The sequence below is a fragment of the Hibiscus syriacus genome, unplaced genomic scaffold (assembly GCF_006381635.1).
Source record: "Hibiscus syriacus cultivar Baekdansim isolate YM2019G1 unplaced genomic scaffold, ASM638163v2 tig00013960_pilon, whole genome shotgun sequence".
NCBI lineage: Eukaryota > Viridiplantae > Streptophyta > Magnoliopsida > Malvales > Malvaceae > Hibiscus > Hibiscus syriacus.
Window position 1 is genome coordinate 849,701 of NW_024062312.1, and position 144,179 is coordinate 993,879.

General features: G+C 34.4%; 11 protein-coding genes and 6 pseudogenes across 14 annotated transcripts in view; 7 read left to right on the top strand and 10 right to left on the bottom strand.

Moving 5' to 3' along the window:
• The first annotated feature begins 3,275 nt into the window (after nucleotides 1-3,275).
• LOC120206682 (ORM1-like protein 3) lies at nucleotides 3,276-20,513 on the top strand. 2 transcript variants are annotated; one of them, XM_039206261.1, is made up of 4 exons: nucleotides 3,276-3,288; nucleotides 18,319-18,554; nucleotides 19,951-20,099; nucleotides 20,316-20,513. In XM_039206261.1, the coding sequence occupies exons 2-4, from the start codon at nucleotides 18,378-18,380 to the stop codon at nucleotides 20,452-20,454; spliced, it is 465 nt and encodes a 154-aa protein (XP_039062192.1). In that variant the 5' UTR covers nucleotides 3,276-3,288; nucleotides 18,319-18,377; the 3' UTR covers nucleotides 20,455-20,513. The 2 variants fall into 2 exon arrangements, with proteins under 2 accessions (XP_039062192.1, XP_039062191.1); XM_039206260.1 differs by lacking the exon at nucleotides 3,276-3,288 and having other exon boundaries at nucleotides 18,257-18,554; nucleotides 20,316-20,512.
• On the top strand, nucleotides 10,400-14,329 carry LOC120206579 (protein HLB1-like). The gene is made up of 14 exons (XM_039206190.1): nucleotides 10,400-10,638; nucleotides 11,063-11,176; nucleotides 11,282-11,351; nucleotides 11,516-11,629; nucleotides 11,885-11,968; nucleotides 12,263-12,313; nucleotides 12,398-12,427; nucleotides 12,553-12,615; nucleotides 12,722-12,787; nucleotides 12,953-13,081; nucleotides 13,295-13,330; nucleotides 13,440-13,559; nucleotides 13,867-14,055; nucleotides 14,151-14,329. The coding sequence occupies exons 1-14, from the start codon at nucleotides 10,400-10,402 to the stop codon at nucleotides 14,259-14,261; spliced, it is 1,416 nt and encodes a 471-aa protein (XP_039062121.1). The 3' UTR covers nucleotides 14,262-14,329.
• A 3,326-nt stretch (nucleotides 20,514-23,839) lies between the features above and the next one.
• LOC120206580 lies at nucleotides 23,840-26,026 on the top strand (annotated as a pseudogene).
• Nucleotides 26,027-26,959: 933 nt separating this feature from the next.
• LOC120206683 lies at nucleotides 26,960-29,131 on the top strand (annotated as a pseudogene).
• Nucleotides 29,132-30,164: 1,033 nt separating this feature from the next.
• On the bottom strand, nucleotides 30,165-34,648 carry LOC120206684 (annotated as a pseudogene).
• Nucleotides 34,649-39,990: 5,342 nt separating this feature from the next.
• On the bottom strand, nucleotides 39,991-44,499 carry LOC120206685 (annotated as a pseudogene).
• An 18,175-nt stretch (nucleotides 44,500-62,674) lies between these two features.
• On the top strand, nucleotides 62,675-63,202 carry LOC120206581. Its single transcript, XM_039206192.1, has one exon. It carries the CDS (start codon nucleotides 62,675-62,677, stop codon nucleotides 63,200-63,202), a length of 528 nt encoding a protein of 175 aa, XP_039062123.1.
• Nucleotides 63,203-68,930: 5,728 nt separating this feature from the next.
• LOC120206686 (calcineurin B-like protein 7) lies at nucleotides 68,931-72,095 on the top strand. Its single transcript, XM_039206262.1, has 9 exons — nucleotides 68,931-69,093; nucleotides 69,677-69,828; nucleotides 70,596-70,678; nucleotides 70,821-70,880; nucleotides 70,957-71,065; nucleotides 71,186-71,238; nucleotides 71,340-71,417; nucleotides 71,511-71,623; nucleotides 71,825-72,095. Exons 2-9 carry the CDS (start codon nucleotides 69,750-69,752, stop codon nucleotides 71,877-71,879), a joined length of 630 nt encoding a protein of 209 aa, XP_039062193.1. The 5' UTR covers nucleotides 68,931-69,093; nucleotides 69,677-69,749; the 3' UTR covers nucleotides 71,880-72,095.
• Nucleotides 72,096-72,099: 4 nt separating this feature from the next.
• Nucleotides 72,100-74,211, bottom strand: LOC120206582 (annotated as a pseudogene).
• Nucleotides 74,212-79,966: 5,755 nt separating this feature from the next.
• Nucleotides 79,967-83,043, bottom strand: LOC120206688. Its single transcript, XM_039206263.1, has 6 exons — nucleotides 82,886-83,043; nucleotides 82,405-82,471; nucleotides 82,245-82,312; nucleotides 82,068-82,157; nucleotides 81,824-81,963; nucleotides 79,967-80,341 (listed from the first exon to the last, which is right to left on the bottom strand). The coding sequence occupies exons 2-6, from the start codon at nucleotides 82,469-82,471 to the stop codon at nucleotides 80,092-80,094; spliced, it is 615 nt and encodes a 204-aa protein (XP_039062194.1). The 5' UTR covers nucleotides 82,886-83,043; the 3' UTR covers nucleotides 79,967-80,091.
• A 2,354-nt stretch (nucleotides 83,044-85,397) lies between these two features.
• On the bottom strand, nucleotides 85,398-86,430 carry LOC120206545 (nucleoside diphosphate kinase 3-like). Its single transcript, XM_039206170.1, has 3 exons — nucleotides 86,067-86,430; nucleotides 85,885-85,997; nucleotides 85,398-85,796 (listed from the first exon to the last, which is right to left on the bottom strand). Exons 1-3 carry the CDS (start codon nucleotides 86,262-86,264, stop codon nucleotides 85,673-85,675), a joined length of 435 nt encoding a protein of 144 aa, XP_039062101.1. The 5' UTR covers nucleotides 86,265-86,430; the 3' UTR covers nucleotides 85,398-85,672.
• Nucleotides 86,431-87,650: 1,220 nt separating this feature from the next.
• On the bottom strand, nucleotides 87,651-90,486 carry LOC120206689 (protein qua-1-like). The gene is made up of 5 exons (XM_039206264.1): nucleotides 90,331-90,486; nucleotides 90,096-90,200; nucleotides 88,963-90,007; nucleotides 88,747-88,874; nucleotides 87,651-88,241 (listed from the first exon to the last, which is right to left on the bottom strand). Exons 2-5 carry the CDS (start codon nucleotides 90,171-90,173, stop codon nucleotides 87,801-87,803), a joined length of 1,692 nt encoding a protein of 563 aa, XP_039062195.1. The 5' UTR covers nucleotides 90,174-90,200; nucleotides 90,331-90,486; the 3' UTR covers nucleotides 87,651-87,800.
• A 15,275-nt stretch (nucleotides 90,487-105,761) lies between these two features.
• On the top strand, nucleotides 105,762-106,534 carry LOC120206583 (annotated as a pseudogene).
• Nucleotides 106,535-108,081: 1,547 nt separating this feature from the next.
• On the bottom strand, nucleotides 108,082-115,173 carry LOC120206690 (COP1-interactive protein 1-like). Of its 3 annotated transcripts, XM_039206268.1 has the most exons (6): nucleotides 115,084-115,173; nucleotides 114,558-114,622; nucleotides 112,843-113,013; nucleotides 111,813-112,526; nucleotides 111,547-111,770; nucleotides 108,083-111,303 (listed from the first exon to the last, which is right to left on the bottom strand). In XM_039206268.1, exons 3-6 carry the CDS (start codon nucleotides 112,934-112,936, stop codon nucleotides 108,304-108,306), a joined length of 4,032 nt encoding a protein of 1,343 aa, XP_039062199.1. In that variant the 5' UTR covers nucleotides 112,937-113,013; nucleotides 114,558-114,622; nucleotides 115,084-115,173; the 3' UTR covers nucleotides 108,083-108,303. The 3 variants fall into 3 exon arrangements, with proteins under 3 accessions (XP_039062198.1, XP_039062199.1, XP_039062196.1); XM_039206267.1 differs by having other exon boundaries at nucleotides 108,082-111,765; nucleotides 111,808-112,526; XM_039206265.1 differs by having other exon boundaries at nucleotides 108,083-111,770.
• An 8,531-nt stretch (nucleotides 115,174-123,704) lies between these two features.
• Nucleotides 123,705-126,211, bottom strand: LOC120206691. The gene is made up of 2 exons (XM_039206269.1): nucleotides 124,129-126,211; nucleotides 123,705-124,013 (listed from the first exon to the last, which is right to left on the bottom strand). Exons 1-2 carry the CDS (start codon nucleotides 126,134-126,136, stop codon nucleotides 123,859-123,861), a joined length of 2,163 nt encoding a protein of 720 aa, XP_039062200.1. The 5' UTR covers nucleotides 126,137-126,211; the 3' UTR covers nucleotides 123,705-123,858.
• Nucleotides 126,212-128,122: 1,911 nt separating this feature from the next.
• LOC120206693 (U3 small nucleolar ribonucleoprotein protein IMP3-like) overlaps nucleotides 128,123-144,179 on the bottom strand; it is a 16,997-nt gene continuing 940 nt past the window's right edge. Inside the window, exons 2-7 of the mRNA XM_039206271.1 lie at nucleotides 144,011-144,014; nucleotides 141,029-141,037; nucleotides 129,211-129,362; nucleotides 128,980-129,087; nucleotides 128,527-128,601; nucleotides 128,123-128,384 (exon numbers count right to left, since the gene is read on the bottom strand). Of these exons, the coding sequence (XP_039062202.1) occupies nucleotides 128,153-128,384; nucleotides 128,527-128,601; nucleotides 128,980-129,087; nucleotides 129,211-129,344 (549 nt within the window). The 5' untranslated portion in view covers nucleotides 129,345-129,362; nucleotides 141,029-141,037; nucleotides 144,011-144,014 and the 3' untranslated portion in view covers nucleotides 128,123-128,152. The remainder of the gene's footprint in view (nucleotides 128,385-128,526; nucleotides 128,602-128,979; nucleotides 129,088-129,210; nucleotides 129,363-141,028; nucleotides 141,038-144,010; nucleotides 144,015-144,179) is intronic.
• LOC120206692 (ethylene-responsive transcription factor CRF1-like) overlaps nucleotides 143,434-144,179 on the bottom strand; it is a 1,456-nt gene continuing 710 nt past the window's right edge. Inside the window, exon 1 of the mRNA XM_039206270.1 lies at nucleotides 143,434-144,179. This exon is cut by the window's right edge and continues 710 nt beyond it. Within this exon, the coding sequence (XP_039062201.1) occupies nucleotides 143,482-144,179 (698 nt within the window). The 3' untranslated portion in view covers nucleotides 143,434-143,481.

Below are 144,179 nucleotides of genomic sequence, written 5' to 3' on the forward strand. Positions count from 1 at the left end.
TGTTTTAATATTATAAGAGATGTTTCTTGGAAGTTGCATCAATTGACTTTATTAAATTCATCATTAAACTAATCTCAAAAGAAAATTTAGTTATAATATTTTTTATATTGTTATACCAGCTCCCCGTTGAAGGTTAAATAAAGTTTGAATGTTTGCGTGGTCGGGGGAATGTTAGTGTATACAAGGACGGAAGCAAGATATTATATTAGAGGTGTATACAAGGAACGAAAGTAAGATATTATATTAGAGGTGTATACAGGGACGGAAGCAGGATATTATATTAGAGGGACGAATTTAAACTTATAAAATTTATAGGGGGCAAATAAAATTTTAAGAGGGTGAATAAAATTTTAAGGGGCGAAAACAGATTTTCAATAGAAAATACATAGGAAAAATTAAAATATGTAGAACTAATATTTTGATATAACAAATAAAGGCAACATGTTTTTGGATTAAATTGAATTTATTCAAAGTTTTCATCAAATTAATTCAAAGTCTAATCAAAACCTTAAAATAAGTATTTTGACCAGAAGTTTCGAAACTTCTACAAGAGTTTCGAAACTTTCCAAAACAGTTTCCCAAAAAGTTTCGATATTTTTTCAAGAGTTTCGAAATTGTCTCAAGAGTTCCGAAACTTTCCCTAAAGTTTCGATACTTTGTCTCAAACAGTCATATTTTTCCAACGACTCTTTAGAAGAGTTTCGAAACTTTCCCAAAGTTTCAAAACTTTGTGTTTAGAAAGTCTTCCAACGGCTCCAAACCTTCCCAACTACTAGAAACGGCTAGTAACTCATTCCAACATATAAAAACAAGTTCAAAAAATCTGCCTTGTAAATAGTGTGTTTTAGTGAGTTTAAACTTTGTAAACACCTACCTTGTAAGAGTTTTTCTTTGTTTACATCTTTTCACCTTTGTAAAGGGGTTTTGGTTCTAGCTAATCCTTTGAAAAGCTAGGGAGTTGTAAAGGTTATCTCTTTGTCATTGAAAAAGAAAAAACAAATTAGTGGATTTGTTGGAAAATTCTAAGTGAGGAGCTTAGGTAGTGAATGTAGACTTCATTGAGGAAGTTGAACCAGTATAAATCATTATGCAAATTTTCCTATCTTTTTACTCCTTACTCCCTAAACTTCAAAAATCCAATTCACCCCCTATTGGTACATTTTTGGTTGATCTAATGAGCTTCATCGAACCTAATAATTGGTATCAGATCAGGTCACATATCGAAGGTCTAACAACTTTGTGAAGATCCTTGAAGGCTCCTATCAATTTCCTAAAGCAACCGAGATTATGCCTTTTTCCTCCTATCAGTTTTGCTGTAGTGCACCATATTTCAATGGAGCAAATTATGTTTATTCGAAGAATAATATGATGCTCTTCATTCAAGCTATCAATCAAGATGCTTGGAGCTCTATCTTGACGGGTCACTCTACTCCAACTAGAGCCATGATGAAATGGAGTGAAAGAGAGAAGAAAGTGTTTTAACTTAATGCTAAGGGGACAAACTCCAATGAATTATGCTCGTATAAATATGGAATAGTCTCCTTTTATTCTAATACCAATGAGATTTGGGACAAACTTCAAATCACTCATTAAGGACCAATGAAGTGAAGAAAATGAAAACCGGTATTCTCAATCATAGATACGGGAATTCCAAGATGAAACCGGATGAATGCATCAAAGCTATGACATATAAATTTTCTATGATTGTCAATGGCTTCAAGGGATATGGAGAGATAATCCCTAAAGAGAAGCTTGTTAGGAAGATAACATATTCTTTTCCAAAATCTTGGCAATCGAAGAAGAAGATGATCATTGAAGTGAAGAACTTAAAAACTCTATTGATTGATGAACTTATTGTCTTCCGTCTCACTCGTGAGATGATGGAAAAGGAGGAAGAACAAGAATAAGAGAAGAAACAAGAAAAGAAAGAAAAATGTGTTGCCTTGAAATCCTCTACTCAAGATGAAAACACCTCAAGTGAAGAAGAGGATGAAGAAGAAGAAATGGCCAAGTTCTTCAAGAAATTCAAATGATTCATAACAACCAAAGAAGACAATAAGCATGACTCGAGTAAGAATAGAGGTCCCTCGGTATACTTTGAGTGCCAAAGGACAGGACATTCAAGTATAAATGTCATCTCCTAAAGAAGAAGAGATCAAGCAAAAAGAAGGCATTTGTGGCTGCTTGGAGTGATGAAGAAGACTTCGATGATGAAGTAGTCAACCTATGTCTCATGGTTATTCAAGAAGATTCAATGGTAACTTCTAACTCTTTTGATTCAAATTCTTATTCATTTAAAGAGTTACAAGATGCCTATGATGAGTTGTATTTGGAGTTTGATACCATGAGTTCCAAATATAAGAAATTAATTTCAAATTTAAAGTTGAAAATGATTTGATTTTGAAAGCAAAAGTTGATTTTTAAAAACAAAATGAAACTTTGAAAATGATTTAGAGCTTTCAAAAATCAAAATTAATGATTTAGAAAAAAAGAATTTTGATTTGAAAGTTAAGTTTGAAAGCTTAACAAAAGAAAAATAATTAATTTCTAAAGACAACTCATTATGTTTAAAAATGACAAAATGCTCACATTGTCATTTTCATTGTCATTTGGAACATACTTGTCCTTTAAAGAAATGAAACGTTTTAAAATTAAACAAGTATGAGTTCCAAAAGGAACAAGGGACATTGAGACTAATATTCAAGGATCCAAAGCAATTTGGATTAAATCCAAATAAATGTCTCTTGTAGGTGTGTGAAAGCAATGATGATGAAATTGAAGATATTCAAATGCTCTAGCCACACTTGATATGGAGTGAGCAACCTCTAAGCTTATTTTGATTATCTTGCATAATTGGTTGCTCATTTGGTTCAAGCATGCATGAGTTTTTATTTTAAATAATTTTATGTTTTCTATCTCATGTATGTTAAAAAGTGTTGTGATGAACATTTTCTAAAGTTTTAATGATTTTTCATAAATTTTGTTCACCATAAGGAATTTTGGTCAAAATTAGTTTTAATGCTTTGTTTTTACAAATTTTAATTTTTGACCTTAATTTAAATGTTTATACATGTGATTTATTGCAAATGATATCTCTCTAACAATTGATATCAATTTTTCAAATGTATAACATTTTTTTTGGATAGCTTTATGCACATGCACTTAAATTCAACAATTGGTATTGCATAAAGTATATTAGACTTGAATATATATTAAATTTCATATGCTACTAACATGTTTGTTCATCTTTGTTGAAATTCAATGTCTTTTAAGTGCTAAGCTTTTAAAGTCAACTTTTTGTTTGAAATGCATTTGTTGTGGGGGAGCTTTTGATTTTTCAAATGACTTTTAATGTTAAAATTACTACTTACTCTCCATTTTTATTTTGCACCTTATAGTTTGAATTATTTTTATATAAAAAAGGGGACAAGTATGAGTTTGAAAAATAATTTTCAAATGTTTTTGATATAATTCTCTTTTTCAAAGGGGGAGCTTTTGTCAAAAACCATTTTCAAATGTTTTGTTATAACTTTTCCTAATAATTCTCTTTTTCATTAAATGCTTTTCAAAGGGGGAGCTTTTGTCAAAAACCATTTTCAAATGTTTTGTTATAACAAAAAGGGGAGATTGTAGAACTAATATTTTGATATAATAAATAAGGACAAAATATTTTTGGACTAAATTGAATTTATTCAAAGTTTTCATCAAAATAATTCAAAGTCCAATCAAGACATTAAAATGAGTATTTTGGCCAGAAGTTTTGAAACTTCTACAAGAGTTTCAAAACTTTCCAAAACAGTTTCGATACTTTGCAAGAGTTTCAAAACTATCTCAAGAGTTTCGAAACTTTCCCTAAAGTTGTGATACTTTGGCTCCAACGGTCATATTTTTCCAACGACTCTTTCAAAGAGTTTTGAAACTTTCCCAAAGTTTCGAAACTTTGTGTGCATAAAGCCTTCCAATGGCTCCAAACCTTTCCAAATGGCTAGAAACGGCTAGTAACTCATTCCAACATACACTTGAAGAAGGTTACAGAACACTTATCCAAACACTGATCACCGAGAGAAAAAGTTTTCATTCTTTATTCTTTGTTTTCTCTTGTAAATAGTGTATTTTAGTGACCTTAAACTTTGTAAACTCCTACTTTGTAAGGGTTTTTCTTGTTTACATCTTTTTACCTTTTTAAAGGGGTTTTGATTCTAGTTAAGCCTTTGAAAAGTTAGGGAGTTATAAAAGTTATCTCTTTGTCATTGAAAAAGAAAGAACAAATTAGTGGATTTCTTGAAAAATCCTAAATAAGGAGCTTAGGTAGTGGATATAGACTTTATTGAGGAAGTTGAACTAGTATAAATCATTGTGCAAATTTTCCTATCTTTTTACTCCTTACTCCTAAACTTTAAAAAGTCAATTCACCCCCTCTTGGCACATTTTCAGATGATCGAACCTAGCAAAATATATGGTAATTTTAGATTTTTAGGGGATGACCGCCCCTACCCGACCCGCCTAGGTCGATCCCTGAGTGTATAGACTAGGTGAGGTCTATCATACTTGAGTGATGAATGACGTGTCCTCCCTCTCATGCTGCACGCATGAGTTTGTTAGGAGTTGGTTAAGGTGTTAGGGTTTTCTATTAACAGCTCATAGCTCACTCTCTTGTCCACTTTCTCTCGCTAATCTTCTTGCTTATGGTCGAGTATAAATGTTCAGCTCTTCAGCCTTGCTCAGATAGATCATAGTTAATAAAATGATACTGAAATGCTTTCTTTCATTGTATTAGTAGATAGCTTGACTGCTATCTTAACATGGTATCAGTCGCGTAATCTTGGTGTTGTGTTATTCGCTGCTTGGTACTCTCTGCGCTGGTTTGTTGCTTTCTCTTCTTTGTGATTACAGTTCGAACATTAATAGAGAGGTGTGCTAGATTCGAAGATTCTGTGATTGGTATTTTTCACTCTTTTTCATTGTTTGTGATTGTTTTTGCTTCTGTTCTAGATCTGCGTGCATGAATTCTCTGTTTTGCATTGTTGGTTGAAGGGTAAACTAGTGGTTTGTTGGTGGTCTTGGATCTCGATCCGATTGGTTTATAGTCTGATGTGATTTTTAGATTCATTTCAGCCCTTTTTGTTCTATGTTCTGTTATCTTTGTTGATTTCCTCATCTTTTCTGCCTTGAATTCTGTGGTTGCTGGCTCCAATCTCTCTAACATTCAAGTTTCAACATATTCCTAAGCATGATGTTATTAAACTTTCTGAGAGTACCTATCTTCTCTAAAAACATCAAGTAACTCTAATCATTGATGGCTATGGTTTGCTTCGATTTAATTTTGATGATAGTATTCCTCCGAGTGAATCTCTCACGAATGAATCGGGGCAGGTTGAGGAGAATCCAGCGTTTATTGTGTGTAGACAACAAGACAAGCTTCTTGCGTATTGGCTTTTAACCACTGTAAGCACAGAAGTTCTTCCTCATCTCACTGGTCTTTCATCTGCAGTTACTATTTAGAATGCAATCTCACGCTTATTTGGTGCTCGATCTAATACTAAGATCTCATCTCTTAAGTATAGCCTTCACTCTCAAAGAAAAAGTGGTTCGTCAATAGGCAAGTATCTTGCAAAGGTTAAATCAGTGTGTGATATGTTAAATGCTGTAGGGAGTGTGGTCTCTGAGCAAGAGCATGTGAGTTTTATTTTAGCAGGGTTGTCCATAGAGTTTGAATCCATCATTGTTATTTCCTCTCGTGAGTCGTCCCTGGTGGTGCTCACTTAACTGCTTTTGGACTGTGAAGGTCAACAAAAATTATTCCTCAGTGATGGAATCTCTGTTAACATTACTGTTCGTTCGAGCAACAATGATGGTAGTATGTTAAGTGACAAAGAGGTGTGAAAGTTGACTCGTCTGAGAAGCAGGTATCTCAGGTTAAAGGTCATCAGGGTGAATGATATAGAGGATTGGGTCGTGGTAGGAGCACCAACTCAAACAGACCCCAGTGCCAATTATGTGGCAAATTTGGCCATGTTGTACAGAAATGTTATCACAGGTTTGATAGAGATTTTAATGGTGACAATCGCACTGATGAAAGCTGTAGGTATTTCTTCAACTCTTCTGCTCGAAAATCAGAGCAGCCCTCCCCTAGTGTGCTTGCTTACACTTATACGTTGAATCCTATGATGGCCCCCACTCCTTTTTTTTTTTTCCTCCATCTGCTCATCCAATGTTTGCTGGTGTTCCTCACTTCAACTCAACACCAATGTATCAAGATTATCATTTGCCTGCTACACTTACAATGTATCAATTGCTAGCTACACCGGTGGGTGATGCCTCTTTTAGCATGGGTTTGGGTCAAAACACATTTGTCTTGGCACCACTAGCAGCTTTTGTTACAACCATTCCCCCTTTCAGCTTAGTCCACTACCGCGAGCATCCTGTGGTACCCAGACACAGGAGCAACTCACCATGTTGCCAATGATTTATCTGCCTTTAACTCAGGTGTTGTGTACATAGGTAACAATACCCTTCTTATGGGTACTGGTGAGGGAGTTAGAATTACTCACATAGGTTAGGGGTGCTTGTCTATAAATACCAAGTTGTTATTACTGAGGAATATGTTGCATGCGCCTGACGTAAAGAAGAATTTGTTGTCAATTTCTTAGATTACTCAAAATAATAATTCGTTTGTAGAATTTCATCCTTTTGAACATCTTATGAAGGATGCTCAGACTCAGAGTGTGCTGTTGAGAGGAAAGCTCACGGATGAAGGGTTGTATCAGCTATTGCCACCAGCTAAGAGGGAGTCATCTTTACAATTATAAAATGTAAAACTTGATTAACTCGAAAAATCGATTATTTTTCAATTTCAAGTTATTTGAGTCAACTCGAATTATCAATTCAGTTTTTGAGTTTAAGTCGATTTGAAATTTTGAGTTATTCGGAGAAAAAAAATTGACTAAGTATTTTGACAGTTTTACGATTTAGTCCATGATTTCATTATTTCTTCAATTCTTCTTTCATTTTAAGTTTATTTTTATCAAATTTGAAACACATGCTCCTAAATCATCATTGAATAAATATGTACTTTCAATTTCTCTTTTTGATAACAAATATTCTATTTTTCAATTTAGTCCTCAAATTTTCATAATTTCCTTATTTCTTCAATTCATACTTTATTTTAAGCACATTTTTACCTAATTTGAACCATATGCTCATATACCACAACAGAATACGAATGTAACTTCAAATCTTACTCTTTTTTTTCCTAAAAATGTACTCTCTTTTTTATTTAGTTTCGTAACTTTACATTTTACTGAATTTGGTCTTTTAACTACAATTGTTTGTAAATTCTTTCTTTCCATCATTTCCTTGACTCATGTATACTCTTATCAATATTTTTCCCTGAAAATACTTTTTTAAAATATAATATTATGAATATATTTTATAATATTATATTGTATTTAATATATTAAATAATATTATAATGTGAAAAGAATACAATATATATATATATATATCTTATATGGTTAGAGAAAGTCAAAAAATTGGAATAAATCCTTTCTATAATAGTATAAATAATTATAACAAAATTAGTGTAGAAACTCGAATATCTCGACTCAAAAAAATATAAAGTTAAGCTTGATTTGTAAAATACGATTCGTCAACTCGAATAAATCAAAAATTTTTAACTCAACTTGACTCGACTCGACTCGATTGAATGCTCCACCCTGCTTACAAGCTTTCCTTTATAAATCCTTAACTGAATATAAGGAGCCTTTTCATCTACTTCTCTCGGATGTGTGGGGACCTACACTGGTTTCTTCAATGGATAGATATGTCTAATTAGCGTCTTTCATTGATGTGTTTAGTCGATACAAGTGGGTGCACTTACTTAAAAGGAAGTCTGAAGTTATGTAATTCTTCCTTAACTTCTACAAGCTAATAGAAGTTCAGTTTGGGATTAAAATTCGAATTGTGCAAAGCGATGGTGGTGGGGAATATCAAGCTCTCAAAGTTTGGTTCCTTGCAAATGGGGTTCAACATCAACTCTGCTGCCCTAGTACATCTGAAAAAATTAGGAAAGCCGAGAGAAAGCATCGACACATGATTGAAATGGGTCTTGCTTTGCTAGCTCAGATGTGTTTACAGTTGAAGTTGTTTTACCTCAGCAGTTTACATGATAAATCGTTTGCCAACTGAAGTGTTGAGTGGCAAGTCACCGTTTGAGGTTCTTCAGCAACAAGATCCAGATTACTCGATGCTGAAAGTTTTTGGTTGTGCATGTTTTCCTCTTTTGAGGCCATTTAACCAGCATAAGCTTCAGTATCGATCAAGACAGTGTGTGTTTCTTGGCTACAGCTTCTCACACAAAGGGTTCCGAAGTTTAGATGAAAATAGAAGGGTGTTTGTCAGTAGACACGTGATTTTTGATGAACATGTTTTTGTTTATGAAGCTTTCAAGCCTGTACTAAAAGTCATGGTAGACGACTTGTCTTGAAAGGAATTTTATCGGTTGTGGCTCTTTTCCTTCAACTGTGGCATTAGGTACTCAACATCAAGCTTGCAAACCTAGCCTAGCTATGCTTCTTGTGATTAGAGATGGGGTGCCTGATTTTGGAAGAGAACGTGCTATACCGTCCAATGAAAGGACTCGCACTGCTAGAGACAGTACTGGTCTGGCAGCATGTACGAATAACCAAGGGATACAAGATACTCTTTAACTTGTGCATGATAGTCAAAGGTGTGAGACTATTCCTAGAATTAGTGCTGATCACCAAGAGTTACACGATACTTGTGAGCTACGTGATTTAACTACATGTGTGCATGATACCATACACGATGAGCTTGGCCATGTAGCTGTAAGCGGTAACGTGGATACGCCTGGTCCAAGCATCCTTAGAGAATCTGATTCACGCGGGTTTGAAGAATGTACAGACTTGAGTGATGGTGACAGTTGTACCAATGTTCATCCTTGATAACAAGGAGTAAAAGCGGCATTGTGAAGCCAAAAAAATTTCAAGTTGCATGTGTTGACAGAGAGCCGAGAAACATTAAAGAAGCAATGTAGAACCCTTGCTGGAAGCAGGTTGTACAAGTTGAATATGAGACATTAGTGGCAAATGAAACTTGTTCCCTTGTTCCTCTAGGCTGTGAACTGTAAGTGGATTTTTAAAGTCAAAAGAAATACAGATGTCTCGGTATCGAGCTATAAAGCTCGAATGGTAGCCAAAGGTTTTTTCCAACAACCAGGGATTGATTACAATGAGGTGTTCAGCCCAGTGATCAAACCAGTAACCGTCAGAGTAATTTTATCTCTTGCCTTATGGAAAGGTTAGTTGCTCAGGCAAGTTGACATCAACAATGCCTTTCTGAATGGTATTCTGACTGAAGAGGTATACATGACACAGCCATCTGGTTATGAACAAGGTGATGACAGCCTTGTATGTAAGTTGCATAAGGCGATTTATGGCCTGAAGCAGGCCCCTCAAGCTTGGATCGAAACCTTATGTCATGACTGGTTTTACTGATGTAAAGTAGGGTTCTGATATTAATGACAGAAACTCCACGTCTAGTTATTACATTTATTTTGGAGGAAACCTTATGTCATGGAGTCATTGGAAACAACACGTGGTTGCTCGATCCATGACCGAGGCGGAGTATCGCAACGTGACCTGTGTGACGCTGAAATTATTTGGCTTGAATCCTTGCTAAATGAACTGCATGTTGTCTCTCACGGTAGACCCACTCTATGGTGAGATAACTCAAGTGCAGTAGCGGTTTGTGTAAATCCAGTTCTTCACTCAAAGTTCAAGCATGTGGAGCTCGATCTGTTTTTTTGTTTGAGAAATGGTTTCAGCCGGCATGTTACAAGTTCGAGTCGAAACGAGTTATAAAATAGAATTCGAATAATTTGAAATTTTTAGTAATTAGTTTATTTATTTTCAAGTTCGAGTCGAATCTCTTAATTTTGCATTATATATGTATATTACATACGAAAGAATATAAAAAAACATATATGTATATTATATATGGTTATCGAAAATTCTTTCAATTAGAATCAAATAATATCATAATATTATAAATATATATAATTAAATTTAAACAGTTGAACTCGAAAAAATTTAAAATAAAATTTGAATTATAAAATAAAACTCATCGGTTTAAACAACTCAAAATTTTTAATTTGATTTGATTCGATCGAATATTCGCCTATATTCCAAATAGTCACTGTTTTTCATTTAATTTAATTATACTTGTAAATTGTACCTTGGCAAAATAGGTAATATTCTTGCATTAGTAATATCTATATATCATTGCTTCATCTTCATTCTTCAGTTTACCATTTCTTCTTTCTCAATTGATCTTCTTCGATTCCGTTCTGGCATTGCACCCAATTCGCTCGTTCAGCGCAATGGCAGAAGCGTCTCAGGTATCTGAATCCAAACCGGAACTGAAAACAGGTACGGATCCGAAGCCACCGAAAGTCAGAGCCAGCTCGATCCGATTGAATGAGGCAGGCAAACCAGAATCTACCTCCCACATTGCTCGTCCGGAGGTGCTTAAAGAAGAAGGCAACTGGACTTCGACGATCAGACGGCCTAGTGATTTGAAAAGCGACGACGACGATGAAGCAGCCTCTCCTCGTCATAGGTACTTTTTCAATTGATCAAAACGTGACGCTCTAGTTTGTAATTTGATTTATCATTGTTTTTGTGTAAAAATATCTGTATCTTTGGAGTTCTCTCTCTTGATTCGTCTCCTTAATTTATGTGTGGAAAATTATTTAAAATTTCATCTGATCGTAAAATTACGGTTTTTCTTATTTTATATCATGATGACTGGAGAAGTTGAAGAATTTTGGTTTTTGATTATCTTATTGGAAAGCGATTAGATTCAATAAAGTAGGCATGGCAATTCTTGAATCTGAATTTTTATTTATCCAAATTTTTATGTGTTAAAGATTCCGATTGTATATGTTTTTGAGACCGTCTTACGTTGAGGTTATGATTGTGTTGGGTGGTTGTGATTGTGCTTGTGCTTGTAAATGATATCATCTTCTAAACTGTGACTTAAGTCAAGAAACTACCCAACCACAAAACAATTCTGTGCTTGAGTTGATCAATAGTGTCACCGGTGCTGATGAGGAGGGCCGGTCCCGTCAACGTGTTCTTGTATATGCTGCCAGGAGGTCTGGTCTTTTCTTTTTCTCCACACTTTATTGTTTTATTGAATTTGATATCTTGCTGTTCCAGAGTCCTGCCGTTCCATAGTGATTTCCATTCATATTTTGTAGATATGCTAATGCACTAGAGAGAAACCCAGAAGATTATGATGCTCTCTATAATTGGGCATTGGTTCTTCAGGTTTTTTTACTGTTTCATTTTGATAAACATTGTGGAAATTATATACCATATTTTCCTATTCTTAATCGGACATAACAGCCTGCATAACATTGTCAACTTAAGCATATTGTAATCTTTGTACAGTTCATCAGATTGTATCTACACTGTTCTTATTTGGCTTGCAGGAAAGCGCAGATAATGTTAGTCCAGATTCAACTTCACCTTCTAAAGATTCGTTGCTAGAGGAGGCCTGTAACAAGTATGAGGAAGCAACTCGACTTTGCCCTACGTTTCATGATGTATGTATGCTTGTCCTTTTCCATGATTGTCCTGTTGCATACAGCAAATTTATGAAATTTGTTTCTAAAATATTGTTTTGATTAGAAAAGACGCCATGCCATGCCTGAGCAAAATGCACCAGTCAGATGAGAAACTGAATACACTAAGAAATGAGTCTATAGCTGTATAAGTACATATATTTGTACACACAACTATGCAATTATATATTCCTTTCATGATATACATGGTTTTGATGTGATGACATTTCTTGAAAGGCTTTCTACAACTGGGCAATAGCAATATCTGATCGAGCAAAAATGCGTGGTCGGACCAAGCAGGCTGAAGAACTATGGGAGCAGGTTCTGACTATATATATAATTTTTCTATTTCAGTTATAGACTTTTGCATGACAAACTCCAGTATTCCATGTTTTTTTATAATCCATTTGAATGAGAACAAAGAACCACGGAAGTGGATTCTTGACTGGATTTTTGGTATATATGCATTCTAGAATTTAGTACAGAAACACATTATCCTTGTGGTAGTATTGTGTAGAAAATCCTTGGATTTATTTAAAAACTGCCTTGCTGTAGTGCAAAGAAACCTTGATGCAGGGTTTTATAAAGCCTAATCTTATCGTTATTGTTTTGCAGGCAACAAAAAACTATGAAAAAGCTGTCAAACTCAACTGGAACAGCGCTCAGGTATACTTGAAGTAATTGTTATTAAAATGACAGCATCTTTCATTTTTCTGTTGGTAATTTTTAGGATTCTTAAATCTATTTCAGGCGCTAAACAATTGGGGACTTGCTCTTCAGGTAAACCATGTTTTAGTGATGTTGATATTTGTAATCTGCTTTTATCTCCATTACAAATGAAATTCTGAGCCTAATTCTTTGAAGCTCTGTAATGGTTTTCTTTTCATTCTTTTCGTATATTTTAGGAACTCAGTAGGATTGTTCCCGCTCGAGAGAAGCAAAAAATTGTGAGGGCTGCAATTAGTAAGGTACAAAAGTCATTTGTAGAAATAAAAGTGCTTGGATGTCTATAGGAACAACAGCAAAGTAAAGTTCCAAATTCTATTCTTTCAATACCCTTTACTTCTGATGCAGTTCCGCGCTGCAGTACAGTTGCAATTCGATTTCCATCGAGCTATATACAACCTTGGAACTGTTTTGGTAAGTTTGTCAGTTTTTTACTAGTTCTTTGTACTGGATGCCATGATCAAATAATGATTCAATTCTTTGTGAATTAATAAGATCAAATAATGATTTCATCATCTCAACTTTTAATTCAAGTGAACCATATATCATACCTTGAAATATCTATATCTTTACTTGCAGTATGGACTAGCTGAGGATATCACCGGAACTGGAGGCTCGACAAATCCAAAAGAGGTTTCCTCAAATGAACTGTATAGCCAATCTGCTATCTATATAACAGCTGCTTATGCATTGAAACCGAATTACTCAGTAAGAAATCTAATGTCTTTTTGGACCACTGAGGTTTACTGAATAAGCTTATTGGCTATATAGGTCGCATAATTATTGGCTAATGGATTTTGCAGCATAAATTTACAAGAAAGTTAATGATATGCTTCTTTTTCCCCTTTCTTTAAAGTTTGGAGTTATTCTATTTGACTTCCCATTTTTGTCGATATGTTCTTTACGTTTTAACATATACAGGTTTACAGCAGTGCCTTGAAGCTTGTTCGTTCAATGGTCAGTATTCAGTCATTGAACTATATTTTTAGGCTTATTCACACTTGAATGAATTAGCTGGGGAAATTATTTTCTATTATAGGTCTGACAGAAAAAAATTCTTTCACAGTTACCATTGCCCCATCTTAAAGATGGGTATCTGACTGCACCACCAATTAGAAACACAACTGCACCTCATTGTGATTGGAAGAGAACAGTGTTCTTTTTGGATCATGAAGCACTTCAACAGGTAAAAAACTGATTGATTATTTCATTTTCAATGGTAAATAAATATCAAGTTTTAATTTCTTTTTTGCCCAAGAATAGGAATTGATTTCTTCAACCAAAATTCATTACTTAAAACAGTAGTTCTGTTATTGTAAGTTCCTTGGATTCTGTAGATGTTGGAACGAATATTATGGTATGAGCAAATATATTTGTTATAAGCCACTATCATCAAAAGTAAGGCAAACTTAATGTAAAATGCTACATGGAGTCGGTTTATGCGACTGGTCGATGACGGTTTATCCTTCGGGCTTCCATTTCCAAATGAGCAGGCCACCAAAGTGGACGAGAAACAAGTTTCCCGAAGCCTCTCCGGAAGAATTGCAGAAGTAGTACATGAAGAGAAAAGTAGTATCAGAGTTGATATTCCAGATATTGTGTCTGTATCGGCATGTGCTGATCTGACTCTACCACCAGGAGCAGGCCTCTGCATTGATACTAGCCACGGTCCAGTTTTCCTGGTAAGTTTTATGCTCTATATTTTTCATTCTAAGAAGTTCTTAAATCTGTATCTTCATTAATCACCGAGTATCATCTGCTCTTCCCTTTTCTTCAGGTTGCTGACTCGTGGGAATCTCTAGACGGATGGCTTGATGCCATCCGCTTAGTTTACACAATTTATGCACGAGGTAAGACCGATGTTCTTGCCGGAATCATTACATGCTAATCATAGCAATGAATTTACATATTTTTCCGCCTTCAATTTTGATACTTTGTGTCATCAGAAAATTCGGAATGATGACATATTTATTTTCTTGCTCATTTGGTGTTTTTATTTCGTGATGGAGTCAAAGTAAGTTTCTTTGAAGTACTTCACTAATCAATAAATATATCTAATCATGAATGTCATGTTTTGTTTCGACTTACGAATTTATTTCACATTTTTTTCAAACATTTTATTTCGAGTTTTTGTCTTTATAAAGATAAGAATTTTTCGAAACAACATACAATTGTATTAGAATTTGAATAGAATTTTATGAGTGCCAACATAGTTAAGAGTTGGTAAATGTTAGAAGCAAGTAATAGACAGCCAGGGAGCACATTGGGTTTGGGGAGCCCACGGCAAAGCAGAAAGCAAAGTAAACAACAACACGACGCAGACCTTCCTAATGTGATATCTGTAGTATTGGCAACGAAATTGACGTCAAAAGGCTGCTCAGCTTTTCAGGTTAAGGTAATTCACAACTGAATATCTGAAGTTAGATTGAAAGATATTTTGATAGTTTGTGAGTTTTCAAATGTATTTCTTGATAAGTTACCCGATAGTATTTAGGTACGTTTATGTTTTTAAAATAGTTTTCAAAGTTTACATAGCACTAAAATGTCTAATTATTGCCTAAAATTGTATTCGTTTTGAACGTTTAAATATTATTTTATGATTTTACATGATTGATGAAATAGTTTAAAGTTAAAAATGAAAGTTTTTGAAATGAAACAAATTTTTTAAGCGTCTATGATCAATGAATGTATGTAATGTTGATGTAACATCTTTAACTCGTATTTCGAGATGTATACGAGTCAAGAGTGTTACACTGACAGAAATAGAAAAATGTTACATCATTCTGGATAGCATTTCTGAGTGTAGAAAAATAACTAAAATCTGAAGATATTTTGATGATTGTTGTTAGCTTTCCAACCCTACACGTGAATTCTTTTGCCAGTCTGTCTAGTCCAAACGTGTGAAGGGAATTTTTCCTTTAAGAGATAAGGATAAGGATATCCCATTATAAAGGGGGAGTTAGAGCGTTTATTGTGAATTTAAGAGCTCCTTGCGAGTAGTTAGAGAGCTTTGGGAGTATTTATTGTGAAATCAAGAGCTTCTTGAAAGTTGGAGAGATATTGTTTTTGACTATAAATAAGAGAAAAGAGAAGAAGATAAAGAGAGGGGGTTGACAAGAGGCAAAATAAAGAACTCCATTATTTTCCTTTTTTCTTCATTCCTTCTTCCTTTCGTGGTGTCCTCCATAACCAAGTTTCAAGGAGATGACAAACTAGGCCTTTGAGAGAAGCAAACTTGCAAAAACGATTCAAGGCGGCGATTCAAGCTTACAATAACCACGTGTTGGGAGTTTCCTTGTCCTTTTTTATGCTTTCATTTTTTTCTATTTCTTTGTGGGTTTGTAATGAAACGAATAATGATGATGATGGATGTTTTGAACTATACCATGAACTGATTTATTTGGTGTGATTTTACTTGGATGATTTTGATTTGTTTTTAATGAATGGTTTATGTTTCCATGTTAAAAAGTTTGCTTTGTTCATTATTTAAATGTTTAAGTGCTTAGACTTGTAAGAGCTTTCGAGAGTTAGTCATTTTTTAAGTCATGATACCTAATATCGAGAGAGAGGTTAGATCAACGTGAACAATGGAGCAAAGTTGGAAAGCAAAGCTCTAACTCGCCTTAGAGATAAGAAAAGGATTTCAATGACTAAAAGGGGTAGGACTTAACCGATAGAATTGTGTTGTAGTTTACGCTGAGAAATATTGCCGTAGCATTTTTACTGTCAGGTTCCTTAGTAGAGATAGTCTAGGAACACTATAGCAAACCCTGTCGAGCAGCATACTCATGAAAGATATGAACCATCCTAGAAAAAAGGCATAGGATTTCTTAGTAAACCCAACCATTTATCACTATTGTTACTTATTTTGTGCGAGGTTGTTAGGTTATCTTATTAATTCCCAGATTTTCAATTTAATTTGCCTTATCATTTTGATTTGTTACTCTACTTTTTGCCACAACATTTCACACTTTATATTTGTCACGTTACCATATTATTCCACCTTCACACATTTCATTTTGCTACAGCATTTCATCAATTGTTAATACCACTATATATTAATACATAGTTAATTATAACTTAGTGCAAAAGCTAACTTGAAGTTCCTTCAATCCTTGTGAAGACGATACTCACTCACTAATATATTACTTGTTCGATTGTGTATACTTACACATCTTTACATTTAATTTATGACACTCACACAATGCAACATTTATACTGTATTTTTTTTTAATAACATATAAACATTAATAATTTATTTTTGAAAAAATAAAATATTAATATATTATATTTTCTAGCTGCTCACGAGTTTTTCGAGACGAGTATGGAGTAGTTCGTTTCGACTCGTTAAGAGCTCGAGTCGAGTCCATTCAAGTTAAGTATTTATCAAGTTTTGATCGAATCGATCTCGAATAACTTACTATTTGACTCGTCTCATTTACAATCCTAAATATAGTTCAAGTCATTTAAATGTGTATGATGCATTTTAAAAAATAGAAAAAACTTATATGTTTGATATTATTTTTCTAAGAAAAATATTGATGTATCATTCAACTAAAATGTATATTTTTTTAAAAACGGAACTAAAATATTATTATAAATCGATAAAGTAATGAAATGAATGTCTAATGTGATTGACTATAGTAATTTTTTAATTCTTAAAATTTTTATATTTTATAAAATTTCTTTTAATTGGAAATAATTTAATAATTTATATTTAAAATTTTAATCTATTTACTTTTTTTAACACTGTTAATCTAAACAACTCAATTAAATCAAAACAATAGTCGAATAATCTTATCATAAAACAACAACTAGCTATGTTAAAAAATATAATATTTTTAAATTAAGAATAAAAACTAAAATATTAAAAAATTAAATTTATTGAATTATTTTGAATTAAAATCAAATAAATTTTAAAAACCAAAATTATTATTATATCATACTATAATATTTTTGGATAAAGTACACAAATGGTCCCCTAACTATATGATACCACTTTATTAAGTCCCTAGATCATTAAAAGTTAACGAAGTGATCCTCCGAGTATAGAATGTTGTTTTATTAAGTCCATCAACTATTAAAAGTTACAGAATGATCACTCAACTATTCAGTATGTTTCAAATTCGTGTTTTTTCGTTAAAAAAATTGATAATTGCCTAAGCTTGACGTTAACATGATGATAGAGATATGATAGTTGTTTGAGATTATGTGATCATATTTTTATCATATCATAATTAGCATGTTAACGTTTAGCTCAGAATATCGTTAATTTTTTAACGAAAAATGATGAGTTTGTAACATAATGAATAGTCAATGACCATTTTGTAACTTTTAATAGTTAATGGACTCAATAAAGCAACATGTTATAATCATAGGACCATTTTATAACTTTTAATAATCGAGAGACTAGTAAACAATATCGTCGTATAGTCAAAGGACTATTTGTATACTTTATCTTTTTTATGCAATATTTAAAAATCAATGATATTTTAAGTAAATCGTCTATTTATAATTTCATCTCGCATCATATCACTTTAGTAAAAAAAGGTAAATTACAACGTTTAGTACCCTGATTATTATTTTGTTTCTTTTTGATCACTTAGTTATTATTATTTAAAATCATATATAATATTTTTGTTTACGTGGCTTTGACATCCGACGTTAAAAAATTAACAACATTACTGACATGATATTTAAAAAAAATATATTAATAATGATATGGCATTACCTTGTTATTATGACATGTCACAATTGATATTAATTTTTTAGCGATAAATGATTAAAATAAAATAAAAATATACGGTTTTAAAATAAAAAACAGTTAGATGACTGAACGGAACAAAAGTGATAATTATGGTGCGACGTTTGAACAAGTAAAACCCAAAGACCGGCACCATCTAACATCATCATTGAATCAACGTCCGTTCTGTTCAATCTTCGAGACAAGAACCCTGATTTGTAATAATACGAGGAAAGAAGAAGAAGAAGAAGAAAGCAAAAGATGTACGTGAGAGCTGAGCCTACGACAGATCTAAACAAGAACACCGAGTGGTTCACTTATCCAGGAGTTTGGTCCAGTTATATATTGATCGTCTTCTTTTCATGGCTCATCGTTTTATCCCTCTTGGGTACTTCTCCAGGAACCGCTTGGACCATTGTTCATCTCTCCCATTTCTTTGTAAGCCCTTTTCTTTTCATTCCGATTCATAAAAGTTGGGTTTTGTTTTTGTTTGATTGATTTTCGTATCTGGGTTTGATCTGCTTTATTTATTGATGTTTCCTTAATGGGGTTTTGGAAGGGTTGTTGCTTCCAACTTATCAAGCACACACACGAAGACAATTTCCCTGCGTTTGTTTGAAATTTTAGGGTTTTTTTGTGAATTTCCGTTTAAGAGATTTGGTAGAGTTTGAATTCCGTTTTTTCTTGAAGTCTCCGTCTGTGATTAGAATTTAGAACTCTATGTTGATAGGATCAGTTCATTCTGTTTCTTGTGTTTGTAAGTTGATTATTGAATTAGGTATGAATTCAAGGATTTAAACTGCGGTCGCGATTTCGGTTGTGTTATGTTTGCAATTGCGGCAATAGTGGGTGTTATTGTGGGTATCGCAGTCATGCAATAACCGTTTTGGACAACACCTTTACCGCTACGTAATGGCCACTATTCCGATAATGGACCGCTATTTAAATCCTTGAGTATGATGGTCATCTATTTCCTGGCCTTCACCATTGTGATCCTATATCTTCGAGCCTGTTTGAGGTTAATTAGATGAGGAGAAACTGCGCTAACACTTTGATGTGCATGTTGGACTGGTATTTTTCGATCTCTAGAATTCGATAGATAAAGTACTGGTAAAAATATGTAATGAGATAACCAAAGTCTTCTTGGTATTATTTGGATTCGGCATGCTGCAACATGTTATTTATGAGTCAGTGAATAAGTTGGAAGTGTTAAGGTTACGTATTTCAGAGTCGGCGTACTTTTCCCCTCTGAGATTTGATCATATAGCATCTTTGCTGTCACTAGCTGTTCTTGTTTTTCTTGATCAACTGTCGTACTTCCTGGTTTTCTTGATGTTGATGAATGGAAATCTGAATTTTTATATCGCGAAGGTACCTACGGGTACCAACATTTGCCAGTGTTTCGTCATGATCCTGATTAGCTCTCTTTCCTGCCTCCTCCTTGAGGGGTGAAAGAAGGCACTGGTTTTACGTGTACAGTTGAATTTTTTTTTGAAAAACTTGAACCATAAACTCTTCCTTTTCCCAGTTAGGCCGTGTGATTCCCATTTGAAACTAAATGTGCAATAGAAGCAAAAGGGGATCGTCAAAACACCGTACTAAGCCACTAGTTGTCATAATCCGTGCTGGTCGATCTTAAGTTCTTTAAATTTCTGCTTCTAGATGTCTAAATAATGGTATGCTGTTTATAAATGTGAAGTGAGCTTTGCGGGAAATAAAATCTTTAGTTAGAGATGTGCTAATAATCGACTTTGCCATATAGTATCGGAATTTTATCGACTTTGCAGTCTCTGTTCCTTAATGAGTGTGTTGTGCGTGGATTATCTTGCTTTAGGTCACATATCACTTCTTTCACTGGAAAAAGGGAACACCGTTCGCTGATGACCAAGGGATCTACAATGGTTTGACTTGGTGGGAGCAAATAGACAACGGCAGGCAACTCACTCGCAACAGGAAGTTCTTGACTGTTGTACCTCTTGTGCTGTAAGTACTCGCTTTACGCTGTATAAGCCTTCATTGAAAACCCGAATGAAAAACTACGAAATATTTAATCAAAATATGCTTCCACACCATGAATGTCTCTTGGTCGACTCACTCTGCATGATGCGATGCAGCACATAATGCCCGAACATCGATGTTTTCCTCTATCACGGCTAATGTATTGTCACCCTGTCACTTACTTTGCGTTTCATTTGTCAGGTATCTTATCGCCTCGCACACAACGGATTATCGAAACCCGGTTCTTTTCTTAAACACTCTGGCCGTTGTCGTGCTGGTGGTCGCGAAGTTCCCCAACATGCACAAAGTCCGAATATTCGGAATCAATGCCGATCATTGAACTGTGAAGGAATGAATTTTATGTCTGATTTTCTAGTACTAGGTTTTCATTATCTTATTTTTCTGTAATGAACTCGATATGTATACCTCCCTTAATTACAAGGAAAAGTACGTTCATGTATACTACTGTCTCTTTGCTGCAAGTGACAGTCGAATCGGAGTTTAATCGAATGAGATTGAACGATTCGATTTTCATCTGAAGTTTATGGTTCAATGTAAAAAGGCACAGTCAAGTCTCAACTGCTGTACAAGAAGGAAGAATAAAAACTTATCATATATAATTAGTTAAACATGGCATAAAGTACATTGCAAGTGAAGCCAAAAATGCCTCCAAAAATGCAAACCAGAGTCCAGGTATCAGAGAGTAAGATCTTGAGGGGAAAGAGAGCAAAGCTATGCATAATCGGCTGTTGCGTGTTCATGCTGCTTTGTTGGAGGGATCACAGAGACGAAAACCATCGGTAAATCTCGGCATTTATGCTACATGTTATCGGCATTAGATTAGATGATACAGATATAGAATCACTAATCGTAAAGCCTAGAACCCAGGCTTATAAGCTACATATGCCAAAGAAGGCAATGGAATATGTGCAAAGCATCAAAGCATAGGTACCTGCATCGATTTTATCTCCATCTTGTTAGGTGATTTCCTCCTAGGATGCGGAAGCGAGTCGAAGAATATTGTGCAGTCTTGACTTGTTTTGAGGTGTGGAAACAGCCTCTTTGTGAAAGGTATTCGGCATCCGAAAACACCCTTCTGTGCTCTCAAGAATAATCCAAGACTAAACCATGTTGATGTAAAAATATCTGTTTTCAGACAATAAATGTACTGAAGAACAGGACAACATTAACAAAATGCTAGCAAGGAAAGAGAGAATTCTGGGCACAAGCACTCACTACAGATCTTCAACCACACACATAGCCTTAAAGAACACTATTATCTGTATAATGAATTCATGCAGTCGGACAACGAGAGCGCATCTAGTGTAGTGGTATCATAGTACCCTCCCACGGTACTAACTTTGAAAGTGGTGTTTGGATTCTACCAAGACATCTCAGATTTACAGACGTTTAAGACTTTCTGCTTAGGAACACTGTAAATCTAATGTTTGGATTTCCTTTTAGGTTGTAAACTTCATCTTTGTACCTTCAAATGTGAGATGGTGTTTGAATTCTACAAAGACGCCTAAGATTTACAGATGAGTGGTTGGTTTGATCAAAGCTTTGTGGACCGAGGGAGGAAAAACGGTTGCTAGTTAAGATACCCAAAGGTCAAATTCCCCCTCCGTAAAACCATGTCTGTCCTGACTTTAACTATGTATGCATTTTTTTATTATGTTTTTGCTCATCAACCCTACAGAGTTTGTTGATGGAAACCAGTGAGTTACGTCGGTTGTTGACGAATCATCTCTTTTGGTTTGAGTAGAGAGCCGCAGTAGGTCCAAAGATTATCCTTAGTCAAATGATTTTCTGTGAGAGGTAAAGGAGAAAGGTGGCGTGATAGAGGAAATTGTTCTAGGTTGAAGATGGAAAGGTTCGAAAGAGAGAGTCTCCTCCTTTATGAGTCGTAGTTGAGGGGTATTTATAATAATGTTAAGTGATGGTGTCAGACATATGATCATTATGACTACTTGTAGGTCAACAGACTAAATAGATTGGTCATCAGATCTTATATTTGGGCAAAATCAAAGCAAAGGCTTCTCAATATCGTAGTAAAGGCATCTCGACCCCTCGGGTAAATTTGTGTCCTTAAATCCAAATATCTTTATGTTAGTAGTTCATTTTACTCAGAGTGCTCACCTTAAAATTTTATTTGTGCCTATTCCATATAAAAAATTTATTGTTATTAATACATGTGTGCCCATCCTCAAAAAAAAATTTAGATCCGTCTCTGATTACATTATGATCTTTTTATCCTTTGCATACAGTGCTCTCATCGCCAAGGCTTTCTTTATGTTCTTATCAAGCTACCATAGAAGAGGATATCTCAACCATTCGAGTATAAAAGGTAGGAGAAGTTTGCTCCAGTTGATTGGACCCTTAGGGTGCGTTTGGTTCACGGAATGTAAAATTACCAGTGGGAATAAAAGATTATCAAGGAATAGGATTACTGGGAATGTTGTATTTTGTGTTTGGTTGGTTTAGCATGAATGTAAGATTACCGTGTTTGGTTAAAGGAATAAAAGATTATTGAAATGTATATTTGACCAAATTGTCCTTATTATATATTTGTATAATATTACAAATTGTAAAATATTTATATATTTTCTTTAAAAAATTAAATTCATAATATTTATATAATTTTTTTTACAAAATTAAAAATATAAAAAAGGTTTAATGAAAGGGCAAAAAAAAAATTTAACCCCTGAACTTCATATAAAATTTTAATTATAGAATTTTTTTTGTAAATCTAAAATAATTTAAGGATAAATTTGTAATTTAACATTCGTAGAATTTTATTATTCAATGACAGAAGAAGAATATTTTTGGAAAAAAATAAAAATTTAAGGGCATTTTAGTCCAAAACGCCGGTAATGTTATAGTACCTAAGGAAATGGAGGTAATGACATTCCCGGTAATATACCCCAAAAAATCTACTATTAATAATAAAACATTACCGGGAATAAGATTCCCGGCCAACCAAACATGAGAATGTGGGATTCTTCATCCCATGAGAATCCTACAATCCTTGAACTAAACACCCCCTTAGGTGTTTGAGATTAGAGGTTGTGTATGTGATTTTTGCTCGTCATAATTAAAGTTTAGGTGATATTTTGATTAGAGAAAATGTTTGTGAGCAGTGGCGTGGCTGAGGGTGTGTAAAGTGGGCGACCGCGCAGGACTCAAAAAATTGAGGCTTCGAAAGGGTCCTGAAATCGAGTATATCTATCAGTTGTTGCCATTAAGAAGCATAAAAATAGGGCCCCAAAATCGAATATATCTATCAGTTGTTGCTATTAAGAAGCATAAAAATAAGGGTCCTGAAATCAAGTATATCTATTAGTTGTTGTCATTAATAAGTATAAAAATAAGGGTCCCGAAATCGAATATATCTAAAAATAAAGTCCCCTTTATAAGAATTTGCACAGAATCTCCGACAACCTAACCACGACCTGCTTGTGAGGGTGATAAAAAAAAGTCGTTAAAGGTAAAATAGAAATTGTAGTTTGTTGTGCCATTGACGTCTCGATGAAGCTCTTCAGAACAAATAGTTTAGGGGTTGACTGATTCGAGGGATTGCTTATTTTCTGATGGGGTGTTCTACGCTCACCACACCAATTGTTAACAGAAACAAATAGGTTGTATTGTTCATTAGTGGCTTGCCTCTTTGGATTTGGATGAAGAGTCGCTACCGACATAAAGAAAGAAAGAAGCTGCAAGACATAATGACGTATCTACCCTCAGATATTGCCGGGAACAGCCGCAACGGCAGGCAGGTACCATGTGCTGCTTTAACTACCATTCGAAATTAATTTTAATTTTAAAATTGGAATTAAAATTATGAAAAACAATTTAATTAAATTAAATTATTTTGGAATAGAAAAAAATGGGAGTCAAAAGTCAATTATAGGTGTATTAAATCCTTCACAATTTATACGGCAGTGGTGAATTTACTGTTTTGTCCTGGCGTTTAGTAAATCCTAATCTCACTGGCCTTCTTCTCTCACAAGACTGGTGTGACTGCTGGTGAATTTACCATGTGCCCGACGTGGAACGGGGCCCGGATCACGCGTTGGCTGCGTTCTCCGGGCATATGCAGCTGGGGGATACGTACTCGATGCTGGGGCAAGTGGAGAAGTCAATCGGGTGCTATGAAGAAGGGCTAAAGATTCAGATCCAGGCGCTGGGAGAAACCGACGCTAGAGTTGGCGAAACTTGCAGGTTATCTTACTCTCTTTGATGGCTTATTACTGTCAAGATTTAGTAGGATATTTGAGATCTTTTGGGTGTTTATGTTAAATCGTCGTAGGATAGATTTAACAGGTATTGATTCAATCATGTGTATATTAGTATGTATGATGAATTCATGAACTTGAAATCGTTTAGCAAGTTGCAAGCTGTTTGCTTCTTTCTTAGTGTAATATGGTTTTTGACTCACTGTAGTTAATGAATTGACTGTGGATTTTAACTTTAAAAGCAGGGATGTTATTGAAGATCTTTTCCTAGAGGAGATTCTTGGTGTTAGATTTGTTCTGTTCCTGGGTTTTCCGTAGAACGATTGTTTGCCTTTTCTGCTTAAATTTTGAATTTATTCATGATTAATGGAAATATAGGTACTTGGCTGAGGCCCATGTTCAAGCAATGCAATTCGATAAAGCTGAAGAGTTGTGCAAGAAAACTCTTGAAATACATCACGCACATAGAGAACCGGCATCACTCGAAGAGGCAGCCGACCGCAGGTTGATGGCACTTGTATGCGAGGCTGAGGGAGATTACGAAGCTGCCCTTGAGCACCTTGTCCTAGCCACCATGGCAATGATTGCCAATGGGCAGGAGAATGAAGTAGCTGCATTTGATGTTAGGATTGGCAATCATGTCTTTATGTCGCTTTGATGAGGCCGTCTTCTCCTACCAGAAGGCACTAACAGTGTTCAAATCATCCAAGGGGGACAACCACCCTCAAGTTGGCTGTCTTTGTACGACTTGCGGATCTATACCACAGGACTGGAAAGCTCCTAGAGTCGAAATCCTATTGTGAAAATGCCCCGAGGATCTTTGCAAAACCCGCACCTGGAATCACTGCAGAAGAGATTGCTGGTGGGTTGACAGAAATTTCAGCCATATATGAATCTGTCGATGAGCCTCAGGAGGCATTGAAGCTCTTACAGAGAGCGATGAAGTTGTTGGAAGACAAACCCGGACTGCAAAGCACAATTGCAGGAATCGAAGCACGGATGGGGGTGATGTTTTACATTCTTGGGAGGTATGAAGAGGCAAGGAAGTCTTTCGAAAGTGCAGTAGCGAAACTTAGAGATAGTGGGGAGAGGAAGTCGGCCTTCTTTGGAGTTGTGTTGAATCAGATGGGCTTGGCTTGTGTTCAGTTATTCAAGATAGATGAGGCTGGTGAGTTGTTCGAAGAAGCAAGGGCGATACTCGAGCAGGAATGTGGCCCATGTCATCAAGATACTCTAGGAGTGTATAGCAATCTTGCAGCAACTTATGATGCCATGGGAAGGTACCTAATATCTTAAACCACCATGCATCAAATCCATTCATAGCTTATGATATGCATTTATGGTGCTGTGCATTGTATGCTTGTTTAAATCAAGAATTCAATTACTCATCTTCTGATATAAGAATCAGGGTCGAAGATGCGATTGGGATATTGGAGTACGTACTAAAATTGAAAGAAGAAAAACTCGGAATTGCAAATCCGGATTTCAAGATGAGAAGAGTAGGCTGGCTGAGCTCCTGAAAGAAGCAGGGAGGTCACGCAATAGAAAAGCAAAATCACTGGAAAGTCTCATAGATCCGAACTCAAGGAGGGCGACGAAGAAATGGGGTTTCAGAATTTGAAGGCATTATTTCTCAGGTCCGTATCAGATCCGATTTCGAACATATATTCACTTTATGTATCATGGAAGCAGGGATTCAAATCGCGGTCACGGTCGTGTTTTCGGTCATGTCGCATTTACCGTGATTGTGGTCATGCGAATATATCGGAAGGCAGCGCTACTGCTATTTCACGGGCGCTGTTGCCGCTATTAAAACCCGGCATGGAAGATCGTGTATAGTGTTGCAAGATCGTGTATATTAAATTAAAATATTAAATAAAATTTTTTGATTAGACCAGGTTGGTCGAAACCGACTCATGCTCGTCCCTAATTTCAACTAAGATATTTAAAATTGTTGATCACTCTAAAATATTTTAGAATATAAACTAAACATACTCGTACTTTATAATTTAAAAAAGTCCATTAATTGTATCATGTTTCATGTAAGGGTGAATGTTAGATCAGGTTGAGTTAAAAAAAATTTGAGTTATTCGAGTTGAGGAGTCATATTCTATAATTTAAACTTAATTTGAAAAAAAAATCGAGTCGACTCAAGTTTATAAATTTCGATTCAATTCGAGGTAGTAACGTTTCTGTTTAAATTTAATTGTAAATATTATAATATTATTATACTATTTGGTTTTAATTTATAAGATTTTCTATAACTATATACAATACATTTATTTTCATATGCGATACAATATATCATACAGAGTCGAAGAACTCTACTGAAACTTGAAAATTAATTCACTAATTACTAAAAAAAATTAAGTTATTCGAATTTTATTTTATAACTCAATTTAAATTTAAATTTTTTTTCAAGTCGGGTCGATTTTATAAAATTATTGCTCAAAATTATTTTGAATTGGAAATTTTCAAATCAAAATCAAATAGAAAGATTAATTCATCGTCCCGGCATTAGCAATTTCAAGAATCAGGCCATTTTTTAAAAGGTAATTCGAGGAACCCTAAATTATCCAACTTTAAGGGTAATAAGCCGATGGTTTCATCTCAATAACCTGATTTCCCTTCCCCCTTTTCTGTTATTTTATTCGGATATTTTCATGAAGGATGGTCAATTTTTTTTCTCTTATTTTTTCTGTTAGACTTATCGGAAAGTTATAGCTTGTGACCAAGCTGAATTCCGATTCGGAGACTCTGGATTGAATTCGAGGCGTGGAAACTCCTGAGACGCTGCCGTTGTTCTTAGTCAACAAATTTTGCGGTATTTTCCCCTCATTTTTCGTTTCTGTTTATCGATTAAATCGTGTAAAAAAACAAAATCAGGTTTGTTTTTAGATTGTGCGAAGAGAAATTCTGCGTTTGTTTGATTAGGCGATGTTAATGCAATAGAAAATTTCAAATTTAGGAGTTTAATTAGTTGATTAAGTTTGCTAATTATGGCTGAACTTGTTTATCTTTGTTTGATGATTGGGTGAGGCTGAATTTGGGGCAATTATTCGATTTTTGTTTAATGATAAAAGTGAAATCTTTTAAGAACTAGAGATAACTATGGTTGATGTGTTTCTTGACATTGATCTGCTGCTATGAATTTCAGGGGATTAGATTAAGGAACTGCAATAGCATGTAATGGCATTATGAGCTTATCATCCTGGTAAGGTAGGCTTTATAATTGGGCGTCGACGGTCGGTGTTGTAAAGCGCAGAAACCATGGGAGATGGCAATAATACTTCAGGCAGAGGCATTGCGGCCAACAATACTTCATCCAGCAGCAGCGAGAAGCAGAATGGCTGCAACAGTACAATCTCCTCGGCAAAATCGGTGAAGGTACTTACGGGCTTGTGTTTCTTGCTAGAATCAAGTCTCTGGCCCATCGTGGAAAATGCATCGCCATAAAGAAGTTCAAGCAGTCCAAGGACGGGGATGGTGTCTCCCCCACCGCCATCCGAGAAATCATGTTGCTTAGGGAGATTTCACACGAGAATGTTGTGAAGCTTGTGAACGTGCACATCAATCACACGGATATGTCGTTGTATCTAGCTTTCGATTATGCTGAATATGACCTGTATGAGATCATCAGACACCACAGGGACAAGGTTAACCATGCTATGAACCCAATACACTGTTAAGTCACTTCTTTGGCAGCTGCTTAATGGCTTGAACTATCTCCATAGCAACTGGATCATACACCGAGATCTAAAGCCATCGAATATATTGGTTATGGGCGATGGAGATGAGCACGGGGTTGTCAAAATTGCCGATTTCGGACTTGCAAGGATTTATCAAGCTCCCTTGAAGCCATTATCTGAAAATGGTGTGGTTGTAACTATTTGGTATCGTGCACCTGAATTGCTTCTCGGTGCAAAGCATTATACCAGTGCGGTCGATATGTGGGCTGTCGGATGTATTTTTGCTGAGCTTTTGACTTTGAAGCCGCTTTTTCAAGGCGCGGAAGCCAAATCTACACCGAATCCTTTTCAACTCGATCAGCTGGACAAGATATTTAAAATTTTGGGTCATCCTACCTTGGAAAAGTGGCCACGCTTGCGAATCTTCGCATTGGCAATCAGATGTGCAGCACATTCAAGCACACAAGTACGAAAATGCAGGACTTCATAGCGTTGTTCATCTTTCTCCCAAAAGCCCTGCATTCGACCTCTTATCTAAGATGCTTGAATATGATCCTCGAAAGCGTATAACAGCCGCACAGGCTTTAGAGCATGAGTACTTCAGAATTGAACCTTTACCGGGTCGAAATGCACTGGTACCGAACCAGCCTGGAGAGAAAATAATCAATTATCCTACTCGGACGGTGGATCAGAACACTGATTTCGAAGGAACAACTAGCATTCAGCAACCACCGCAACCCGTACCATCCGGAAATGTAGGTGGCGGCATGGGTGGTCATGTAGGAAGAAATGGATCCGTGAATCGACCTATGCCACCTCCTCCAATGCAAAGAATGCAGCAGGGCATGATGGCTTATATTACCTTCTCAGGCTGGAGTGGGTGGTGGAATGAATCCGGGAGGCATGCCGAATGCAGCGGAATCTCGCTGCCCAACCTCATCAGCAGCAACAGTTGAGAAGGAAAGATCCAGGAATGGGCATGACTGGATATCCTCCACAGCAAAAATCAAGGCGCATGTAAGAATATTAACCTGTAATATGTTAATCATCTGAATTTAATTCAACACGATTTTAGTCGCAGCGGTTAAAGAGAGCAATGTTCTCCTTTAAAATCATGGGTTCAAGCAGTTGTATTTGCATCAAGGATTTAAATAGATGTCCACGACCGCGATAGCGCCCGCTATATAACGGTAGTGGTGCCCTCTGCTACCATTATTATATGACTGCTATTAGGGGTCTATTCGGTTCGGTTCGGTTCGGTTTTTTACCAAAAACTGAACCGAACCGAAATAAACGGTTTTTCAATATTAAACCGAAACCGAATAGTTAAAAAATCGAAAAAACCGAAACCGGTTTTTTCGGTTCGGTTCGGGTTTTTTAACGGTTTGGTTTTTTCGGTCGGTTCGGTTTTCGGTTTTTCAATGAAAAAATCACTTGAAACTATAATTTTTTTACAAAAATTGCCTATTCGGTTCAATATGGAACAAATGGGTTCCATATGGAAAACCCGAACCGAACCGAATCAAAAAAATGAAGCATTTAAACCGAACCGAAAACTGAACCGTTTAAAGCCAAACCGAACCGTTTTACTCGGTTCGTGTCGGTTTTTCGGTTTTCTCGGTTTCGTTGCTCACCCCTAACTGCTATACCCGCAATCACCGTAATAATATTCTTTATGTCTTCAATCGTAATAAACGCAACGTGACCGCAATTGTTATTTGAACCCCTAGTCTGCAGAATGTGTGTGTTGTCGATAATTAAAAAAAATGTAAATATACTATGTAATCATCCGAGACTATTAAGAAAATTATGAATGAATACAAATGGATCTAAGAAAAAGTAATATTAACATGTGTAGCGTGAATATTTTGACCTTGTTAGTCCTCGAGAATAAATAAAATTTTATTTATCTGTAAAGGTAAAGTTCTATTTTTTTAAGGGTGTTCATAGTTGGTTAATTACTATTTAGTCTAATAAATTTTGATAATCGTAATTTAATCATTAAAAAAGATTTATTGCTAACGGTTAATCGTTATTAACAATTCAGTTATATGTTAACTTATGGTTAATTTATTATAATTGTAACTGTTAACTGGCACTTTTAATTGTTTGGTTAATTGTAACAGTTAAATCTTAATGGTTCGATTCATTAATCCGTAAAATATAACAGTTTCACCGATCAATGGTTATGGCTAACGATAACGGATTAATTCGAACGAAGACACGGAAAAGTCATTATTGGTTCAAAAACAGAGTGAAAAAGCACAGTAAAGAGCCGTGGACGCAAAACGTAGAGATAACAGTAACTTTGGCTGCCATTTTCCTGCATCATTCCTTAGAGCAATGGCTTCATAAATGGGCAGGCAGTTGAAGACGATGAAGCCACTTAAATCATCTGCAAACCCAGACCTTCCTTGTTGTTGCCTCTAAAACCCAGTCAACCCGACATGAACGAAAACAAGTTGATTGTTGCTGCCATTGTCAGTGGCACAAACAACGGTGATGTACCCCAAACTCGAAAATGCATTGCTCATATCTTTGCTCTGTGCATCATCATGCACCTTGCTTGTCAGGCTAAACTCATGTGTGGAGATCCCCAAACGAGTACTCTATTGAACCAAACAGAAACAGTCACTCCTCTTATCATCCACATCCTTTGAGCATTCCACCACCTTCCGACCGTGCCTCCGGCTAAGACGAAATCGAGGAAATCTTGCCCGTACGCGCCGAGGACGAGGAAAATAAAGGAAGAACCACGGTTCCGATACCTGTCGATGCGATCGAATTCGAACGTAAACTTCTTTCGTTAGTAAATGATTTTCATCCAACAGGAGCTGTTCTGATAAAAAAAATTGAAAACGTTGGAACAAAGCAACCATATGTGCAAACGTGGAACGTATTTTTGTAACTATGCCTGGTACAATTCATCAATGTTCATACCTTTGGAAAGATGCTGAGTTGGTTGGCGAGTGCTAGCTGAGGGATGAAACAGTACAAGGTAACCGGAATGCACCAGATGGGCCAAAATGTATAGTGGGAGTAACCTAGGCTCATTAAGACACCAATAGATCGAGGACCAAAGATTAGTGGGTTGTTTTTGGAGAAGTTTACTTGAAAGAAGCCAATGCCATCTCTTGCATTGGACAAGTACATCAATGAGGGTGATTGGGGCATCCCCTAAAAATGCTGCCCTCTCCGGGTTGCAAAATAGGCCCTTCCATCCTTCACATTGAAGCCTGTACCTGTGTAAAGATCTCAACCAATGTTCCGTATCTAATCCAATCTGCAAACAATATCGATCGACCTTCTCAAGTAGTTAAAAATTAAGTCTGTAAATGAATCAAACGGACATAAACAGTGGTATGCTCACGTTCGTTTAACCTCAATCGAACGAACATGGACAATTTAACGAACAAATTTCTTGTTTGTTAAGGAATATAGCTTGTTCGTGTCATTCATACTCGTTCATTAAGTGTAAACGGACATAAGTGTAACTTTCTTTTAAATCATGCAAAAATTCTTCAAATAATATAAATAAACGAACATTATTGAACGCAAACGAACGGATCATCAAACGTTCATGAATGTAAATGAACGAACAAACCCTTTGTTTGTATTTATTCATTTAATTAAACGAACAGAATTTTTATTCATGTTCGTTGATTTAACAAATGACCCATAGTGAAAGAAAGAAGTGAAAAGTGAGTGATGAGCTTTACCTTGGAGCCCCATTTGGTTCGGTTCTCATAGTTGCAACAGCAACACGGTCTGCCAATGAAAGAATTTCTTGTGATTTAATGGGCTTGTTCACCACATGGTCCGGGTCGAGTTCCGAGATTCGGGTAGGACCGGGGTCGACGGGCCACCGAATAAAGCTCGTCGGAGAAAGAAGCAGCCGGAGCCGAGTAGTTCGGGCCTTTTAGCCCATCTAAACCAGCAGGTCGATCTGGGCCTGACGCTTAAACTCACAAGAATAGATGTCATCTTTGTTGAGGCCATGAAATCGTTGGGGAAACTGAACGTACGCTAAATCCCGTCTCAAAACAGGGTCCGACAATAACACAGTAACGAAGGGGTGTTTGGGGATCATTGGAGTGCATGTCACAATCCTGTGTCAAGACTATCGGCGCGTTGGTCATTACAGCCGATACACGTAACTTCGACGACGACCGGAAAAAAAAAAAACAATCAGAAATCATAAGCAAAGTTAATGAAGGCTTTAGAGTTGATTTTGTACAAATTTGAAATTAAATTATAAGCAAAAAAACAGTCGAATTCGGATCCCATGACCATCCCTAATAAAGATTATGATAGATTAAAATTAAATTAAGAACTTAAAGATTTATGATAGATGTGGAGGCTCGTAGAACGAAAGTCTGTATTCTAGTATTGATCCTACGAGGGAGTAAGGATAAAGTCTCGATGCAGGGACGGAATTACCCTTTGTCTCGAAGGTCACTACCCTCGATTTATATTATTAAAAAATACATGGGAAATATTAAATTAGAACTCTAAATTTTAGTTTATTTTGATTTTCCCCTCATTTTTATGATTAATACTTTGTCCCCTTGAGTTGGAATCCTGACTCCATCCCGTCTCGAAGTACAAACCTCATCATACATCGAATCCAAACAATATTATATTTCTTTTATCAGTATTAAGTTGAAATTAAAAAAAAAAATTGAGTAGATTTATTTTGTACAAATTTCTCTATATTTTCTATTGATTTAATTTTTTACCTCTTAACTTTCTAATATAATTTCTTAAAATTGTACATCCTTACCCTTACTTAAAACTATGTGTTCGTCTCTAAAATCAATAAGTACTAATCAACTAATTATTTTTAAAAATATAATTAAAATTATTAGTTAAAAAATTATAAAATGTATTTTTAACATAAAATATTTTTTCGTGCACACTATAAACGTGATACATAAGTAAGGTCATCGACTAAATGACAATTTTGATCGGTGATTGTGTTTGGTCCTTTGTGTGAATGTATATATGATATTCGATTAAAAATTAGAGTAAAATACACAAATGGTCTCACGACGGATATTGTTTTATTAAGTCCCTTAACTATTAAAAGTTATAAAATAATCATTTGACTATAGAGTATTATTTTGTTGAGTCCATCGACTATTAAAATTGCAAAATCGTCATTTGACTATTCATTATGTTCCAAACTCGTCATTTTTCTGCTAAAAATGACGATATTCTTAGATGAACGTTAACTTGATGATTGTAATATGATAAAATCTGATCCAGGAATATCAAATGACAATCATATCTCAATCATCATGTTAACATCCAGCTTAGACAATCGTCAATTTTTTAACAGAAAATGACGGATTTGGAACATAATGATAGTCAGACGACCATTTTATAAATTTTAATGGTCGAATGACTTAAAAATATTATATAGTCAGAAGATCATTTTATAACTTATAGACCATTTCATAGCTCGGGGACTGTCGATGTACTTTACCCTAAAAATTAAAGTTATTTATACTTATTTTGGAAAGTTTTAAATAAAAAAATTAAAAGTGGTTAGTGTATCACTGATCACATAAGTAAATGAACAAAAGTGTTTGAAGTTCTACCGTGCGGAAATCTTAATATACGGTTAGGGAAAGACGCTACTAGTTTTGTTATTATTTTTTTAATATTTTCGGTAAAAGTTTACCTAAAATATTATTATTTCTACCTAAAATATTAATGTTTTTTAATATTTTCGGTAAAATGTCCAATAATAACAAAATCAGTAAAAAAATAATATTTTATGTAGCGCTTTATCAGATATGTTAACAAATCAGTAAAGCACCAATAATAACAAAACCGATAAAGCACCCAATAATAACAATCGGTAGAAATAATAATGTTTAAGTAAATTTTTACCGAAAATATTAAAAAAATAACAAAACCGGTAACGTGTTTCATTAGCCTTATATTAAGACTTTGTCACGTGATACTTCCCCATTGTTTGAGCGTATTAATTACCTTAATCTTTTCAAAGTGAGGGATAGAAGAATGAGAATTAGCTTCAAATACACTTTGGGGCTCCTTTCCATTACATCGTGATCCCTGCAAAATGGTAGCCAATGGCTTGCGAACTTAGCAGCCTCCATGAAAGCAAAGAGAGTCAAAGCTGAGCCTCCGTCGTCCGAGAGTAGATCGAAAGCTTATCCGCCGGATAATCGTAAGCCATCAACGACAGTGCCGTGTTCACCACATTCATCGGTGGCTCCTGTAAGGATCCGCCGTGCATACGAACACGTCTAACCCTAAAAGATCTTCGTCTTTGATGACTCGTTTGATGTCTTCGGTGAACTCTTTACGACGATCGGGGACATCCGGAATGCTTGTGCCGAAGCCCACATGAAGGCAAGAACAAGATCTGAGATGAGCAAAGAAAGGGGTGATGGAGAAAGAGAGCAAGCTGGTTGTTCGGTAGAGAGAGAGGTTTGGACTGGCGGTAGAGTAGAGCCAGAATGGAAGAGAAGTACACACTGCCGCAAAAAGGCGGTTGAAGGTGTACGCCTCAGCGGCTCCGACGCATGAAACGGAGGAGCATCGGTGGTGTGCCTCCTCTTAGACCTCGGCCTTCCATATTTCTTTGGCAGAATGACAGGAAGAGAAATGTGCTACAATTGTTTAGCCAAACAATATACCATTTATTAAACCATTTGATATGTCTAAATCACAACTTGAGTGAGCCCATCTCTATTGAGATTCATGTGGCTGAAAGAAGAAAAAGAGACAGCCACATGTTTCTGCTCATCTCATGCTCCAGAACAAGGACATAAAACTGATGTAATTATTTGGCATATAGACCAACATCATCTCGTGCTCCAGGAAAAGGACAATGAAAAGATGCAATTATTTTGAATACCTCCAACATCTTTCAATGACAATACCTCTCACGAGTAGGGCCAAAAATGAGGTGAGACACATCGCGAGTTATTAGGGATCGATTCGGTCAAAACTCGATAAATATTCGACTTGAATGAATTGAATTCGAGCTCAAGCTCGACTCGAGTTCTTAACAAGTCAAAACGAATTAGTTTATACTCAACTCGAAAAGCTTGTGAACATCTTAAAAATAATATATAAGATTTTATTTATAAAAAAATTATTAATAATATTAACATTTATGCGTTGATTTTTTAAAAAAATGCAGTATAAGATTTTCATGTATTTAAAATTCAGGTTCAAGTTTGAGTGTCACACCACGAAGTTGGGGCAATTTTTTTCTTAAATTTTAGGAGACCAAATTGTAAGTTTATCAAGATTTTATGTCAGTTTTGAAGTTCCTAAAAGTTGGGACTTGAACCTGATTTTCCCAACTCCCTTGACTGTTAAATAAAATCAAATTTTGTGGATCTAAAGGTTTGAACCCGTGACCATAATTATGATGTTCCACGAATATACCATTAGGTTATGCGAATGTTCAATAATAAAATAATCAAACCCTTTTTTATATCTGATTTAAATCAGACTTTGTAAAAAAAAACATTGAAACAGCTCCTATCAGAATGTTTAAACCCATTCACTGACCCTCGCCATCGTTCGCTCCGATCATCGTCCTCCATTGTATGTGGCATGCACCGCCGACGTGATCGTCGTCACCTGCGACCAAGGCCTTGAAGGTTCGTCGGAAAGCTATAGCTCCTCTTTGGTTTTTCAACGATTTGTCATCGCCCGATCATTCATTAACGACACCCCAGCGTTATTGGAACCAGCTCGTCATCCAGCTAGAGAACGTTCGATCACTCATAAAGCTCCTTTCCGTCGCACCCCATCGTGAACCAAGCCTATATAGTGACTCAAAACCGCGAGATCTTCAAATCTGGAATTTTCAGTGGTTGTCCGGCAAACCGTAGGCCTTCACACGCACCCCACGCGAAGATTTTATGTCAGTTTTGAAGTTCCTAAAAGTTAAGGGACTTGAACCTGATTTTTCCCAACTCCCTTGACTGTTAAAATAAAATCAAATTTTGTGGATCTAAAGGTTTGAACCCGTGACCATAGAATTATGATGTTCCACGAATATACCATTAGGTTATGCGAATGTTCAATAATAAAATAATCAAACCCTTATTTTATATCTGATTTAATCAGACTTTGTAAAAAAAACATTTGAAACAGCTCCTATCAAGAAATGTTTAAACCCATCACTGACCCTCGCCATCGTTCAGCTCCGATCATCGTCCTCCATTGTATGTGGCATGCACCGCCGACGTGATCGTCGTCAACCTGCGACCAAGGCCTTGAAGGTTCGTCGGAAAGCTATAGCTCCTCTTTGGTTTTTCAACGATTTGTCATCGCCCGATCATTCATTAACGACACCTCCAGCGTTATTGGAACCAGCTCGTCATCCAGCTAGAGAACGTTCGATCACTCATAAAGCTCCTTTCCGTCGCACCCCATCGTGAACCAAGCCTATATAGTGACTCAAAACCGCGAGATCTTCAAATCTGGAATTTTCAGTGGTTGTCCGGCAAACCGTAGGCCTTCACACGCACCCCACGCGTCATTCCGTGCGCATGGGCATTGATTTCAGCCGAGGGAGTTTCTAGAAACTGTCTGGGACCGGTACAGACAGCCCGAACTAATCTAGACTATGCGAGCCAAGCCGTTGATTGGTGTTGCCCACCATTAATCAACCGTTATTTTGATATCAATTATCTTGATATTTTTTAACGTCATGAGTATATTTTTTCATTTGAATAATTTTTTCGATTAATTTCGTTTCTGACGTAAATTGTTTTCATATGTATCTGAGATATTATGGGATATTAAAATCAAATGCGAGAACAAACTAATGGAGTTTATTTGGACGATCGAGGTGGCACAAAAATCAAAGTAATACTCTACTACTTTTTGAATGCTTTTCGAAACTCGTTGATAATTGATAAGTCCATGAATGAAAATGATTGGACAATTATGTGTAATAGATATTGTTAGACCCGAACCGAATATAATATAAGTTAGACCGAATAAAACTCGGATAATTCGTATAAAGAATTGGATGATCGGTAGAAAATAATTCCAAGTTCAGTGATTAATTAGTAAATCGACCTTAGGACCCGAAAATTCTAATTATTTACTTTAAAGGTCAGATATTGAGAATACTTGGATAAGAAATTACATCAATACCCCTACACAATAAAATTATGAAAATGCTCGTATGTTGTTCATAGACCAGGATAGTCCCTGGAAGTGGAAAATAATCCCGAAAAGTCATACTTGATCCAAATTAAACTATTGATGCACCTATTAAATGTTTGGTTTGTTTAGAAAACTTGATATCCGATTTTAACCTCTGAGACGGTAAAAGATTTTAATTTTGATTCTTGAATAAACACTAATAAACTTAAATGTTGTATCACCTCTAAAGGTTATGGAGCATGAGCCAACTATGACGAGTATTCTTGATACTGATACATCACAGAAATAAAATACCATCGGAGTACCTATTCGCCTCCTCAAGTTCCGTTCAATGGTGATTATGAAAGTGATCAGTTCAACCAGTGTAATCAATATTAAGGCGTGAATATTCGTGAAGTATATCGGTCCGGATTATTGATAAGTATTACAGTGTGGAGATCGGTTAGTGCGATTTAACTCAAAATCACGATAATTCGATATAAATTCATAATAATACAAATTACCATTTTACCCTTTTTGGGTTAAATTATTAAGAATTCTTCAGGAAAGCAAAATGTCAAAAATATCCCTGAATGCCTAAATGATGGAATCACTCTTGTTATATATGAATCTTAATTATTCTGATGTAAAGGTTCCTGATGCACCTAAATCCTAAAGAGTCATGAATTATCAATTCTAAATGCCTGATTAGATTCATTAGCAATCGATCCTTTTTAATAAAGACCTTGCCCCTAAAATTCGATCAATTTATATAAGCTTCAAGGTTTTCATTCCTGATAACTATCAAATGCCCGAAAAATAATTGGACACACTAGTGTGTCCTTGTGTGTTATATTTATCTTTTTTAGCTGATTTTAAAAACAATATTTTGTTTACTGATTTTCCTGAGTTCTGATTTTTGATATGAAATTTTTGATTATCTGGTACATGTTCTCTGGATTATCGTTATTGTAAAAAGTCTAATTTATGATCTTTTGATTTTACTAATGCTATCTGAAATTGTTTTATTGGGGTATTGTCTGGTAAGTGTCTGGAGATTCTGAAGTTCAGCTAGCTGATAATTCTTTTCATTTTCTGATCATTCATAATGGACTCCTAGATCCTAGAGGTCTACGGTAAATCCTTATGGATGTCTGTTTTGGGGATTTGCATTAGGTGTATAGTTGTAGGGTAACTTTGTGTTTTAAATAAAAACCCAATCTCTGATTTCTATTTTCCGATATATAATATATTTGGATCCCGATCTCTGATATCAGTGAAACATGAACTCATCACAAAAACCTGTAGATGCATGAATTAATAAGGAAATTTTGTGCTTGTCATTTATCTGCATGTCCTACAACATCATCTGGTAGTTCTGTATTGAGCTTCCCAAATCTCACTCTTTTACTCACAATTTCATATTAAAAGAATCGATCTAGTGTTGCTTGCGGAATACAATACCAGTGTAATTAGGGGGCATGTAAGTCGTGGTCTGTTTTCACAACTGTGTATGAAATTTGTTTTGATATTGTATGTTATTTAATTTTGTTTTATTGTTAGAAATAACTTGTATTTTACTCTAAATTATTTTTTATTTTGAAATGGTTTAAGAAAATTTTACTTTTTTTTTTTTATGGCGGGTCGCTTCTGTGGCCCTAATGTTACACCCCGGATCGGGTTACTCGTAACAGTTTGGGGGTGTTACATTGAGGCTATAATCGAGTTAAGTTTAAGTTTTCTTTTCTTTTCAAGCCTCTATTACGAGCTTCAGTTCATGATTTCGAGTTCAAGTCGAGCTTGAAGATTTTAGGCTCGCAAATTTTCAAGTCGAGTTAAATTTTATTTCAGAGTTTTCGAGTCTAGTCGAGTTCGATTAAGCTCGTTTGCTTCTCTATTCACAAGAATAATATCGAATAAACATTGGCTTGGAGCACTACAAAGTTGAAAATGCATTACTCGTATTATTTGACTACTTGCAGGGCATCCTAGACTAGGGAAACGAAGAAAATGAACAAATTTGGGTACATTCTCCATTCACTACAGCCCAATCGCCTGTTTTTTTTTTAATTGCCTTTATGGTTTATTGTTGTCTATTTGTGTCATTAGAACATTTAATCAAGTGCCATGATTTGACGGAATTAGGACTGTAAATGAGACGAGACAGATCGTGAGCTACTCGAGATTGACTCGGTCAAAACTCGATCAACACTCGAATCGAATGAACTCGACTCGAGCTTGAACTCGAGCTCGAACTCAACTCGAGCTCGAACACGACTCGAATTCTTAACGAGCTACTTAATACTCGACTCGAAAAACTCGCGAGCTACTCGAAAAAAAATGTTATATTATAATTTTAGATTTTTTAAAATTACTTTATTAAAAATATTAAAAATACATTATTGATAATTATAAATTTTTTAAAATATTTTTAAATGTAACATAATTTTTGTAGGTTCAAATTCGAGTTCGAGCTCGAGTCTCGAACTTCAATCGAGCTCTTAAATTTTTTTTTAGTTCGAGCCTTTTCGAGTTCGATATAAACTTAATAATTTTTAGCTCGCGAGTTTTTGAATCAAGTCGAGCCTAATTAAAAGTTTTCGAGTTCGAATTGAGCTCGACTCGGCTCGTTTACAGCCCCAGACGGAATACGTGCAAAAGGGACTTTTTGACCTGAATATAACCTTGATAAATTATTAGTATCAAAAACTATACTTGTTTTTATGTGAAAAGAGAAAATGGGCAATCCAATTTGACAATCACATGAACATCACCTAAACGCTAAACGGTAAGGAAAGGCAATGGGAATGAAGAATTAATGGGCAATCCAATTTGACAATCACATGAACTCACTGCTCAAGGGAATAAAGGTCTAAAGTTTCGCAATGCAATGAAATTTACAAAGGACTTGACATCCTCAATCAGCTCACTGCTTCATATCCTAATCCAGGCTACCTTCTAGTGGGGGCTAATCACTAACGAAAACCGACCCACGAGTCTAACGACTAACGGACATTTATATATTTACAAGCAGAGGAAACCAAAACATTAGAAACACCACCCACCACAAATACAGAGACGAAAAGTATTCACATGATCCTAGTCCAGCCTCTAACCCATTTACTAATTCACGAACAAGTCTTGGTTCTTCAAATCCAGGAGATGTATTTTAGTCTCCTATTTTAGGCAGCTCCAAAACCGAGCCAATGATTAGTGTTCCCTTGACTCTTAGCAGCCTCCATAAGTTCAAAAGTCAAAGACGAAAGCTCCCACAGGCAACAACAAACAAACAAGAGGTACTGAATGGGGAAAATAAAAATGTGTCCCTACTTTAAGAGTTAATCACAGTCCCTTCAATTTCAATAATAGACATGGGAAGTTTGCTTCCTGTGGTCATCTTTTTCACATCCTGGCTTGAACAGATTAAAATCCTTCTTACCATATTACAAAATTCCCTGCAAGTAAGAGGGTAAGATAAATTCTGGATGATGCTTCTCTTTATTACGAAAAGAAAAAAAAAGGGAAAAATTACATGCATCAAGTAACTTACAGCCATGGGTCATCGCCTACGAGCATCATATCCCCTTCGTCAGTGTAACAATCTCCCACTTATTCCTAGGGCGAAGCTGTCCCTTAATATCAAACATCTCCTCCAATTCATCTATAAGCTGATCATATCCTGTCAATGTGGCCAAGTCCACAGCACGACCAACAACCCCCTGCATCTGAACCTGTTCACATATGCAACCCAAAAGAGAGTTTATTGGAAATTCTTCAAGGTTGTAGATAGTTTTTCCAGTTGAATGAAAATGTTACTTTCAATACCTTAGTACGACTTCTTGTAGAATTAGAACTTTGCCTGTTCTGGATCTCTTTTGCCAGCACATGTAACTGTTCTTGTTGCTTCTCTTTAGAATCTTTTGAAATGTAAGATTTCTGATCAGAATCAGATGGTGACAGAATAGTTGGACCATGTCCTTCAGTTTGTACAGGCAGTCGCAATAGAAAGTTGTGTGGATGTCTTCTCCACTGGAGTTGTTGAGCTCACAGAGTGGTTTATCAGTTCAATACCAAACAATCGATAACTAGCCGCAGTCTCAGATTTCTTTAACTTTTCAATTGGATTAAAGGTTGAATCACCCTTCAGTTGTGGATTTGAAAGCCTGAAAGAAGAGGCCAACCACACACACTTTTGCCATCCTCCCTTGCATCGGAAACAGATGCTGAGAAACACTCATGCCAGAAGACAGCCAGCTTCCTTCATTTTGAATCTTCGAGAAAGAGCTGTAACTACTGTTTATCTGTCTGCGTGTGGCCATGGCATAATTCTCATTTCTTTTAGCTTCGCAGAAATGTTACGCAGAGTTGGATCATGGGAATGCATCACTCCAGAATTCCAAGGAGCTGATGCTGTTATCGACATATCTATATTATTCAAGTGAGCAAGTCAGATAGAACAAACATAAGTATAACAATAGATAAATATACAAGGAAAAGTGTCTTACATAGAGCAGGATTTTCAACGGGCGGTCGAGGCCTTTTGTTCTTAGCTGCATTCGGTTGAGCCAGAGCTGGTGGAATTGGAGCAACAAAGGGTTCTATATCCCATGGTGAAACCCTGTCAGGCCTCTGAATGGAGGCAGGCTCATCCCATTGTACCTGTTGAGAAGCATTAAGCAGTCTTAGATGTACATAACCAGCCTTAACAATTTAAAATAAAGTTGGGAAGTCATGTAAGAACAAGGTACCTTCAACGAACGCCATTTTGAATCTTTCCAGTGAGGAGAAGAGTCTTCAACCCCAACAATTGTTCCAGAAAACCTTATCAATCAAGGTATGTTGAGTAAGTACTTAAAGAAAGATTTTTCTTTTTTTTCCTTTAAAAGAAATCGCCACCGAGAACAATCATGTGGTTAAGTTCTAGTACCTTCTCTCAGGAGAATCTTCCCCTTCAAACCTCATCTTAAATCTCATGCCAACTGCAAACTTATTATTAAGGGCATCTAAATATTTGTTCAGCCCAATGATAAACTGACTTGTCCTGATATTTACATGAAACAAATGAGAAAATAAAATAATAATCTCACTTTTGGCAAATCTATAAATATTATACCTTGGCTTATAGTAGACAACAAAGAGGGACTGAGTTGAAACAGCGTGAGATGCAGTTGCAAGCACTCCTAAGTGCATATTCTGACTTGATATCACTGATGACGGCATGCTGCTCTGTTGACGAGCTACACGCCTAACTCCAACATGAAGCTCCCCATTCTGTCCTCTAGGGGACCAAGTATTAAATGAACAATTCATCAGCCACAATACAAATAAACACAAACAGCAAAGGGCAGATCACATGCAGAAAAACATCAAAGCGGACAAAAAGATGGGGAAAAAAAAAGATGACTACCTCAGGAACACAAAGGAATCACCAGCGACTAATCGCTTTGAAGTTACAAATGTACTCCATCCTGTTGTCAGCAAATGCCTCCTTGGTTGGCCTGATCAGTCAATCATAAACAATAAATAAATCATGATTTTCCCATTCATGGTGGAGGTACCTTTTACAAAAATGAGAGATCAAACATTAAGCCTTAAGTATCTCATATCCCAAATCCAGAGGAACTTTAATGTCAAAAGTCTGAATGAGGAAAACAATAAATAAGGTTTTCGGTTACCTCTGAATATATGCTTAAGCGCCACTCATAACCATGAAGATCCTTTGCAACCAATTCCTGGGTTGGCGTTGCCTGGTTCATGTCCTGAAAGAAAACCACTTTCAAAAATCAATATAATGAAAATCTCAGACAGAAAATTAGAAGGCCAAAACAAATAGCTGGATCTAGAACAGAATACCAGTGGAGGAAGGCATTCAGTGGCATGTTTTCGAAGAACAGAAAACCCTCCATGGGTGCTTGTATCTGAGGCTGTTAAAACCTTGCAGAATGAGTGGACGGTAGGTCTTTGAGGCTCAGGAGGGCATTCATCAGGAGTTGTTGGCTCAGGTTGCTACAAATGCCAAAACCATAATTGAAATCAATAATTTCAAACAACATAATATTGTTTTGGGGGGGGGGGGAAGAGAGAGGGAGAGAGAGAGAGAGAAACAAACTTCGATTTTTGCATTCATATACTGAGAGATGCTCAAACCAGAAAGGAACAAAATTGATTACTTACATTTGGTTCCGGCAACAAAGTAATTTGCGCATAAACTTCATCAGTTTCTTGTTCGGCCTAGAAGCAGCAAAGTTCATAAAAATTATCCCCAAATCAATCATGTTGATAGAATAATATACGATCTACTTTGTCTGCATCACATGACATTGGACTGAAAACCCTATTTATCTAGCCAGTAAAACTAATTACCCAAAAACAAAAAGTTATTCAAAGCTTAAGGTCTAGATTCTCTTCAAGATCAAAAACAATAAAAAAAATAGATCGAAATAAATATTCCACTTCTCTTTTTTAATTGTTATCCAATTGATCAACAACCAAACAGACAACCAAAACAAGGTAAATTGAAAAATCAGATATTGAAAATTACCAGCATCTGAGTATGAACAACACGGCAAAGAATCTTCGATGGAAGATTAAACAACGGAATCCTCTGATTCAAGTCCTGATTCGTGGACGCTTCCAACTTAAAAAAACCCACCAAAAATAGCAATATTTCAATCAACAACCCATTTCAAACATTTCCATAGAAACACAATTAATTTCCAAATAAAAACAAGCACGCAAAAAAGAAACCAGATCCAAAAAAGGAAAGGTGAAATAGTTGCCTGTTCCATATGCCCTTGAGGAAAATAGTAGACTCTCTCTTCCGTTCGAGGAACCTCCACCAGTGGTCCGGCACATAACTTCCATAACTCCATATACAGATCACCCCTTCCGTCTCCTATCACACAAAAAGGAAATAAAAACCTTCAAAAGAAAAATTCCAGAAAAAATAAATTAGACGAAGAAAATCTCTTTTTACCTTCAGATGATACATTATTTGTCTGCGAAAACGCTCCAACTCTATTCGCCATTGAACTCTAACTCACCGAGTCAACAAGCAGTAAAAGTGTCAGAGCAGCAATTTCAAAACAAAAAAAAAAACCTCCAAATCGCTTATTATATACACTTAATCACCAAAATAATTACAGTTAATAACAAAGCTTATCAACACGAATTAACTGCTCGACTCTTCGATTCCAAGAGTCGCGAGATCCAAATACCGTAACTGAAAACCGCTCAAACGGTTACAATACCGCCTTTACTTCACCTTGAGAAAACAGCTTTTGGCTTCAACTTTCCCACTTCTTTTGTATGAAAAAAAAGGCAGAGAAAGAATCCCCCTAAAATCGCTTCGCGCGCGTCTTATATTTAGCGGTTTTGTTTTGTTGTCTGCCTTTTATTTTAGGGTACATTACACTAATTATCATTAAATTTTATTTTTTTCCTCTTATTTCACTAATTATATTTTAAATTCATTTAATTTTTTCATTAAATTAATTTAATTAGTATTTTTTATTACTCAATCGTTTTCTCACTAAACAGTGTTATAAATAAACTATTATATAGATACAAATAATTATTTTGGTAAAAAAAATCATTTTTCTAAAACGATATCATTTTAATTCCCTTAAATACTTAACGATTGAGTGATAAAAAATACTAATTATATTAAATTTAGTAAAAATTAAATGAAATTAGAATATAATAAGTGAATAAGATAGAGAAAAAATTTTATGATGATCGGTTTAATTTACCCTTTATTTTAACTCTTTTTCTTCCTCTTTGGTTTGGTTTTCCTTCTTCCTGGATATAAATGTTTATCGCGTGTTTAAGTTTAAGGCTTAATTTAACTAACTCGCTGATTAACCCTGGTTACGGATTTAACCAGGAAGGGAGGTTAATGGGTCCCCGAAGGGTTAACGTGACGGACGTTTCGACGGCGAACGATGAAATTCCGTTATTAAACGACGTTATACGTACGGACGATCGGCGTGTGGTCAGGGGAAACGGGTGAAAGCATTAATGCGGTACGGACGTTCGCCGTTTGTCGCCGTCTCTTCCGTTGTCTGCTCCGAAACAGGCAACAGGGTTGGCTCGAGTTAACCCGGCAGAATTTTGGGGTATTTTTTTTAATTTTAATTCAAAGGAGACTTGAGGGATTAAATGTTTGCCCTCGGGAACATGGGGTGGTAATTACGAGATTCTATCATACCATTGTGGGCTCCACATGACCACGTGAGATGTGTTGGATCTTGATCCTTTAAAACTCATGGGGTAAATTACAAGGTTGATCTATCTTACTTTCTGTTTTTTCTTATTTTGATCCTTCATCTAGAACAATTCATCGGCATTATTAAATGAACCCTCATTTATTATTTTATTAAAAAACAACCCCAAACACAATTAATTAAAAAAATACCTCCAAACCACCCACGTGAAAAGCGGGGTCAGATCTCGCGTTTTACAAAAAAGCAAGTTTCGTGTACTTATGGTGTTATTTATCCAAAAATTAAATGAAGTTATATGTAAAGTTGATGGAAAACACAAGGTTTGACATCGCTTTTTATAGAACGCGAGGTTATCCTACGTGTAGTTTGGGAGTACTTTTTTAATTAATGTTTTTAAGGTTGTTTTTCTAATAAATAATATATAGGAATCTATCTTATTTTGATCATTGATTTATTAATTTCGTTGTTTCGATGATGTGGCGTGTTAATAAATAATTAAGCCATTTAGGATTAATGATTCGGTGAATAAAATAAGATATATTTAGGGATGACAACATATCAAGTCAAATTTTGAACGCATTCGAACTTGACCCAAAAATTAAAGTCATCCCCCGCGTGATTCGACACGGATTTAAGAGTGTTCCATCCAACTTAATATTTAGGTCAAAATATACACCTGGCCCTACGTATATTTTATATTAAAACTCATTTTTATTGAATAAAATAAAACCTAATTAGAAAAAAATAATAATACAAGAAGATGTATTACTCTAAATATATAAGATGATTATATTATGTCGAATTTGTTCGGATTGAGTTTTTTCGCCTTAAACATGATCTGACTTGAACCCAAAATTTTAGAAAATAATGACTCGATCGGGTTGAATCAGGTCTAAGTGAAATTGTCATCACTAGACAGATCGATAATATAAGTAATCAGAATGTAAATTTTACAAAATTGATTACCAAATAAAATAGACTAAAAATAAAAGTAACCTTGAAAAATAAAAGAAGTGTTGTTTTTTTTTTCAAGACAGTCTACAAACTATTCGGATTTTTTTTAACAAAATCGGTAAAAAATTATCGAAATCATTATTATTTTTATCGATTTTATTATTATTAGATGTTTTGCCTATTTTATTAACATATTCAGTAAAACGATACCGTATATTAAGTACCTCACAAGGTAATTTCCCCGTCAAACCGATTTGCCAAAATGGAGTTTACACGTTGTTTGGTTCAAGTGGGGTCACCTGTCCACGTGTATTTCCTTGTAACACGTTGTCGTTTTCGAATAAGTGACTCCGTTCCGTCATCTACTCGTCATCCATTTCTCATTATCAATAACTAATAATTAATTAATATTAATTGTTGAAATTATTAATATGACAATTTTTTATAAGATCATCAATAAATTTTACATTATCCATTTTCATTTTACATATCATATATTTAAGAAAATAATTAAATTTTCTAGTAAAAGAATTAATTAGGTATACTCTTACTTAAAAAATATTTTTTTTAAATTTATAATTATTTTTTTAGTTTTTTAAAATTAAAAGTCTATTTTAATTTTTTTGAAATAATTAATTTTTTTCTTCAATTTAATTTAATCAATCAACTTGGGTATCAAATTCCCCCTTTAATTTGCATCTTTGAAAATTAACTTAAATATAAATTATCTATAGGATAAAATCTAACACGCCAGATTTTCTTATGTGCTCTTCCTATTCCTCAATTATATTCATAAATTTCTAATTATTTTCAAATAAAAACTTATTATTTTATTAAAATTACGATAAGGTTTGCAATTATAATAACACATTAAATATAATTAAGATTTCTCCTATAATTATTGAGACAAAAAAATAAATATTTGAGGTTGCACGAAAACATACGAGATAAGATAAAAAAATGCTTAAAAAACTTGAAATATATATATATACGAGATCTGATTGCATCGGTAAACAAATTGCAACATGAGATCAAACTACATAAAGACCAATGACAAACGAAAATCAGAACCAATATTGAGAAAATTATCTACGAACGCAAATTATATATCTAAATTTAATATGATGGTCCAAACATAGATGTCAATAAAATAAAATAAACGATATCTTAATCAGTCGCGATGACGTCAAATTCAATCATGAGAAAATAAACAAAAAACCAAATAATAGATAAAGAAGACAAAAAAATGTCAAAGAGAAAAAAGTATCATAAAAATAAATTATTAATAAAAGAAAAAAATAAAAAATATCAATGATAAGCGATCAACACCTACACTATTGTTGATGCCGGTCAACCAAGGATATAAGCATGACGGAGTCACAACTTAGTGAGGGTGGGCACATGCCCACTATGAATCTGAATTTTTGATTACTTATTTATTTTACTGATGGTGTCCATCGTGAAATTTTTTGTGTCCACTCTGTAATCTGAGTTTTTCAATAGTTACTTATTTTACGGATGATGCCCACCTTGAAATTTTATTTGTACCCCCATTTAAAAGCTTTATATTGTTAATATATGTGTATTCATCCTGAAAAATATTTATGAATCCGTCATTGAATATAAATCGGATAATTAGCCTTTAATGGTGCGGATAAGCATGGTGGTTTAAGTGTTCAATAAAACCCTCTTCTTATTTCTTCTTCTTCTCCGTGCATGATGAAAAGACAAACCAATAAGCGTTAGTGTTTGTTTGCTTCGCTGTAAGGCCTAGATTTCTTATACTTAACTTTACTGCTTGACACTTGTCTCTTTATTCTAATTATTATTCATTTGGACCGACATTGTATGCTTTATTTTATGTTAATGTGTATATATATATATATATTTTCTTTTAGTTTTAAGGTTTCGTCTTATTAATTCAGGATCGATTTATGTCGTATATTTAATTTTGATAGGTGAGTCGTTCATAAATTTTTTTACATATATAAAGACTCGAATTCAAAGCATTGCTTAAATGATCAAATTATTTATCACTTGAACCAACACCTATCGATAAAACCTCTTTTTAATTAGCAGAAACATGAAAACTTTCTCTATTCTATTAAAATTATTAATTTGTATATAATTTTATTGTTTCTATTATCTACAAAAACATAAAAACACATTTTAAAAATCTTCAATTAAATAATTTTTAGATATGTTTTACAATTATTTAAAATGTTTAAAATAATTACTATTAAAGCTTAACAAGTTTAAGTAAAAAACAATAAAAACATTTTTTAATAAAGTACAAAAATAATCCCGATTATATGGTGTTATTTTATTGAGTCTTTCAATTATTAAAAGTTATAAAAGATTTCTCTAACTATAGGAAATTGCTTTGTTGATTACTCACTATTAAAAGTTACAAAATGATCACTTAACTATTCATATGTTTCAAACTTGTTTTTTTCTATTAAAGAATTAATGGTCGGCTGAGATGGGCGTTAACACGTTAATTTATATATAATATCAATTTTAGATTCTGAGATTGAATTTCACCATAGAGAAAATAACTTCAGTGACCAAAAATGCCTTATAATATACGATTTTAACATCGATATATAACAATTATATTTTTTTATTTCATTAAAAAGTTTGGATAAAGTACACAATGATCCTTCGACTATAGGAAGTTGTTTTGTTTAGTTCTCTGACTATTAAAAGTTACAAAGTAGTCTCCTACTATAGAGTGTTGCTTTGTTGAGTCTCCGATTGTAAAGTTACAAAATAATCACCCGACTATTCATATGTTTTAAACTCTTCATTTCCATTAAAAAGACAATCTGAGCTTGAGGTTAACCTGTTAACTGAGATATAAAAATTACTTAAACTATACTTTTTCTTTCTTTAATTCAAATAAGTCCTTAACTATTATATGTAACCACTTTAAGCACCTTAACTATTTTTTTCAAAATAATCCCTAAACTATACTCTTTTTTATTTAAGCCCTTGAAATATTTTTTGGTTAAATAGGTATATAATTTTATGTGATGTGGCAACATCTTATTAGTCAAAATTTTTCAATATTAAGACTTAAAATAATTAAACAAAATGAATAAAAAAGTTGACCTATTTAAAGAAATTATTGAAGTATAAATAAAAGAAAATAATGACATATAGGTCACTCACAAGGGTGTATATATATAGGGTATCGCAATCAGAGGGGTTTGTGTTGTAGGGATAATGATCCCAATGTAGGAATAGTGATAAAAAGGGGACATGCCGCTGATTCCCAGCCATCTCTACTAGGAGATGCTACCCTTCCGCTCTTTCTTATTGTTATCCTAATTAAATATTTAGTAGGGCTCGTTATTCGGCGGCCATTTAGTTGTTATTTTATTTATATTTTTAAAATTTTAGAGTCGATATCATCATAACCGATCAAGATGATGTTTTATTTGTTCGTGTTGATCATTCATGTTTTGGACTCTTAGTTGGATTTGGATGTTGTGATTTACATTCTTGGATGGTATTTTCACGTCGTTCAATTCTGATTTATGATTTGTAAGTGCTTTTAATAGCTTCATCTCATCTTGTGATCCCTTTGTCGATGCGGTTTAAATCTGCTCGCATCTACCTTTTATCTAAGTTTATTTTTGGTTAGATTTTTAACTTTCTCCTTGTATGGTAATTGTGATCTTAAAGTGATTAGTTTCTTCGTGTTTAGAAAAATTTCTTTATTATACGTTTAGTTTACGATTGTAGTTTTAAACCTTCATTGAAATTTAAATATTTTTTATTTTAATATATTGGTTTCTATCAAATAATAAATAAATATTTTATTCCTTAAAAATAATTTGCATAATAAAATTAAATACTTTAATTTTAAACTAAACTTTTCAAAAAATATTTTTAAATCACTTTTCAACAAAATATTAATTAATTTTTATATAAGTATTTAATGATTTATTCAATTATACATCATAAAAGATAACATAAATTCAGTCATGTGAGATACAAATAATAATAAATATTCATTGCTTACTTCATGCTGAAGTTCTTTACACCTCACCTTTCTTTTTTATTTATATTAAATTTCATCAATTTTATTAACTTTTCCAAACCGAATGAGATTAACTGAGGATAGTTCAACCCTTTAGAACAATATAAAACAACGAAAAAAAACAAAGAGAAATTCAGAAAAAAAACTAAAAAAATATAATAGAATATAGAAATAAAATAAATAAAAAAATAAAAATGATATAAATACAAAATATTTAATAGGATTATAATACCACAAAATAAATAAATAAAAATAAAAGTCATGGAATTCCTCGTGAGATGATGAAAGCAGTCACACCCTTAGGCATTTACTCAAAAATCAGCTAATATTATAATATTACCTGTTAGGTACCGTTTGCACAAATTTTACTGATCTAACATACTTTCTGACAGAGTGATAATAATGTGTTATAGAACACATCTTTACTTAGGTAGACCAAAGACGCATCCCCTGGAGCACGCCTTCCAGGGGAAATGTTGACATGACACCACGTGGGAATACACGTTTCAATGGTGCATCTCTAGAGTTTTTCATACCACATCAGATTCCCTAAAAACATTAAAAATATGTTTTAAAAAATTGAAAATAAACTATAGGGATTAACATCGTAATTTAATACATATTACTCAATGAGTTGAAGAACTTATGGGGTTAGTATATATAGGCATATGGAGTGTTTAAGTTATGTTTCTTGACAATGTGAGATAAAAGCTAAAAGGTATTCCTTACTTTTTTATCTCTATATATGAATATACTTATACACTATTTTAACTTACATTAGGTTATATTTTTATTAAGGTTTTTAATTAAGATTAGACATATTATGTATGTTAATATATTAAATACTTATTTTTTTAATTATTAGTCAAAAATTTTTTAACATAAATTTAAAATAATTCATTGACATATAAATGTATTATTATTGAATTGATTAATTACATCTATAATTTAAGTTGAATCTGTTAGGATTAAGAAGCTCGATTGACAACCAAAAATATTCCCAAGAGGGGTGAATTGGCTTTTTGAGAATTTTAGGGAGTAAGTAGATTTAAAGGGACAGAAAATGATGCACAAGGATTTATAGTGGTTTGATTTTCTCACCAAATTCTACATCCACTATCTAAGCTCTTCACTTAGGATTTTCCAACATCAACTAATTTTTTCTTTCTTTTTTCAAGACATATAGATAACTTTTACAAATTCCCTAGCTTTTCAAAGGCTTAGCTATAACCAAAACCCCTTTTCAAAGGATAAAAGAAGAAAACAATAAAACCTCTACAAGGTAAGTGTTTTACAAAATTAAGCTCACAAAAAACACACTTTTACAAGAGAAAAGAAAATAATAGTGAAAAGCTCTTCTTTTGTGTTGATTGCTTTGATAGGTGTTCTAGCCCTTCTTCAAGTGTTTTGAATTGTATTTATAGTTGGAATGAGGTTGTGGTCGTTTCTAGCTATTGGGGATGATTTCTAGCCGTTTGGGGATGTTTTCCCTCTGCAAAAATAAAATGCTCAGTACATGGAGTATCGGTACTCCAACAATAGGTATTTGGTACTTCTTTATTAATTTTAAATAAAACTAGTCGTTGGGCCTAACAGTACCGATATTGTGACCATAGTATCGATACTACTATGTAAAGTAATATCGATACCCTTTTAGGTATCGGTACCTATTTTGCATTATGAAATTTGAGTAAGCTGGTATATCGATACTACATTGAGAGTATCATACTTCTCTTTCCTTTGGTATCATACCTCATGAACAATATCGGTACTATTCATGCATATCGATACTGTAAGAATAGTATCGGTACTACGTAGTGAAAAAATGTTTTTGCTCAAATTCTAAGTTAATTGACTTTGAATTTTTTTTTTTTGAAAACTTGAACAAATTCAATTCAAGTCTAAAAACATTTTACCTTAATTTATTATCAAATATAATAAAACATAGTTCAACGAAATCTAATATAAAAATATGAAAAAATATTACTTTGTGCCATGAACAATGTAGATGCGAGTTTATATAAAATTTGTCAAGAAACTTAATAAAAAGGTATTAAATACTAAATTAACTTTTGAAGCTGATATATATAAATTAGAAAGTAGTTCGTAATCTTTTCAGCACAATAAGTAGATGCTTATGTTGAAAGTTTTGTTGTATGTAATTTTCTCTCTGATTTTGAATGGACGTGGTAAATTATTGATTTCCTCAAGTTACCCAATACTTATTTTACTTATTTCAAAGAAGCCCCACTTACATGACAAACCCTCGAGTTCTTCTTCAGTTACCCACAACAGGTGTTACAAGTACTTAACATATATTAAATTGTTTTACTTATTGATAATAATTAGTGTCGGTAATGGTATCAGAGTACAAATATGCAATACTTTTTTATCAACCGATGTTTGATAGAAATTGAGAGGTCGTAAGTCAATCGTTTTGCCAATGGAAAGTTGAAGCCAAGAAAATTTAAAGTATTAGCACACAAATTAGACAAATAGTGGGAATATGAAAGGTTGTCCTGTCGCAGATAGGGAGTTGGATGAAAGCATGTCCAATCCTTCAAAATATGCTTTAAAAATGTTGACTATTGTACTTAAAGACCTTCTAAAGGACGTAATCCCACACATATTGTTTGTCCTATTCCTCTATATTAAACATAGAACAATAGTAGTTCAAAGCTTAATATGTACAAGTTTACTAGCCACGGTTGATACACTTAATTGATAGTAAACTGATATACAAGCATCTCTCTATCATAGTTTTCAGCTGCTATTGAGTTTCTTGGAACAACACTAGATAAGCCATATACTCTGCAGACTAATGTGTACATCAGAGGAAGTGGGGATGAAAATTTAATTGGGAGAGAAATGAAAATTCATCTATGGTTTGATTCTACACAAGACTATCATAACTATGCAATTCCGTAGATCCCTACTGAGATTATGTAAGTGTGATTTAATTTGTTTGTAATTTTAGAAGCAAATTGATATTTCTAAATTAGATGAATTGACAATAATATCTAATAACTATCAAAACTATTTAATCTTCATTAATATAAACCTTAATAATAAATATTAACCAATTTAATTTAAAAATAGTATAAGTAGATTTATTAGATATAGAGAAAAAAAAAATTACCCACCTAAGATATTATCACTCAAATTTTGAGTGATTTTAGGTAAAAAGGCCTTGAGATTAGAAATTACCCAACTTGGATATATAGCATTTGTTTTTACCCTAGGTGAGAAATGGTGTCTTATAGGTAATATTATAATATTTGAGTATTTTTTTGTAAAAATGTCTTGAGATTAGAGGTTACCCACCTAGGATATAGCATTGTTGAACGTGGAGTACCCTAAAGCTAGTTCGATCCTAATATTCAATTGGAATTTACATATGAATTTATAGATTGTTCACAAAGAGTGATAGTGGTAAATTCGAACTCGACCTTACAAACTTAAATTTCTGAATCTTAACTGCTTGTTCCAACACTCGCTGGCAAGAAATAATATATTATACTATAGAGAAGATGTGATTAGGAATTAATCGAATAATTAAAGATGGGGATGCCTTAAAAATCACTAAAGAATTAGGGCACTATCGGTTGGAACCATGTGGAGACAATCATGGGTTTAAGAAAATTTAATCATCTTTTATTAGTGGAGCGTAAACCAACAATCTTTCTTCCTAAGCATCTTTTTAAGGTTTTTTTTAATATTTAAAATTTCCAACAAATGTGATTGAGGAGGGATAGAGGAGTAGTGTGGGATTTTGGTCCCCACAAATAATAATACAGCTTTGACTTCTACTTTGACTAGATTAAGAGCTCCCCAACCGTTGGATGAGGTGACTTGAAAAGCTAGTGTTTACCTTGAATGTTTGGTTTTAAAAAAAAAAAATCATAATACTAAAAATTATCCCCCAAAATTTATATGAATGATCATTTTGATCTATATTTTTTAGATCGTTTTAATGCCTAGTGTTTTAATTTTTTTTATCAAAATAGCCTACGTTGAATGAGAATCGTTAGGTGATTAATTATCAATATATGTTATTGATGTGATATACTCACAATAGTTAAATTATTGATAAGTTATATGACATATCAATCAATGTGATAAATGTCATAGTCATGTCATCTATGGTATGTCATATGATATCACATAAGATGACGATGTAACATGTAATTCTTCGCCCAAGATGATCATATGATATATGTTACATCATCTAAAGTTAGGGATGAAGTTATATTAGGCTCAAAGGGACTCTGGCCTAAACAAATTTTTATATTCAATAAATTTTAGTCTAATGTTATTTTGGTTCATATAAAATTAAATATTAAAATTAAAATATAATAATTTATTAAATAAGGGTTGAACTAACAAAGGATAATCCAATATTCTCAAATTTTAGTCTAATAACAATTTATGTCATTGTAAGATTAAAATTAGACAAATTAAACATCGTATTCTGAATTTTAAGTTTAAATACCTAATAAGTCATTGTATTCTTCTTTAAAAAATAGTTTTTTTTGACCCTATCAATATTTAGTTCTTGCTCTATTTTTACTTAAAGTGTTGATATGTCATATCTCACGTCACCCAAGACAATGACATATATGACATGTCGAACACTAAAAATATCATATCTATAATAATTTTTTGTCGTTAATTAATTAATAATTTTTATTTAATTGATGCCTTTTTGACAAATAAAAAATTGAATGCTGAAAAGAAAAAAAAATAGAGACTAATATAATTTTTAAGAAAAATATGTAAAACGTTAATGGACAGAGGGTGTTTTATTATTGATACTAGCAATGATTAGACATTTTTCTCAAAGACATGTGGTAAGATATTATTGGGTGCACGTGCGCATGATGTTTGTTTGAATATATACAGCAAAAGAACAGTATTCCTTTACCAACCAAATTTAGGAAATGAGGCAAAATTTATCTTCCAAAAAATTAAATTTTAGTGATGTAATAATTTTTTTTATAATCATCTGTATCTGATTTATTGATCAACTAGATTCGGATTAGATACTATGAGGTAATGGTGACTCCCCCAACCAATTAACTCTATTTGCAATAGTCAGGATTTGAACCATTGACTTTGTTTAAGGGATCTAGTGCTTCATCCCACCTGACCAACTAATTGTTGGTTTAGTGATGTAATAATTAATATCTGATCTATTAATCAACTAGATTCGGATCATGTACTATAAAGGTAATGACGACTCACCCAACTAATTTACTCTATTCGCAATAGTCAGGATTTGAACCATTGACTTTGTTTAAGGGATCTATTGCTTCATCCCACCTGACCAACTGATTGTTGGTTTAGTGATGTAATAATTAATATATGGTCTATTAATCAACTAGATTCAGATCATGTACTATAGAGGTAATGACGACTCTCCCAACCAATTTACTCTATTCGCAATAGTCAGGGTTTGAACCATTGACTTTGTTTAAGGGATCTAGTGCTTCATCCCACCTGACCAACTGATTGTTGGTTTAGTGATGTAATAATTAATATATGATCTATTAATCAACTAGATTCGGATCATGTACTATAGAGGCAATGACGACTCTCCCAACCAATTTACTCTATTCGCAATAGTCAGGATTGAACCATTGAGTTTGTTTAAGGGATCTACTGCTTCATCCCACCTGACAACTGATTGTTGGTTTAGTGATGTAATAATTAATACATGATCTATTAATCAACTAGATTCGGATCAGGTAGTATAGAGGTAATGACTCTCCCAACCAATTTACTCTATTCGCAATAGTCAGGATTTGAACCATTGACCTTATTTAAGGGATGTAGTGTCTCATCCTATCTGACCAACTGATTGTTGGTTTAGTGATGTAATAATTAATATCTCATCAAAGGGAGCTTATAAAAAAATTAAAATAAATAAATTGTGTTTAAGAAAGTGTTTTTCATCATAATTGTAGGGAAAACAATGTATTTATACAATTAATAATACCAATCAAGCGAGACTAACTCAATTTAAGAATTTATATTAATTATTTGTGAGTGAAAAAAATATTCAAAAACAAATCTAATTAAAACTTAAAATTAAAGAAGTTTTCTATGATAATTGTTTATATTCTAATTAATTAATTAAAAACCATGTCATGTAAAGGGCAAGAGATTGGTCAAACAAAAGAGGTACCGGTAACCACTAAAAACCATGTCAAATTCCATGTTATTACCTATCATTGGCTTTATTTATTTAATTTAATTTAATTTTTTTTATTTTATTTTATTTTAACATTACCCCAAATTGAACTCCAATTGGCTTACCAATCTAGTGCTTAAAATTAGGTCAATGAGGGATCTAATAATGCAACAAATCTACATATATATATATATATATATATATATGCACTAAGATGCTCTCAATTAGTGTTCCAAATTTCTATGTTTTTATGTACTAAACATCATTTATTAGAGGAAGATTATTAAAAATTTCAATTACTACTATGAAAATAATAGTAATTATAGTACGTTTGTTAATACCTTTGGAATAGAACGAGTGTGACAAAGTGTTGTGATTCAGAAATTTGAGCTTATAAGGTCAGTTCGATCCTACCACCGTCACTCTGGTGGGCAACTGTAAATTCGTATATATCTCAATTAGGTCTTAGGTATGTTCCGGCTCTAGACTGGGGGAGTCACCCTGACCTAAACTTTTTGTACAAAAAACCCTTTGAAATAGAAGAACATATGATAATACTCCCCTAACGTTTGATTAAATTTATTTTAGTCTTTTCTATCATTTTAGCTCTTAATGTTTATTTGGGACAAAACCCCCTATGTGGACAAAATCATTACTAACAAACGACACGCTCTAAATAGAGTCATTTTTTCCTAAAATAAATTTTGGATGACAAAATGATCCAAAAGAATAAATGATAAAATAATTATTAGTCAAACGTTAGAAGTATTATATTATTGTAGTCATTTGATGATCTTTAATAGTATCCCTCAAACTAAAATCTTGGTTTCGTCTCCGTAAGAGATGTTATATCTACCCTCAAACTAACATCTTGGTTTCGTCCATGTAAGTGAGAAATTATTGAATAATATGTTTAAAGTGTCTTAGATAATTCTTTTTTTTTTTGATAAAATCCATAAATACTTCTAATGATGATTAAATGTAGCCTAATGATGGTCTAATCTTAGATAATTTTATAAGAGTAATTTGTTACATCAAATGCACGTATAATGGAGGGATTCAAGTGATAAATATAGTACTTTAACTAAGCTGTGAATGTCACATCAAGTTGTCCAGTGCCTCATCGGCTTTGTAAGCCACACACAGTTAACACCACCATGATGCAAGTGGGTTTATTTATGTTAGTTTTTTTTAGTGTCGGTTTTAAAAAAAGCAATTATTATGATAACCTACTTGTTTATGTACCATCAACTTAATATAAAACTTACGAAATGGGGTCAACTTTTCATCAATGCTTTAGAATGTTTTCGTTAGTGTTTGATTATTTTTTGAATTAATATATGGTATCTGATCTATTGATCGACTAATCCAGATTATACTACAAAGACAATGACGACATTTCCAACTCATTTTATCCCATTCGCAAATGAGTATTGTGATTTTCAAGAGTCTTAAAGGTATAATATAAAAATGTTTAATATTCGATTAAATAGTTGTTTTAACTTTAACTTTTTTTTTAGAAAAATTTTGGCCTATAACATAACAGTTAATACTATAAAATAAGAGGGTTTTTATCTTAAAATAAAGTGTTGAGGGTTAAAATGTTCAAAAAAGAATAAGAGTCAAGTGACTGCGGTCGGTTAATGTTTGAGGTTTTTGGGCCTTAAAATAAAACGTTGAGGGCTAAAAACTCCAAAACATAAAGACCAAAATGATTATTTTAATAAACGTTATGTGCTAATTTTGACATTATGTCAACCCTTAATAGTATTGTGCAAAATTAAAGAAATGATTCCTTCACCAATCACATGTTAATTTATCGAGATGAAATTTTAGGATTTGTTTGGAATATTTTTCTAAATGAGCTTTTTCAACAAGTTTTTCAAACTTAAAAGTATCGTTTTTCAGTTTCTTGGTTCGAGTTATAATCATTTTTCAATGTATTTTTTTGTTGGAAAATGAGGTGTTTGAGATTACTTTTGCGCTTTAAAAGGATTTTAGGTCAGAAGCATCCCATAAGCATTCTTAAACGGTACAAATCTCTTAAATAGATTAAATGTTTGAATTTTGATGTTGTGAATGAATAAATTAAATTGAGAGAACCGTCTTATAAAATTACGTAATACTCAATTTGAATTAACCAATAAATAAGTTAAATATCGATGATTACAAAAAATTTATTGATTCAAAAGACCAGTTTGGTATTGCTCTTGAAAAATAACTTTTAAAAGTGTTGTAGAAAATAACTTTTAAAATTATACTTTTAAAAGTGCAGTTTAAAGTTATCTGTTTGAGATTGCAAATAAAAAGTTATTTTGAAAAAGATAAAATATCAATTTTAGACATATTATAATTAAAATATAAACATTTAAATTATATTTACATTTATTAATACTATGATATATAAAATATAACTCAAACTATAAAAAAATATTTTTAGATAATTCATCATAATATTTTTATGTACGAAATATTTTATTAAAAATATTATCAATACTTTTTAAAATTTAAAATTTAAAATAGTATTTTAATTATCTCAATTTTACCATAATCAATTCATTTATATTTAAAATAAAATAATTTAAATAATATATTTATCATTTTAAACCATTCAAAAAATTATATTATAAGTAAATTTAAAATAATTATATATGAAATATGTGAATTTAAACTGTAATAAAATATAAAAAGTATAATAATAATAAAAGTATATTTATAATAACTCACTATTAGTATTTTAATATATAAATCATAAATTTTTATTTATTTTTAATTAATTAAATAAATTATTAAAAATAAATTACTTTTAAAGATGTTGATATTGAATTATTCAAATAAAACGTAAGAAAATTGAATTTCAAAGTTTTTCCATGGCAATAAGGATAAAAATATAAATTTGTTTCCAAACAGAAAATTGAAAATGAAAAAAAGCTAGAAATTTTAATTTTACGGCTGATTTGAAACCATCGTTTTCACTATATTTATTTTTAATTTTTACCCGTTTAATATTAATTTTACGGTCAAAACATATTTTTTAGTTAAGAGTACTTTTAGGCAACATTACCAAATGGACCCTAAGTCATTCGAATAGAAAATTCAACTTGGGGGCCTACGGTTTAAAAAAGAACCGCGAGCCGGAGGTTGGGCTACAGGCCATTTAAGAGGGTGGGCCATCTCATTCAATTGGGCATGTCTTTGCCAGTTTGCCTGACTTCGTCATTTACTCCGATCGTACAGAGATGGGCATGGGTCGGGTTTTTGGTCCACCCGACCTGACCCGAGAACAAGGGATTATCCACCCGACCAAAACAAGATTTCACTTGACCCGAACCCGACCGACCCGACCCGAAATAACAATAAAAATATTATTTGCATTCATTAAAAACAATGACTTAATTAAAATATATATATATAGAAAAGGGTATTATTGTAATTATTCTTAAATATATAAGGTAAAATTATATATTTTTTGTGTTGGGTCGGGTATTTTCACCCTAAACTGAACCCGACCGAACATCACACTTAAAAAAAGCCGACCCAAACCCACATTTTAAAAAAAATCCAACCCGGTCGGGTCGGGTCGGAACCCGTCGGGTTCAGGTCCCTTTTCCATCCTTAATCGTACTATTACTACTGCTATTAGCAAAACCCTACCCTACCAAATAATTAGGAATTCGGGCACGAACCAAATTATCTCTGTAGTTGAAGAAATCGATGTTGTTCCTAAAGGTTACAAGTTCGAGCACCAGCAGGGATGAACCGAGGGGGAAAGATGGGGGCAGTTGCCCCGTGAAATTTAAAATTACTATAAATTAAAAAAAAATTCTATGTATTTCCAATTGAAAATCTATTTCATCCTCTTCTAGAATTTTAGTTCGCTCTCCTTGATTTTTAAGTGATCTCTCTTAAGTTTAAGTTTGTCTGTAACATAAAATTTCGCGTCCGTCCCTGAGCACCAACAGCTATACCAAGGTGCTTGAGTTTTCATTGTCAAATGGTTGAAAGTATTTAGAACGAATACCATTGTAATCACCTTAACTTCATAAAAAAAATAGAAATTCGGGTTCAAGCACCAATATCTGTAGCAAGGTGCTTGAACGTTCATTATTAAATGGTTGAGAGTATTTAAGCTTTTTTTTTGTTATCACTCAAGTTTACATACATTCTTTTAAAAAATGAAATAGACTCAATATTTTAAGTTTTGTAGGATGAAGTCGGATTTAAAAAGACATTTACATCAGTAGTAAAATTGAATAAAGTTTTTAACGTAAGTAGTTACGTTTGCAGAATATGTATATATTATTAACTATTAAAAAAGATTTTAAACAAATACACCTTATAATTACTTGGTTTATTAAAAATATATATTTTGTGGGACGAATGGATGGGAAATTAAAGGGTAAATAAAATTGATGATTCATTTCTCTTCTGCCTATCTTATTGTTGTCACTTATATTAAAAAAAATTATATTAAGATCATTTTTGTTTTTGATTTGTCTTATTTTGGTCATTGAGCCAATAATTTCCGTTAATTTCTTGATTTTACACATAAGAAAAAATAGTTAAATTTTAATTTGACACTTGAATTTTACACAAAATTTTAATTTAACCCTTTTTATTAGTAATATGAGGTAAGTACAAGGCAATATCTATTCAAAGATAAACTCTCAACATTTCGACATTGATCGCTCACACCCCTATCATATGTGGTGCTCAAACCCGGGTCCTCAGGAATTACAACAACTCCTTTACCATGGAGGTTCGTGCTCCTAATTTAACCCTAAACTTATATAAAATACTATTTTAATCCTTAAAACTAAAATAAAATATCAATTTGATCTTAAATCCTGTCAAAACCCTCATCTTTCGATCACCCATGACCCAAACCTCTTCTCTCTATTAAAGTTTCACTTTTAATCGCCTCAACTCTCATTTTTTAATTTTTAGATCCAACTGTCCTAGTATCGTATAATCAAATATGATACAGTGACGCGGACATATGCAAGTCAAACCAAATATGGTAATTGATGCTACTAAAGCAATTTCATGATAGACATAATCGGTAAAACTAGAAAATCTCTGCTGAAAGATTCGCCCACCAAACTAGAAAGATATAAGGATACATAAGCTATGCTCCCATTTTAGTTCAACTAGCTCAAGCACTAACAGTTAACAGTGACGAATTCATAAATATTTTTCAAGGTAGAGCATATGTTAATAACACAAAATTTTTAAATAAAATTTTATGATAGACATTATCGGTAAAATAAATTACTAAACTAAATTTTTTTTGAATTTTAAGATGAACATGTGCAATTGTAGCATATAGCGGATGATACAACGAGGGAAGGAATTGAGGCAGTTAAAATAAGAAGAGTTGGAACAAGATTTAAATATATTTGGTAAAACTTCCAGTTGATCACTGTTCTTTATAGAACTTTAGAATATGGAAAACATTTTTCAATATTTTCAAATTGGACACTAAAATTAATTTAAGGATTTGAAAAAATTCTCAAATGTTAGGCTTTTAATTAGGGTTAAATTAGGGCGTTACACCAATTTTCTATGAAATATTAACTTTATTTATGATTTTTTATATCTATTTATAATTTTAAATTTTTTTATATACCGTACCATTACTGTCCCCGTACCTTGTAATTTTAAAAATTATCGTTTCCCGTCCTTGTATCCGTATAAGTGTAACATAAATACTAAATTAGTGTTCTATTTGAAGTTTAGAATTGAACCGATATTTTGTGTTGAATTCAAGAGATTTGACTAATGAGAATTAACGATCCAATAACTAAAATAAAATAGATAAAAAAATTATAATATAACTTTTTTCAATAAGATTCAAATCTGTTGTGTATAGAACTTGAAAATTCCCCCTTAGATAAAATGATAAGCCATGGCCAACGGTCTGCTAATCACATGGCGCCGATCAAATTATTTTGAAAACGAAAACCCCATTTGTCCTCTTTCCCCCACTTCTTCTTCCCCAAGGGTTCCACCTTTTAAATACCATCTTCACCCCCTCTGAATCTCGGAGCTTTCTAAATTCTAAAAATGGGGAATTGTTCTCTCAAAGGAGCCGTCGATGAAACCAATCCCATCAGGGTTTCAACAGACGCCGGCCGAATCATCGATTTCAATGGCCCCAAGCTTGCTCGTGAGATCACAAATGATTTTCCAGGCTATGGTATCTGCAGAAGAGGCCAGGCTTCAACTCCATTGCCTGAAGATGAACGCTTGGTGAATGGTGGGTTTTATCATCTTCTCCCCCTGGACGAGTTTCAGAAAAACGGTGACAAACGAGGCGTCGAGAAAGTTGAAGCGGCTCGTGTCGATCCGACGAAGATGTCCTCCGTTGATTTCGTCGAGAATGTGTCGTCTTTGTCGGCTATGGAAGTGTTGTCGTCGGAGAAGTATGGGGTCTGGAAAGTGAAGTTGGTGATCGGCAGTCAGCAACTGGAGGATATTCTGTCGCAGCAAGTGAACACCGAGGCGTTGATCGAGAAGATGAGGATGGCGGCGGAAGCGGACTCAGGTGTCGCGACTCCACGGCGGAGCAAGTGGTTTTGGTTTTGGTTTTGAAGAAGCCAGCCAGGTCAAGTTTGTTTAAGGTGGCAGAAAAAAATGCGTTGTAGCTTAAGCATGTTATTTACGGGCAACTTTTTTAATCTTGTTTGTTTCATGGGTAAACTACGCATTTAGTATTTAAACTATCAGTTTTGATCCATTTTTAGTACTTAAACTTTTAATTTTTTTTAAAATCATACCTAATGGTCACTGACGGATGCATGTACATCTCAAGGTGGGCACGTTCCCACCCTAAAATTTTATTGTGTCCACCTTAAAATTCAAATTCTTTATATTAATTGTCCAATTTACTGAAGGCGTCCACCCTGAAAATTTATTTGTGTTTAGCCCATACAAATTTTTTTTATTATTAACACATATGTGTCCACGATGAAAAATATTTCAGGATCCGCCATTGCTAACAGTTAGTTTTTATTTCATTTTAGTACCTCACCGTTAAAAAACTTAACGCGTTTAATACCTAAACTATTAGTTTTGGTCCATTTTAGTACCTAAACTTTCATTTTTTTTCCAAAAGTAAACATTGAATTTTGAAAAGGGTACTAAATTGAAACAAAAACTAAACTTTAGGTATGTCTTTGAAAAAATTAAAAGTTTAGATACTAAAACGGAATAAAATTGATAGTTTAGATACTAAACATATAATTTACCCTTGTTTTATTTACCGTTTGTATTTGAATATTCAACATTGTTTAAGGATCTTACACCTCATTTAATTGGACTAATTGATAATAGAGGACTAAAGATCATTTTAGCCTTTGTATATACTATAAAAGGTATAACGATAAAAAAATATCTCTAACGTTTGATTAAATAGTTTTGTTAGTTTCTATTCTTTTAACCTTTTTACTCACAATGTTTTATTTTTGGGCAAAAAGATCTCTCTATGGCTGGAAACAATTAGTTAACAAATGATCAACCTAAAAAATAGAGACCTTTTTGCCTTAAAATGAAATGTTGGGGGGCTAAAATGCTAAAGTGATTATTTAGTTAAATGTTAGGAATCTTTTTCTTTAAAATGAAACATCGAGGGTCAAAATTTTAAAAAAACAAATAGTGATCAAAATGATTATTTTATCAAACATTGTGAACGTTTTGATTTTATGACTGAAATCAAACGAACTCAATAGTTAAGGGATTGTCATTATCCCTTGAGGTCCCGGATCGTTCATTGTCAAATAATCATAAGTTTTTAAACAAACACAAACTTGTATTCACCCTATATTTCAACGACAATGACGATGGATGGATGATTATTCAACGATGGTAGTAGAAGCAATGGTGATCACAACAGTGGTGGCGATTAACAATGCTTGACGATGGAATATGAAATTAAAGATTTTAGGATTTTAGAGAAATTTAGAGTCTATTATATATATATAAAGTTTTTAAAATAAATTTTTTAAAAATTTATAAACGCGAAACACATTAGATAATGATTTTTAATACTCGTTATGGTATAGACACTTGAAAATGCAAGCTTGAAAATGTTAAACACCTATTTTGAACGAAAAATACTTTAAACATCTAAATTTAACTAAAGATATATATGAATACTATTTTTTTCATGAAGTATTTAAGCTAATATAATATAATATAAAAATAAAATTATAATTTATTTTTTATTATATATTATAAGATTACAGTGTCAAGACGAAGCTCTGGAATCGAGAAGACAACAAAAATTTTAATTAATTAAAAATTTTAAACAATAATTTAATTAATTCATGATTGAAAATGATAATTTTATTGATTTTTAGTATGAATAGAAAAATAAAATGTATATTTAGATTAAAAAAACAATTTTATCTATAATTTATTGAGTTAAACTTAGTGAGTTGAACATATCATACTATCATAGTTCATCAAATTAAAAAAAACCAACAATTAGTTGGTCTAGTGGGATGAGACACTAGATCCCTTAAGTAAGGTTAGGAGTTCGAATCCTGACGTTTGCGAATGGAGTAAACTGGGTTGGGAGGGTTGCCATCGCCTCTGCATTACTCGATCTGGATTAGTCAATCAATAGATCAGATATCAGTGATTAATTAAAAAAAAGAAAAATATTATGAAAAAGTGATTCCACCGAGATTCGAACTTGGGTTACTGGATTCAAAGTCCAATGTCATAGGCTCATAGCCAATAGACCATGGAACCTTGAGCTTCAAATTAACTACTTTACTTTTTCTAAGTTGCTTTCAACATTAATTTAAATGAACAATTGGAAGTAGGGATGACAAACGGATGGCGTAGATGTGGTACTCCTTCTCTTATTCCGATACTTATTTAATATTTTCATATCTATTACTTATTCATCAAATATATAGATAAAATTTTTAAATCGACACCTATCCAAGAGGTTACGTTATCCAATCTACCCTTACACTTGTTATCTAATTGAATAATCACCACCCATATTATACCTGCCTGTACCGACCTTATAGCAACTTCAAATTACATAAACAATGAAATATAAACATTTGGTTAAACTACAAGTCATATCCTATAAATCTTAAGATTTATAGAATAGTTCCTGGAGTTATACTTAAATTCATAATGGTCCAAAATTTATATGATGAGTAATTAATGGACAAGTGAATGTGAGATGGACGGATGCGGGGCGGGTGGATGAAGAGCGAGTAAGGTCTTAAACCCATCACCTAAATAGTACTCACGACAAGTATGACTTTTTACTTTCACATTCATCCAGTTTCCACTAAACTTATATCCATCATCGTCCCAATTAGAATAGATAAATGCAAAATTCATGAAATTATATCCATCTGTCATCTTTAACGAGAAACAATGAAAGAACACAAAAGACTAAAGTGAAAGATGATTGATCATAATAAATAAATAAATGCACCCATCGTTTACTTGTATTATTCTAAATTTTGACACTGTTTTTTAATTCCATCAAGTGACATAAGATTTGGATTGATAATTTTTTTTTGACAAATTTGAAGCAAGCTTTGCTTCTTCATCTTTTTTTATCCATTAACAATATGTTGTTCCACATCATCACCGGCAAACATCGTCGAGCTGTGAAGATGCACAAGGTACCGCCGGCCGTGACGGAATTCGTAGATGTTATTCATGTTATATGTGTCGTTATCTATGCCAAAGTAGGTAAATAAGTATGTCCATATAACTCGACCCAATCATTCAGTCACGAATGGGCTTACGCGGGGTGGTTGTCCCCTAAAAGTTTAAAATTTTATATATTTTATATATTTTCTTTCTATTATATATTAAAAATATGTTTTCATTTTCTTAAAATTTTATAAGTTTATTTCTCCTTCAAAATTTATAAGTTCATTTCTAACCTAAATAATATGTCCGCCCTTCGTACAACGAAAGAGAGATATAAAAAATGTTCTATCAGTGAAATAAAGAGTTGAGATGACTGAAATGAAAATTCCCAAATTCACCTCAAGGATATACTAGGGGTGGGCATAGGTGGGGTTGGGTCGGATTTTTGGTCCACTCGACCCGACCCGAGAACAATGACTCCTCCACCCAAAATCCGACTAGACCCGCATAATATATACCATCCACCCGATCTGAACCAAAATAATAAAAAATATTATTTCTATTCAATAAAAATAATTATTTAATTGAAAAAAATAATATATAAAGGGGTATTATTTTAATTATTTCTAAATATGTAAGGTAAAATTATATTTTTTCGAGTTAGGTCGGGTCAAATATTTTTCACCCTAAACTCGAATCCGACATGACCCAGCCCGATCGAATCCGATTGGGTCAGAACCCGTCGGGGTCGGGTCCAATGCCCATCCCTAGGACAAAACTATGCATTTTAGAGCAGAAGCTTGATGAATAAGGTAAATGGACTTAGGGACTGTTTGTTTGTCTCTTAATGAAACCATTCAGTGAATAAGGTAAATGGACTTAGGGGTTGTTTGTTTGTCTCTTAATGGAATCATTCAGTGAATAAGGTAAATGGACTTAGGGGCTGTTTGTTTGTCTCTTAATAGAACCATTCAGTGTTGAATGTTGAACCGTCGAGCATTCAGCGCATTTGTTTCGTACCTCTGAATGATTCAGTGTTGACTGATTCAACAAAACAGTGTTGAATGATTCAACACAGAAGTACATTCTGAATGATTCAGATCCATTATCAAACAGCATGTCACATTCAGAGCTAATTCATATAGAACCTCTGAATCATTCAACATTTAAATCATTCAACGCTTAATCATTCTGAAGTAAACAAACAACCCCTTAGTGATTATGTAAAGTGTTATTTTCTTATTCCATAATTATATGCATAAAATAAGGTAAATGGAATTAGTGATGATGTAAAGTGTTATTTATTTTATATATTTTAGGTCTGAACAACTGCGTCTACAACGTTTATGTATTGTCAATGATTAATAAATTTTTTGAACAAATATTATATTGTAATTAACTCATACTATTAAAATAAATAAGGTAAATGACATACATAAAAAAAATTCTGCTCACGCATGAACACACTTCACATAATCCGCATAATATATGTCACCCATTCACCGGTGTGAGTAAGCATTCGATCAAATCAAATCGAGTTAAATTTTTTTGAATTGATGAATCTTATTTTTAAATTTTATTTAAATCTTTTTAAGTCGAATCAAGTTTATAAAATCGAGTTGAGTCTAGTTGTTCGAGTTTCTATTTAAATTTTATTGTAAATATTTATAACTTTATGGTATCATTTGATTCTAATTTAAAGTGTCTTCTATAATCATATACAATATACATATATATTTCTTCATAATATGATATTAATATATCATATAGAGTTGAGAGACTAGTCTCGAATTTGAAAACCATCTATTAATATTAAAATTTGAGTAAAATTAATAACTTAACGAACGAGCTAACGTGATAATTTTAATTTTTAAATCATTATTTATATTATTATTTAATCTTAACTAGAAATTGTTGAAAAGCTCTGTGCCTCTGTTAGCCGACGCGTCTACATCATCGTTCTTGCATCCGGATGAAGCTCAAATTTTCAATTCGTACCTTTTCGACCCCAACATGATTTTAACCTCTGTTTCATCAGGAGGCTTTAATCTTCCCAAATCGACGATAGATTTTTGATTTTTTTCATCCTTCAATCTCTATGGTCCATCGTCTGATGGGACTAAAACTAACCTATGTTGATCGACTCGTCATTCTCTCGTAGTCTACCGTTCGTATTGGTCGTCCTTCTATAAGAGCTATCACCTTCGGGAACCCAAAAGTTCACTTTTTTTTTCTTTTCCTTTGTTTTGCTGAATTTTGTTTCCTTTTGATTGTCAATCTACCGGAGCTATCATTGTCTTCATTCTTGAGCTATTTCCAGTCGTTACAGATGCGAAATACCAATGTTTGGTTGCCGACTTTCCATCTTCTCTATTATGCTTGTCGGTGTTGGGTTTTAGGGTTTTGTTGATTAATTAATTATAATATAAATAACAATTTTAAATTAAAAATTGTCATGTCAACTGTCTATTAAGTTTTTAACGATGAGTATTAAAATGAAATAAAACTAAACGTAGGTATAGTTATGAAAGTTTAAATATTAAAACGGATCAAAATGGATAGTATAGGTACTAAACTCGTAGTTTACTCTTTTTGTTTACAGTATTCACCTCAACAAGCCTGAATTTAATTAAAAGAAAAAAAGAAAGCGAAGACTTTCGCATAATCAATAGATGTGATGCTTATGTGAGTCAGAAAAACAAGAAAAGCAAGTGTCATCATCAACCATTATAATCTGCAAATGCAACCACAAAACAAGTAATAGGAAGAACAACAATGAAGAAGTGGACAACTGAGCTGAGCTCAACTCATTAATGGGGTTCTGAAATCACCAATCTTCAACAACAAAAAAGGTCAACTCATTATACACCAAAATCTATAATTTATCCTGTTATTTCATTATAATAACTTCAGATTGTTGTTTTAGCTTTTATATTTGGATGTGTGCCCCCTCTTTATTTTTCCTGGAAAAATGAAGTGTTGGTTTTCTTGTTCATGAATTTGGTAGGAAAATTTACATTTTGGATAGATATGAACTGGTACCATCTTTTAAATAATGGGTTTTTTAAAATGTTTTATTAAGTACAGTTCAAAGCTTGATGATTGGTTGTTTTGTACTTTTGTTTGAATGGAACAGTTGGGATTATGAGAAAATTTTCACCTTTTTGTTGTTATTTTGGGTCCTACAGCACCATTCGGTCAGTAAAATAGTTGACTCCTGCCATGATTTTCTGCATTCGTAGGATCTTGATTAATTTTGGGCCTACGTTTTGTGTACAGTTAAGGAATTAGCTCAAGTAATTAAAGGAATCTGATTCTAACACCCTCACAATCAAATGATTCATTTGCTTAATGGAGATTCAATCCAGCTTACTACGGCAGAAGTATATATATATATATATATACATATGATGTAAATTCATTTGGATGTGGCAGGACTCATCAGACAGATTATTTGCACGAATTCCATCACTGAGAATCTTGTTTTGAATTACTTGTGCTTGCTTACATGGGTTGCTTTTGCTCGAAGAAAGTTCGACGCAAATCTGGGGCCGAAAAGCCTTTCGATCTTGCCTCTGAAACACTTTGTAAGTTAAACAGTGAAGAATGAATCTGTTAGTGCTTTTTTGGGTTCATGTTTTGGTATTTTTTTTCTTTTTGCAATTCACATCTGTTTGAGTCATTATCTGCAATTCTAGCCAAGAAATGCTATGAAGCAAACATAAACACAAGCAGTGTACTTCTAGTGTTCCTAATTTCGAAACTTTCTTCGTTTTAAGATTCGTAAAAGAAAGGATATAGATCATGCTTATGCCACTGCTTATGAGGTTAGATGGATGTTCATTTTTTCTGGTCATGGACCACATCTTTTCCTTACATACCTGCTGTTTGATTCAAAGTCTTAAAGGGGTTTAAAGTTTGCATTTGGTGTGCTAAAATCGAACCCGAAATCACTTCATTGGCATCTTGCCCTGTCTATGCAACCATTGTCTTTCCTTGGATGCACAGCCAATGTCATTGAGGCCACGTCCATGCATCGATCAAGTTTCCAGCTTCGATGCTAATAAATGAATCCAAATAATAGTATAACACACGAGGCTTATAGTGGTTTACTCCGAACATGAGAGCTATCTGCAATTGTAGACTCTGCAGATTTTCACTATGAGTATAATACTATTACAAACGACTTGTGACCTTTGCGTATAAGTAAAACTAGGGTGGTTTACCGTCCCTGTCCAATCCGACATCAACCTTAACATCTTAACATTGTATTCATGATAATTTTTCGGTATAAATTTGTGCAATCTGTAGCATATAATGGCCTAAGTGTAGAGCAATTCTTTTAATTTGACAGTTTCAGTGAATGAAGTAGAAGCTTTATATGATCTGTTCAAGAAGTTAAGCAGTTCCATAATTGATGATGGCTTGATTCACAAGGTATGTCCATTTCACATTGGTTTATAGATTCGATTTTCGTTTTCGGGTTGCCTTCGACTGTTTGAGGCTCTTGAAATTTGAAATATCAATTGAAGTCCTTTCGCCATTTTAAACTTATGGTTTGGAAATGTTTTACAAACAGGAAGAATTTCAGCTTGCACTCTTTAAAAACAGTAGTAAGCGGAGTCTCTTTGCGGATAGGGTGAGTATCGCATCGTTCCAAATTCTTTTGACATTTTAAACTTGCAAATTCTTAATCTGTATTTTGTTTATTGCAGGTGTTCGATTTATTCGATAACAAACGTAATGGGGTGATTGAATTCGGGGAGTTTGTCCGGTCTTTAAGTATCTTCCATCCTAATGCACCCGAAGCCGATAAAATTGCATGTATGTAATGCACATAAAAAATAAATTGTTTTATCATTTATCATAACATCAAAAGTAAATCTTCCATGGCTCTTATGATTGCATCTGAATACTGAAGTCAGTATATATATCTTCTTCCAGTCTTATTTAGGCTATACGACCTGCGACAAACTGGTTGCATCGAGCGTGAAGAGGTAAGTATGTTATAACTTTGATCTTCTCATCATTGTTTGCCTTGGAATATCGGAAAATAACATTGTTCGAATGACAAAAATTCATGCTCATTCATTTGAAGCTGAAAGAGATGGTAATAGCTCTGCTCGGTGAAAAGGGTCTGTCACTTTCCGATGATGCGGAATCGATTGTGGGAAAGGTGCTGGACATTTTATTAAACTGATAAAATTGTTGCTTTTTATCATTATGCTTTCTGGTGATTTATGTTGGCCATATACTCGTGTTTCTGCAGACAATGATGGAAGCCGATACGAAAAGAGATGGGAAGATCGATGAAGAAGAATGGAGGGAGTTCGTGAGAAAGAATCCGTCGATCATAAAGATCATGACACTTTCATGTTTGAGGTGTGTTCTAAACTCTGAAGTTCTTTCATTTTCAACTCTTGTTTTATGATCCAAAATCTTTACCTTTTTCATCACTGATATATCACTCAAGTTAGTGAGCATGCACTTTAACCATGACTTGATTCTTATGTTTTCTTGATGGTACCGAGTCCGGTTTCGTTCATCCGATGGAAGATTTACTTTCTGGATGTTATTTTTCAGGGAAATAACTGTTCAATTTCCCAGCTTTGTAATGAACACCGAAGTCCCGGATTAGGAGCAACTGATAAAGATGACAGACTTGAATCCATTATTTCTTCTGCAACTTATGGATACCCTCACTTTTCCATGCAGGATTCGATCAAATGTTTTTCATGTTGAACTTGTATATCTATGATTCACATTGGCAGAGATTACAGAAACCGATGGAAACTCGATCCGGACAATCGAAAGAATTTATACAATTGTCTCATATTGAAGTAATCTTTTTTACATACTGTTTTGCCACCGTTGAAGCAGTATCATTGCTTTACAGTTCTGGTAACAAATCTCTCATTCAGACTGTAATGTATCCTAGTTTCGATCTTGTTTGTCGGTAATAAATTCTGGTAGCTAGCAGAGGAATTGAATGTTTTCCGAGCATCATCGAAGATATTATACGAGGTTGTTCGGGTTTTGGCTAAAGACCATTGTTTTCAGGTTCATAGGATAGCACATTTCAGTGTGGCGGCTGCTCCACACATTGTCTGCTAGGATAGCATTCACTGCATCGGTGGGATGGAACTGATCCCACCAGATGTGATCGGAAGCGTTACGGCACGCCATTTGCGTTGACATGCACATGATCCATCCGTTATATCTCCCTAACCCACAGCAAGCATTGGCAGTTTCTTCAAACCTGAATAAGAATCCACAAAAACCATCCAAAGATTCAGCGGTAATCAAGGATCTCAAGCAAAATGCAACAACAAAAGAAAAGGTTCGAGATTCGGATGATCGATCGTACCATAACTCTTATGGTTCTGAATTATATCCATGGAACCTTGAAACACATCACAGAAAATTATGCCAGCATCAGGAAGCTCATGAAGAAGCTCATCAGTCATGAATCTCATGAGAAAGTTGAACTCCATGATCATATCATTTATCACTTCAACACACTCCCCATTGTTGCTCTCGTACCGCTGCAAGTAGTACGGAGCACAGCCGATCGGCGGAAGCCCCATTACAACGAATCTCCGGACATTAACGTTGTACAAGTTCTGATTTACCAACACATAAAATGTCAAGACTTTCCGGTAAGTCCGAAATCAATAGTAACAAAATAACTTTTTTCAGCAATCACGGTCGACAAGCACGGATTAAGCATGAAACTAAAGAAGACCCCGATCGTCACCTTTATTTCCTGCCTCATCGTGGACGCTAAGAACTGGTTGAAGCCCCAAGGAAGGTATAAATTTCGCACGTTCGATACATTACGCAAATAGTAATGTATATAGTCGTTTTATCCCGATCGAAATGTAAAGAACTGAACTCGAGATTAGATCGACGGCGAAATCCTCACCCAGGCCTAAAACGAACTGCTGATAAGTATCACCAAACTGCTGGATTTGGTGGGTGAATGAGATGTGCTGGCCCTGTTTGAAAAAAACATATCCTATGAATATGCCCCAATAACACATGAAATGCATCCGGGTTAAGTATGAATAACACAAGTCAATGGAATCATGGAATCAGAGATTTAAATAGCAGTCCGTTATCGGTGACCATTATATAATAGTTTTAGTATCATGTAAAACCGTTATTGTATACCCGCAATTGCCATAACAACACTCGTCATATCTGTAATGACGATGAACGCAACCGCAATTTAAATCCTTAAATGGAATAACTCATATATACCTAAAAAATTATGTTACTTGGAATTCGGGTGTGAATGTCAAATACGAATATGTTTAATAATTTCGATAGAGAAAATTGAAATGATACCAACTCTGATCCGCTTGAGAAAATAATGCCAGCAGCAGCAGATGCATAATTGACTCCATGAACCATATCCTCCATTTCTCCAGTTTGTCCAAGATAACTTGGCACGAAAGGAAGCCCCAGATACAATGCTGATTTTAAAGAAAAAAAAAAGTAACCAAAATGAAGAAAACCCATAATTGATAACCAATCAAATGTAATTCTCAACACCTAAAACAAGAAAATGAAGAAAGATCACAGTTTTTTTTACCGAGGTAATCAACGGGGATTCTTCCATTGCTGAAGCGTCCAGTGGGGAGATGGGTATCGAAATCACGGCCATAAGGAGGGCGGTCGGCCCGGGCAAAGGTGCCAAGGTAGTTGTTGTTGCCACAGTCGACGGTTGAGTCGCCGATGATGAAGAGTGCAGGGACAAGAGGGGAAGAAGAAGCTAGTGGGCTCTCCGGGGATAACAATGGGGATGGAGAAGAAGCTGAAGAAGAAGGTGGCGTTGAAGGGCTATCGAAAATGAAGATTTGATTTGAGGAAAGATTGTAGAGTTCTTGAGGGAATCGAAGAGCTTTGGACTGTGAAACAGTGGTGGAAACGATGAGAAAGATGGCAAGAAGGTGAAGGCTCAGCATTTCTTGAATCCTTCGATGGATTGAAGAAGAAAAAGGCTGCTTTGAGGAAGTTGGTTGAATATGTGGAAAATTGTGTTCTTTCTAAACACTAGACAACAAATTTCTAGTATTATATGGTTGACCGATCCTTCAAATTTTTCTTTTTAAAAAAAAAGTATTTGAAGTACTCAAACTTTTTAAAAATATTAATATAGTTCTTAAATTTTTTTATATTCAATGTGTTCTCATATTTTTCTTTAAAAACTCAGTATATTCTTTAATCAACGGATTTCGTTGTTAACCGTTATAATATATATTGGGTTAACTTCGAGGTCGTTAAAGTTGACTAATTTTGTGATTTGCTCACTTCGGTCATCGAGAAATCTAATGCCGAGAGGCTCTAGTGTCAACCACATTGATTTTTATGGAAAAACGTCCTACGGCGCGAAGATTGATGGATTAAGGCGTCACACGAAGCACTAGAGTGGCTAATCTAATTTTTTTAAACCACATATTTATTTACTTTAAATATGTCTATCGTAGTAATTGCAAAATAAAATACATAATTTTGTTTACAAATACGGGAGCCCCCAAATGATTTAAGTTAAAACTTACAAATATCCAAAACATATCGTTTCGACTCGAACATACAAGGGTCCATAAACAATTCATGCCCACTAAAATAAATCCGAGACGTACTCAAAAGTTGGCGGTTGACTGCTGGGTGTTCTAGGCAATGGCTCCTCCAAAAGCTCCCTCTGCTAACCTGCGCACGGAAATAAATTTCGAACGCTGAGCTCACAAGCTCAGTGCCACACTAAAAACCAAATTATAAAACATGCATTTTGTAATGCACATGCTACCAACATGACTTTAGCATACGAGTATGCTAGACTAAATCATACATATAGAGGTAGGCATCATGGTGTGACTAAGGGGTTACATCTCGAAGCTCACACACTCCTTTATCCTACCTAAGGTGGAGTATGAAATTCTACATTGGAAACTGCACACCCTACTAACTTGCTCCGTCAAGCCTCGGGACATCTATGCCCAATTAGCAAAGAAATGCCTAGTGCACTATCTTGGGTTTGACCATATAACCTGACATAAAATCGTTCCTTCTATTACTAGAGCAGCTCGGGTATCCAATTCATTTCTCAAACGTCACACAAGACAAGTCTTATGATTCCCTAAGTTATAGGGTTTCTAGGTGAAATTTCACATTGATTATATTGTTCTCACATGATACTTTATTAGAGAATTTAAGGATGTTTTGGGTCTGTCAACAATATCTCTAGATTCCCATAATTTCTTATTTAGAAAAGTGCAATGGTATCGATATTGACTCAGTAGTATCGATATTTCCCTTTGAGTATCGATACTTGACAACTTAAATCAACTACGGGAGAAGGGGTAGTATCGATACCCATATGGGGAGTATCAATACTCTACCCTTGGTATCGATACTCCCATAAGTATCGGTACCAAAATTGCATTATGAAAAATTAGTTTCAACCACTCCTTCAGGTATCGAAACCGAGCCCTGAATATCATTACTACTACCCAAAACCTCTTAGATTATTGTCTTGCATAAGAATAGTATCAATATTGTTCCTCCAGTACCAATACTGGTACTCGAAAATACCATGTTTGAGTATATTAAAACCCTTCTAAAACACCCTAAGAGCCTTAAAGAGATCCCCAAATGTTATTAACATCTTATTTGAGTTTGTTAAGGTGATAAGGAGTCAACATACAACTTAAAAACACATAAGCCTAAGATTTTTCATGAATATGCTCATATATTTTCCAAAACTAATGCAAACTAAACCGATGCATTAAAAGGCCTACAAATGGTATAAAAATGTTAGAAATGTGTACCTTGGTGATCTAGCTTATGAAAACTCTCTAAGATCAATCAAGTGTCAACTTCTTTTTTCCTTTTGTCTTTGAGTTTTCTCTCACTTCTTTCACTGATCAAAGACAAAGTAAATGAGTTACTAACTCATTTAGAAGCTTGGATTAAAGTAATAATACTTCCTATAACTTGAATCCACTAAGAAGTAGGTAGAATCACTTGGTGTACTTAAACCTCCCTAAAACCCATTTTGAAGACTATGACCAAAACTTGAAATATGGGGTTTAAATCGAAGTTTTGATCTTTGCTTCGCTTGAGAGAGAAAGAAGAAGAGAAGAAATGAGTTGAAAATGAAGAGTGTTTGGTGAGTTTAAGGGGGAATGGGTACGTGAAATCATAAAATAAAAAGGGTTTTCAGTTTTCAAATTCTAAAAGGGTAAATTGCTCTTTTGGTCATCCTAGAAACTCCATAACATTAAAAGGATCCCCAACACTTTAACACTTGGGCCTAACTCAAGCCCAATCCAGTTCAACTTGGTTCAAGCTATTATTATAGGTCTAATGAACTCTTTTTATAGGTCTCGGGTTAGCCCAAACTATTAACTCGAGATCCAAGGCGTTACAATGTGAGTCCGAGGAAATCGAGCTTTGATAAAGAGAATGGGGTTGGGGTGTTCGACAATAATCTTGTGAGAACAAACGGCGGCCCTTATCCTGCTTCGACTAGTGCTGGGTTATTCTTCTGTGGGTGTATTACTCATACTATCTATCTTGCGTTTGGACTCGTTAACGAACTTCGTCATAGTTGTCGCAAAGAAATCAGGAGGGAAGCCTTGTGTTGCCTACCAATACATGGACAGAGGTTCTGATTATATTTATGATGGATACCCTTACATTGGTAGCTTCAATTGGTTGTCTCCTTCTCCTCATCTTCTTTAGCGGTTTTCACCATAAAAATAAGCTCAGTATAGTTGATTAACCAGAAAAACCATGTCAACGCCGTCGACGTTGAATCTTTACCAGTGAGGACAAAGCTTATGACTATGTCTCTCAAGAATTTCCTCCTCGTTTCTTCATCTTCAAATTTCATCTTCGATGATGTTTCTAACATAAATTTCGACAACAAATCTCGGTTGAAGTGTTTGAAAAACGAGTTACGAGGTTGTTAACTAATTGTGACGTCACCACATCGGAGATGACGTGTTTGATAAACTTGGTTTTAAATTCGTGGCTGGAGACCTTACGTTGATTGGTTTAGAGATCGTCGTTGACTGTGAAGATGATGGGACCAAGGAGTTCATGGAAGTGGTCTCAAAACTAGGAGCCCTTGACGTAGTTTTGAAAGTTGACAAATGGCAACGGGAAGGACGTTGGGGAAGGAGTTGTTTATTGATCGTCGTTGATTTGTTATATACCAGGAACAGGGGAGTACCAGAGGTGACTTTAAATTTTATCACAATTGTTTTCACGCCAAGAATTCTTTGTAGATGAAGATATGTCAAAGAGGCTTCTTACTTCCCAAACAGAGCCTCCTCCATCTATATATAAACGTTGGTTTATCAAGAATATGCAAGAAAAACACTTCGAATGATTGATTCATTGCCAGAGATGGCTTAGAACCAATAGTTCATTATCTAATGGATTTTTCTGTTCTAATACTCCATCCGAGAGTTATCAGTATTTATCAAAATTGCTTCTATCTAACGAAAGGCTATTGGATCAAATGACAAAGACGTTGTTGAGAAAAAGATGACTTTTCCCATATGAAATGGTATATGCTCCAATAACGAATCATTGGTTTAACTGAATAACTAAATAAAATAGATAGATGCAAGTCCATTATATATATATATATATATATATATATCATTGATCAATTATATATGTACATATATATGATGCATGTACATAAGCTTGAATGAATATAAGTTTAATATATATATATGTATGTATGATTTATGTACATAAGTACATATATAAAAGTGTATATATAAGTATAAAGTATATAATATATAAGTATATGTATATATTGAAATAAATACAAGTTCATTTTATTAATAGAAGCTCATTTGTATTACAAAATTCATAATCCAATACTTATAAAACTCATTTGTAAGTCCAATATATAATAAAGTATATATGTATATATAAAAGTTCATTTTATTAATATAAGTCCATTTGTATTACAAAATACATAATCCAATCTACTTATATATATATATATAATGATCAATGATATATATACATATATATGATGTATGTACACATACACGCGCACACATATATATAAAAGTATATAAACTATATAAATATATAAACTATATATATATAGTATATAAACTATAAATTATATATATAAGTATATACATAAGTATATATGTGATGTATGTACACAAATAGATATATAAGCATATATACATAAATATATACAAGTATATACATAAGTTTATATATATATATAAGTATATCATTAAACATAATTGACTAAAATAAGAGATTTTAAAATTAACATTCACATTTAATGACAAGAATTAGAATGTATACATGACTAAATTGCAATGAATTAAAAATTCAATAAGAGATTTACAATTAAACCATGACTGAAGTGAAAGAAATCAAAAACCAAATAACAAATTGAAAATCATTGATTGTTGGAGGAGCACGGGCCTAAATAACCCAAAACATTATATTGGACACTAAAACCAATCCCACCAATTACCACTTCTAAATTACCAAAAAAATCAATTTTCCCTAAAAAGAAATCTTTCTTTTAATCAATTTCCCGTCAAAAATTAATTTTCTCTAAAAAGAAAAACAATATTCCTTTTAAAGTTTTAAATTTTCAATCTCAAATAAATTCATCTTTTATATAAATTTTAAAATTTTAAGTTAAATTATATTTAAATTATTAATTAATTATTACATAAAAAATAAACTTATAAATATTTAAATTAATTTTATATAACTAATAAAATCATAATAAATAATTTTTAATAAAATTAAATAATAATTATTATTAAATTTTATAATATAAGGATTATAATTAATATAGAAAGTAAATTTATTAATTTAATTATCATAACTAACAATTTATTTTATCTTTTAAAATGCAATCATATTATTTATCACTTTATTATAAATTCAAAATCTCACAACTTCATCAATTGTAACTTAAAAGTCAATTAAATATCAGATCAATTCAATAATAAGTCGAATCATTTAAACGTTGAGTCAATTACAGGTCAAGTTCATAGTATGCCAAGTTGATAACATGTTGGGTAATACCACTTATTTATCAGGTTAATCTCATATTCGAGTTCATTTCAATCGGATGCAGGTCGAGTTCGTTTCAATCGGATGCAGGTCGAGTTCGATTATCATATTATCAGTTCAATTTGAGTTAAGGTCATTGTTAAATAGGATGCAAATCAAGTTTAAAATCCACAATTTCTATGTCCAACTTATGTTTAAGTAAACATCAGTTCAAACTCGAGTCAATTTTGAATCATCCCGCTCAGGCCACAAACAAATTCAATTTCAATCAATCTTACAAATCTGGTCAGATTTTTACATCCCTAGCCGACAGTAGACGTTGGTAATGGTACCTATAACATGGCTGTGATTATATCCCACCATCTTCCCACATGTCATCCAAATTGTTTTTGTCCCATTCTTTTAATAATCATTTTACATGTTTTCTCTTATTATAAAAAATTCATCATCAAACTTTGGCAGATATCGATCTGCTTTACATTCTTAAATGTGTGGGCTGCTGCAAATCCTAGTTTTTTTTTACTAACGACGATTCGAAGTTGGGGAGAATATGGCCAAATATTGAAACTCTAACACCATGTTAGCGGTCGCTCTACGAATGGCTAAAGGGCTCTAATTTGATTACAAAAGCCATCATCCGTGTAAAAGGAATAATTCCAAAGTACAAATTCGAGCAAGTGAGAACACATTACCTACAGTTGATAGAGGAGGTTCAAAAACACAACACCGTATGAAAAGACGTAAGGACCTCAGGTCAACAGAACACATCACTTGCCAAATCGCCCTCTTCCCCAGGGCACTATTTGCCTTCCACCACCATTGGGTTGTACATTCTTGTTCTGATGTGAAAATACTCTCATTCGCTCTTCCTTCATGTTCGCAAACAGGGAATCCAATGTTTTCGGCTTTTGCTTCGTTACTTTGTTCTCTTGTTGTTGTTGCTGCTGCGGCTGCCGCAGCGACAGCTTTGCTGCAAAACCACCATTTGCAGTTCTTTGGATCGGTGTTGCCCCAATCCTGCACCGGAGAATCAAAAACCATGAATGGATAACAAAAACGTTACATAATAATGTGGCAAGTCCAATGAAGAATTAGCTTTCACCCAACCAAAATGTTGAGAATTGGGAATCTTACCAGAGCATAAGACTATATTTCCAGTAAACGGAAACACAAAACAAACAATTCTGTAATGAAACTCCCTATTTTCCGCAAAGCCTTTTCAATTTGCAAACATAATCATTTGAGATGGCATTGCTACCCACGGTGAAAAAAGGCTTCAAATGCAGTGGCAAACCTATGGGTAGAACCGCATAGGTATACTCCCAACAAGCAGCAATACCAATTAGAGCAAACTCCTAGACCCCAACTTTTGAAGGAAATAAACACCACTCCGGCATAAGTGCCAAATTTACATCAACACAACATGGATCAACATAAACTTGCAATATTCCCCAACCCAATACTGTTCCAGCTTCATTATCTCCGGCTCATATTTCAGTATGGCACCATCGGCAACAATCGATTCACTTCACCAATATGTTCTTTTTAAATAGTATATCACAGGGTCAATAAAACCAATGTCAATTAAAAGAACATAAAGCTCAATCATAGATTTGGCAGGCTAGAGTAACCCTAGTAAAGAAGAAAAGGATGAAGCATCAACAGTGGACTGGAAAAGGAGGGCTTTCATACGGCCACAAGCTTCCCAACTAGTTAATACTAGTGTAAACTGAAGGATGTGATAGCTCCCAATGAATAAAGCCGTCAAGGAATCTGAAGCGGCCAACATTACTTGATAGGGAGATCGAAATTAATGGTTGACCGGCAAATGGCAATACAAAAGCCATTTGTATGAGCACAAACTACTCAATTAACATTTCTAGACTTGTTGACAAAGGAAATCATCAAACCTTGGTGTCATGCTTTTTTTCTAAGGAATCTGAAGCAGCCAAAATTACTTGATAGGGAGATCAAAATTAATGGTTAACCGGCAAATGGCACAACAAATGCATGAGCAATAACTACTCAATTACATTTCTAGACATGTTGACAACGACAATCAGCAAAACTTGGCGTCAAGCTTTTTTTCCCTAAATCCACCTTCTTCAAACATTATAACCATGTTAAACACTTCCTACTCAATGCTTCAATGTCCCACCCAAAAGGGAAAACCAATTCCAAATTAAGCACCAGTTAACCTGAGAACCTTGCACAATCTAGCATACTACTTTGGGTAGTTGAACCAAAAAATGCCACACACTTCAATATAATCCCAAATTCGGTCTTTTCCACAAGATATGTAATCAAATATTAGGAGTTCCACACAGAATGCAACTTGAATTAAGTTAACCAAGACCACATTCCAGAGGTCATCAATATCATAAAAGATCCAAAATTTACCTGCAATGATTACATTTTAATTTCTAACATAAGTATTCCAGCTATAAGAAATTATGGCTACTCTATTAAGCAACTATTGAATACTTGACATGCACATACCTTGGCTTGTTCAAATTAGGCACCCTTCTACTATTAAAGGCTCTATTTCGAAATGGAGCAACTGCAGTCCTTTGGGCAGCCTCAGCTGCAAAAGGAAACCGGTTGCCCTGGAAATTGGACCTTCTTTGCGCTAGAACCCCCTGATTTACATAAATGGAGCATAAATATAAATATGAACCAAAGTCCAAACGTGCAACCAGAATAAATGCAAATTAATCCACAAAAATGTCAAAATTTTACATACCTGTCTAAGAGAAGACCGCGAGTTCATGTACTGCCGTACCTTAAAAGCCTTGTCTTTAGCAGCGTTACTCACAGGTCTCTGGCTTTTATTCTGATTGTAAGAGGAGAACAGATTAGAATATCAATTTAAGCACGAGGAACAATAAAAATGTGTTTTCCGGAGTAAGAAAATTCTTACCGGCATTCTTGGCTGCTGCTGTTTCTTGCCTTTGTTTGTAGTCTTTTTTGACAGTTTAATGATATCATCTAAGTTAAAAAAAAGGTCAAACTAATCAGAAACATGTTTACCACCATAAGAAAACAATTTGAAGAAAAGGCAGAAACAGCTAAAAGCTCACCCAATGTCATGTCCATTTTCTTTTCCGTGAGAGCGATTGCTTTACTTGTAAGTGGTTTAGCCGCCATCTGAAGATGTAAAAAGGCAATTAAACCAAAACAATATAATAAAATAATTTGAAATAAATCAAATATAAAGGAAATATTTCAAAATTAAAAACGGCCAGCTCAATCTCAGGATAAAAGACAAACGAAAAAGAAGTAATGTCGTAATTTAAACTCATATATGCCACCCGAAAATTTTCAATTCCGAAAACCCTAAAACATCTACGAAATAATCAAACGCAGCGAAGAAATCCATATTCACGAAATCAACATATAGCAGTAAAAAAAACTCACAAATCAGATCAAATTTTTTTAAAAAAAAGAGAGAGATCAAAATAGAAAATAACTCAATAAACAAACAGTACAGAATTTGATTTGCATACGATACACGACATATTCGGTAAAAAAAAGGTAAAGGAATTGAAGAGAGAAGCTTACCGATTCAGAGAATTAAACGAAATCTTCGATCAGGAAAGCGAAACGAATTCAATACTCAATTAAATCTGGGATTAGGGATAGGGCTTTCGAAGGGACCTTGGAGCAAATTTTTTCAATGCTTATCGATTACGCCGAAAAAAAAAGACGAGCAAACGCAGAAGAGAACTCGTTGGCTTTATATAGGGCAGGTGAGGTTGGCGGATTTCAAGCTCCATCATTGTTTTTTTAAATATAAATAGATTTTTCAAGTCCGTGTTTGATTGGGGACCAAGTAATTCAAAATATCCAATACAGCTCAGCATTAAGTTATTTTAGTTCATTGACGAATACGAGTCCGCCATGTCAGAGATCATTAAGTTTGTTTGTTGGACAAAAGTCGAGTTTTCATACGTGGCGCGTTGTTACTGGTTATATTGGACAGCAGAAATAGAGCTATTTTGCAGGACTCGTTAGCCGTTTGTTAATAGGTTTGTTATTCATATTTTATTTTAGATTTATTTGAAAAATAAATGTTTAGATCATGCGAAAATATACTGATGATATACATATATTATTAATATTTGTTTAAAAATAATGATATTAAAAATTAAATTTATTTTAAAATGTGAAATTTTTGAAAGATATATACTTAAAATTTTCATGTTATTATTTTTTAAAAATATTAATGATAACTTATTATTATGGTTTAATTTTAAAGAAAGTCGAAAGATTATGGTTAGATGTGTTGAGTTTAAGATATATTTTTTAACGAATCAAACACTAGATTGAGTCTTAAAAACAAGAAACTATAAATATCGTGTCCAATTATCGTCGATGACAACAATCAATGGTAGCCAGAGATGAATAGCGATTGTGGTAAATGGTAGTCAATGATAGAGAATTTTAATTGATTTTAGGATCAAATTGATATTTTATCTAAAATTTAGATGTTATATCAATATTTTTTTAAAAAATTAAAAATCATTGATATTTTATTTAAAATTTAAAATTTAAGTTAAAAATCATTTTATTAACCATTAAGCTAACAATATTTAATATTTTAGATTGAAAAAATAAAAATGAAACAAAAGTGATAATTTTAATATTTTATTCAAGTTTCTTTTGTAAATAGCTTACTATTTTTATTCAATAAGAAAAATACTTAAAGTTATAAGAAACGACTAGAAAAAATGATTTAAATAGTTAAAAATCTAATCAAACAACTTGAAATATTGATGACAATAAACAAACATCCTTATTGACCATGGATGATAAAAATGTATAAAACACTTATGGTTTGTTGACAAATCGATATTATCATAACTCAATCGTTACATATCTTTAGTGATTATTAGGGATGGGCATGGGTCGGGTTGGGTTAGATTTTTGGTCCACCCGACCTAATCCGAGAACAATGGCTCCTCCATCCGAGATTCGACCAGACCTGATATATAACTTAAAAACCGACCCGATCCAATATAATAAAAAAATATTATTTTTATTCAATAAAACAATGACTTAATTGAAAAAAATAATATATATAGAGGGGTATTATTATAATTATTCCTAAATATATAATGTAAAATTATATTTTTTTGGGTCGGGTCGGGTTGGGTATTTTCACCCTAAACCCGAACCCGACCCGAACATCACATTTAAAAAACCTGACCGACCCGACCCGAACCTAATTTTTTAAAAAAAAACCCGACCTGATCGGGTTGGGTCGGGTCAGAACCCGTCAAATTCGGGTCTCATGCCATCCCTAGTGATTACAGACATTTATCAATATTTAATATGGAAATCCAATGTAAAGATAGATTAGCAAGATAACTAAATAAATTCGAGATATCATCATCAATGAAAAATATAAATAAATAAAAAAGAAAGAGAAGAGGCGCAAAAGAAGAAAAATATAGAAAAGGGCTAGGGCTAGTACTTTACCTATGTTAAAATAGAGGAAAATAGATTATTGTTGTTTATCCATGGAGTTTAGGGTTGAACTTTCGAGATAATGTTCTCGAACAAATTATTTCACGAGATAATGCTCTTCCAATATTAATTGCTCAAATAGGGTGAAATACAGTGTTGGTCGTAGGTCGCCATGCCTTCCGGGCGACCTACTACATGGCCAGCTTCCCGACGACGAACACACAGAGAAAATGAACGTGTTGCATGGCATATGCACGTCCCCAAACATAGGTCGCCATGCAATCCTGGCGACCTTGTAGGTCGCCATGCAATCCTGGCGACCTTGTAGGTCGCCATGCAATCCTGGCGACCTACCCTTGCTCGCTCGCTCGGATGCCCTCGCATAGCTCGTGCGGCTATCCTCGCATGCCCTCACATAATTCGGTCGGATGGCCTCGGTCGGATGCCCTTGGTCGGATGGCCTCGGTCGGATGGCCTCGGTCGGATGGCCTCGGTTGGATGGCCTCGGATGCTCTCGCATAGCTTCTCGGATGGCCTCGGATGCCCACCGTGTTGGGACGTGCATGGCGCATGCAATCTCTCTCATAGCTTCCCGGCGAGTTGCACAGAGATAATGGACGTTTTAACGTCCCCAACACATAGGTCGCCATGCCCTCCCAACGACCTACGACAAACACTGTGGCTTTCACCCTATTTCAACAAATAATATGGGGAGTGCATTATCTCGTGAATTATTTATTTTGAAAGCATTATATCGTGAGTTTTGCCTTGAGTTTAGTTTGAGATAAAACAATGTTGTTATTCTAGAAAGTATGCCTCAAATGACAAAAATTTCAGCAACTACTGATTGATCATCAATGCAAAGAAAAAGATGCTTCATCAGTTGACTCCATAGATCCATCTCTCCGCGTTGCTTCTGTAGTCAACCAGTTCTTGTGGCTTGAACCATAAGTTGATTTCATCCTTGGCAGTCTCCGGACCATCACTCCCATGAATTATATTTCTGCATTCCAAAACAAACCCTCCCCTCCCATTTCATAATATGTATTTGTAAAACTAATACTACAGTTCAACCATGGTCGGCGTCATACCTTCCGACGACCACTGTTAGATCGCCTCTGATGGTTCCCGGCTCTGATTTCTGAGAATCGGTTGCACCGATGAGTTTCCGGCCATATTTTATGACTCCCTCTCCTTCCCACACCTGTTGTGGGATTTTAATTTAGATACGTTGGTAACAAATATAATGAGAAAATGAGATTTTTTTTTTTACCATGGCAATCACGGGTCCTGTTGTGGTATTTGAACTGCAAAGAGACCTGCCTCTCAATCCGAAGTTGTATATGAAAATTTGCGATGAACATCTCCGCTCTCGTATCGATATCATCCTCCGATCGATAACTCGCCGTCCGCAACATCCTATTCGAACATCGACCCAACTCATCATCCGAATCACGGACGTCGTCCACATATGGCCTCAACCCGGCCTATCCGTGAAGCTCAGCCTCCGAGAGACACCACCGATCATGGAAGCGACACGCCATCGATTCGTGCCGAAATTCAGCAACTGTTTAACCTTCCTCACGACCCTCCTTAGGCGGCTAAGCAAAGACCAATTCCCCATGGTGTGTAAATTAAAGAACTTTGATCATACAAGATAATAAGAACAGGTGTATATATATATATAGGTGACAGGAGCACGTTAGATTTTTATGCAAGATTGAGAGTATGTTTGGTCAAAAGTTTGATACAATTCCACAATAAATAATTAATCCTGTTCGAGAATATAATTATATTATATGAAATGACCAGGTAATTTCTTTATTCCGAAAATATGATTAAGAGTATGTTTGGTCAAAAACTTCGTCCTTGTCTTAAAATTCTTATGGGTAAATTATAAATTTGATAATTTAACTTTACTCTTTCTCCTATTTCACTCATTGTATTTTATATCTTTTCAATTTCCTCAATAAACTTTATACATTGGATTTTTTGTTACTTGGCCGTTAAATAGTTAAGACGTTAAAATGAGTTGTTATATAGATGCAAAATGGCGTCGTTTTGGTGAATTTTTTTTAACAGCGGTGCCATTTTTAACAACGTTAACTATTTAATGACGGAGTGATCAAAATAGGAGAAAGAGTAAAATTCAATTACAAAAAAAAAAAACCAATGTATTAAGTTCAGTGAAAAAATTGAAAGCTTTCAAAGTTCAGTGAACAAAATAGGAGAGAGTGTAAAGTTTAGTGATTAAATTTATAATTTACCCAGTTCTTATCAAGAAGCTAAGCATTCTGGAGTCTGCTTGCCTTGAGATGCAAGTACGAATTCAAAATACCAATATGGTTCCAAAAAATATATATATTTTATTGAAAAATTAAACAAAAATAGTTCGTTTAGCCTGAAATTTTTACTGTTGGAATTTAATTGTAAAGGTTAAAGAATATATTAAAAGTACAATAAAATTTTAATTTCTTGTTAAAATCATTTTATTCGAATAATTTCATCTCAATCAAGACTAAAGTATTATAAAACATATATGTATTTAACAACTAAATGTATCAAGCCCTTATTTGTCATTTTACCCATATCAGTTATAAGCTAAATTTTATCAAACAATTCTATATAAACAGTTGATCAAATCAGCTAATCAAATCAGTTGATCAAACCAGCTATTGGAATCAACTACCAACTATCAGTTATTTGCCAAATACTCCCTAAATAAATAGCCAACTATCAGTTATTTGCCAAATACTCCCTAAATAAATAGCAAGTATAAAAGAAGACTACCTTAACTGTCTAATTTTAAACTACTTTGCATTAATAACACAAGGGAAGCCCTACATCATGTTATTTCTTCTTCAGGTTCCCATTTCCATTCCGATTAAGGAATTTAAGAAACAGAAAAGAGCAACTAAACTGTCTAATTTAAACAAGAATCTATATCGATGTATTGTTATTTTCTCTCGAACCCCGGTTTCGGTTGCTTACGTAAATGAAGACGACGCTAGTCCTTCCATCCATCCTTGTTCAATCGTCGGGAGGCAAGGCCTTTGGAGGAGACGCTAGGAGTTTTAGGCATTGAAGGTGTCACCGGTGCCTCCTCGTCGTCCCAATCATCACCCCAGCTGTTATCCCAACCATCGTCAACATCCGGTTCTCTTCTTGCCTTACTAGATACGGGCAGCCCCACGTCTATCCTTTGGTATTTCGAGCTACTTCTAGCGAGTTGCCTCCGTCTAAAGCTCTTGCCCATCCAACACGACACTAACATCAGTATGGCAGCGGCAAATATAAAGGCCGTTGTTGGGGTTAGTGACAAAATGTTTACATAGGACTTGGACAAATTTTGAGGAATCAAATCCTTGAAATCAAGACTGCACTCTCCGGTACCATCCTTTAAGACGATAAAGTTTCCGCTTCCGGAACCTTTTATTGAAATCTTTACCTGCGTAAACACATTCAACGAAACAACATTCAACGAAACAACATTCTTATACAATCAATACCATTAGCAATGCAAGAAATGCTCACAGTAGCACCATCCGGACAGATACATATATATAGATAGATAGATATATACACACTTGAAAATCAAAGATCATTTCAATTGATGAAACATATAAAAGTACATGCAGAAGACTCCGTTCACAAGAGGTATCGGTATTCATTCCGGCAGCATAAGGGTACTTGTGGTATTAATCTATAAAACGAAACAATAACGAAAAAGTATTCAAACAACAAAATGTGCTAAGATGATGGCTACACAAGTTTATCAACTTTCTTCTGAACCCGATTTCTTTTGAGGTGTACTTGTGTTAAATGGCATTAGAACTGATTGCACTAAGAGTAATCGAGACATGGTTAAAAACATTTAAGTTATGCTAAACCAAAGTCGGTTAAACGAGCAACAGTTTGTGATCTTAATAACTTGCAGTATTGTTTACGAATACCTTTTTATCTCGATTCTCTTCGAGTTCAACATCCGTTTCCTCTAACTGAACAAAAGGTGGAGCAGATATTTTAAGGGTGAGAGGCCCCTTTCCCTTGTTCTGAATCAGAAGTAACAGATTGGGAGAATCTGGAATATCGCAAACCGAGGTAGAAAAAGGTCAAATATTGTCTCATGTGATCATCATCAATACTGAAAATTCATCATCAATACTTACCATTTCCTGCAACTCGCAAACAGGCAGCAAAACTTTTATTCATATTCATACACATATTAGATGAATCGCATTCTGCAACTTGAGAGCCATCGTTCCTTGGTAATGGAGGCGGTGGTTGGACCGAGCCCCGTATAATCTCTTCCTCTTTGCTCACTTTCTTTGGACCCTTATCTGATCTGTCAATGTCTCCTCCCTTATCTTTCTCACTATTTGTTGATTTTTCCCCATCCTTCACCGAATTCTTGCCTTCATTCGAGTTTGATTGCTGGTTCAAATCGATTTTACTTGCACCATTATCAGTACCCCCTTTTGATCCATCGATTCGATCTCCTCCATGGTCTTTCCCACTAATTGTATTTCTTTTTGCTTCACCACTCGATTCTTTCCCATCCTTCACCAAATTCTTGCCTTCATTCGAGCCTGATTGCTGGTGCAAATCGCTCTTACTAGCATCATTATCAGCACCCCCTTTTGATCCATCAATTTGAACTCCTCCATGATCTTTCCCACTATTTGATTTTCCTTTTGCTTCACCACTCAGTTCTTTCCCATCCTTTACCAAATTCTTGCCTTCATTAGAACCCGATTGCCGGTTCGAATCAATATCAGCACCCCCTTTTGATCCATCAATTTGATCTCCTCCGTGATCTTTCCCACTATTTGTATTTCCGTTTGCTTCACCACTCAGTTCTTTCCCATCCTTTACCGAATTCTTGCCTTCATTTGAACCCGATTGCCGGTTCAAACCACTCTTACTGGCATCACTAACAGAAACCTGTTTTGATCCATCAATTTGATCTCTTCCGTTATCTTTCCCACTATTTGTATTTCCTTTTGCTTCACCACTCGATTCTTTCCCATCCTTCACCAAGTCGTTGCCTCCATTCGAACCCGATCGCCGGTTCATATTGCTCTTACTTGCATCATTATCAGCACCCCTCTCCGATCCATCAGTTTGATCTCTTCCATTATCTTTAATAGAATCGGGAACAGATTTAGAATCAACTCTTTCTACAACTGCATCTTCTTCTCCATCACCATTTCCCTAAAACCAAACATCAACGAGAAACCATCTTAACCCCCATCAACAAACTTAACAGACAAAATAAACTTAAATTACTAACGAAACTTACCTTCGAATCATTACCAGAGCAACCCACACCAACTAAGAGCAGAAAAATGCCCACCAAAAGAACATAATTCCTTTCCATATTTTAAGATAACCCCACTTTTTTGTGCTACAAAAAAAAAAACCCATAGAGCATAGAATTCATTAAAATACATACAAATCATTTCACTTCGAAAGAGATACACAAAACAAGGCCTGGAAAAAGAAGAACAGAAGAATAATCGAAGGCTTCTACTAACCTTTTAAAACGAGACCTTGTTGGGATGCCTGTTTTGTACAGCTTTAGAGCTCATTACTTCCGAATTGAATTTTCCCATCGAATCTAGAAAGCTCGGGCATTTTCCCAAATGACGAGCTTGAAAACAAGGGTTCAACAGAAGATTGAAGGAGGAGGGAGGGGGTTGTTTGACCGGAGAATTTAAAACGCCATCGTTTTGGTCGTCCCCTCTTGCAAATCGTTGTCTTCTTTTGACAGCTTGTAATTTGTAAAGCAACACCAAACTAGGGTCGAGTAAAAGGGTAAATTATTAGGAAAAATTCGAAGTGTTCGATGAAAATAAAGTAATCGGCTACATATTTACATGACTGTACTGAGATGTTGAAGTCTAACATATTATATTTCGACGTTGAACTGTGTTTTGTCTCAACCTCTTAAATATCTATTAGGGTAAGTGTTTGATTAAATTTTTAATTTTTGATTGAATTTTTTAAGTAATAAATTATTCATTAATATTATCGATTTGTTATAAATTGATCATTCTTCATTAACCGTCGTAACAGACATAATGAAATGCACATTTGAATCAATTAAAACTAATCTGAATTGAGTTAACCGTCATACTGTAGACCTAAATATCTTCAACGATCACCTTTTAACCTTTTCAAGCCTTAATTCAAGTTTTTGTTTTCATATATATATATATATATATTAATTTTTTCCCAAAGAGTTATATAAAAGAAAGAGAAAATAACCTCAGTGACCAAAAATCCCATATAATATACGATTTTAACCAATTTTTTCCGGATTTGCCAAAATGACTAACAAAATCGCAATGCGATCGCTAATTCGCAACGCGATCTCCATTATCGTAAATTCACGTTGCATTTTCGCAATGCGATAGTTGGAAATCGCGTTGCGATGGTCTACAGTGTCGTTGCGATTTTCCCAATTCGCAATGCGAATAAGTAAATCGCAACGCGAATTGGGAAAATCGCAATGCGAATAAGTAAATCGCAACGCGAATTGGGAAAATCACAATGCGATAATACAAAATCGCAACGAGATACTTACTTTCGCAACGCGATACTGACTTTCGTAACGCGATTCTGACTTTCGCAACACGATAATACATAATCGCAATGCGATTTTCAAAGCGCCATTAGTATCCTGGCCAAGTATTTTATTTTTAAATTCCAAACACGAATATTAATATATTGGAACACTGAATCGTCCACAGTATATCCCGTAATCGCAACTCATAACCTAAAACCTAAAATCACAACTCAGTCCCATCTCCATCTCTCACTCTCTCACCCATCTCCCGACGAATCCGTCCCCATCTCCGGCGAAATCCGTCTATCTCCATCTCTCAGAGCCACCCTCACAATCAGAAATGGAAAATCAACCAAATCAACCAACGAGGGTTAGTTTTTTTAATTATTTTCTTTTTGAAATTTTTGCATTATTATTAGGTTTTTCATATTGAAATTGATGATAAGTTTACTGGTAATTCATAATAGATTAACCATTTCACTTAGATTGCTTATTAATCAACCGAGAATCGCAACGCGAAATGAAAATCGCAACGCGATTTTAGTTTCGCGTTGCGATTCTCTCGTTGCGATAGTCATTTTCGTGTTGCGATTTTCATTTTCAGAAACTATTCTTCTTCTGCAAATTGAAACTTGAATGAATTGCATTATTTCAACCAAAAACAAAGACAAATAAGAATTCACAGTGTTGCAATTTAAGTTTGAAGAATAAACTACTACTCTTTATGTTTATTATTATTTTTGGTATATCTTCACAGTGTAGTTTTTGGTATATCTAACTTAGTATGTTTATTGTTTTTGTAGAACTTTTATTCAGCTCAATTAACCTTAAGAAATAAAGTCAGCCTGGCCAAAACAATTGCGTCGAAGCTTTCACCTGCACAAAGAAAAATGTTTGAGGATACTTGCTTCGGGCCATGGCTGAAAGTACAACATCCCGGTGGAGATGCGATGTTGACACACCTATTTCGTCAAACCATGACTAGGGATCTACCAGATACTATACAACGTCGTGATGAAGAGATATGGTTTGATTTTCCACCGGCGTATACGTGTTTTGGGCGGGGGGAGTTTTGCTTAATCACCGGTCTACGCTTCGGACACGATGATGTAGGTCGGTACACTAGACACATTACCCGCCCATCATGGTTATCCCGGGTTTTTCCTGAGCTGGAGAGGCCGAATCTACACGTGGAAGACCTGACGATATTATTGAATAAGAAAGATGGTTTTACTCGGATGGATGACGTCGACGTTGTCCGAGTATGCCTTCTAATTCTTTTGTATGCCGGCTTTTTAGGCAGAGAGGCCAGACAACCTATTCCAAATGATCTAATCAAATTGCTAGAAGACCTAAATGCGTGAAACCTGTTTCCGTGGGGCTCGTATTTATAGAAAGCTACATGGAATAAATTATCGTCTGCCTTGTATGATCGAAAAAGTTTGCATGGCGATGGTTCCAAATACACTTTGACAGGCTTTATTTGGGCCTTTAAGGTAAGAATTTTTATATAATGTTTCCAAAATTATAAGTAATTATTTAACAATTATTAATGTTTGTTATTATATTGTTTGTAGATTTGGATATTTGAGGCCTTTCCCGCCATGAAGACATATACAATAAAAACTTCAAATAATATTCCCAGGGCTATTTCCTGGAAGAGGAAACGAACCTTGCAATGGGAAGATTTACTACGGTATACGACAATAAATAATGTAAGTTAACATAAATACTACCATATGTTTATAAACAAGTTATTACTAGTACACTTTTAACTTTGTTTGAGCTTTTATATTGTTAGGAGGCCAACACTCCTCTACAGAGGCTGACACCCACGGAAGCTGAGCTTGCCACTGATTGGTGGCAAGCTAGTAAGCGTTTTTTTGATGGAACGGTTGATGAGAAGCCTCTACTTCGGGAGCCATCACCTTGCCCAGAGCTATCACCTCACCCAGAGCCATCATCTGATCGACCCGGCTATACACCTCCACAACGACAGCCATCACCTATTCTGTCACATCATCGAGCCTCTTCTCCACCATCACCGCAAGATAGCGACCGCAAAGATGCCACGACGTTTATCTCCCTGTTCTCCACCTCCACCTCAACGGGATGAGTTAGGGGAGTTACGTGATGAGGTCAATGCCTTGCGTGAGGAGGTCGGTACTTTACGCAAAGACGATGGTGCATGGCGTGTTGAGGTGTCTACATTACGCGGTGAGGTAGCCGCTCTACGTGAGATGGTAGCATCGTTGCAGAATGAGGTTCATACTCTACGTAACGAGGTAAGTTTAAGATTTTTCATACTCGTAATTCATTCGGTTGCTGCCAATACTGCTAAACTGTTTTTGTTAGTATTTGTTTTTGTTTTGTTTTGTCTTTTGGTTGAAGTAATGCAATCCATTCAAGTTTCAATTTGCAGAAGAAGAATAGTTAACTTTCGCAACGCGAAAATGACTATCGCAACGCGGAAATGGCTATCGCAATGCGAAATGAAAACCGCAACGACAAAATCGCAGCGCGAAATGAAATAGCAACGACAAAATCACAACGCGAAACACAAATCGCAATGCGATTTGTGTTTCGCGTTGTGATTTTGTCGTTGCGATTTCATTTCGCATTGCGATTTTGTCGTTGCGATTTTCATTTCGCATTGCGATAGCCATTTCCGCGTTGCGATTTCATTTCGCGCTGCGATTTTGTCGTTGCGATTTTCATTTCGCATTGCGATAGCCATTTCCGCGTTGCGATAGTCATTTTCGCGTTGCGATTTTAAGTTTCGTGTTGCGAAAGTAAACTATTCTTCTTCTGGAATGTTTATATATGTTTGTCCTTTTAAATGTTTATAAGTGCTTACTTCTGGAATGTTATCTGAGCATTTTGTGAACTATGATAGAATAATGACTTGGGTGAATACAATGCTAGTTTGAAACATATTTGTCTTTGTTTAATATCATGTCTGTTTATTTACTGATTTATGTATTAATTTTTTTTAGCGGCCCGATAAGGTGGATGCTTTACGTCGGGTTTTCCTTGCACGACGGAGTTCACGCATCAGACGGCGTGGACGTGCTATTACGTCTCCGTTCACCCCAATGGTGCGAAGACTCCGCAAGAAGAAGCCCGACTCACCGGTCATCCCTCAAGAGTCCCCTCCAATCGTTCAAGAGGCCCCTATTCTCCCTCAAGATTCCCCCCCACCGTTCAAGAGGCCACTGTCATCGTTGAAGAGGTCCCTCCCACCATTCCAGAGCCCGATTCACATGGGGTAATATATCGAAGTATTGAGAAACCTCCACCGGTTCCGGATATGATGGATGAGAGTTGGCTCTCGTATGAGTTACCGGCTAGTACCCTTCCGGTATCTGAAGTGGAGAGGAGACAACTACAGGAAACAATTATGGATAATACCCTTTGGGCTAAGACCGCAGTTGATTTTTATCTACATGAGCGAGCCAAGGGTGTTACACTGACATCAGCAACTCAACAATGAAATGTTTTTGTTGCTTGATCGGTCTTGGTGGGGTGTGCTATTAGGGGTTGAAGACAGTGGCTATTTGGATGGGGAGGTAAGTCTTATATTTGTCTTATATATGATTTTGATTAATTTGTTTAAAAATTAATGTAATTCACTAATATATGTATTTTTTTGTAAAACAGCATATCGATGCGTGGGTGTCACGTCTACTAATAAAAAGGAAGCTTAGGAAAATAAAAAAATTCGCTATATACAATAATGCCGACGGCTTTTCACGCAGTTCACTTGAAGAATCAACGAGATGAATCATTTTTGTTGGGCAATGGACAAGCTAAACTTTATCCTGCATGGTGGGAGGTCGATAAGGTTAGTGTTTATTTTTTAAATTTTTTAAAGGTGTTCATAAATAAGTGCGCAAATAAATGAATTATTACTTATGATCGCATGTGTTTATCCCTGTTTTGGAATGTCGTCACTGGCTTCTCGTCCAACTTCAGCTCCCATCCCTGAAGATAATAGTGTATGACAGCATGATCAATTACATATCACTGTCTGATTTGAGAGATATTTTCAAGGATGGAGCTCTCATTTGGCTAAATTCTTGGATGGGATTAAGTATTGGAGTCATTCTGGACACAAGAAGCCAAAGAAGTTCAATGTCACAGTTGTCAGAGACGACCGCGCCACAGCAATCGCCGGGAGCCAGAGGGGATTGTGGTCCTCTCGTATGCCTTTGCTTGGCGCGTTTGACGACGGGAAGCACAGAGTTTTTACCTCCCACCGATAGAGATAGAGCTGCAGTAGGCTTGTGGTTTCGGCATTATATGGCTAGAGCAATATATTCGAGACGCTGCCTACCTGCATCCGCGTTATGAAAGTGTTCATTGTTAATTGGTAAGTCAAATGCAAGTTTTGTTAACATATATACTTCTTTTGGTATGAAAATGTTTGGTTAAGTACCTAGAATTCAATAATTTGTTGTTTGTAGGTTTTAGATGTGTAGGAAGTCTTGTTTGAGCAAATGTTTGGTTTCTGCAGGTTAATCCTTAAGTGAGCTGCGTGAAATGGATGTACGGGGTCACAAAGTTGTGGTTTCATTGATTCAATAATTGATGAAGAAATAAGAATTATTATTATTTTTTGATTGTTTAATTGATTTGTAAATGTTGATTTGTTTAATTGATGTGTACATAATTTGTGTTGAAATGTAATAGTTGATTTGTTGATTTTCAATCTGCTTTATGTTGAAGGCAAAACAGACTATCGCAACGCGAAATGGCTATCGCAACGAGAAAATCGCAATGTGAAATGAAAATCGTAATGCGAAATGAAAATCGCAATGCGAAATAAAAATCGCAACGAGAAAATCGCAATGCGATTTTCATTTCGCATTGCGATTTTCTCGTTGCGATAGCCATTTTCGCGTTGCGATAGTCAAATGAATGTCTAATAAGTGATAACAACTGAACAGATCATAGCAATGTTCAAACTCAAGTTACTAATACATGCCTAACTGAAAATGTTAAAAGTGCACACATAAAATACACATAATGCAAGTTTTGTTAACATATATACTCCTTTTGGTTTGAAAATGTTTGGTTAAGTACCTAGAATTCAATAATTGTTAAAAGTTTATGCATGTTAATCCCCGTTGCCTTTTTCATTTCGCATTGCGATTCTATCGTTGCGATTTGCATTTCGCATTGCGATGGTCAAATGATTGCCTTTCGCAACGCGATTCTGACTTTCGCAACGAGATAATACAGAATCGCAATGCGAGTTTCAAAGTTCGCAACAGGTTTTAGTTTCGCAAGCCAAATTTTTTGTGTATATATCTACGCAGCAGCAACAACTCATAACCTAAATCCCTAAATCACAACTCATTCCATCTCCATCTATCACTCTCTCCGGCGACATCCATTCCTATATCCAACGACATCCTTCCCCATCCGGCAACATGTCTTAGTTTCGCATCTCGTTTGTTTAGTTACAACCATGAAATCATCTAATGTTGATCATGTTTGGATAGATTTGTGTTTTGGAGGGTCATGGGAGAATGTTCATGGTGTTTTACAATATGCTTTTACCCATGAATCTTCAACTAAAACTGTCATTAAAGAAGTTAACTTATGAAACCCTAATGTTACGTGTTTCAAAGAAATTGAATTTAGAGCCCCTAAGTGGATTTAGGCTATCTTATCAGAGAAATGGTAAAGTTTATTTGTTAACCGACAATGAAGATGTTGAACGATTCATTGCTTACATTAATGTTTCAAGTGATGATGTTACATTGTATGTTGTTGAACCTAGAAGTAGTATTGTTGGGTCAGTAGCAGGTAGTAATCAACTAAGTGGGTCTCAAAACCCACAGCCTTTCTCTAATCCAAATCCAAATCAACTTTCAGCACCAAATTCCAGTTTTCGTATTGACCAATTAGACGATGATGAGCCAAGAGAAAAAATTGTGAGTACTAGTCAGTATTCGAAATTTGATCTTAGTCAATACCCGGACTTTGATATTGGTCAATACACGGATTTTGATGATGTTTCAGAAGAAGAAACAGACCCTGCTTGTAATGATTTTGATATTGGTCAATACCTGAATTTTGATGATGAAACACCCGTTGCCGAGGAAGATGTTGTTGATGATAATGAGGAGGAAGTTACGACTGTGAATGAACATGTTGAACATCCATTCTGTAATTCATATATCCTGAAGAAGAAAAAGAAGAAGAAAAAGTCCCCGAAGAAAAGAAAATGCCAAGGGAGTATAACTGGAATATGCCAGAATTACTTCAGCTACCGGAAGAAGAGTTGGCAAAGAAAGCAGTTGATTGTTACACAAAAGTTATTCGTATCAAGAAAGATGATTGTTTTGATACAAAGGAAGACTTGAAGATAGCTTTGTATACGAAATGTGTGGAAGATGGCTATCAACTAAAAGTTAACAAATCAAGCAAAGATCGTTTCGAAACAAGGTGTACGATTGACAAAAACTGTACGTGGCGTATGATTGCAAAGAGGATAAAAGATTGCGCAATGTTTCAAGTTAGGACTTTTATTGATAAACATACATGTTCAAGAACCCAAGTTTTTCCTCACCATAGACAGGCAAACAAAAAGGTGTTGGGTGGTTTTCTGGCTGAGTTAATGTTTTTGAATGGCAGGGTATATCGGGGAAATGAAATTATGACTGACATGAATGCTCGGTTCAAGATTAGTATATCATATTCTCAAGCTTGGAGAGTCAAATGTTATGCCTTGGAATTGTTGAGGGGGTCGCCAGAAGCATCGTTTGCCCAACTGCCGGCTTATTGTCACAATTTAAAGCTGAAAAATCCTGGGTCGGTAACTCATATCAAAACAGTTAGAGATGGACGCTTTGAGTTGCTGTTTATCGCCATTGGTGCTGCGGTTAGTAAATCAATATAATTCTGTTGACTCATTTCTGTTAGTTACATGCATTTCACATTTAAATGATTATATTTCTTGTGTATATTATTTTGTAGATTCGTTCGTTTATTACTTGCATGCGCCCAGTTATTATAGTTGACGGAGCACATTTGAAAGGTCGATACCTTGGAGTAAACTTATTAGCAGTAGCCATGGATGCTAACAATGGGATATTGCCAATAGCTTACGGGGTTGGCAAATCTGAAACCTCTGATTCATGGACATGGTTTATGGGGCATCTTAAGGATTGCATAGGTCCTATTAGCAATCTGATAATCATATCCGATAGGGCAAACTCAATTGACAACGCTGTTAGAAGGTGTTTCCCAGATGCTTTTCATGGACTTTGTGGTGTTCATTTGTATAGAAATCTAAAATCAAGGTCTGCTGGTATAAAAAAGCACAAATGGACATACTGGAAGGCTGTAAAGGCTTATCGGGAAGTGGATTTCAATAAGCATATAAACTGTTTAAGACGTGTTTTGCCTCAGTGTGCTCAAACACTAGAAGATGTCGGGTTTGAAAGATGGTCAAGAGTACATCAACTTGGAGCAAGATATGGTTTCATGACGTCTAATAGTGCAGAATCAATTAACGCTCTAAGTCGTCATTCCCGGAAATTACCCATTACTATGTTAATGGAGTTTTTTCGAGCCTCTATTCAACAGTGGTACTACAAGAAAAGAAACCATGCAGGTATTATTTCTTTGAATTCGTAACTTATCATATATTTTACTAAGTATTATTTATTTAAATTTACAGGAACATTGGAACATCGTGTTACACTATGGACTGAAAAAAAGATAATGAAACGTGTTGTGAAGTCAACGTCATGGAGAGTTGAACCATGTTCAAACACTTTGTTTGAAATACTGGATAATAACTTAAATGGGCTTGTCGATCTAAATGCAAGGACGTGTAGTTGTATGAAATGGCAAACATCTGGTTATCCGTGTGGCCATGTTATAAAAGTTGCTCTTCATCTAAACCAAGATGATTAAAGCACATACGCTATGGATTACTACACTACAGAAGTATATCGACAGACTTATGCCGAGATTGTCTACCCTATTTCACATCCTTCTGAGTGGGACATACCAGATGACTTACGAACAGTTTTGCCACCAGCCATGGACAGAAGGCTACCTGGCCGACCAAAAAGTCACGATCTTATACCGTCTAAGGGTGAAGAGAAGAAGAGATCGACATGTAGTCGGTGCAAGGAAAGTGGTCATACAAGGTTGACATGTGGATCACCAGTGCCATCACAATCATCTTTTCCTCTACCAAAATATGGATCATCATCAAAATCCAAAGCTCATATGGTGTCAAGAAAAAGGCAATCAAAATCGCAATCATCTTTAAAATCCCAATCATAACTGGCTTCACCTTTTGGGACTGTTAACTTAGGTGATTTTTAAATGCAAACGTTGTATTATGTAGATTTTATGTGTGAACTTTTAACATTTTCAGTTAGGCATGTATTAGTAACTTGAGTTTGAAAATTGCTATGATCTGTTCAGTTGTTATCACTTAATAGGCAATCATCTTAATGTCTATCGCAACGCGGAAATTACTATCGCAATGCAAAATGAAAATCGCAACGCTAATTTCGTAATGCGAAATGAAAATCGCCACCAATCAGGTGATGGCTCTGGGTGAGGTGATGGCTCTCGAAGTGGAGGAAGTGGAGGCTGCTCATCATTCGTGCCATCAAGAAAACGCTGACTAGCTTGCCACCAATCAGTGGCAAGCTCAGCCTCCGTGGGTGTCAGTCTCATTAATGGAATGTTAGCCTCCTAAAAATATAAAAACTCAAACAAAGTTAAACGTCTACTATTAATAACTTGTTTATATATGATAGTATTTGTGTTAACTTACATTATTTATTGTCGCATATGGTATTAAGTCTTCTCAATCCAACAGACGTTTCCTCTTCCAGGAAACAGCCTTGGGAATATCATTTGAAGTTTTTATTGCATATGTCTTCATGGCGGGAAAGGCCTCGAATATCCAAATCTACAAACAATATAATAACAAACATTAATAATTGTTAAATAATTAATTATAATTTTGAAAACATTATATAGAAATTCTTACCTTAAAGGCCCAAACAAAGCCTGACAAAGTGTATTTCGACCCATCGCCCCGCAAACTTTTGCGGTCATCAAAGGCAGACGACAACTTAGTCCAGGTAGCTTTCCATATATACGAACCCCACGGAAACAGATTCCATGCATTTAGGTCCTCTACCAATAATATTAGCTCCTGAGGAATAGGTTGTCTGGCCTCTCTGCCTAAAAAGCCGGCATACAAAAGTAGTAGAAGGCATACTCGGACAACATCGACGTCATTCATCCGAGTAAAACCATCTTTCTTATTAAACAATTTCTTCATGTCGTCGACGTGTAAGTTCGGCTTCTCTATTGACTCATCAGGAAAAACCCTGGATAACCATGATGGGCGGGTGATATGACGAGTGTACCGGCCTACATCATCGTGTCCGAATTGTAGACCAGTGATTAAGCAGAACTCCTTCCGCCCAAAACAAGTATACGCCGGTGGAAAATGAAACCATATCTCTTCCTCACCACGTTGTATACTGTCGGGTAGATCGCTAGTCATGGTCTGAAGCCACAAATGGGTCAAACTAGCATCTCCACCCTGATGCTGTACTCTCAGCCATGGCCCGAAGCAGGTTTCTTCAAACAATTTTCTTTGTGCAGGTGAAAGCTTCGAAGCAATTGTAGTGGCTAGGCTAACTTTATTCCTTAATGTCAATGAAGCCGAAAAAAAATTCTACAAAAAAACAATAAACATACCAAGTTAGATATACCAAAAACTACACTGTCAAGATATACCAAAAACAAAACAATAAACATAAATAGTAGTTTATTCTTTAAACTAAAATTTGCAACACTGTTTTTGTCTTTTGGTTGAAATGAAAATCGCAACGAGATAATGAGAATCGCAACGCGGAAATGACTATCGCAACGAGAGAATCGCAACGAGAGAATCGCAACGCGAAATGACTATCGCGACCAGACAATCGCAACGCGAAATGAAAATCGCAACCGCGAAATAAAAATCGCAACGCGAAATGAAAATCGCAATGCGATTTTTGTTTCGCGTTGCGTTTTTTATTTCACGTTGCGATTCTCTTGTTGCGATAGTTATTTCCGCGTTGCGATTTTCATTCTCGAAACTATTCTTCTTCTGCATTACTTCAACCAAAAGACAAAACAAAGACAAATACTAACTTCACAGGCTAAACAGTTTAGCAGTATTGGCAGCAATCGAATGAATTTAATAAGAAATCTAAGTGAAATGGTTAATCTATTATTGAAATTACCAGTAAACTTATCATCAATCTCAATATGAAAAACCTAAAATAATGCAAAAATTTCAAAATAAAAAAAAAACTAACCCTCGAAGGTTGATTTTCCATTTCTGAATGATTGTGAGGGATTTTTGACTGTGAATGGTTGTGAGGGATTTCGCCGGCGATGGGGACGGAAATCTTCGGAGATGGGGACAGATTTCGTCGTAGAGAGTGAGAGATGGAGATGGGACTGAGTGTTGTGATTTTGGGTTTGAGGTTATGAGTTGCGATTACTGTGGACGGTTCAGTTTCCAATTTATTAAGAAAAAATTCGTGTTTGGAATTTGAAAAAAAAAATACGCATTAATACGAATGGCGCTATGTAAATCGCGTTGCGAAAGTCAGTATCTCGTTGCGATTTTGTATTATCGCATTGCGATAGTAAGTATCGCATTGCGATAGTCAGTATCGCATTGCGATTTTCCCAATTCGCATTGCGATTTACTTATTCGCATTGCGAATTGGGAAAATCGCAACGACACTGTATACCATCGCAACGCGATTTCCAACTATCGCAACGCGAAATGCAACGCGAATTTGCGATAATGGAGATCGCGTTGCGAATTAGCGATCGCATTGCGATTTTGTTGGTCATTTTGGCAAATCCGGAAAAAGTTGGTTAAAATCGTATATTATATGTGATTTTTGGTCACTGAGGTTATTTTCTCTAAAAGAAATCTTAATAAGGTGAAGATGAAAACACCATAAATGCTCCACTTCACAATAATGGATACCCAATTAAGGTGATCACTTAATGGACAAATGAAATTTGTGAGAGATAGAAATGAAAAAACGATCCGAACCCGAGGGGGGAAACCGAAATCGGGTTAAGTTTGGGTCAGGTCGGATCGGGTATCGGGGTAAAATTCGGGGATTTTTTCGGGTTCGGGTTCAGGGCACCCCATCCCGATTATATATATATATATAATATTTTATATTTTTTATATTAATTTTATATATAATATATAATATTTTTCGAGTTTGGGTTCGGGAATTTTTTCAGGTTGTGTTCAGGGACGGCGCAAAAAAATATCTGATGGGGTGCCTCGATAAAAGAACCCGATGGGGAACGGGGTGGGGACGGGATTCATTTCGGGGACGGAGAGAGCAAAACCCGCCCCGTTGCCATTCCTAGTGAGAGAATGTTCTTTGATTGTCGAGATTATGGAAAGAATATGACAAAAAAATTATCATTTTTTTATTTGGATGGATCTTCCCATAATGTCTCGAGCAAGATTTACATGTTTAAGACTGTTGAAGAAGCTAAACATTGTGAAGAGGGTAATAAAAAATAAGAGAAGTTTTTCGATCTTTGCATTGATTTTATGTCTCTCTAACTTTTGGGTTAGCATATGAAGAATATTTTGATTTTACGTTTCTACGAGTGGAATGATGCTTTGGGTGAATTGAAGATTTTTGTTGAAACATTAGTTATGGTTGTATTGCTTGACTGAGACATAAAACCTTCAAATATATTATGTTTTGTACGTATCAAATGACTTCAATAATTAAGAGATAATTATTTTCTATTGAGATCTTAAATTCGAGCATAATGTATACAGAAATATATAAAAATCCGGGTTATTCTATTGGGTCAAAAAACCTTTTTCCTCAATAAGGCAGCTCAATTATTTTTTTCAAAATAGTGCGCATACACTTTTATTTTGAGATTTATGGTATTTTCTGCCGTGTATGAAACTCGTCACGTCAAAGTACTGATTTGTGGTGGAGGAAGCAGCCCATGTCGTTTGGTTTGTTTTAAAATGGTTTTTAATCATAATTTGTTTATTTTATATAAAAGATGTAATTTAAATTTAAACTCGAAAATGAATAACTACACCTTTTTTACAAGATAAAAAAGTTTGTTTAATCGAGAAAACTGATCGAGTCAATTTCAAATATTATTGAGTTAGATTTAATTTAGAAGATTTAAAATTGAGTTCAACTCTACTCGAAAATTGATAAGGTTAAAATTATCAAGTTTAACTTAAAATAAAAAATGAAGCTCGATTCGAAACTTCGAGAGCTTAAAATTTTCAAACTCGACTCAAAATAAAAAATCGAAGCTCACCTCGAGCTCGAAACTTTTTTACTTAATTTTAGTCGTTATTATTTTTTAAATATGTACAGTTATAAAATGAAAGACACGTTATAATTTAATGAAAATCACATTTCATCTCATATACTGAATATGATAAAAAAATTATTAATTTTTTTTGTAAATAGTTAATTATTATTATTTAATTTTTATTATTTTTATTAAATATTTCAAATTTTAATATATTAATTTTTTAATCATACATGATAATGATTGTATATTGGAAGTGTTTATTCATAATACTAAGATAATCGTATTGCCTTGTATTTGGAATTATTTAGCATATGATGGATTTGGGTATGTATCACAAATGATTGGGGGCTATAAACTTCAATCCACCCTCATTTCTGTAATAGTCGAGATGTGGAGAACAGAGACATACACGTTCCATCTTCCGTGTAGGGAGTACGCCATTATTCTGGAAGATGTTTCAATGCAACTAGAACTCCCGGTAGATGGACGAGACACACACGTTCCATCTTCCGTGTAGGGAGTACGCCATTATTCTGGAAGATGTTTCAATGCAACTAGAACTCCAGGTAGATGGACATGTTATTATTGGCATGTGTACCTTGAGTATCTAAGAAAGTCCTTAAATTCGTTCAACGAATGGTTGAATCTCATTAACATGGATTCAAACCAATTTTCGAGAGTAGGATGAAAATTGTTATGAAGAGGGGACAAAAAATAGTTGCTCGGACATATATTTTTTACCACTCATAGGAGGGATCTTGATGCTCAACAAATCTTGCAACCAAGTTCATGTTATGTGGTTGCGTCAGTTTGTTACTTTTGAAGAAGCCAACAGGTTCAGTTGAGGGTCGACAGTTTTAGTATTTTCCTTTTGAGAAATGTATCGAATGACGAATTAAAACAAAAATAATGTTGACAGTTGTCTCATTTTTATACAATATTGGGTGTGGTATCACATGTATTTTATGTCCGTTCGTGAACGAGCCATTTGTTCTCTCCTTCTTACTAAGGTAATTTCAACACTTTATTTATTTATAAATAAGTTTATTTTTTATTATATAATTAATTAAAATATTTTTTTTATATTAAATATGTGATAATAAATAAAAAAACCATCGTGATAATTGTTGGGATACTAAGCTTATAGTTTACCCCTATAATTATTATCAATTAGAAGACGTAGGGTTATTAATAAAGTAAAAAACAAATTCAGATGTGCGCTTTTAATTATTAATTCCTTTATTTAATTATCGTTATAATTAGAATCTCATTTAAATGTTGATAATAAATATATTTTTTACAGTTCCGATAGATGCCTTATAGGAATGAAGACCCGAGAGCTTGCATCACACCCTACTTGAGTTGTACATTAGACAAATGGCTTGCGGTTATGCCTCTTATCTGTTACGCTACTATTTAGTGGCATCCGAGTGACCGTGTGCTTCGTCAGTTTGGTTTCACACAGTTTATTCGGGTAGTACCCGTGAGCTTCGACAATATGCATAACCATAATAGAAGAGGCAAATCTGGTGGTGAGTAGAGAGAAAACACAAAGAGCGGATAATGAAGAGATTTGTATGAACGCATTCTCGTTCGCCATTATATTTCAAAAACTGGTTTAATAATTTCACCTGAATATATTTCATGGTTCAATAAAAATGGAAAGTCGTCCATACTTTTTGAGGATGCACTAGGTAAGTTTACTCATCGTCTTTAGAAAAAAAAACGTTCACCTACACAATATTATCGTCCTCCAACTAATCGTGGACGAAGAACAAACACTTTTCGGCCCGTCTCCACCTCTCCACACCAATGCTGATTACCTTAAAAAGGAAAACCCATGTTATGTTCATTTCTTCATTGTTAAGCTTCCATTTTCCTTTCATCTCTGTTTCAAGCAAAAGAATCATACCTAATCCCTGTTGGGTTCTTTGCCATCTTAAGGTTTCTCTGTGTTTCCTTTTGAATTTAAAAAGGAAAAAGGGACAGTTTTTTGAAGATCAAGTGAAAAAAATGGGAGGAATCAACCATTCTATTGGATTCAACAATGTCGTCGATGTTGGGTCATCGTTATCACAGGTCATATTATCAGGCGGCACGAATAAGTTAGATACATTCTTCTCACATCGTCCACCGCTGTCGACCGCCATTAACGAGCCGTTAGGTTCATCGGTCTATCTCCGGCAACGAGATCTCCTCCAAAAATTCTGCCGAGAATACAGAGGGTACAAAAACCCTCCATTGACGACCAATTACTTGAGCCCTCGAAAGAAGAAGCTATACAGAGACATAGGCAATGGGGCAAATGGGTAGCTGAAATCAGACTCCCGCGAAACAGAGTGCGTGTCTGGTTAGGCACTTACGACACCGCCGAAACCGCCGCTTATGCCTACGATCGCGCCGCGTATAAGCTTCGAGGAGAGTACTCGAGGTTGAATTTCCCAAACACGAAGGACGTGAACGAGTTGGGATTTGCGGACCGTGCTAAGCTGAACGCTTTGAAGAACACGGTGGACGCTAAGGTTCAAGCCATTTGTCAAAAAGGTGAAAAGGGAGAAGAAAGCTAAGAATAATGCCGGAGTTCCCGAGCTAACTTTGTCTAGTTCGCCGCCGCCTTTGGGTTTTGGCGATGAATTAACCAACGAATCGGCGACATCGCCGTCACCGTCTTCTGTTTTGAATGATTATCCGACGACTATTACGGAGTAGCCGATGTTTGAAGATTGTTCGCTTGCGAGAATGCCGTCTTCTGATGCTGAGTCGTTTGGGAGATTCTTGCTAATTAGGATAATGATTCTTATACAGAAAATGAGTGTACATTACATGCACCAACCGATATATATTGATATAAATTTATAAATAGTCATTTAATTTTTAGAAAATTATAAAATGAATATTAAATTTTAGATTTCATTAAAAAAATATTGACATTTAAGTATGTTAAGGGCTAATATCACATATTAAACTAATAAAAATATCTCATTTGCTCCATCAATTGTGACAAAAATTTTATTTTTAACATTTTCAATAATTTTAAGTAATAATTTCAAAAAAAATATACAAATATTTTTTAAATATATGGATTTTCAAAAATTTATTTTTGAAATCATAAATATATTTTTAAAATCATATTTAAACTATTAAACAAAAGTTAAAGAATTGAATCATATTATGTAATAAAAAAATATTTCTTTTTTATAACTGAAATTGTTAGATCTCAAAAATTATAAATTATAAATTTTAAAAATGAATCGTGAATTCATATATGTATGTATATATATTTAAAAAATTGATATTTAGAATTATTACTTCGAAATATTAAAAATATCAAAATGAAATTTAGTTTACAATTGATTGTTCGAATGTAATTTTTTATTAATTTAACATGTTATGTTATCCCTTAAATGATAATTAAAGATGTGATATTCATTTTGTAATACAACTTAGGGATTGAATGAGATATTATGTAACTTTTAAAAATTCAATGTTCAAAAGGATTATTTTAGTATAATAAATTGACCTTTTAAAAATATTACCCTACAAAATTAGTGGTGCATTTCGAGCATGCATTCTAGAATTTTCCCTAATATAGGACTGTACGGGTATAAACCAACGTAATTGAAATATTCGTAAATCATTTGTATAAAAGTCTATTTATTAATTTAAATAAATAAGTATGAATAATTTTTTTATGTTCATTTAATAAACGAACTGATATAAATATTTCTAAAAATAAATAAATGGACATGAGTATTAAGGTTAAGTAACAAAACTGAGAAAACTAAAAAAATCAATCCAAATCAAACTATGCAGTTCAATTTGGTTTGATTTTTTCAATTTACTGTTCGGTTTCGATTCGGTTTTACACAATAAATATACAATTCAATTTGGTTTCGTTTTTTCATATAGAAACCGTTTGAACCGGAATAAAACCGAATTGAAAAAAAGAAATAAATATCCAAAATAAATTCATTTTGAATTTATTATAAGACAAAATTAAATAAATAAAATCTTAAAACTAAATAATACTTTTTTTATAAATTTAAATTTATATATTTACACTCGATTTAAGTTTTAAATTTGTTTTTTTAGGTTGAGCTTAAAAAATAGTGAACAATCAAAAATCGCAAAACCAAACTTGCCATTTGGTTGTTTCGGTTTCAATTTTTAAAAACTCAACAATACGGTCCAATTCATATTTTAATGAAAAATTAAACCGAATCAAATACATCCCTAATGAACATAAATGTTAAAAAATTATACAGACATAAATAAAATGACACCTTAAAGAATAAACAAACTAACAAAAATATAATTTTATTTGCAAACTACGTTGATTGACCCCCTATGTAGAAGATATGCTCAAAAACCGATATTTTCCCCTAATAAACGGTTATACCGTATGTTTATCTTTACAGGCAAACTAAGTTTTATGAAACACAAACTGACTAAACACACAATACCTGAGAATGCTTATTAAAAAAAGAGGGGGTAAACAATGAAATAATGAAAAGTAAGACCCCAATGGACAATATGAGAAATAAGAAGAATACCTCTAGGCTGTCCTCTGGACTCTGATAGTTTTAGACATGATTTCTTTGAGATGATCGCAGCGGCTGCGGTGATAATCGATCCACAAGCACAGCTGCCTGATGGCCTCCCTCTTCTCCTCTCCCAGTCCAAGTAGGCCTTGATCCTTCTCTTTCATCATCTTCTCCAACAATTCCACCTTCTTCTCCAGCTGATCCACGGCTTTCACCAGATTCTCCTTCTCGCCTTCTTCCTTGTGTGCCTTAATCCGTAGTTTCTCCGCCTGCTCTCGAAGCGTAGATTCTTCTTCTTTCAGAGCTTTCAGTTGCCCGATCATGTTGGTCGCTTCATTCGTTAGCCGTTTCTTTTCACTCTCCGTCTCTTCAACCCAACGCCTTGCGATCTTCAGCTCTTTCGATGTTTGTTCGATGCGATGCTCGTAGTTTCTACACCCCTTTTCGAATTTATCGATGATTGATTCGAATCCAATCAATGTACTATTCACATTCTCAGAGATATCTTTGATCATCCTGCTATAGGCTTCGTTATTCGTGACGATTATTCCAGACAATGTTGAGACCTTTTCTTCAAGCAGTCTTTGTTCTTCCTGGTATTTTGCTTCCGCTTTTCTGTAGCTCTCTTCGTTCTCGGTTAGCAATTGTTCCGTGACTCGAAGTTTCTGGTTTGACAGCCGGAGCTTAACTTCGATATTGCTGACCTTCTCAACCAAGCTACTGAGCTCATCTCCTTTCATTTCTACATCTCTTTTCAAGTCTTCAATGGTTTGCTCCAACTCGGCAACTATTTCATCCTTCGATTGAATGCTCGTATTGTGCTCTCCTGCCATTTCTTGCATCTTCTTTTCTGTGAATTCAATGGTTGCATTGCACTCCCCGAATGAATTTTCAAGTTGTTTGTATTCCTCGTTTAGCTTGTTAAAGGCATCATCTTGTTCTTTTAGCATTCTTTGATGATCTGCAATCTGATTGACGAGGCCATTTTTCTCATATTCCTTTGCTTGAAATACTCGTCGGAGGTTCTCGACTATTTGCTTCATATCAGCTGCCACCTGACTTTTAGATTCGATGTTTATATGGAATTCTTCAGACAATTCTTTCAGTTTCCTTTCCGCAAGTTCAAGATTAGCCTTGCACTCTTGGTATAAGCCCTCAACCTCTTTGTATTCCTCAGCCAACTTCTTATAGGCCTCGCCCTGTTCTTCTAGTGTTCTCTGCTGATTGCTAATTTGGCTTTCCAGTCCGGACTTCTCGTTCTCAAACCCGATCAATCTTTCTGATGATTCTTGTTTCTCTCTCTCAAGCTGCAACTCTAGTTCATTTCTCCGGGTCTGTAACGAATCCAACTCCTGCTGCAAGTTTTTGACCTGTGCCACTAGGGCATTGAACTCGAGCCCTTTTTCTGCCAATGATTTCTCTAATTCAAAGATTTGATTTTGTAAACCCACCAATTCCTCCCTCAGCTGGCCGTTCTCTTCGATTTTCGTTCTCAAGTCCTCTTCCAGTTCACCTTTCTGATTCTTAAGAGAATTGACCTCAGATTCTAGTTCCTCCGTATGTGCCAGCAAGCCCTCTTTCTCCAGCAGAACTCTTTGTTGATCCTCAGTCTTGCTTACTATCTCTTCTTTTGACTTTTCTATTTCAATCACAAGATCTGAAACAACTTGAGTTTTACTCTCAAGCTGAACTTCAAGTTCTGCTTTCTGGCTATGCAGGGACTCCAGCTCCTGCTGCAATGTATTTATCTGATCCATCAAGCTCTTTACCTGAGTCGACGTTTCATCGCCTTTTACTACAATATGCTCTTCCAACTGAGCTTTCTGAGTCCGCAACAACTCCATGTCTACTAGCAGGTTATTAATCTGCATTGTCAAATTCTCCACTCTAGACAATGATTCTTTCTCCTTGTCCTCAAAATTATTTGTGAGAATCAAAAGTTCTTCTTGTCTCTGCTTTGATATCATCTCTAGTTCTGAAATTTGGGATTGCAGTGCTGTATTTTCCTCCCTCAACTTGCCGTCCTCTTCAATTTTCGTTCTCAAGCCCTCTTCCAGCTCACCTTTCTGATTTTTCACAGAATTTAACTCAAATTCTAGTTTGTTTATTTGTGTCAAAAAACCCTCTTTCTCCTGCACCATTCTTAGCTGATCCTCGGTCTTGCTTACTATCTCTTCTTTTGTCTTTTCTACCTCGATCACATAATCTGATATATCTTGGTTTTTCCTCTCAAGCTGCACTTCCAATTCTGCTTTCTGGTCATTCAGGGACCCCAGCTCCTGCTGCAAAGTATTTATCTGATCCATCAAGCTCTTGACCTGAGTCGATGCTTCATCGCCTTTCACTACAATATGTTCTTCCAACCGAGCTTTCTGGGTGCGTAATGATTCCATGTCTGCTACCATATTGTTGATCTGCAATGTCAAATTCTCCACTCTAGATAATGATTCTTTCTTGTTATCCTCAAACTTCATTGTGAGTGTCGACAGTTCTTCATGTCTCGTTTTTGATATCATCTCGAGCTCTAAAATTTGGGACTGCAGTACTCTATTTTCCTCCCTCAGCTGACCGTCCTCTTCGATTTTAGTTCTTAAGTCCTCTTCCAATTCACCTTTCTGATTCCTTAGATAATTGACCTCAAGTTCTAGTTCCTTCGTTTGTGTCAGCAAACCCTCGTTCTCCTGCAGGACTCTTTGCTGATCCTCAGTCATGATTAATATCTCTTCTTTCGCCTTTTCTATCTCAATCACATAATCTGAGATAGCTTGAGTTTTACTCTCAAGCTGAACTTCCAGCTCTGCTTTCTGGCTATGCAGGGACTCCATCTCCAGCTGCAAGGTATTTATTTGATCCATCAAGCTCTTGACTTCAGTTGATGCTTCATCACTTTTCAATGCAATATGTTCTTCCAACTGAGCTTTCTGTGTGCGTAGTGACTCCAAGTCCGCTACCAGATCGCTGATCTGAATTGTCAAATTTTCCACTCTAGACATCGATTCTTTCTCATTGTCCTCGAATTTCTTTGAGAGAGTCAAAAGTTCTTCTTCTCTCTGTTTTGACATCATCTCGAGTTCTGAAATTTGGGATTGCAGCCTTATATTTACCTCTCCCAGCTGTTTCACTTCACTTGCTTTGTTCTCTATCTGAAGCTCCATATCTCTGTTTGTTGTTCGCAATTGTTCCAATTCGAGTTCCAAGCTTGTCACCTGTGCCTCTACTTCTTTTATCTTAGCAGATGATTGGTTCTCATGCACTTCATGCAATTCTTTGAGCATCACAAGTTCCTTTTCTCTGTCACCCAGATCCGCCTTCGATTGACTAATTTCAGCCATCAGTCGTTGTATTGTGCCCTGTGCCAGCTGAATCCCATTTGAAACCTCAGAGAGCTTCGAGTTCAATGAGTTATTCTCTTCCATCGTGGCATTAAGACTCTGGCTCACTCCCGAAGCTCGCTGTTCCGAAGATTCCAGCTGTTGCTGCACACTGAAAACTTCCTCTCTGACACTGTCTAGCTCTTGCTTTAAAGTTAAATTTTCCTCCTTCAGCAAACCAACTTCTCTCCTAAGATCTTCTGCAAGCTTCTCGCCATCTTCAATTCTTTTAACAGAGGCCTCTTTCTCTATAATTAATTGACTGTTTTCTCTATGCAACTCCTCCAATCTTTGGTTCACCTCGGCTTCCATCTTAGCAGCAGTGTCCAGCTTCTGCCTCAGCTCTTCATTCTCAACCACATGTTTTGATTTTTCACTCTCTGATCTTTCAGATTCAAGCTTTAGATTTGTGATGATTTCCTCTGCTTCTTGCACCTTGCTTAAAGAAGCTAGATAATTTGAATTCAAAGCATCTTTTTCTTCACTTGTATCTGCCAGCTTCCGCTTAAGATCAGCAATTTCCAGATTTGCAGCTTCAAGTTCTTGTTTAATGCCTTCATCTATTGCATGAAATTCTCTCTCCAAGATTCCATTTTTACTGCCCCCATTTTTTGTAGAGCTATCGGAGTCTGATTCCGAGCTTGACGAAGAGGATGAATCTTTATCTAGTTTCCCATGAGCTTTTTTCCTCAGCTCCCCTGTGAGATGATCATACTGTGCATAGAGGTTCTGGTAGTGTTCGTGGAAATCCTCGATTAACCGAACAAGAGGTTCCTTCTTGGAGTTGGCTATTGGAACTCCATTTTCTTCAGCATCTTCATCCTTAATGAGCTTCAATATTGTTGCCACATTTTCATCAATTTCTGCAGTGAAGGGATTTTACACTTGAGATTAGAAAAGGTAAATCAAAAGTTGAAAACCATGTTAAACCGCCTGTGCCATTTCAAGTCTATGTTACTCAGACTCAAGTGTGTAATATGGGCATTTGGAGGGCCTAGAAATAAAAAAAAAAGTGTAATATGGTCAAATCAAAAGTTGAAAACCATGTTAAACCCATGTTCGAAAATGTCTGGAACAAGGGTGTCGAGCATGAGTAGTCAAGATAATGAAGAGCAGTCAAAGTAACCAGTGAAATAGAAATTGCACCCAAAAGAAATAAAAGTAGATGTAGAAAATTACCTATTTTACTTCCTTTAAGCTGCTCATCCCTTTCTGGATCGACATGATACGCAAAGAAGGACTTTATAGACTCTCTAAAACGATGCCTGGTCATCTCTTGTCAGATTACCTACCAATTTTACTCAGCAAGCGGGCATGAAGACGGTGCAATCTCCATCTCAAGCATGAAACCTGAAAAGGGAATAATTAAGGATACTTTGTAATTAGTTTCAAATTATGCCAACCAAAGACAATACAACACAGCCCTAGCTAGAGAAGATTGATTGCAGAAGTTGCAAACAAATAGTGTCATGAGAACCCTAAACTACTAATCATCCAATTAAGCACTTAATTAAAACAATTTAAGAAAAAGTATACTGGTATTATATTGACTAAAAAAGTGATGGCATTTTCTGGTATTCATGTTTCCAAACTCACTCCCCCTATATTAAAGAGTCTTGGCTAAGACTAGCCGAGTCAAGCTTGAGTATTGCTGAGCTAGACTTGACTCGAAAACTCTAAAATAGAGTTCGACTCAGCTTGAAAACTTGCGAGCCTAAAATTTTCAAGCTCGACTCGAACTCGAAATTATGAATTGAAGCTCAAAAAGCTCACCAGAACTCGAAATAAAAAAATAAACTTAACTCAATTGAAGCTCAAACTCAAACTCGAATCTAAACCTTAAGTAGATGAAAATCTTCTACTACATTTAAAAAAATAAACACATAAATATTAATATCACTAATAATTTAATTTTTTTTAAATTTAATATATAATTTTTTCGAATTGCTCACGAACTTTTTAAGTTGAATATCAAATAGTTTATTTTCGACTCGTTAAGAACTTGAATCGAGCTCGAGTCAAGTCCATTTGAGTCAAATATTTATCAAGTATTGATCGAGTCAATCTTGAGTAGCTCACGATCTATATCGTCTCATTTATAGCCCTAATATCGCCGTGAACTTGACACCAAGTCACCATCAATGAACGGAGTGCTACTTTCTAAAAAACGAAAATCAAATCCAAACTATTGGGCAATTCAACTTAAAATGGCAAGATCTCAAACCGATTTTTTTTTTCCTCTCAAGTGGAAAGTTGGGGAACTTGTGTATTAAATCTAAGCATCAAAATTATCAAATAAGACAAAATATAGGAACATGATTATAAGATTTTGGGCCCGTAGTAGAACATGGGTCCACATAATGAACGTATGCATCTTCAGTACTATCCCTACTCTTTTATTATTCAGCATACAGAAAATTACTTAATTTATCAGTTCCTTTTTTACATTTAAAATTATTTAAATAAAATCAAACATATAATATATTCAGAATTCAATCTATTCAACAGATCTAACCCATAATCGAGATCCACACTCAGTCAATCAGCAGCATAACAATAACAAGGAAGATTATTAAGAAAAACAGCTAAACTTATCTTTTTAAGGAGCAAATGATCAGTAAAGTGGCGGGTACGATTCCAGTTTGGCGTGGCGACACATCATCATCACATTCACTGGGAATGCAATAACCCACGCCACAAATGGAGAAAGTTGTTTCGGTATGGAAACGATAAAAGACAGACATTATTGCCACACAAAAAAAGTGAGCTGTTCCTTTTGTTCATTCATTTTTGTTTTCCAATTCATACGTACAAGTCAAGGCCAGTGAATCATCGTCACTCAATTACTCAAAAACAGTTGAGGAATAGCAGTAGGAATTTGGCACTATTCTCACCTGAGATCCGAGACTTTCTCGTAACCTTCGTCTCTCAATCTTGTATCGGAAGCTTTGCTAAATTTCTGCAAAAACAAATAGATTTCGATTTCTTTTTTCTCAAATTAAAAGAGTGAAATATTGAAGTTCAAGATGAATAATCGAATCGACGCTGATACTGATACGAGTTGTAACTTTGAAACGAATAAAATCTGGAAAAGTTTAAAGAAAAAGTCCTTTGACTTGCACCGGAAATCATCATCTAATAAACTCTTCATCTTTCAACTCGTTTTCAGTGGAGGAGTTGGAAAACAAAAACCACATAGAACTCCAAAGCATAAAGAAAAGATCTAAGCTAATCTTATGATAAAGAAAAGAAGTTAATCAAAGTACAAATTCATTGCATGAAAAAGAAAAGAGAGGAACAATTGAACTAAAATTCAAATACAAAAACCGATCGAACTTCATTTTTTTATTGAAACTGAAGTTTTAAGTAATCAAAGGAACGAAGTAAGTGATGATTAATCAGTCGACGAACAAAGATTACCTCAGAATCAGAGCTTCAAAACTTGATTAAGACGAAGAATCTGAAAAACGGAGAGAGTTTTTTTTTTGTTTGATAAATGGCAAAAAGAATTCTTGTATGTTCTTTTTTTTTTAACCAAATAAGGGACGGAATGGACTTTTCCTTTATGCTGATAATAATTAACTGCCCTTGCCTTTGTTATTTTATTTCAGTTATGCCCTTCAATTTCTCGTCACAAGAGATGATCAGATGAATTCAATACACCACATTAATAGGAAAAACTCTAAAGTAACCCTCTATAAATATATTAAAATAATAAATAAAGTTTGATTTTTGAGGGTGTGAAATAATTTTTTAAGATAACTTCTAAAATATTATATAAAAAATTAACAAGATGAAGTTGAATTGGACTTTTTTCGACTCAATTTGTTAAGGTCTCGAGTCGAGCTCGGGTTCAAATCGAGTCAACCGGAGTTAGATTTTTATCGAACTTTGACCGAGTTGAATTCGAACTACTCAAGAGTCGCTTAACGCATTAAGCGCCCCTAATTTTAGTGGGGGATAAAACAAAATTCAAACTTCTTGTTTCTGAGGCTTGAATCGATCATAGCAGCCGTTGTGATTGTCGATCGACTGGCAGAGCGCTCTAACGGCTACCCATTTTTCGTCTTCCTACCCAACAATACTTCAGCTTCTCAAATGCTTTCGCTAGAGTCTCGTCTCGAGCTCCGCCTGGCTTTCAACAGCTTCGGCTTTTCTTCGGAACTCGAAACCTTCTCCTTCAACAACTCGTTTTCCTTACCAACATCTGCTAACATCACATCCATATTCGTCTGTCCGGTTTCATTAGCCTTATCTGTATCGATGCCATCGGCAGAAACGAGCTCGTCTTCGACATTTGAAGCGCCAGTCTGGGAATTTCCAGACTCGGTCATGGTCCATTAATCCAGAACAGTATATGCTTCAGGGCGGTTAGACAAGTTGTATATATATGTACCTTGTATACATTTGTTATTCATGAATATACAGCAATTCGTCCAGATTTTATACTTCTTTTATTTGACACATACAAGTAGGGATGGCAAACTGGCGGGTCGGGTGTAGATATCCCTCTCCATCCCCATATCCATCTAATATTTTTCAATCTACCACCCGCCCACTACTCATGATAGGTAAAAATTTTCAAATCAACATCCGCTCACGCAGGTACATTCTCAAATCCATCCTCACTATCCAACTAGAGATGTATCCGACTAGACCCGCTTGACAACAAACTTAAGTTATACATAAACAACAAACACATAAATAAAACTAGTACTTACTCATTTTACCCTAAACTGATATCAAGTAGTCTAAGCTCCATTCCAATCCGAATTTCAGTACGTTTCCACAGTTTCGATAAGTTTTGAACTGTTCCAACCAGTATCAATGCATGCATATTGATATAAGATTTCGACATTTTAACTAAAAAAACGAGTATTTTATTATGCAATCCCTTCCAACATCCTAAGACAGTGAATCCTTTATACCAAAAACACCATAAAATCCAACATCATTTGAAGATCAACAGAAACTTGATAGTAACATATGAAATTGAGAAATACGTAGAACCCAGACTGCCTTTGAAGATCGGCGCAATAATGAAAATGAGAGGTTTGAAAGGAAAAAAAATTATGCATAAACTTAACTTATCCCTAATATTTAGTTAAATAACAAGTTATATCTTATACAATATTAGGATTTATAAATTAGTATCTAAAATTACACCTAAATTCATAATGTCCAAAACGTAATGGATATTTAGTTGGGCGGGTGGATGTGGGGTGGGCGGATGCGGGGCGGGTAAGGTGTCAAACCCATTACCCGCCCACTACCCACGATGGGTACCACTTTCTAAATCCACACCCGCCCACTACCCACTAAAATTATACCCATCCTCACCCCAATTGGAGCGGGTGCGGTGCAAAATCCACGAAATTGTACCCGTTTGCCATCCCTACATACAAGTGTCTAAAATCACAAACGTTATCCTTTTAGGTGCTCAAGTAGTCAATGACGTTAGTTTTATCCCATTAAATGAAACATGTCACGATATAGTAATTTTAAATTTTTTTTTTAAATATTAAAATAAACGATGGAAGGGGAAAAAAAAGGCATTCTTCGTGTCAAACACAACAAAGAACAAACATTAGCAACTCGATGTCCTGAAAAAGAAAAATGGATTTGAAAATTTGAGAATCTTCAACCAATGTACACACTTGACCTATCTGCAGTAAGAATTCATTAACGGGGAACCCCAATTATTCAACCGATGTCATTTTCTTAAAGCAAAAGCAGCCAGCCCCCACCCTGTTGAATCTCAAACATGACAGTTGCGGCCACCATTTGATTAACCCAACCATCAAATGTTTATCTAATCACAAGATTTAAATCAACCTGAATATGACTATTTTTTTAGAACGAAACAAATTCAAACTTATTTTCTCTTCGTTTTCTATCCCGATCTCACCGACAACCATGGTTTCAAATAACGTCCACTACTGCGTTAGCGCCCGTGATTTCGTAGTAGTGCTGCCTTCCGCTACACCCGTAACAGCGCCCAATAGCATCCGTGACGGCCGCAATCACAATAGAAAGAAATAACCGAAAACGCGACCGTGACCGCGATTTGAAACTCTGCCCTCAACCGTTGAAATTCTTTTGTTCCGTTTAATCAGAAAATTAGATTGAAAACAAATCTTACCTGGAGACTGAAGGAGAATATTCTTTCTGCGGATCAAAATGCAGTGACAAGTGATAAAATATTCGGAAAAAATAGGTCAAGATTAATAATAAATTAGGGTGAAGTACACATCTAGTACCTAAACTATTACTTTTATTCCGTTTTAGTACCTAAACTTTTATTTTTTTCAGAATTATATCTAACGTTTACCTTCTGTTTCATTTTAGAACACCCGCCGTTAAAAAATTAGGTACTAAAATGAAACAAAAAGTTAAAGACGGGGTACTAAAATAAAACAAAAAGTAAATATTATGTGTGTTTGTGAAAAAATTGAAAGTTTAGGTATTAGAACGAAAGAAAAGTGATAATTTAGGTACTAAACATGTAGTTTACCCTAGAAATCATTCACTGATTTGCTCTGTTTAATTGTTTTAGGGTGGAGGATTTGTCTTGGGCTGGCTGGTCCCTGAGAATGAATTTTTTGGCGCCTCTTTTGAATCAATTGCCCTTTGATTTCGGTTTTTATTACTACACTAATAAATTATAGCCAATAGAGGGGGGGGGGGGACGCGATAATTTCGTCGATTCAAATATAATTGCCTAAACTTTCGGTACCTATAATATACGGTTATGAAAATGCGTTATTAATTTTTTTATTATTTTTTTAATAAAATTAATAAAAAATTAATTAAAATATTATTATTTATTCCTAAATCATTAATATTTTTTAAAAATTCCGGTAAAGTGATCAATAATAACAAAATTAGTAGAAAAAAATAAAACAAAACTGGTAGTGTTTTATCGGATTTGTTAATAAAACCGGTAAAACGCCCAATACTAACAAAACCGATAGAAATAATAATATTTTTGATAATTTTTTACTAATTTTGTTAAAAAATATAACAAATCCAATAAGTCTTTTTTATCTTTATATTAAAATTATTGCACGTGATTATTTTTTTAAAATTCCAACATTGGCCCACGTGTTTGATGTCCCGCGCTTTTGTTTTTTTGGTCTTGTCTTAATTAACTTTAAATTAAATAAAAAAATGTTAATATTAAATTAGTAATAATCAGGTAACTGATTCATATATCAATAAACATGAATAAGGGGAAATGATAAGTTTGGTATTTAAATATTTTTTCTCCCAAAATCATACATAATTTTAAGTTTAAATTTCAATTTTAGAACTATACTGGTAAAAAATTAACAGAATTACTGACATGATGTTTTTATTTTCTCAATGATGACATTATATTATTTTATTATGATATGTCAATATCGTCGTTCATATTTTTATTAGAATTTATTAAATGATCTTAGTGATAAATGAAAAATGTCTTTTTTCAACCAGTTTGGATTTGAATAATTGCCCCTGCATGATGTGTGTGAGTTGTTATAGACTAAAAAGTTTAAATAATATTATCATGTACTTATCTCTATTTATTAAAAATATATGTTTTTACTAAACTCAAAAATAAAATTTATAATTATTAGATAACATAATTATTCAATACTTAAGTTTTAATAATATATCAAATAACAATCCAACTTTTTATTATTTTATTTTGTTTAACTGGTGGCGACACAAGTTTTAATGCTAGTTGTCGCCCACAGTTTTTTTTAGTTTTATTAATAAGAGTAATTATTTTTTTGACATGTTCTGTACCTTTATGGTACGTTTAACTCTGTCTTTGTGACATGTTTTTCTTTACCTTTTGATAACTTACAGTTTTTTGTCGTTATTTTTGTTTATCTTTTTTCTCAGGGTTTGATTTGACATCGTCATGTCTGATCAAGATGGCGCTTAGTTGTTATCATGATGATCTTCTTTACTTTGGACCCTCAAATTGATTTAGATACATTTTTTGCGTTCGTAGATAATTTTCCCACGTCGTTTGACTCTGATTTGTGATTTGTCGGTGGTCTTTTAGTAGCTTCATCTCCTTTGGTGGTTCGTTTACTGATACAATCATATTCGTTCGTATCTTTATTTTATTCGAGTTTTTTTTGTTACGTTTTTTAACATTTTCCTTCTTTGGTCCTTAAGTGATCTAGGTGACTGGTTTTTGTCTCAATGGTAATAAGAAAATGTCATAATTATATTTTATGTTTACGGTTATGCTTGTAAATCTTCATTGTAATTTTGGATATTTTCTATTTTTAATAAAACTAACGACTTTCAATCAAATATATATATATATATATATATATATATATATATATATGAAATAATTTATTATACAAATTCAATATTTATTAAAACTTTATTACTTAAATTGTTTTCATTTATCAAATGATACTCTCATTTTAGGCCTTGGTAATAGTACATCTAGACCATAAATCCTAGTCGTCCTCTTTATGTAATTGTAGCCATAGGATACAAAGTGGTTTTGTTTATGAGAAAATAACCTCAGTGACCAAAAATCCCAGATAATATACGATTTTGATCAACTTTTTTTTGGATTTGCGAAAATGACCAACAAAATCGCAATGCGATCTCTAATTCGCATTGCGATCTCCACTATCGCAAATTCGCGTTGCATTTCGCGTTGCGATTTTCCAGTTCGCGTTGCGATAGTCTACAGTTGTCGTTGCGATTTTCAAAATTCGTTGTGATAGTCTACAGTTGTTGTTGCGTTGCGAAAATTCGTTGTGATAGTTAAAAAAAAGATTTTGTTTCTTAAGAATTTTCTCTAAAAAGATAGTATCCGCGCGGACGTGTCAAAGACACGTATTACCACGACCACGACACCACGACCACGACCACGACGGCGGCGGCGCGCAAGAGTCCCCCTTGTTCTCTATCACTCAAAAAGGAAATGGGAAAGTCAAGCCTTAAATACCATTCTCAATAGTGTTTCCAATACTATGTGGGATTGAGCATTACCAACACTTGTTTCCAATACAATGTGATTATTCAGGAAACAATTAACAATCATGCACCTTAAAACAACTGAATCAGCAACCAATTGCATTAGTATTATACGATTAAATATGTCATAATTAAAAGTCAATCTACAATCAATCGCGATTATTGCAATTTTAAGTAAAACATTCAAAAATAATATCACTATTTAAGGCTCAATCCCACATAGTATTGGGAACAAGTGTTGGTAATGCTCAAATCCCACATAGTATTGGAAACACTATTGTGAATGGTATTTAAGGCTTGGCTTTCCCACTTCCTTGTTGAGTGATAGAGAACAAGGGGACTCTCGCGCGCTATCGCCGCCGCCGTCTCGTCTCGTGGTCGTGGTCGTGGTCGTGGTCGTGGTCGTGGTCGTGGTCGTGGTAATACGTATCTTCGACACGTCTGCGCGGATACTATCTTTTTAGAGAAAATTCTTAAGAAACAAAATCTTTTTTTTTTAACTATCGCAACGCGAAATGGAAAATCGCAACGCGATTTCTAACTATCGCAACGCGAATTTGCGATAGTGGAGATCGCAATGCGAAATGAAAAGATCGCATTGCGATTTTGTTGGTCATTTTCGCAAATACAAAAAAAAAATGGTCAAAATCGTATATTATCTGAGATTTTTGATCACTAAGGTTATTTTCTCTTTGTTTATTTATAGGAGATACCTTACCAATATAAAGTCTCGGTATACATAGCATGTTTATAGCGTTGTCCTAACATCCTTTTGAAGCTCTAAGTAGTATATCAAAGTCTATATATAAAATAAATATACATAAAAAAAGTTTATATACAATATATATTTACAAAACTCAATTATAAATTTATGGTTAAACAAAATTAACCTAAAATCTAAACCTAAACGTAAACAAAATCTATATAAGTCGGGTTAATCGGTGAACCATGTGACCTAAAATAATCTAGGATAAGATTAATGCGTCCAAATCAATGATTAACATATCTTCCCAAAAGACTAAATAAGAATAGAAGGCTGAATTCGAAACCCATTTTCATTCAAATCAAATGTTATATCTAAGGTAAGCAGGGACGGACGCAATATTCTATGTTAGAGGAGGCGAACTTGAACTTATAAAATTTTAATGGCGAAAATAGATTTTCAACAGAAAATACATAGAAAAAAATTTAAAATATATATTAATTTTAGATTTTCAGGAACGTCCCCGCCTAGGTCAATCCCTGAAGGTATCGTCAACGTTCAACAAACTATAAATAAGAACAATTAAAGAAACAATCGTCATGAAGATGATATATCGAGAAGCAAATGTTGCGAACTTTTCTCCGAAAGTTTCCTTTACTATTTTTGATAACTACTAAACTGTTTTATTGGAAATTATTCATATGGATTCCTATGGTCCTGGGTAGTTCTGCTTTACGCCAGTCTTAATATACGGCTAAGAAAATGTCCTACCGGAAATATTAATATTTTTTTAACATTTTCGGTAAAACGTTACCTAAAACATTATTTTTTTACTGGAAATGTTAATTTCACTAACTAATTTTCTGTATAACCCAATATTAATATTTTTGGTAGAAAAAAATAATGTTTTAGGTAGCGCTCTACCGAAAATGTTAAACATTTTAGGTAGCGCCCAATATTAACATTTTCGGTAGAAAAAAAATAATGTTTTAGGTAGCACTTTATCAGAAATGTTAAAAAATATTAACATTTTTGGTAGCACATTTCTTTAGTCGTATATTAAGATTGTCGTACCTAAGACATCCCCTGTGGACCTCATTTTCCTCTGTTAAATAGTTAATTGTAATGGATTTTGCCTCCTTTATATTAAAAAAAACAATCATCACAATGCAATTATTAGACAAAGAGTTAATTACTCCCTTCAAACATAAAGTATATCAAATTTTCAATTTTATATATAATGTTTTAAAATTCTCGATTCTTAATAAAATCGATATATTTACATATTTAGTCTTTATTACTTACATATTCTATTAAATTAATTATAATTTTAAATTAAATAAATTTAATTATCTAATTATATAAAATATGTAACTCCATTTATACATTAAGTATATCATATTATCAGTTTCATACAGACTATGTTATGCAGCCCTCTCAACCACTGCGCCAACAACTCGAACCTTAATCTATTATGAAATATAGTAAAAAAACTTATACTCACAATTCAAAATAAATATTATTAATTAATTAAAATATTAAATTTTATTTTAGATCTTATTTTAACTACATTTTAAAATACATATAATATGTATTTAATTATTAACTAATTATTAGCATGTATTTAATTATTAATTAATAATATCATTTTTTATAAACAAAAGTATACGAATCATTTATATTTTAATTAATTTTTATTGGATTATATAATTAAAATGTGTAATTAGAAGTCAATTTTAATCTTGTACAAATCTTAAATTTATTTTTTTAATCTGGTATGAACTAGTGTTTAACGACACAAACCTTGGCTTATTATGAAATATAAAAAAAAAAAAACTTAGCCACCAGATGCAATTATTAGTTAATAATTAAATACATGTTATATATATATATATTTAAAAATGTAGTTAAAATAAGATTTAAAACAAAAATAAATTTATTATTTTATATTTTAAATTAAATTTAATATTTTTAATTAGCTAATAATATTTATTTTAAATTATAAGTTTTTTTATATTTCGTAATAGGCTATGAGATTTGTTTTGCTGTTACTTTGTTTTCCTTTTATTTTTCGTCTTCTTTATAATATAAGTTAAATATTAAATGTTGTGAAACATTAGCTAAAAATTGCTACTGGCGCAGTGGTAGAGGGATGTTTAACTCCTTGGAGACCGGTGCTGTGTGTCACGTATTTTCATATAAATGTATAATTATATTAATTTTATTAACCGTCACATTAACACATTCAACATAACTAATTTTATAAAAATGTATAAGTAATGTTTGATTAAATATATTTTTTAAACACGTTCGTTAGACATTCTTGTTTTTTATGGTGATTAATGGGTGCCAATGGCTGTTGCTGTTGCTGCTAGATTGCCGTCCGCTGCAAACAGGGTTCGAGATCGATGGTTGTGTAAGTTGTCCCGTTTGGTCTCGATATGCATTGTGGAAATTCTTGAGGCAATCCTGTTCATTATGTTGATTAAATGCTGCTAATCTGAGGTATGGCCTGGTGTTGCTGCTGTCATTCGATGCCGGGGTCTAGTGAAGGAAGCTGAAACGAACGTCGAGCGGTTTTCTCGGATTATCCCAGCACTATGTACCCGGTTCAATGCCGATGATCTAGTAGATGGTCCATTTGATACCCCTACAATTGTTGAATAAATTGTTCAGTTCATTATCCCCACATAGTATGTATAACCTCAACTATATATACCCAAACACCATGATTGGAAAAGAAAGTGATAAGTGATACATCTAACCTGGACTTTTCTTGGCCTTCACGTTAGTGTTTCTCTTTGTGCTTACAACTTTCTTCTCTGGAGTCTTGGTGGAAATTTGTCTCTTCGGTGGTGTACGAAGTTGGATCGGTCGCCTTTCCGGAACCTCGCTGTAGAATGACCTGACATCCGAATAAACAGACTTGGTATCCGAACCACGAGATTTGACATCAGAACCAATGGACGTTCTATCACTTGTTCCTGTCGATGGATCATCTATTATAGAAACATTGTCATCTCTGCAAGTAGAGGTCACTTGGCTCGTTAACTCGCTGTTTTTATCCTTTGCGTTCATAACTGTTCGGTCTTTCTCAGCGAGCCGATAAGCAAACATTTGGAATGGAATTTGTGCAACTGAAAGTGGATTGAAAGTCCTATTTGCAGTGAATCTTTTTGCAAACCATGACTCGATCTCACAATAATCTGCAATGGGACATTGCATTTCGGGATGATCATGGCCGGGGTTCATCACAAGGAACTTCTTGATGTAGCGCAAAATCCGGCAAATTGATGAGAAACTCGGTCGCTGATTCGGATCCGTTTGCCAACACTTTTTCGTTAAGTTGACAAGATATTTTGGCGCTGTACAGGGAAAAAGAGGCCTCTCCCCTGCAATGATACTTATACTCATCTTCTCTTCATGTCCTTCGAATGGCGGTTTTCCAGACAAAAGCTCAAAGCAAAGCATCCCGAAACTGTACACATCTGCCTTCTCTGAGTACTTAAAAACGGAGGAGCCATTGCATGTTTTCTCTTGTTCTAGCATAACTTCCGGAGCATACCAAATGGTAGGGTTGGGCTCATACCTCCTTGGCGATGCGTTCGGGGATGAACGAGGCTTGACATCGGATAAACCGTAACCCGAGATCTTCAATTGGAAACAGCCTTCGGTGTTCCTAGCTTTTAGAAAGATGTTAGTAGGGTTCAACTCTCCATGATAAATCTTCTTTGAATGCAGATATTCCATTCCTCTTGCAATCTGAAATATAAGATCGACCAAAACATAAAGAGGGAACAAGATCCGCCTTCTCGAACCATAATTCTCCTTCAAATAACAACCAAGATCCTTGTTCATCAGTTCGAGAACAAGCATCACTTCTTTCTTTTCTTCGTCGTAAAATCCGCAAAGGTATTGCAGTAAATTCGGATGAGTAAGTGAGAGCAATGTCGTGATTTCGGGACACGACGGTTCAACATCCCCAAAGAAGCTTCTCAACACAAAGTTATCTCCCAACCACTGGATTTCCTTATATTGCCCCCCTAATCTTCGCCTTACTTGGTAATCCCCTCCGTACAAGATTGAACCAGGGAAAAGTTTACCATTATAAGCCTCTGATCCGATAATTTTCCGAATTAACAAGCCAGCGAGCTGCTCTTGGTTTTTCGTTACCGAATCCGAACACTTCTTCTCCCTCAGAGCTTCGACAAGGTTCCATCGATCCTCCCTCCACGCACTCTCGAACCGGCTACAGATCTCTCGAGGGATCAAATACTGCTTTCCAAACCGGAACTGAAAAAGTTTCGGATCAATCCATTCGGCATCGTACTTCCTTGCAAGTGTAACTCTCCTCCTTTGTATCTCATCCTGGTTGAGCCCTGCAATCTCTCCGGCCATCTCGATGGCCTCGATGACTGCCGGGAAATGACAAAGCAAATTGTGGATGTGATTATCGACGGAGTCCTTGTTTTGATGGAGATTAATTGCCTTAACCCACCACTCTCTCTTGTCCATACATTGTCTCACATACGACTCCCCTTCTTTAAAGATTCTTTGAAGCTCTCGCAAAGGGCCCTCGAGGGGACTCCATTTCGAGTTCTTTTCTTCGAGATTCAGGCTCAGCTTGATCTCTTCGGCGATTACATCGAAAGCCAGACCGAAGACATCCAACAACAGACGGCACTGTCGTCGATTGATTTGAAGCTCGTCTTGTAAGACAATGAGAGCTCTTAAACCTCCCAAAACCTCACCGATTTGTCTGAATTCCTCCATTGCTATAGAACACAAATGGTGCTGTCCGAATTCTGGAGATTGAAGCACCAGAATCAAACAGCCCCAAATCTCTCCTGATCTGGAAACATCATTTTATAAACAAAATCGTCGGATCCTTGTCATTGAGAACATTAATCAAACACATAATCTTCATGCAAAATACAAACCTGTCGTTGGTAAATTACAATGTCCAACGCCAATCCAATTCAGAAAACCACAATAGCAATGGTTCCTTTTGGATTCCTTGCAATCCAAACACTTGGATTTTATCTATGGAGAACCCATCTTCATTCCCTAGAAAAAAGGAACATAAAACAAACAATTAACAATCACAATGAAAACCAACAAACAAAAAGAAAAAAGGGAAAATAAACCCAGAATCCATATTCTTTTTGCTCTTAATTTGATTTCTCTGGAGTTTGGGAAAACAAAATTTTCAGGTAAAAAAACAGAAACCATCAAAAAATTAAAAAATACAAACATGTCCCCGATTTCTTTGCAGTCTTTGCGTAGACGTGTTCCCGCTATGTTCGTTTTCTTTTCCCTTCTTTATAAAACTGTTGCAGTTTCAAAGCTGTGACCGTTGTGTTGTCGGCGAAATAACTTTGAAAGTCGGTTAATATTCGGATTACCTCCGCCATTGTTTCATTAAATTTCAGGGTAAATTAAAAAATTAAAGACCGTACTTTCTTATCACTTCTATTTCAATGACTATACTTTAAAAAAATTTAATTTAATAACTTAAATTTTAAACTTCAGTTTTTGGGTAAATTACAAATTTCATCTCTAAATTTTATACTCTCCAATTTTGCTCATTGGACTTTAAAAGCTTTCAATTTTCTCGTTAAACTTAATACATTGAATTTTTTTGGCTCCGCCTTTAAATAGTTAACACATCGTTTAAAAAATAATAATTTTTTTACCAAAACGACATCGATGGATATCGATGGAGGATCCGAACCAATTGAGTCAAGATCCGATTAACATCGGTGGTAATGCTTGCAACTTTTATCCATAGTCCTACCATTGCTGCTTCTGTAAGTAATACTGATACCAGTCTCGTACAGTTAGATTCGGCTGATGTTAATCCTCCTGTGTCGTCGAAGAGAATGAAACCCTCCCTCCGGTGACGATAAAGTTCTGAGGATTTTGAATCATCAACCGAAGAAGAATCAAAACCGTAGGATTTTGAATATGATCGGTCCTTAGTTTGCAGTCTCTAACCACATAGCCAACTCTTCCTTACTCCAAATTCTTGGTCAAGAGCCTGATAAGCCCCGTACTGATCATATTCTTGACATCTGTGTGTCTCATGGTGTTCAATGGCCTCCGCTTCTTGAGGCCCTGTCTCGTCGTTCTGAAGGGCCACATCCTCTGGTTCGCATCATCGTCAAATACATTTTATTAATGTAACATTTTTTTGACAGTCTATGACTATAATGGGAGATAACTCCAATAGCACAACCACTCTCCAGACCATGGAGCTCGGACATAAAAGCAACTCGGATAAACTATAACATACAACTTACAGCTTGGAAGCTGCATCCTTGTCCAAAAACCAAACCGACTCCCTTATGGCAAAAACATCTAAACAGGCATGTACCGTGCCGGCTTTACCAGCACCACAGAGCATGACTGCAATGTTAGCAGATGAGTTGATATCCGGAAAGTGAAATGATTCTCTTTGTGGGAGGATTGAAAAAAGTAACCACGTTTCGTTCTCCTTGACCAGAGGGTGGCTGGTTTTAATGGAGGTCCTAAAAAGTGGGTGGTTTTAATATTAAAATAAGCCACATTATCAAGTTGTATCATGAAGTCGGAAATATAGTAAACAAAAAGCAAAATGCGTCGACAATATCATTCGACGATCTCAAGTCTTGGTTCACAGAAACATGGAATCCAAGTGTAATATCATTGTCACTAACACCATGGAAATGAGTCTAAATATTTGTAAAGAACGCCTAATAACGCCCGAATATATTGTACTATAGGTTAAACATAGGTGCACTTATCATTTCAGTTCATGGCATCATAATCATCAAACTTCTCATTGTATTCCAACACCTTCCTACGAATCTTCGATGTGTCTACCCATGTAATGAAGTCTTCCATGTTCCTTGTTACAAGGAATGCCGGGTCTGTAACTGTATCTGGACCGACTCGTATATGTCCCTGCTCGATATATGTGACTGCTTCTTTCAAGTGCTCCGCAAACTTTAGGTGCACCAAAACAGTTGAGAGCCTACGCCTGGAAGCAGAGAATATAAATGGGGTAAACATATGAAGGGAGCAAGGCACGTGAAGAAATTTCTGGTGTAACAGAAAACATGCTTTCACACGAGCATCATTCGACTTCACGGATTATGCACTTGCGGTAAGTATTTGCTTACCTACAAAATGATGATACAGATAACCGATCACATAGAGCCAAGCTCTTCCTGGTTGGGATTACGCCCATATTGTATCTGCCAACGATAGGAAAACAACATATGAATCAAGTCTTTTTGTTTAAGATACGCAAACTCGAGCCAACAAATCCGAAATCTCACATCCTGATATTCGACTAAGTTCATTATCTAAAACATGGAGCAAAGTTAAAACAAAAGCAAACACTACCCTAGAGTAATTACATGCTCATCTCGATGTTAACAATATGAAATATTCATTAGAACATCTGCAATATAATTTCTCGCCAAACATTAACTGCTACCACAACTCAAGAAAAGAAAAATAGATGCTGTCATGCCCTAATGGAATTGCCCACATTAACTAACCTAAAATAGAAATTGAAAAGTTATAATTTCGTTTACGACTAAATCATATTCCAATCAAGAAATACCCACAGTTTCTCCAACAGCAAATCGGTCATCTCGATTCGAAAAGGGTCTCGGGGATCCATCTGCTTCAATATATTCACCAATTTCTGCACCATCCGGCACAAACTCGAATATCTGTTTTCAATTTCAACCCCGCCTAGTTAATACATATATATATATATATATAGGTATAGACACTAAAAATAAAAAATTAGCAATGAACTCAATTGAAGAGTGAAGTATTGAGAAATTACTGACTTCTTATAATCGTCGCGACCAGTGACATGATAACGGTGCATGATGAGATTCTCTCGGTGGCCGCCTTCTCTTTTCCATTCCAAGAAATTTACTTTCTTCAACAGCTTTTTCTCGTGAAACTTTAGCTTCCTCATACTTCTTTACTAAGATCGTTAACGAGAGAAAAAAGAAAACAAGAGAAAAACAGAAGTTTGAGACTATCTGACCCCAAAAGAGCGTCTAAGACGCGGGGAGTAGGTGGGCGAGTAGAAAATCGTCTCCGGCGAGTTGAACGCAGCGCAGTACCGGACGCCCTCCCAGACAAGCTACAGCGTTAGGGATAAAAGAAGAAGAAGAAAACAGGTTGAATAAGGAATAGAATAATATAGTGCAGCAAAAACGGCAGAAGAAAAGAAGTGCGGCACATTAGGGTTTCTTAACCCTAACACACACTATTATTCAGCCTAAATCTATATAATCCAATTTTAATATTTATTTATTTATAGCAAGCCCATTAGGGTTTCTTCATTACTTGCTTGCTTTTAATCAAAATATTTTTATAATAAAAAACATTATTTTTATAATATATTTATGCTTTTCTTAATTAATTAATTTAATAATACATATTAAATTAAATAATATTTACTTTGTAAAATTTTATTAAATATAAAATTTAATTTTTATAATGATTTATAGAGTTATTTAAGATTTTAAATCGATAATAAAATTAATTTATAACATTAAAATAAATAAAATAATAAAATTAAATATAATTTTCTAAGCTCAAGCTCGGGCGGAGATATAATGAAAGTTCTCATGCTTGGTCTATTATGCTATTATACCAATTTTCACTCTCAAGTTTTATCGAATATTCACGAACATAAATAAATGAACAAATTATTTGTTCTGTTCGTTCATTTAATTAAACGGATGCATTTTTTTCATTTTCATTCATTTAATAAATAAACGAACATTACCGAAGTCCTCACCCAAACGATTGACAACAATTCACTGAATGTTGGGTTTGTTTACGTGCCTAAAAGCTGCAGCCCGCAACTCATTTTGGTATTTCAGTTAGGAACTTGAAATGAGTTTAGATTGAACTAAATTGCGATCCTCATTATAATTTTAAGATCATTTTGAGCCATACATTTTGGGTGTAACTCCCCATTTAGAATAATCATTTTTATATAAAATAAATAGTAAAATTATATATTAATTTTGATTGACTATAATATGATAAAAATGAATAAATATATAAAATGATTAATGTTAATAGAGCTGATGTGGGGCGTATTTTAGGTGTCTCTAGCTCTGTGAATCCGGAGAAATACTTGGGTTTGCCTGCGATCGTCAGTCGTAACAAGAAAGTGGCTTTTATTTATCTTAGAGAAAAACTCACTTCCAGAATCAATTCGTGGAGTGTTCGGATTCTGTCTCAAGGACGTAGGAAGTTTTCATTAAGTCGGTTTTTGCAGGCGATTCCTTTATTTGCTATGTGTTGTTTTCTACTCCCAAAAAGCCTGTGTTCAGAACTAGAAGGCGTGATTGCACGATTATGGTGGCAGAAATCTCCGAAGAAGAAAGGCATTCACTGGTGTTCGTGGAAGTCTCTTTGCAATTAAAGAGGACGGTGGTTTAGGCTTCCGAGACCTTGGAAAATTTAATATCGTCTTACTAGCGAAGCAGGGGTAGAAGCTTTCAAATGATACTGGATCTTTGATGAATCGATAAGTTCGGGCTAAATACTACTCGAATACTGATTTCTGACATGCTCAATTGGGTTCGCTCCTGTCGTACATTTGGCATAGCATCTGGAGTGCTAATAAGGTTCTGAGATGGGTATTCGTTGGCGAGTCAGTTCGGGCGCAACTATATCCATCTGGAACGATTTTTGGTTACCGACGTTTCCATTATCACAGGTTGAAAGCCCACGAGTTGATCATTTAAGATGGGTTTGCTAACTTAATTTATCATAATACAAATTCTTGGAACACAAATATAATCCAAGATGACTTTTCTTTGGTGGAAGCTGGCATTATTCGATCTATTCCTCTCCCCTCTTCGGTTATGGCGGACTGTAAAGTATGGGAAGGTGAGAAAACGTGAGTGTATTCGGTGAGAAGTGGCTACCGTATTTTGTTGGACGACAATTCAGAACCTGATCAAGACTAAGGTTTGTTTCGAAAACTTTGGGAGAGTTCCTGTCAACGAAAAATCAAGTTGCAAGGTTGGAAATTTATCCACAATTTGGTTCCCACCAGATAGAATATGCATTATAGGTGAATTACAAACACTCGTGTTCTTTTAAATGCCCGAACCAGGAGGATTCGTTGGAGCATGTTTTGTGGCATTGCGATCATATTCGAGAGGTATGGAGGTTTTTTAATTTCAGCGTTCCTAATTTGGGTTCTATTAGTACTGTCAAGGAATGGTTGAGTTGGGTGTTTTCTAATTATCCAAAAAACAAGCATGGGTTATGCCTTACTATTATGTGGACAATTTGGTACTCACGAAATCAACATTACCATACGCGGAAAAAGACAAGTAGTGCAGAGCTTACCTCGTTTATCCTTAATTACTGCCAAGAGTATGAGATTGTTCAGAACCGAGCCAACGCTCAACAGATCCGGTGGCAACCCCCTCGGACGTCTTGGGTTAAGGCTAACTTTGATGCTAGTTTTCATTATGAAACGAAGAGTGGTGGTTAGGGGTTTTAGTTCGAGATGCAGAAGGGTATATTCTTGGTGCTTTTAAAATAAAACTTGTTAGGATTACCTCTGTTTTTGCGGCCGAAGTCACAGTTGTCGTGCATGCCATCCAGCTAGTTCTTGATCTTGGCTTCTCGCATGCCTGCTTTTAAGGTGATTCTACGGCAATAATCATGAGGTTAGATTCTCAAGGACTAGATTATTCAGAAATTGGGACTTTCATTGAAGATGAAAGAAAACTAACCCGATTGTTGCGTGCAAGCTCTTTCCATCATATCTCAAGATCGACAAATGGTGATGCCCACATCCTGGCGACACTCTTTCCTTTTCTGAAGGAAGATGAGTATTGGGTTGAAGATGCTCCGGTTCCAGTCTCTCTCAAAGCTGCTGAAGACCGGTGTACAAGTCACCCATTGTAGTTCAGGTCCCCTTTGGTTCTTTGGGGCTCGAGATTCAGGCTCTATGCTCGGTTTTTTGGTTCCTTGAATGGGCGTTAGTTTTACTGAAGTATTCTCAATGAGTAGATGTCGATTTTTTTCTGGGTTTTTTTTTGGCTTTTGATTTTTTTTGTTTGGCTTTTCTTTTATCTTTTGAGTTGGCTTCAACAATTGGCTTTCCTTTTCATTTTCGTTGTTTGTGGACGTTTGTTTTTATTTTTTGCTTTTAATAATACTCCTACAGATATTCATTTAAAAAAAATAGTAATATATCAAATAATTTATTATACAAATTCAATATTTATTAAAACCTTATTACTTAAAGGGTAAACTACGTCAATGGTTGCTCATTTTGGGACGGTGTTCGTTTTCACCATTGATGTTTAAAAAGTCACAAACTGATCACCAACGTTATCGTTTGTTACAAAACGGTCACTCGACGTTAGCACTCATTAATAGGTGTAACGAAAACCACAACTGGGACCAAAATTAGGAAAAATTTAGGGACCAAAGTGTAATTTTAAAAAGTTATGTAATCCGACCCCGTATATGAATAGTTTACCCCGAGAATGATATTTCCATGGGAATATTATTTTTCGTATGAATTTTGTATTAAAAGCTATAACGCGATAAAGTTCGGGAAAAGATCCGGATAATCAGATCAAATCAAATTTGAAGGATGATAAATTAATCTTAGATATATTATTTCCACATTTTAAAATGATGGAAAATAATATGGAGCATTAGATTTGAGAATTTATTTCCATGTTCAATTTGGACCGCTAGATGAAAATTGCAAGATTGAAATTTTTGGAAAATTACATGGGAAAAGTTGTAAAGTCAAAATATTTTGTCCATATTTGACTTTGGAAGATGATAAGATTTATTTGGCTTGGTATTAAGGTAAATATCAAGTTTCATTTAGAAAAAAGTGGACATTTCTCATTAAATGAATAAAATATTCATTTAAGCTTAAATAAAGACTAAATTAACATGAAATTAACCAAAATTTCATGAAACCAAGCCATTTTCAGCCAACATTTCATGCTCCTTTATACCAAGGTAAGAGAAATTTTATTTTTCATTTTTGAGCAATTTTCTTTGGATTTTGGATCATACCGTGAAATATAAAATTGTTCTATTCGAAAAACACTATTATTTGGAACCATTATTGCTTGCTAATTTGGTTTGTGTTCAAAGATCCCAAATTTTAGGTTTTATGTTCATATTAGGGTTTATGGAATTGATGAAGGTTTTTGATGTTTTTGAGGTTGTAGAAACAATTTCAAGAATGATTTATGATTAAAATCAATTATACATACCTATATAAGATATGGGTAATTTCGACCTAACCCTAATATTGGAGGAATATTATTTTATGATGAAATTTGATTAGGGATTTGATGGTAGAGTTTTTATAAGGTTGAATCGAGGTTGATTTCATGCTTGAATCGAATCGAAATCGAATAAAATCATGAAAACATAGTATTGAGTATATAAACCATTCGGCCTTGGCCTTAAAGGATGAGGAAAAATTTTCAAAAATTATGTAAGGGTTGGAAATGATTTAGGAAGTATTCTACAAGCCTTAGAAAAATTTGGGGACCTGTAAGACCCCCAACCCGTACCCGACCCGGATACGAATCCGATGTGTCGCATAGGTGAATTACACTTTCCTATATGCCAACATCTTTTATACAACAAAATACATATTGTGAATTCACTTCTGATCTGATCTTCGAGTGGAGATATATTGCCATGTAGATCCTAAGTCTGATCCTCTTGCTTCTCAATACGTACGTGTAAAACGCTTACACGCTAAGTCATAGACTTAGTGAGGCACAAAACTATAATAATGCATTTCTTATAAATATGAACATGCAATGCAATTATTCCAATAAAATCATCATTTTCATGTCATGATTCCATAACATTACATATGATTCATGGTAACCAATAATAACATGATAACATATAATAAGATACACACACTTTTTATATTTTTTATAGGCCCATGTATATATTGAGAACTTAAGGTATGTGAGTACATTGAGGTTGTTCACATATGATGTCACCACAGCTCGTATAATTCCCACTGAGTGGCATGTGAAATTTGTCCCGAAAGACCTATGAATATGTCCCGAAGAACCTATGAATATGTCCTGAAGAACCTATGAATATGTCCTGAAGACTTATGAAACCCTCGACTCTTGGCATGCCAACTATACCTATAGCTCTCATATCACATAACATGGGCATTAGTGTTATACTTCATATAAGCATGTACTTATGTCATTTCCCTTGTAATCACATATGTCTTTTTCTTCTATCACATATCACATGTACATATAATCATCAATCTCATATCATATAACATATATTGTTTGAATATGTTCACATGAATCATATATCATTTATCAAATCATACAAACATATATATATATATATATATATATATATATATATTATACATGTGTTTATAATGATTATCATGTATGCACGTTCATAACTATTGAACTATGAATACTAACATAGGAAATAAACTTATCACAAGTCTTAATTCCATTAAACTATATCTATAGTATGCACTCACCTTAGCCTCACTTGATCCCAATTACTTCTAGGACTTGATTTCTCTCTCTTGATCGATTCTAACTTTTCGGTCCTTCCGGAACTTGCTTGTGCTCGATATCTACACAATCATACATTCCAAGTATTATAATTCAATCATTAATTTCTTAGGCTAAAAGAAAGATTCAATTCTATTTTTCCTCTTGAAGTAGTATCGGTACCCTCTATAGGGTATCGATACTTCCTTAGTTGTGGTATCGATACCTATTTTGCATTCTGTAATCCTCAATTCAAAAATGGTATCGATATTGTCTTCATGGTATCGGTACCTATGGTATCGATACTGTAACACCCCAAACCCGTACCCGACCCGGATACGAGTCCGAGGTGTCACATTGACTTTTCAAACTTTGACTCTTGACAAAATTCAAAGAAAATTTAAAACTTTTCTTAGAGTAAAAGCAGTTTAGTTACGTAATTTGACCACAATAACCAAAATCGATCAGAGCATATTTAACTCAATCAATTAGTACATGCCAACTATATTCAAAATAACAAAAATCATTTAACTCATCTATTTTCTGATCTGAAATCTTGTAAGGGAAATGCTGACCTGTATTACTCTTATTCTCTTCTCTTCTTGCTTCTGTACCCTACGTGTGAAACAATCACACGCTAAGTCGAAGACTTAGTGAGGCATAAAAACTTATAATGCACTTTATAACATATATCAATACATGCATGTTCTGTTCTATCATGTTATACCAAATTACATGATTTTCTCGTATCATATAAAATCATATCAGATTAATTACAGTAAATACATACATACACATAACTCGTCATTAACAGTTTATCATGTAATCACATACTTTTATGCTTAACCTTTTCAATCAAACACTATACATACACAACATCATATCATTTCTATAACATTTATCATATCACTAACATATATTTGTTTATATCTCTTGATTAGCCCATGTACATATGTGAGAACTATAGATATGTGAGTTTATGAAGGTTGTGCACTAATGCTGTCACCACAGCTCATATAAATTCACCGAAGTGCCACATAGAATTGCACCGTAGTGCCGCGTAGAATTGCACCGTAGTGCCATATAATAATGTCCATAAGGACCACATATCATTCCTTAAGAATCATATACATATACTAGGGATCAAGTATGTGTCTCACCAGACTTCATACATGTTCCAAAGAATACATATATGTCCCGAAGAACCACATATCATTCCTTAAGAATCATATACATATACTAGGGATCAAGTATGTGTCTCACCAGACTTCACACATGTTCCAAATAATACATATATGTCCCGAAGGACCACATATCATTCCTTAAAAATCATATACATATACTAGGGATCAAGTATGTGTCTCACCAGACTTCACACATGTTCCAAAGAATACATATATGACCCGAAGGACCACATAGACCCTCGACTCTTGGCATGCCAACTATACCCCTAGCTCTCATGACACATAACATGGGCATTGTCATTTATATCATTTCATATTCACACATGCATATTAATTATCTTTTATCACATGTCTGATCTCTTATAATCATGTAATCGCATAGCTCATGTCATTTCTTGTAAAATCACATATATCATGTAATACATATAACTTATACACTTTCTCATACGTTCACATGGTTCACATCACATGAATCATATCTTTTCATATAATTTATGCTTTATTCTCTTATATTCCCATACATGTAATACATATCAAGCATGGTTACACAACTCCTTTCGATATAACTTGCATGTACCTATATTCTTTTTCATATACTCACATAGTCATATAGTATAATATTTCATATAACCTCATGAAACAACTCACATGGATACATACTCAAATACTTATAGTTACATATCACTTAAATTATTCATATTTACCTAATCCATGGTCATATAGCTTTTATCACCAAGTCACTTATCTAATCTCTTATTCTCATATGTTCATATTTATCATATAACACATAAGTTTTATTGCATATTTATATCTCATTCCTACATCACTAATTCATAATATAATTTACATCATATCATCTACCTTATTCTGTATTTCTTAGTATACACTTACATTACCTAACCTACATTATACTTATAAACCTGAATATATTACTTCTATTATTTCTTTTATGTACAATTTAATCTATTTACTTAGTTCAATTCCGTACAACTCCTATAATCATTTCATATCACTCCATAGCTTCTATTATACAACTAATGTATCATAATTTTATTTAAGCATATGAATATTTCTCCTCTATCTTATCTTATATGCTCATAGTATCACTGAAGTTCAAGTCTCCTAGTTAATATATTATTTATGTAACCTTTGCTTACTTAGTTCATATCATTTCTCATAAACTCACTTTTACCATATTCTCATATTATTACTTAAATTATCTCATAACATGTATTCACGTAGTAATATTTCATTTATATATATATATATATCAAAGATCTTATCACATAACTTATCTTTTATATTCATATAATTTATTATCATATCATATGGTTTATATCATCATAACATATCACACATTCACATCAACCATATAATACATATATACAATACATGTCAACACGTATAAATCATACACATATACTTCTATTTATGAATTCATGCATTTTACTATGGAAAATAGACTTGTCGCAAGTCTTATTTCCATTTAACATCATATAATACTAATATGCACTCACCTAGCCTCACTAGTCAATTCCAATCTCTTATCTTTCCCTTGATCGATCTTACTAGCCAAATGTTCCGGAATTGCTTTACGCGCAGAATCTACATAAATGTACATTTTGAGGCAATCATTAGATACCTACACCTTGTAATTGGATACTAGCAACTTAAACGAACTTATTAAACCAATATTCACATTTTTCCTTTAGGGGGAATCGGTTCCCTACTAAGGGGGTATCGATTCCCTCATGACATTCTGGAAATTTTTGTTCGTTTGAAGGGTTATCGGTTCCCCTTGAATGGGTACTGATTCCCCTTGCCCAGAAATCATATTTTTAGCTCGAAAATCACTTCATTTTCAGCTCAACACTTCATACTTCACTCCCTTTAATATTCCTAATTTTCATACACATACTTAAACTCATTTCTACTCCATAATCACTTCTTTAAACTCAAAATTCTATCATTTACATGGCATTCAAGAATCACACTAAATTTCCAACATGTTCTAAAACTCATTCTATCACTTCATATCTCTTAATTTGATTGATGACAAGTCAAATTCATCCATAAAACTTCAACAACCATACCATATCAAAATTTCATCTTAAAACTCATATTACAAATTCATTCTTAATTCCTTTATCTTATTGTTTAAATCCCATATAAGCTTTCCTTAAGCTTATTTAATACTCAAAAAATCAAAACTAAGCTTAAAACTCAAGAATTAACCAACTGAAATTAAACTTACCTTTGCCATGGAGCTTACGGGAAGAGAGGAGGAAGGAGATGACCCAGCTCCAGAACTTTCTTTTCTTCTCACCCTTTCCACGTTTTTATCACCTTAAAAGAAAGATAAAAATCTTTCTGGTCAAATGACCATTTTACCCTTAATTTCCTTTAATAATTACTAAATAACCTTCAACATATATTACCAATAATCATTAAATTATTTCATTCTTCTACTTTAGTCACCAAATTCTGAAACTTTTCAATTTAGTCACTAACCCGGTATTGCGGATGTTACAGATACTACCTTCCCTGGTATCGATACCTTTTGAATATCTTTACCAAATTCAGACCTATGGTATCGATACTGTTCGACCAGTATCAATACCCCTATACCAAATATCCCTCTTTTGCTCTTGAAGTATCGGTATCGGATGAAGCAGTACCGATACTCAAGCCCAAATTTTCACATTTTGACCCCGAAAATTTACTTATTTCAACTCAAATCCTTTATGTTTTAACCCCTTTAATACTCTTAACTCAAGTATACATACTCAAACCAATTTCTATGCATTTAACACCTCTTTATCTTATAAATCTCCTCCTATATCTTGAATTTAAGAATCCTACCTAATTTCCAACATGTTCTATTTCCAATTCTAACACTTCATACTTCTTAATTCAACTGATGACAAGTCAAATTTTGTTTCAAATTCTACCTACCAACTCTTTTCCAAGATTTCATTTAGAAACCCCTTATCTTTAATCCTTAATATCTCTTTCATCTTATAGTTTTAAGATAACTTAAGCTTTCCTTAAGCTTAAGTATCATCTAATGATCAAAACTCAAATTTAATTTCAACTAATAATCAACTCATAATGAAACTCACATTTGATATGTATCCCACAACTGAAGAAGAAGAAGAGTGAAGAAGAGTTCTCTAAAAACTTTCTTTTTCCTTTAATCATTCATTCCATGTGTATATATCTCCTCCATATTCTATTTTTAATTTATTTCTAGGTCAAATAACCATTTTGCCCTTTCATTCATCATTCTTTATTATTTAGTCCTACACAGAATTTTCCATATAAGTCCTTAAATTATTCAATTTATATACTTTATTCACTAAATTCTGAAGTTTTATAATTTAGTCACTAACCATGTATTGAGGATGTTACATGACCATTATGTAATTTTTAAAAAGTTAGGGGACCAAATCAGTAGTTTTAGAAATGGATTATTGTGTAATTGTTCAATAGTTGATGTAATATGCTGGAAATTAATGTTTTGGTGTTGAAATTGAAGTTAGGAAGTGAAATTGAATTATTTTGGAAAGCTTGTAAAAGTTGAGGTTTAAATCACAAGTATGGAAAAGTTGGGAGCTTAAGTGAAAATATTTTGTGAAATTTGAATAAAAAAGAATTTGAATGATCAATTAGAAGGGTTAAGCTCAACACTTATGTTGTGACATGGAATTTCTATCGAATGAGCATCGGAAGATTTATTAGGAAATTATTTTCTAATGTGTGCCTATGTTAGTAAGATTCTAACTTGTGGTTATATTGTATATGTTTTGTAATGATGCTCATTTAGATTGTGTGATTGAAATCAATATCAAGCAATACTAAAGCTAAGGAAAAGCTTAAGGATTGAATGTGGAATCCTAAGGGAAGTTTGCAAGCTAAGGATACCAGGTGAGTGCAAATTTAATTTGTACTTATGGTATCGAATAAACATTGGCTTGCGATGAGCCAATGACAGAGTTACTATGGTAAGAAGTGACTCCTAATTGTTATGCAAATTTTGGTATATTCATACATGTGTATTGGGTGAGCTAATAGAATTAGTGACAAGCTGAAAATGCAAATTGGTGAAATCTGCTTAGAAATTTAGTTATGGACAATAACTTCAGAAAATCACCATAAATTCTAAAAAAATTATTAGAGGATGATTCTTATACCTTTGTATTCGTATACCAGTATAGTTTTGTTTATATCAAACAGAAACTAATTTCAAGGTATATACAAAAAGATATGAATTTTTAATCGATGATAGGTCAGAAAGCGGGGCAGCAGATTCTGCTCAAAATAGATTCTGTCAGTCAACTTTGAAAATTCACCATAAATTGTACAAATTGAACTAGAAGGAGTTTCTTATATTGATAGATTTTTATTTGAGTCTAGTTTCCATTGGTAAAAACGGAATAATTTTTAAAGGTGTATATTAATACATAATAATATTTCTTTAAAGGTAGTGCAAACTACCAAGATATGAAATTATGACAAATTTTGGGATTTAACCAAATTAGAAGCAAAGGATCAAGTTAAAGCTTAGTGAGGCTTATATTTTGACTTGCATATAAAGTCTCAAAGTGAGTTAAATGCATGCATAATATTATACATTGATGTTTATACATCATTAGGTAGGACTTGCGATAAGTCTACCTTGTTTATATTGGCATGATATTTATGTCATATATCATATATTTGAATATTCTAAATATGTCAAAGGTTGAATATAAAATGCATTGATCAATGGTTATTATATATATGATTTTTATCATGAATATATATGATATTTATTACTAATGTTAAAATTATATTAATATACATTGTCATTGATGGAAAATAAAAAAAAATAGATTATATGCCCAAGTAAGTCATTGAGGGAGAGGGTATAGTTGGCATGCCATAGAGTGTAGCAGCTACAGGTTTATATTAGTACTAGTGTGTAAGGACACTAAGTGCAGGTGGTGGGCACAACCTTATGTGTTATATCTGGATTAACACTAGAGTGTAAACATAGTGTAGGTGGTGGGCGTAACCTTATGTGTGATATCCGGATTAGCACTAAAGTGTAAGCTTAGTGCAAGTTTAGCACTACGGTCAATATATTTGACTCGAATACCCAAGGTCCTCAGGGTTTAAATTGGGCTATGATTTATTGGTTAATAAATGATAAACATGTAAATAAGCTTACGGCCTTATGAAATAAATGACAAGCATATTGGTAAGAAATTTTATATCCGATTTTATCATATTAATTTATGGTAACATTGTTGGAATGTAGGTAAAGTGATCACATTGCATTGAATATTATTACTCATTTATATTTATATGTTGCATTGCTTTGAATATTTATATAATTACATCACTAAGTGTATACTTAGTGTGTGATGATTTTCACGCATAGAAAAAATGAGTAAGGAGCTGAGCTTAACATCAATCACTAAAGAAATATTTACAGGTAACAATGATGATATCTTACTGTGTTTTAAAAGTTCTAGTTGACATGTATACTAGAATGAAAAGTCTGCAATTTCTTAATATAGTTAGTATTAATTATAATTAATATTATGATATTAAACTATGCTTAAAAAATCAAAATTAATTTGGGTTTTAAATCAAGCGTGTTAGGCAGTCTTATTTATTTTATGGAACAGAACATAATTGTCTATCATTACTTGAAACTGATTTTGAATTTATAACAAAAAATATTATATTATGATTTTTCTTTGAACATTTATTATAAAATAATTGTTCAAGTCATGAAATTGGTAATAATTGAATAAAATAAAATTTTACTCGGTCAAATTAAAAGTGTTTTAAATTTTTGATGTGACATCTGTAATTCGTATTGATTGTCGAATACATATTATGGGTGTTACCATGATGGTAGACTAACCACGACGCAAGAGAGTTATCTTGCTTCTTGAATTGTCGGTAGGAAGGATTGACCACCAGTTCACCATTTTCATCAAGAATTGTCTGCGAAGGAACTGCCACAGAACCATCCAAGAAGTGTTCCAACTCATAGCCCCGAATCATGAACAAGACTTGTTGCTTCCACAAAAGAAAATTAGTATCATCTAAACGAACACTCACATATTTGTTAGCAAGGAAAGATTCAATCTGTCGATTAACCAAGGAACCATTCCTAGATTCGACATCTGCCATGACCGAAGAAAACAACAAGCAAGATTCACCACAGAGCGAAGCGATGGAGGACACACACCAGAACAGCTTCAGGCACTTGAATCGCCGGCGAATGATACCATATTGAACAAGATCAAAAAAGAAATACACTGGAAATTATTAGATTTATTTATCAGATGAAAGAAATTGAACAGTTTGAATAGAGTATAATCAAATATATATATATAATTATTAATATATCCTTTAAAAACATGTATTCTTGTTTGTTAATCTTATAATTTAGACTTAATTTGGTTATAAGTCTAGTCAAATATATACATATTTTTTATTCGGATTAATTTCGATTCGGGTTACTTTCGGATTGTGTTAAATTCAATTCAGGTTGTTTTCAGTTCGGGTTGCTTTTGATTCAGGTTAATTTCAGTTCAGGTCAAATTGGATATGGATCGATATCGGGTTAGGTAAATTTTGGAATGGGTAAGATTTATCATAATGTTTTGGTTAATATCGAGTATTGAGTCTGGTAAACCGGTTCGGGTAATCGGTTTCAGATCAAGTTTACCATGTATAAATTTTACTTTTCATTTACATGTTAAAGAAAATTGATAAAATTACTCTATTAGTGTTTAACCTTCTTAAAATTCACAATTTAAACTTATAATTTCACCATGCATTAAATTTAGTCCTTACATCTACCTATATTCAAAATATAAAAGAATAAAAAGAAAAATATAACCAAATAAACAAACTACTAAAAGAGTCATTAAACGAACTTATTTACAAAGATAAATAAAAGAGTAAATAAATAAAATTATTCGTAAAAATAAACAAATCAAACACACTGATATTCATTAGTTTATTAAATGAATATAAAAATTTTATACGTAATATTATACGAAAAGTTCCAAATACACACTAGTTTAAAAATACTTCGGAGTAGTACACGAACACGTGCCTTTACATAAAAAAGACGTAGCACACAACACGTACCCAAACACGTCCGTCACCCTTACAACGATGAAGAAGTTTAATAGTCTTTACTTTTACTAATTAATATTAATTGAAAATAAATAATATCATAACAAATAAACAAAACTGAACTCCCACTTCCCAGCGATCCAAAACTGAACTCCCCACTTCCCAGCGATCCAAAACTTGCCATGGAATCGCCGGAAAAGCACTCTTAAGTTGCCACGAGAGGATCCGACCCGAACAAATCCTCGATATCTTGGAAATGATCGTCGACACGTTGCAACCCCGATAACCCACTGAATCCGAAATCGAAATCCCCACCCGAGCTCAAAAACCCGTACCCGAAATCATCTTTCAGCAAACAATCCGTATTGCCGTCGAATAATCCCGGCACCGAGCTGAATATATCACTCGGGAACAACGATGAATGATCGGAGAAATCTGAGAAACTTTCTCCCGATATGAAGCAGGACTCATCCATGACGTCGCGAGGTTGGCTCACAGATTCTCGTGGATCTCTGATGCTTTGAGAGTCGCCGTCGTGGGCGGAGAGCGACGGGAAACGGAGAACGGAGGTCGGAGAGCGAAGTTTTGCGTGTTGAGATTCTTCACCGGAGTTGTAGTCTGAGCTGGATAACGGCTTTTGGCTGTTTTCGAATTGGATCGTTTCCTCCTTGGGAGTCAAAAAGTTCGTGAGCGCGTCGGGACCACGCAATTTAATAGCCGCGTTGTCGTATACCATTGCTGCTTCCTCGGCTGTATCATAGGTACCTAACCATAACCGTACACGTCTTTGCGGGTCCCTGATCTCAGCCGCCCATTTTCCCCAAGGCCGTTGCCTTACTCCTCTGAACTTCTTACCCGCCGGTCGCTTTCGAGAGCTCTTCGACAACGACGATTTACTCCTTA

Excerpts from the sequence above, each read along its gene's own strand:
- LOC120206579 (XM_039206190.1), top strand. The coding sequence starts at position 10,400 with ATGGCAGAAGCGTCTCAGGTATCTGAATCCAAACCGGAACTGAAAACA. Across the intron at positions 12,314-12,397 it reads TCAACTGGAACAGCGCTCAG|GCGCTAAACAATTGGGGACT; the intron begins GTATACTTGAAG and ends AATCTATTTCAG. Across the intron at positions 14,056-14,150 it reads GCCACGGTCCAGTTTTCCTG|GTTGCTGACTCGTGGGAATC; the intron begins GTAAGTTTTATG and ends CCTTTTCTTCAG.
- LOC120206689 (XM_039206264.1), bottom strand. The coding sequence starts at position 90,173 with ATGGAAAGGAATTATGTTCTTTTGGTGGGCATTTTTCTGCTCTTAGTT. Across the intron at positions 90,008-90,095 it reads GCTCTGGTAATGATTCGAAG|GGAAATGGTGATGGAGAAGA; the intron begins GTAAGTTTCGTT and ends GTTTGGTTTTAG. Across the intron at positions 88,875-88,962 it reads TTTGCGAGTTGCAGGAAATG|ATTCTCCCAATCTGTTACTT; the intron begins GTAAGTATTGAT and ends GCGATATTCCAG.
- LOC120206682 (XM_039206261.1), top strand. The coding sequence starts at position 18,378 with ATGTACGTGAGAGCTGAGCCTACGACAGATCTAAACAAGAACACCGAG. Across the intron at positions 18,555-19,950 it reads TTCATCTCTCCCATTTCTTT|GTCACATATCACTTCTTTCA; the intron begins GTAAGCCCTTTT and ends ATCTTGCTTTAG. Across the intron at positions 20,100-20,315 it reads ACTGTTGTACCTCTTGTGCT|GTATCTTATCGCCTCGCACA; the intron begins GTAAGTACTCGC and ends TTCATTTGTCAG.
- LOC120206581 (XM_039206192.1), top strand. The coding sequence starts at position 62,675 with ATGGGGAATTGTTCTCTCAAAGGAGCCGTCGATGAAACCAATCCCATC.
- LOC120206688 (XM_039206263.1), bottom strand. The coding sequence starts at position 82,471 with ATGGCGGCTAAACCACTTACAAGTAAAGCAATCGCTCTCACGGAAAAG. Across the intron at positions 82,158-82,244 it reads AGCAGCAGCCAAGAATGCCG|AATAAAAGCCAGAGACCTGT; the intron begins GTAAGAATTTTC and ends TCTTACAATCAG. Across the intron at positions 81,964-82,067 it reads CGCGGTCTTCTCTTAGACAG|GGGGTTCTAGCGCAAAGAAG; the intron begins GTATGTAAAATT and ends TATGTAAATCAG.
- LOC120206690 (XM_039206267.1), bottom strand. The coding sequence starts at position 112,936 with ATGACCAGGCATCGTTTTAGAGAGTCTATAAAGTCCTTCTTTGCGTAT. Across the intron at positions 112,527-112,842 it reads GCTTAAAGGAAGTAAAATAG|AAATTGATGAAAATGTGGCA; the intron begins GTAATTTTCTAC and ends CCTTCACTGCAG. Across the intron at positions 111,766-111,807 it reads AAAATTTAACTTTAAAGCAA|CAGCTGGAATCTTCGGAACA; the intron begins GAGCTAGACAGT and ends AGTGTGCAGCAA.
- LOC120206686 (XM_039206262.1), top strand. The coding sequence starts at position 69,750 with ATGGGTTGCTTTTGCTCGAAGAAAGTTCGACGCAAATCTGGGGCCGAA. Across the intron at positions 71,066-71,185 it reads CGAAGCCGATAAAATTGCAT|TCTTATTTAGGCTATACGAC; the intron begins GTATGTAATGCA and ends ATCTTCTTCCAG. Across the intron at positions 71,624-71,824 it reads ATGACACTTTCATGTTTGAG|GGAAATAACTGTTCAATTTC; the intron begins GTGTGTTCTAAA and ends GTTATTTTTCAG.
- LOC120206545 (XM_039206170.1), bottom strand. The coding sequence starts at position 86,264 with ATGTGGACGACGTCCGTGATTCGGATGATGAGTTGGGTCGATGTTCGA. Across the intron at positions 85,998-86,066 it reads CAGGACCCGTGATTGCCATG|GTGTGGGAAGGAGAGGGAGT; the intron begins GTAAAAAAAAAA and ends ATCCCACAACAG. Across the intron at positions 85,797-85,884 it reads CTAACAGTGGTCGTCGGAAG|AAATATAATTCATGGGAGTG; the intron begins GTATGACGCCGA and ends TTTGGAATGCAG.
- LOC120206691 (XM_039206269.1), bottom strand. The coding sequence starts at position 126,136 with ATGGAGGAATTCAGACAAATCGGTGAGGTTTTGGGAGGTTTAAGAGCT. Across the intron at positions 124,014-124,128 it reads GAAGGCCAAGAAAAGTCCAG|GGGTATCAAATGGACCATCT; the intron begins GTTAGATGTATC and ends CAACAATTGTAG.